This window comes from Poecilia reticulata, chromosome 4 (genome assembly GCF_904066995.2).
Source record: "Poecilia reticulata chromosome 4, P_reticulata-male-v2, whole genome shotgun sequence".
NCBI classification, from domain to species: Eukaryota; Metazoa; Chordata; class Actinopteri; order Cyprinodontiformes; family Poeciliidae; genus Poecilia; species Poecilia reticulata.
Window position 1 is genome coordinate 13,970,478 of NC_088833.1, and position 121,896 is coordinate 14,092,373.

Below are 121,896 nucleotides of genomic sequence, written 5' to 3' on the forward strand. Positions count from 1 at the left end.
ATGAGGTTGAGGGCAGGACAGTTAGAGGAAAACTGAACAAGTGTGGCTGAAAATTTCCAAAGGGAAAATGTCTGCCTTCAAAGATAAACACAAGACATTTTTAAAGATCTGCTACACATGTAAAAACTTAAAAGGAGAACCATCGTGTGGACAGAAAGCAAGTTGTAAATACCGTAAAATAAATATTACAACAGAAGACACATAAGGCGTTGAAAGAATAACAGTGAAAAATGTTTAGAAACTAGGAAATTGAGAATCACTGAACAACAATTTATCCTGGAATAAAATTGAAGGCCCCAAGTCTCAACAACACCAGCTAAACTGTACATACATTATGACAGTGGCCTAAAGCACAGCAGTAAACAACAAAATCTGCTGAATAAACATAACCCGCACAAAATTATTTGCTAGTGTTTCTAATTCTGAAACTGCTGATTTGATCTGCTCTTACCTTAGTCTGACCTAGAAAACATCTCTGTGTGCAGATGTGGTTTGCTCACATTTAAATGGGTGATTATGTATTTAATGTAAACATATTAAATGGCCAGTAGCAGATTACTGGGAATTCTCCAAGACCAGAGCTGTTTACATTGTGCAGTCTGCTGAAAAATAGAAGTAATAGAACAGTTCTGCAAACTTGGGGAATCCTACCTACCCACAAACCACTCTGACGTATAGTGATGTTTTTAATGCAGCAGACATCCTTCATTATGGAGCAGTCTTAGCCAAAGGTATGGCCATGACCGAAAAACGATTACGCTATTGTGCTGTCGCCTGACTCTGTGGTTACATCAGCAGATAAACTATCAGTGACAAACATGGTTTCCAGACCAATCGCTCAAAGCCAAGAGATAACAGATTGTGTAGATATAAAGACAAGACAGGAAGACAAATTAGTCAGTGAGTTGGATTATTAAAACATTAACTAAGAAGACAATTGATTTAAAGCTTCACTGGGAATGAGAATAAAACTAACGTAATACAAAATGCCTATTTTCATTTTAACAAATGATTACAATAGGAGAGTATTTTGTAATTTCCACATAAAGCAAACCTTCATTTGAACTTGCACCAGTCACTCAATTTGACAGCAACTATGTGTAAAGTGTCAATTTAATGTGGAAGTTGAAGAAATGAAATTGTTAAAAAAAATGTAGATGTTGAATTTCATTGGATTCATTTAAAAGGAAATGTGAGACAACTCAGACGTTGTAGATATTATTTATGATGCAGAATTTTTCTGCATCTACTGTTCTCTTTTCTCAGTTAAATAAATTGAAAGCAAGAGCGGAATATTTGTAGGAACAAAAACCTCTTTTCTGTCATAAAAAAAAAGTCCCATGTGTTTTGCCTTGTCTGTTTTGTCAGCAGCATGTAAGGATATAGTTTCATTTTTCATCATTAACGTCTTCACTTGTCTATTTTATCAGCTTAAATTTGATGACAGTATTATTTTCCAAATATGAGCAGTTTCTTTAACCCGTTCTAGAAGCTGTCTGTGCAGCTCTAAACGTTTAAAATAGCTTTGACATAGACAGACCATAAAGACATTTGAATATTCACAAAATACTAAGCTAAAGTATAACTGTGTATGAAGTACTAGAATTTGTAGAATGCAGAATAAAGTAAAGTGGCAATATGTTGTGTTGACTTGTTATACAATCTTAAAAGTTGATGATCATTTCTGTCATGATTCTGACCAGGCGCGGAGCTATGGGGGGCTTGGCCCGGGCCCGGATGGGTGCCCATGGGGGCCCGGGTCTGGAGGTGCCAGGGAGGGAGGAATGGTTTCAAATCGCTTTAATGTCTGATTATAGACGGAGAAAGTGCGCCCTCGCCTGTTCAGAAAGGTGTATGTAATGTTAAAGTTACTGTCCCTCAATGGAATATATAGTAGTCAGTCCCAGTGACTGTTTTACTCACGGTTTAGCCAATGTGCTTCCTGGGTAAAAATTAAACGACAAACGCGACCCAAACCGCACGCCCCTCCCTGCTCAAAAGTTTCCAGCAGCGCAGGTGATACACGTGAGGAGCCCGGTCATTGGCCCCGCCCCCCTGGCCAGATGCTGACTTGTTCCGCTAGTGATTCTGACATTTTCTGATACAGCAGCTCCAAATGATAATAACATGAGTTGGTTAAGATAATTTAATTTTATTGAATTATCCTTTAAAATAAAATGAATTTGGGAAAGTTCCTTTGCCCAGCTGAGCTAACACCATCTTTTCAACACATGGGAGTCCAGACTGGAACATCATTAGGTGCAATCCAGAATTAGCTGTTCAAACAGCTTCTGTCATCAATAACCATCTTGTCAAGTCAGCAAATTACATTGAGAGCATTCATTATATTATCACTACATCAGCAAAGGTCCTATACAGGATGTGTGAGAATCATACATCTGAAGGAGACAGAAATGACATATTTCCACTCAGCAGAGGCTGAAGAGCTGGCAGTGCGGCGTCTCACAAATGTTCATTTTGTATCTATATATAAAAAGGATCTGCTGTCATCCATGCTTCAAGTCTTCAGTAATAATAGCTTCCAAAAACTGTCACCACACAGAACAAGCTGTCCTATGGGATGAAAACACATGACTTTAAAAAAAACAGAAGCATTCTCAAAGAAACCTATATTGTATTGATTAAATCTGACAGAGTGCTTACATTCATGAAAACATCTTCTGCATAGTTGTCCGTGTCTGCGTCCCACAAACACCTGGCAGACATCCTGAAAAAACAAAATGTGTCAGGAATGTACATTCAAAGCTGCAGTAGGTAACTTTTATGTTTTTACATAATTATTAAAACTGTCATTCTGTCCTGACAGTATAATATGAGACAGATGATCTGTGAAAAGCTTGAGCTCCTTGTTACAAATTCTGACGAGATGCTAAAGTAAGATGCTAACTGACACTTAAAGATTTCCCTTCCCTTCTTATGGACCGTTTGCTTACAAAGATACCCTGGAACCTTTACATGACAGCCGCAACATTTCATCAGTTTAATTGAGATCTTTTGTAAAAGGTATCATTGAGAAGTGGAAGAAAAGTGATTTGTGATTTGAAACCTTTTTAAACAAATAACATTCTGAAATGTGTAGGTCAAAGCATTTTATTTTGCAGGGAACCTTCCTCCACATATTCAGTCTGTCACCTACATGACTAATACCGAACTGTGAATTGGACTTTCTGATTACTTTCTTTTAAAATATATTTCTTCTTGTCTCCCTGTCACAGATTTGTGAAGTCCACAACTATTAGTTCTCCTGTTCACAGATTCTTCAGCCTGAGCTGTGGATCTCTGCTGCTCTTCCTGCATTAATGATCTTCTTGCCTGGCAAGCACATTAGATGATTAGCCATGCATTTGTTGGCTTGTCAAATCTTGGGATATTTTTCAGGTGCTTCTTTGCATAAAAAAAGAGAAAATCACATAACCATTTTTTTGTCACCTCAGAGTTATGTGATGTGTACGTAAATCGATTAGATTCCCTACTTGTAATATGATAAAAAGTGAAAAACCACCCAGAGAAAGGAGCGGAAATAATATGACAAGCATTTTTTAACATTTTCCTGGATCACAATTAATTTAAAAATACAATTAGAATATATTTTAATTTGAAAACTTTTCAGTGGTATTACAGTGTTTGTGTCATTTTGGTGGCACCAAGTTTAAGTTAAATGCTTAAAATCAGAAAAATGTGCAGAATGAGAAAATGTTTGACAATCTGTCAGATACTGCTTAGCTAGTGGTCTGTTTTCTTTTGCTCCGGTTAAAGAGTCTATGCTAGATATATATATTCTATCATTTTCTTCCATTAGTGCTCTTTCTAGAAGGCAAGTGATGGTCTCCCCATCACTTTGCTATATAAGGCAATATTTTCAATGGTGACAAATATTGTGCATGTATTTCTGAAAATAATTTCCTCTTAAATGAAGCGGCAAAGATATAGAAAAGATACAATAAATGTCTTTTACCACAAACTTTAACCATTCTCGCTCCATTGCTCTGTTATGATAGAGTCAAAGTTGATGACAGGCACAGTAACACATTGTTTGTTTAGCGTTGTGCTTTATTCCATTCCTTCCTAATGTTTTCCTTTTAAGAATTAAGGGCTTTTAAATTTGACTGCATGGTTTTTAACAAACAACTCAGTCTGTTTTTGTTTGAGTAATGGATATAACTTACTTAACTCCTTGACCTCGTTGTTCTCCAATGAGCACCTGCACAACAATCTTGTATCTGTCAAATTCTGCAGCTGTGCACAAAACAAAACAAGGTTTATTTTAGTGGTTTACAAAGTACAAGCATTTAAATTAAAGTATGTCAGAGCTTGTATACATTTATAAGATGCATAAACACAATATTACAATGTTAAATGATTATTTTTCTTTTTCATGATAGATGTTTTGCTGCTGATGTGAGTTCTAGGCTACAAAAAATAAGCTAGTATATTCATACTGATTAAATTTTTCTGCATCTACTGTTCTCTTCTCTCAGTTAAATAAATTGAAAGCATGAGCAGAATATTTGGTTTACATTTTATTTTGCTTGTCGTGTGTTGACACTGCGGAAATGTCACATGTTGCTGAAGTTCAAAAAAGTTTAAGAAAATATCAACTCATGTTGTGGTTTGAGTGATATGACAAACACTACTGATTAGGAAATCGGTCTGAACATTGCATTTTTCACAGTGTGCACAGGGTAAAGCCCAAAGGAGGATAATGCAGAACTAACTCTTCACTTTGTCCTTTATGCTCTCGGCCAGTGAACAGGTCAGCTCTGCAACAGTCTCTGGATCGTACTGCACGTCAGAAAGACGCTCCCTCACAATATCACGGATGTATCCCTTTACCACAGCTGGTTTAAACCTAAAAATTTAACAATTCATAGAAACACAAGAAAATAAACTTTAATCTCAGCAGAGATCAAAAAAGAGCATGTATTTTCACGTATAGAGAATCTATTGGCCCCAAGTAACATTAACAGAATATTATTGTGTATATTGAGTTTGACAAGATTGTGAATTCATCAACTTAGTGGAACTCTCATTCATGGTACACAGTGAACACTAAACTATTTTTCATACACAGAACTAATTGCAAGCAAAAACAAAAAGCTTCTCAAATGTTTTCAGATCAAAAGGTAGCTAGCAGTATTGATTTTAAACTTTCTTCAAAGTGACCCAATTGTTTAACTATTACTTATGCTCTGATAAACTGCTTGTTTAAGAGTGTGTAATCAATTTAGTCAAATAACTGTATATATATATTCCAGTACAGATACACATACAGAGGAAAAGAATGAAACTAAATGCAGCTTTATTTATTTACGAAAATGTTAGCACTATCTCTTTACCGTAGGTAATTTGCGACGCAATAAGTGTTATCTTAAATTAGCACAACAAGGTAAGCTTTGTACAACAATGGTTTTCAATGGTTCGAATTCGAAAAGCTGTCGTTAGCCAAAATCTCGCTAGCAATGCTTGATATTTCAAAAAGAAGAAAAAAAAACATGAAACTACTTCAGCAAACTCACTTCAGCCGATGGTTAGGTCGGATGTGGTATGTGTCTGACTCTTCCACCATGTTTGACTGAGAACTGGAGTCACAGATATAAAAAAAAAACAAGTCAATTTGTTCACACGCTAACTTACAGGATTGTATCCGTTGCTATAGTGATAATTGACGCCCATTTCCGGTTTCAAAATAAGAGCACGTACTAGCATCATAGAAAAAGCAAATGAAAAGAAAATACAGCTGGCAGGCTTTAGGATGCTTTTTTATTGAATCCGTACTCAAATTTTTGGCCTCGGCTTTTGTATGGGATCAGTAAACACTACTCCGGTTTTGGTTAAAATCGCATAACTGTAAATAAAAAAGCATCAGTTGTTACTTTCAAAAGTAATGATGCTCTTTTATTTATTTATTTATTTACCTTTTTAACTTTACAAACACATACTTTTACTCCTCTTTTGAGGTTGTATAAGATATGCCAACACAAAGTAGCACGACTGTGAATTGGAAGTTAAAGGTTACAAGGTTTTCCAAAACATTCAGAAATAAAAATCTGGAGAGTGCGGCATGCTTATTCATTCAACCTGAGTGAAATTTTTAAACACTTTTTTCTGAAATTACAGCTGTGAGTATTTTGTGGTATGTATGTTTCCAGAGATATGTTAGAATTCTAATACATGTAGTTATCACTTTTACCAGCAGGTGGAAGTGTTTCAGTTTTATCACCTTTCAGTTTCGTTTCTGCATCTACATTTCATAAATGTTCTTACTCTGAATGAATAAAAACTGAAACTTAACGCAGTGTTTGCCTACTTTTAAGTTTCGTTTTCCTAAGTGCCGCAGCCCACCCTCTGGGCAGTAATGAGTCACATTCACAAGCTGTCAGCTGTGCAGATCAGCTGTTCCAGCTCTGACTTTTCTTCAACCAACATCTACTTTTAAAAGATAAAGATGGAACAACAGGAATGGATCCGCATCTTTCAGACTGAAATTGACACACTTAACCGAAAAGAACACACTTGGCATTTGGAGTTTGATGAAAGTATTGATCCTAATAATCCAAACATGGGCTGGAAGACGTACTTCAGGAAAACAAGTGCAAGGTCAGAACTGAACTGTTGATTCATTTCTTCTGTTAAATTTTGTATTTCCAAAAATGTGTAGTATGTATCTATCTAAGTGTTCATACATTACATGCATGTTGAAAGTATTTTGCACTAGATCCATACTCGAGTGCTTAGACAATTCTTACCTCATTTTTGTATGATGAGTAACTGTCTTTAGAAAGTAAAACATCTTATTGGTTAGCATAGGTAATTTACTCTGCTATAAAATCTCACTGTCTAAAAATCATTCTAGCATTTTCACTGAACTTGTCAGTCCAGTGAAATCAGATAGTGGTTACTGAGGAAGATAAAAATAGTTACTGTAAAAAAAAACACAATCACATGCCTTGTAACAGCACAGCAACTGTAAAAAGTGACAGAGCTTTCTGTTTTCGAAATCAGAACAAATGGTTCTGTTAGTTTTATAGATAGATAGATAGATAGATAGATAGATAGATAGATAGATAGATAGATAGATAGATAGATAGATAGATAGATAGATAGATAGATAGATAGATAGATAGATAGATAGATAGATAGATAGATAGATAGATAGATAGATAGATAGATAGATAGATAGATAGATAGATAGATAGATAGATGAACAGCATGCATGCTCATCTGGCTCCAGAAGTATAGATTTCTTATTGAAATCTTTTTTCTTCTTAAAGATTCAGCTGTAACTCATGCAGGAGAAGTTGGCCTTCAAACCGGGTCATGGTGGTTTTCCACATGCGCCTCATGAATGGGCAGGGCACCGTCAAGGTGAGGCCTTTGCGCCAAAACTGCAAGAAATGTCCCAATGCACAGATGGTGAAACCAAGCGTGGAGTCCGACAACATTCAAGTCCTGCTGGAGAACCTGATGGTGAAAATAAGAATTAAGTGCTACCAAGAAGATCTTGGAGAACAGAACAAGATGCATAGAAGCCTTGATGTGAAGAGTCCCCATGAGCCTAATCATTGTGAGGGATGCAAGCTGGGGATTTGTACAAAACAATGACCTAAACACATTCTCTCTCTCTCTCTCTCTCTCTCTCTCTCTCTCTCTCTCTCTCTCTCTCTCTCTCTCTCTCTCTCTCTCTCTCTCTCTCTCTCTCTCTCTCTCTCTCTCTCTCTCTCTCTCTGTCTCTCCTCTCTCTCAGTTTTAAATTGAAAGTGTCTGTTTTAGCATTGATTTAAAAACAAATTCATATGAAATGTCTTTCTTAATATATTAATATATTTAAATATTACTATATATAACATATTAAAACATTTTGTGTAAAGGCATGTGTCAGTGACTTGTCACTGTGGTAAACTGAAGAATAAATAAGCACAGACATAAGAATAAAAAATTTTGCCAAGATGAACATTAAAACTGATTTTTAAACATTTGATTTCTATATATTGCTGTAAAAAACTTTACAATTTCAGAAAATATGTAATGCATTGTGTACACAAATAGGTACATTTTTCTGGATTACTGTAAAGTGACGAAACATGAAAATAAAAAGACGTTGATTTCAAAAATGAAATGGTCACTTTTACTTTTGTCAACAAAATGTGCTCAGGATTTTAGGTAATTATTAGCTTTTACTGCAGGCCCCTTGTTATCTTACTTAACAAGGGGCCTGCAGTTGTGTATTTACATATACATTGTGTATATGTAAATACACAATTTACATATGTAAATTATCCAGATTGTGCAGGAGGAGAAGATGCTTTACCTTAAGTGCATTTCCATATGTAAATTGTGTGTTTAAGAAAAAAATATATTTTACCCTTTTTTTAAAAAAATACATAAACATTTTAAAAGAAAGCTTTTTGAGGCAAAGCTATCAGGGCCCCAAATACTGTTAGAAGATGTATTATCTGTTGGCATTAGAAGATCTATTGTTCTTTCCAGCCTCACCTGCATTATGCAATCTCTGCATCATGCACCGCAGGTGGAGGCCATCAGCATCGGACCACGCCTCATCGTAACCACTCTGCGCCTTCTCCACCCTCGTTCTCACGGCTCCACCAGGCGTCCGCCCGCCACTAGTTTATGGTCCCGGGGGAAAGACATCTCTAATCCTCATCCTAAACATCCTAAACCTAAACTTTTAAAGCTCATCTTAAAACCCATCTATTTTACTTGGCTTTTAACTCCAGCAGGATCTAGTATTAAATTGTATGTTTGTTTGTTTTTAAACTGTTGGAGTTTTTTTTTTTTTGTTTGTTTTTTTTAAATTTATTTTAATATTGTTATGCTGTGTTTTAATGTACAGCACTTTGTATCCGCTGTGGTTGTTTTAAAGTGCTTTATAAATAAAGTTGGATTGGATTGGAAACTAAACTCCCTATCCATGTTTATCGCAATTTGCAGTGCTTACATGCGGTGCCTGTCCATAAGATTCTTCAGTTGTCTTTTTGTCTTTGTGAGTTTCTTCAGTTTAAATTAATAAACACTAAGTTTTTATTCCTGCACAAGTCCTCAAAGAAAGTATTGTCATGAGAATTAATTCAAAAAGGACATTTCAGTGATTACAGTCTCCTACACATGGATAATCCAGTCAACCCAGCAAGACCCTCACCTAATTTGTTTGTTAAATCTATTGGTCTGTAATTATTTCATCTATTGGTCTGTAATTATTTCATGCTTTTATGGTGGCACCTGAAATAAAGGAAGTAGAGCCATCTCATTTAGTACCTTGTAAATGCAAAATATTTTTGCAGAATTTACTTTTATCTGATTCACCTCATGCTGAGCTGAAATGTTTCAGTTTGCATTCACATTTATTTTCATATGTGTTGATACTGGCCATTAGAATTTGAAGCAAAAATAAGAAATTGAGTCTACTTGTTTTCCGGTGGTATAGACATTAATAGTGCCAAAGCAGCATCTTCTTCTTTTTTCACATAGTTTGCAAGTTGCAATTGTAAACCTGAGGTATCTTGATACCTCTTGCTATTTTAGCTTGTTTTTCTCTGCAATATCTCTTTGTTGAAGCTTTTTGCATTAGAAAAACTGATATATCAGAAAAAAAGTGCATTAGACAACGGCTGACGAATTGGAAAAATATTGGTCTTTCAAGTTGACGGTCCTCAGAAAACTGAACAGCAGCTGCAAGCTTTGCCTCTTTGCTTTTACATCCCATCACTTGAGATCTCGTAACCCACAGAGGTTCTGACCCTTACAATGGAAAGCACCACTTTAAGGCATCATATTTAGAATATTTATTCCATCCAACCATCCATTTTCTTACACCCTTGTCCCTCAGTGAGGTCAGGAGGGGTGCTGGTGCCTTTCTCCAGCTAGCGTACCGGGCGAGAAACACAAAGACACACAGGACAAACAACCATGCACACACACATTCACACCTAGGGACAATTTGGAGAGGCCAATTAACCTGACAGTCATGGTTTTGGACTATGGGAGGAAACCGGAGTACCCGGAGAAAACCCATGCATGCACAGGGAGAACATGCAAACTCCATGCAGAAAGACCGGGAATTGAACCCAGAACCTTCCTGCTGCAAGGCAACAGCTCTACCAACTGTGCCACTGTGCAGCCCTGGAATATTTATTAAAGAACAAAATTAATCAATCACATCTAAGTATGGATAGATGATTAACATGTGACATGATATGCAAGATGTTTGTTAAGTTAATGAAATGGTGCAGAAAGGTTGCATGTTTGGCCAGAAACCAGACACTTGGCACATTCTGTCTGCTGTTTATTTGCCTATAACCAGCAGCGCTGGTGTCTGACAGCGCTGTGGTCAGTCTTAATGTCATGCGAGTTGAAAACCAAGGGGCATCATGCTAACTGTGGTTTTTGTTTGCGTCGTATGAAAAAACTTTGAGGAAATGAGCTGCTCGTCCTTGAGTTTGATCTCTCCAACATTATTTGTATAGATGACCATCCCCTACCCTGGTTTTACATGAAGTTTCAATTTGTTTTCCTATTCCAAGATAGGGAAGAGGAGAAGAAGCTTCATTCTCCTGACAGCTTCTAAAATTCAACTTTTGCTCTCAGCGTCATGGCGTCAAAGGAAACTGCACTTAAGGTAAAGTATCTTCTCCTCCTGCACAATCTGGATATCACAATCTGTCAGAAAATAACTTTAACATTGATTTACTCTCAGATAGTAAATATTAATCAATGAATCAAATTTTATTTGTATAGCACCTTTCAGCAATGAGGCATTACAAAGTGCTTTAAATCATAAAAACACAAAATTACAAAGTCATAGAACACATAGTGAACAACATTACATTTTGGACATCAGATTAGTGATTGATGTTTCATGATTAGGTTTCAATAGCAACTAACAGCTGAGTTCCTAGATATAAAGGAACTCAGTTTTTTGTAATTTTCTGGAAGGTTGTTTCAGGTTTGTGGTGCATAGAAGCTGAATGCTGCTTCAAATCTCTATTCAATTCTTGTCTCTTTCTTTAGTGGGTTTTCCCATCAGCCACTCTGGTTTTTCTCGTTCTTATTATGCCAGGTGAGTCTTTTAATGACAAGTGTCAAAGTTTGTTTTTCTTTTGTTTTTGTGAAAGCAGTTTAGTATCTGAGACAATCCAAAATTAGTAGTGGCAATTTCAGATGTATTCACATTTTGGAAAATTGAAGATATGCATGTTTGAATGTTCTGTTTTTGTACAGTTGTAATGACTACAACACAGATGTGGCCTCACTTGCCTATGAATTGTCCTCATCAGCTTTGTGCAGCTCATTTAAGGTTAACTGCTCCAAACCAGACCAACCGAGCCTGCTGGCTGCACTGAGCCCTGTCTTTGACCTGAGGGCTATCCGGCCCGTAATGAACCAAACCACACACACAACCATCACCATGTACTTCACTCTTTACGGGATATTAGGAGTGGTATGTTCAGTGTCACATTATTATTACAGATTATTTCTAATATAAAATATAAAGGATTCATTTTACTTTAAAAAAAATGTCAGGCTGAAAGTTAAAACCAAAGTAATTTTATAATGATTGCATCATGAAATATGACATATGTACTCATCAATGTATAGTTTAGTTTTAGTGTGGTTTCATTTTGGTGTCTATTTTCAAAGATGCACAATAAGAAAAAGTCCTATTTCAACAATTTAATGTTTTGTCTTTCAGGATGAAAAGTCCCAGGTCCTCATCACCTACCTCTGGATGCACTTTGTAAGCAGAACAATATCAAAATCATAACCAACCAGCTTGATTTTTATAGTAGTAGATTTAATTTCTTTACTCATTTTATTTGTGTCAGAGATTGCTTGAGCCACTCTGCGTACTGCCATCATCACTCTTTTCTTCTTGCAGTGGTGGACGAATGAGTTTATCAGGTGGGACTCAGTTCAGTGTGGCATGAGCAACATTTCAGTTCCCAAAGAGAAGATCTGGCTTCCAGATATTGTCATCAATGAGTTGTGAGTTGAGTCTTAATAAGCCATACACTTGTAAGACACCTCTTTGAAAATGTGATGATTTTCTGAATTTATTTGTATGACTGCATGTGTTTACTCACTCTGTACTATTGGGAAAACGCAATAATATACTGAACTATTTATCTTTTTAATGAAATAGCTCTTTTGAGCAATATTTACACACAAAAAAGCTTAAATCAGTCAGAATTATTGCTTTTTATAAAGATTATAATTATAATTTATATTTGTATGCTTTGCTCTTTTAGCATGGAGGAAAACAAAGCACCGTCTGTTCCATACATATACCTGTTCAGCGATGGGAGGGTACACAACGCTCTTCCACTCAGAGTTGTGAGCTCCTGTAATCTCGACATCTATGCCTTTCCTTTCGACATACAGAACTGCTCCCTAACTTTCAACTCCTACATCTACTATTGTGAGTCACTGCAACAAACTGTTGCATCTTCTATAAAAAATAAAATGGTACATACATTTTTTTTTATTGTGATGCAGTTTTTGTCATTTACAAAATTTCAAAGTGTTTCATGATGGACGTTAGCAATAAGTTCACAACAGGCTGTCACTGCACAGACAACCAACAATTATAGACCACCAAAATTAGCATAATTATGAAGTGGCATGAAAGGTTTTTATTTAACTAGCTAATAAAAATCTGAAAATTATTTTTCTTTAATTACACTACCAACAAAAAAGTCAAACGGGAACATAATATTTTACTTCTGGTGTCTATTCCTTTGATTTTATAATATTAGAAGCGAAAAAGTTACATTTTAGCAGTTGTTAAAGATTTTCATTCCTTCAGCTCTGATGTCTCAAAGACCAGATTGTCATGTTGGATTTAAGTTTCATGACCCACATGCAAGTTCTCACAAGACCGGAGAGCACTGTTCAGTGAAAAGGTTTTTTTATTTTGTAGATTGTTCGTTCAGATTATGTTCCACAGGATAGTAGGGGGTTCTGTTGGAGAGGTTAGTAGGGACCGGAGTCGAGGGATCTTGACGGGTTTGACTTATCGGGCTTACTGTCTTTCGAGTGGTCGTTGCTTGGAGGGGAGGGCTAGGATCCAGGAGATGTTTGGTCTTGGCAGGAGGGATCTTAATGTCCAGGCGCGGTTCTCGGCTTGTTCCTGACAGCTCGCCGTTTCCTGAAAGCAGACACAAAATTACTAGAGTCCTCTCAAAAACATCCAAAGTATGGCTTCAGGGTTGACTCTGACCAACAATTGGGACCAGCGAGCGATGAGTGACTGTTCCTCCGCTTCTTAAAGATCTGCCAGTCAATCATCTGGAATCGGCTGCCGGTGCGTCAGCCTGTCAGAGATCCTCTATAGAAAAGACCACTCACACTGACCCGAATCCTAACACAGATAGATGCCTGATTTGTAAAGGGAAACCTCTCCATATTATCTGACCTGAGCAACGATAGCAAAAGCTCTTCCACCTTTAGATTTATGTGCTGCCCTGACAGCAGGAGTTGAAACATATGAATGCTAAAGTTCAGCTAAGCGATCAGAGTGAGCCAAGTTGTTAGGAGACAAACAAATTATGAAGTCTTAAATTTAACCATAAAATAAAAGGAAAGCCAATGAAGTGATGCTGGAACTGCACTGCAGGGGAGCAACAGGATCTTGCTCCTCTGTTAAAAACTGGATGGGAGCATTTTGAGCCAGCTGGAAGCAAATAAGTGAGAGTATTTTTCTCATCTGGCCTGGGAATGCCTGGGGAAGTCTGGGCCTCCCTGCTGGGGCTGCTTCACCCACAACCTGACCCTGGATAAGCAGAAGATGGATGGAAGGATTAATCTTTGCTAGACTCCTCCACTTTTTAAAGAAGCCACACTTCACTGTCATAAAATGGTAAAGGATCCAAGTAAAGTGAAGGGGTAAACAGGTGAACGACAATAGTCTACTTAAAAAATAAGACAAACCAAAAACTTTCAAAAAGTAAATAAGAAGGATGACTCCAAAATAATACAGCACAAGGGAAACAGGCATGTGGTATGAAAGATAATAACGGGGATCTGCGCAAGAGCTGTGTGAGTGGGAGATTATGCAGGAGAGTTGATTGCTGAACCAGCAGCACATTGATTAGAAATTGTGTGCAACTGTAAGGAAAGGCAAGTAACTGTAACATTTTAAATACACAGACATATTCCAGAGTCCACACAGTATTGTGACAGTCACACCTGAAGTCAGTTGGGTGTTTCATGTGTCTCAAGTCACCTATTTGCTGTGTGACGTATGAATAAATACAGCTTTGAGGGCCATAGATGTTGGACAATTGTTATATCCATCATCTAAATAAATTAAGAGATTGAAGTAAATGCAAGTTTGTCAAGGTTGTCATGTGTCAAGAAGAAAATTATTGTTGAAAGAAAGTCATGAGAAGTCATCTTTGGAGCAATGTATAAAACACAGAAGTCTGTGGAAGAAAGTTCACTGGCCAGATAAATTTGCCACCACATTCGTCAGAATTGTGTTCATACAAAAATCTTCAAAGTATATTTTCACTTCAGAAAAACGCACTACAGTATTCACTGTTGATCTGTCAAATAAACTCCCATGCGGTTACACAGAACTTTGTGATTGTGATAACAAATTGAATCAAAATTTCCTCTAGTAATTATTTCCAATAATAATGTGCTTTTCCATTCTGTCCAAATCGTTTCATATTGTTTAAATGATATTGCTTCTTTTTGTGGGTTTTCACTTATCTCGGTTGTTTGTGTTGTTTGTTCCCAGCGATTGAGCTTAACATTATTCTTGGACGAGACGCAGAATTAATGACCTCATTCTCTAAGGACGTGATGACCACCATGGGTGAATGGGCACTGGTGGACATCACTGCACAGAAAATAGAGAAAAATGACAAGCTGGGTCTATACCCAGACATGCTTACATTTTATGTAAGTTTTTAGCATGTTTAAAAAAAAAAAGAACTGTTAATTGTATTTAAATCTTCAAGTTGTGCAAAAGTATCCACTCTGGTTGAATCCTGATTATGATCTCTCCTCAGATCCGAGTGCGGCGCCGCTCCATCATGTACGTAGTGACCCTGCTGCTGCCCAGCTGCTTCCTCATTACGTTGGACCTCTTCAGCTTCCTGCTGCCTCCTGAGAGCACAGACAGGTCTTCTTTCAAGATGACCATCATCTTCGGCTACACGGTGTTCCTGCTCATCATGAACGACCTGCTGCCCATCACCGGAAACACCATACCTCTGATAAGTGAGTCGGAGTTCAGATAATTACTGCACAGTGCATTGGAGATGTCCTCTAGAGTCCTTGAACTTTTATATGCATCTCTATTTCAACAAATCAAATGTAATTTAAATAACTTTATCTATTTAAGCACAAGTAAAACAAGTATGTTCAGGAAATTCTGGTTAAATTACTTTTGATTCAGCCATATTGAATCAGGAAAAGTTATAAAATTTACAGGATATTTTCAACACTCTTTCTGTTACATATAAAGAGGTCCTGTTATAAATCTTAGCTAAAATGTTGACATCACAGTTTTCTTTTTCTAGATGTGTTCTTCTCTCTTTGCCTGGTCCTGATGGTGGCCAGTCTGCTGGAGACCATCTTCATCACCAACATATTGATCAACTCATCTGACTTCTCTCCCGTCCCTCGATGGATTCAGATTCTTGTTCTGAACTTCCTTGGCTGCCTCGTTTGCATGCCGAGAAGGAGAGAGAAACCAAAGGGTTCAGGTACAGAAGCTGCAGTGGCTGAGGCAAGGCAACGCCATTTTTACGCAGGATAATCCGAACTACCAAGTTGAGCAACAAAATACATGAAAAACACATCACATAAAAGCAAAAACCAGAAGACACAAAAGAAAGAAACATTGACATGGACATAAACAAAAAAACACAAAGACCATTCAGAAATAATGAATCAGTTTTTGGCCTTTATGGATATACTGCAGTAGGTTTAAACAGCCAACAGCTTCTAGAGTATAAAAAATAAATGTTGCCTCCTCTGGTTTAGAGACACAAAGTCAAGATGTTTCTGGTGACCTGAGGGGTCACAACATGGTTCACACCTGACCAGCAACTGTGAGTTTGATTTAGGTCCAAAACCTTTTAGTGCTTTACAGACGATCAACAAGATTTAAGCTCTATCCTTGGACAAACAGAGAAGCAGTGCAATGATCTAAAGCTGGTGTGATGATCTATTTTTCTATATAGTGTTAGTCAAAATTCTGCCAGCTGTTTTTTAGATGCACCTACGTTTAGCCCAATGAAATCTATTTAGAGCTAGACTTTAACTTTGTATTTTCAGGGCCAGATCTATTCTAGTTAGTGACTTAAAAGAGGATAACCTTTGTTCTAGTACATTAAATATAAATAAGAAGGAAAATAAATTAATCAAATGAAGAAAATAATCTTGACTAATTTCATGAAGTTCAGTCTCGTTGCTTCTTACACACAGATCCAGGAACAACAAACAGATTTGATGTAAATCCTCTTGAAACGGGAGGATCAGCTGAGGAAGACGAGGCTCTGACGGAGCTGAAGAGCCTGAGCCGCGTCCTGCAGGCCATCCGCTGTGAGGTGGAGCAGCAGCAGGAAGGGCAGCAGAGCTCTGAGGAATGGAACCAGGTGGGTTTCATCATTGACCGCCTGCTGTTTGGCCTCTACATCGTCTTCATATCAGTGAGCTTCATCACCATCATCATCCTCTGGGTTATCTCCTGCAGTCAGTAGAATAATGCATGTTAGAAGGACCTACTATTACTCAGAAGGTTTTTGCATAATTTTGTCCAGAATGTTGTAAATTTTGGGGAGAATTTTAAACATTGAGATATTTTAGCAATGATGTGATGCAATATATTAAAAAGCTACTCAACTGTTTTGATTAAATAATGTACTATTGTAATAATTGATTTATCGGATCAATATTTTGCTTAATATATTAAATCACCACCTTTAAATGCTATTTAATGCTATTCCTTCATAGAATACATTACATAGAAAGATTGAAAATTATTTGTATTGATATTGATTTTGAATCATGTTTATGTTTCTCTGTTGTTTTATACTACCTGTTTTACATTATGATATGTTTGCCATAGGTGAAGATGACTATTTGCAGTGTAATTTGAAACCAAGATAAATATGATGTGATATGATATGATATGATATGATATGATATGATATGATATGATATGATATGATATGATATGATATGATATGATATGATATGATATGATATGATAAATTCCTGAATACTTTGAATTTATCATATCATAAATTCTGGATTTATGTTACTGAATGTTGACTGCTTAAAGGCGTAAAGTTTAATGAGAACCTGGACATTTTAACCTTGTTGTTCATATATATTGTTTACAATGTATTCATTAGGAATGGAGAAAATCTTTAATGTGAAGTTAAATGTCTAAAACTGATCACACCAGCTTTTGACCCTGAAAACGATTTTTTTTTTTTTTCCTTCAGAATTATGTACTTCTGTTTTTTAGTTCTCTCACTAGAATAAAGTATATTGATGGTGCAACATTATGGAAGATGAACACTAAGACGCGGCAGTGATCTCCAGCTGTTTGAGATATAGACAGTGTTTTTGTTTGTTTGTGTCTGGGAGAAAAGTCAGATCCAAAATACTTTCAATTAAATTTATTTCTGACAAACACAAGAGCGGTATGAGTGGGGTTGAACTAATCTGAAAGTTGACACAAAGTAATCACCTATTGATGAAATATTTTGTCTACTTTGACCTTTTTGGTTTAGACCTCCATGTTTAAAGTGAGACAGTTTTGAAAATATCATTTGAAACTGATTTTTGCATTTACTCAGGTTATGTTTGTCTGATATTGTAAGCTGTTAGCTATTATTTCTTACAAAAGTAATGCATTTGAGCTGCTTTATTGGTTGCAAGTTTTGAGAAAAAAGAGAAAACGCCCGTTCCTCGCATGGTGTTCACCCTGTATTTTCCTATAACCATGAGGTGTGACTGTGACAGCGATGTGGTCGGTCACCACAGTCGCACACTGAGGTGCAACCCGTCTGCCGTGGTTTGTGTTTGTTTCATCTGAAACCAGCTACAAAGAGAGCAGCAACCCTGTTTTGTGTTTTGCTCTCCCACATTATTTGCAGGGGGACGTGTCCTCAACACACTCAAGTCATAGTCATGTTGTGTATTTATGAGCAATCAGAGCCTAAATGTAGCAAGGTGAGTTGCAAAAATACTTCACCGTTCAATAATACTTGATCAGGTTTCAAATTGAGGTTTTAAGTCAATATTTTTTTCTCTTAGGCCTGAAAATATTTAACTGAAAACTGCTAAAAGTGAACTTTTTCACTTCCAATATTATGAAATCCAAGGAATATGCACCAAAGGTAAAGTATCAGCTACCACTAAACAATTTACATGTCAGATATAGTCTGTTTTGTAACAAATCTGTTCATAACTCTTAAAAGCTACTTATTTACCATCAAATAACTCAACAAAAATCGATTGCTCAGTGGATTTTTATTTTATTTTAGTGGCTTCTTCCATCAGCCACTGTGGCAATTCTCATCATCATTCTGCCAGGTGAGCTTTTTATTAACACTATGATTGTTTGTAAAGTTAAGTGACACATAGCAAAATGGAAGTGCAGGTAATAATTGAACTCTATGCTTTCCCATTAAGTTGCATAAAATATTGCACACATTTAACATGGATTAAAACATTTAACATTAATCCTATGAAATTGGGAAGTGCTTATAAGAAGTCTCAGTATTATGTGAAAACCCTGCTCGTCAGCTTTCTGCGGCGCCATTGAGGTGAACTGCTCCCAGCCGGACCAGCCCAGCCTCCTGGCGGCTCTGTCTCCTGCCTTCGACCTGAGCGCCATACGACCCGTCGAGAACCAGCTGACCTACACCAACATCAGCGTGTCCTTCACTCTCTATGGGATATTAGGAGTGGTATGTTGAACTTCAAGCCATTTACAAATAAAATAGGATTTCTTTGATAAAAGAAAGAGTGCACAGTTTAGTTTTTAAATGTTGTCTTTATACTCCAGGATGAAAAGTCCCAACTCCTCATCACTTACATTTGGACCTACTATGTAAGCTGTGAAAACATTCTTTACCATTTCTGTGTTAGTTTTGTTGCTGTTTCTCATTTTTATTCGACTGATTACTTTCTATGCATGAAGTCTGAAAACTAACTGAGATTTTTGTGTTTCAGTGGTGGAAGAATGAGTTCATCAGTTGGGATCCAGTCCAGTGCGGCACCAACAACATTTCTCTTCCCAAGGAAAAGTTTTGGCTGCCAGATATTGTAATCAATGAGTTGTGAGTTGTCAGCAATCAGCACTATACATTTTAAACTATAATGTTACAAAAGATTTATTGACAAAAAGATACATTTTTGACCTTTAAACCACACGTGTTCAAGCTGAACTTTTGATTAGTTTAAATGTCCTTTTAATTTTTCTCAACTACAACATTGACATCATATCTCTGTACATTTTTATTTTCTTCTGACAGTATTTTCAACCAAATAAGTTAAGACACTTTTCAATATGTATTTTCTTAAACTTGTCATGTTCTGATTTTTGCTCTGTCAGCATGGAGGAGAACAAAGCACCATCAGTCCCATATCTTTACCTGTATAGTGATGGTAAAATTAAGGATACGTTTCCTGTCAGAGTTGTGAGCTCCTGCAACCTGAATATCTACACTTTCCCCTTCGACATACAGAACTGCTCCCTGACTTTCAACTCCTATGTGTATTATGGTGAGTCTCTCCTTTTAAGTCGTATTTACTTTTGAGTCTCAAGTATATTTAGCTCAGATAAAATCATTGATCTATCTGGAAGTTCAGTTGCAACACAATCATTCACAAAAAGGTTTAAAATCGAAAAATATATTTTAAAAAGGCGGCACTGAAACTCCAATACCACACAATAGACCGACACCAGCTGCTGGAGCTGAGTGAAGCAGAGAGAGTCTCATGAATGAAGCACAGAGTACGATCCCCACTGTGAGCATCAGAGAAACCAACAAGCTAAAATACAATGCAGACACAACGGTCCTTGAGATGCTTGGTAATAACAGCAGTAATTGCAACCTGAAGAGGTCACTTCACTACTGTAAGGAAGTAAGGCAGATAAAAACAAATACATGCCACACTTTCACAGTTCTAAGCATTGCAAAAAAAAAAATCAATGTTTAAGGATTGGAAAAGTGAAAGGTTTGAATGTAAATTCTTAAAGGGGGGAGCGTCATGTATTTTTCAGGCACATGGCTCCTTTTTATAGCGCCAGCAAGTAAACTGTATTACCTATAGTTATTTTCAAAAAGCATAACTTAAAAGATATTTGGCTTCACAATTTGATGTGTTGAAATTGACCTTTGTCTCTTAAAGCAGATTCTTTTCTTTCCAACACTACGCCTTCAGCAAGCCTTCACAACAATGTTCATCCATTATGCCGTTCACAACCGTTCTCTGCAGCGTTGCACTGAGAAGTAGTCCCTTTGATGAGCTTAGCAGATGAGCAGTTCCACCAGGAGTTTGCCAATTGATAATCTTGTCTCCAGCAATTTTTATATGCTTTATACTGAAACAAATTTTTGACATAAATATATTTAATCTGTGCAAGAGATCACCATAGTGGGGTTGTTCTTAAACCTATTGTTTTTCCTTTTCTGTCTCCAGCTCTAGAGATCAGAGTTTTCCTCGGGCGAGACGCGAAAACAATCACAAAGCTCTCGAAGAATGCGATGACCACCATGGGTGAATGGGAGCTGGTGGACATCACCGCAAAGAAACTAGTGAATGATGATGAGTCGGGTCTTTATACAGACATGCTTGCATTTTATGTAAGTTGATGCAAAAAGGTGCAAAGTATCACATTTAATGACAATCATCCAAATCTAAATCTTTAAGTTATGCAAAATCCTGAGCATTTTTTCTGTCCAGATCCGAGTGCGGCGCCGTGCCACCATGTACGTGGTGAATCTGCTGCTGCCCAGCTGCTTCCTCATCAGTTTGGACCTCTTCAGCTTCCTGCTGCCTCCTGAGAGCACAGACAGGTCCTCCTTCAAGATGACCCTCATCCTGGGCTACACCGTCTTCCTGCTCATCATGAACGACCTGCTGCCAATCACCGGAAACACCATACCTCTGATAAGTCAGTTGGAGCTTCAGGGAACATTGATAGTTGTGGTTGCTGACTGTAGGATTTTATTTTTTTACTTTTATTGGAAAGGTTTATCTTTATTCTTACATCAACATGTTGTTCCTTTTTGTTATTAAGTTAACTTCTAATCTAATGCCACCCTTTAATTCTGACACTTCAAACTTTCCTTTCCTGCATCCTCTGCTCTCTTTCCAACAGATGTCTTCTTCTCTCTCTGCCTGGCTCTGATGGTGGCCAGTCTGCTGGAGACCATCCTTGTCACCAACCTGCTGAGCAACTCGCCTGACTTCTCTCCCGTCCCTCGATGGATTCGGATTCTCGTTCTGAATTTTCTCGGCTGTCTCGTTTGCATGCCGAGAAAAACTGAGAAGCCAAAAAATTCTGGTATGCAGTTAACATTAAATAATAAAAATCAAATGAGAAATGAAATAAATGCAATCAGTAATTGGTAAGTGTCATCTCTGTTTCCTGAAAATAGAAAAGAGGAAGATGTCGGTGGTTGCAAAAATGAAATCCGATGAAGGTCCTCCAGTAACAGGAGGATCAGCTGAGGAAGACGAGGCTCTGACGGAGCTGAAGAGCCTGAGCCGCGTCCTGCAGGCCATCCGCTGTGAGGTGGAGCAGCAGCAGGAAGGGCAGCAGAGCTCTGAGGAATGGAACCAGGTGGGTTTCATCATTGACCGCCTGCTGTTTGGCCTCTACATCGTCTTCATATCAGTCAGCTTCATCACCATCATTATTGTCTGGATTAACTCATACAACCAGTAGACCGCTGCATGTTGGATCTGCATTTATTCAGAAAGTGCTTGCAGAATTTTGTAATTTCTTTTAAAACAACCTTGATTTATTTTAGCAACAATGTTTATGCTATGTATATGTATGCAATTGTTTAGAAATGACAGTTCATATTAGTTCGTTGGGCTTTAACTGCATTTATGTAACTCTGTTCTTACAATTTAGTTTTTTTTCAAATTAAACACATTATATAAGTTTTATGTGTTTAAAATAAAAAAAAATGTTCATGTTTAAATGGAGGAAAAGTTTTCCTCAAAAATAAAAAATACCGTACTTGAAAAGTGTCCAAAATCTGTTTATTTTATTGTATTCCCACTGTCTACTATGTATAGAGATGTTTTATTCAAAATTAAACATCTAAGTAAAAAATCCTGTTAATTGTTGTTAAGTGTTGACAAATAATTAATAAATATCCCATCAAGTAAATAAATGTCCTAATAAAACCAAATAAAGTTGAAGAAAAGTGATCTGTTCTGGAAAGCTTCTTTTGTCAATCAAATTCTATTTATTTATTTGTTTGTTTATCATAATGGTGTTATATTTTATAAAGATACTTGATACGACAATCGTGGGAAAAATGAAGCTTCTCTGCCTGATCCCTGTGGTTCTTCTAACACAAGCTTGATTGGCAGCGCTAAGACCCGCCTCTGGCTCAGTTTGAATATTTCTGACCGAGTGATGTAATTATGCAGATTGCAGTTGGACTACAGGGAGGAGGCAGAGGAGCTTGATTTTTTATTTATTTATTTATTTTCAGATTATATCTGCCTCATGCTATACATATTACTGAATGACTATTAATGCATATTTTCTACTTGTTGGTGCTGCAATATTCCAGGTTGACAAACATCTAATGGGCTCAACGTGGGAAATATTTGTTCAGTTTCTCTTGATTGAAGCGTCACTTTTAAACTGAGGATCTTAGTGCACTTTTACACACCTAGTTGTATAGATTTATAAAATAAAACCGGTGAATTTTTGGTCAGCAAGTGCTTTCAGTGGAACAAATAAATCCTCAAATATTGTGCATAGAGATGGGAATATTTAGCTTCTGATCATAAAACTTCCAAAGAGGCTTAATGACAGGAGAAACAGCCTCACCATCTTTATGTTTCTTTTTAAAATACATCTTAGAAGAACTTCTAATAATAACAGTTTATTTTATCAATTTTGCCAATACTTCTCCTTCCTCCTGAAAAACAATTCCATGTTGAACAGGAATTTGATAAATGATTATTTCAAACAAATATCTTGTGTAACATGTAAAAAAGCTTTGGTGAGAAACCAGACAACATCTGCTTCTCGTCTGGACTGCACCGTTTATTTGCCTACAGCCATCAGGTGTGACAGTGACAGCGCCGCGGTCAGTCTTCACCACATGTGAGTCGCACAGCGAGGTTCACCGTGTCAACTGTGGTTTGTGTTTGTTTCATGTGGAACCACCTGCAAAGAAAGCAGCTGCCCTGCTCCGTGTTTCAGCTTTCCCACGTTATTTGCAGGAGGATTTATCACACCTGGTGTTGTGTATATCTGAGCAGTCAGACGCTGAATCTAGTTCGTTAAGCATTAGAGAGCCACGAGGAAGTATACCGTAGCAGATTTTTTGTTTTTAAACTGAGGTTCAAAGATTTCTATTTTACTTAGAAATAAAGGACCAAAGAAGCAAAATTAAAACTTATTCACCCTCAATGTTATGGCATTAAAGAAAACAACGCCAAAGGTAAAGCATGAACTCTATCAGCATTTGAACCCAGACACTTTATTTTTCTTATTAGAAATAGTAGAAGGACTGATATTTACTGCAAATGCATTTTTAAATAGCCTGTTAAAAAATATTCAAACCTTCCTCAATAATAAGTAGATTTTTTAACTGTCATTAAAACAGTCAGACCTTTCTCTGTTAAGCAGCATTTTGAATTTTTCTTCAGACTTTCAATCTGTGATGTTGAGCTTCAAGTCTGCAAATTTCAACTCCAGACTCTGCACCACCTCAAAATCAATTCACAACCAAAACGTTCCTCAATTTGCTTTAGATTTTCTTCTGCCGGGCTAATGAATTGCAACGTCACACAATTTAACAAAAATCTAGAGATGAACTGACTTTTTATTTTATTTTCAGCTGCTTCTTCCATCCACAATGAACACTGTGGTAATTCTCCTCCTCCTTCTGCCAGGTGAACGTTTAAAAATAGTTAATGAAAAGTCATTATTAAATATTATTAGTAGATTGTTTGCACAGTTCAAAGGTTTAAGCCTCATTGTTGCTAATAAACTCTGCTCGTCAGCTTTCTGCGACGCCATTGAGGTGAACTGCTCCCAGCCGGACCAGCCCAGCCTCCTGGCGGCTCTGTCTCCTGCCTTCGACCTGAACGCCATACGACCCGTCGAGAACCAGCTGACCTACACCAACATCAGCGTCTACTTCACTCTCTACGGGATATTAGGAGTGGTATGTTGAACTTCAAGCCATTTACAAATAAAGTATGATTTCTTTGATAAAATAAAGAGTGTACCGTTTAAATGTTTATTAAATGTCAATTTTGTTAAGATTAGAGCTGAGTGTCACATTCGTATTCCAGGATGAAAAGTCCCAACTCCTCATCACTTACATTTGGCTGAACTATGTAAGCTGTGAAAACATTTGTTGCCGTTTCTCATTTTTATTCGACTGATTACTTTCTATGCATACAGTTTAAAAGCTAACTCAGATTTTTGTGTTTCAGTGGTGGAAGAACGAGTACATCAGTTGGGATGCAGTCCAGTGTGGCACCGACAAGATTTCTCTTCCCAAGGAAAAGTTTTGGCTTCCGGATATTGTAATCAATGAATTGTGAGTTCAGTTTCAGCACTTTAAATTTTGAACAATAATGTTGCAAAATAGGTTTGTTAAAGGCACAGGGTGACGAAAAGATACTTTTTTTGCAATTTAGTGTATTTTGCGCAACTTTAAAGGCTTTGAATTCAATATGTATTTTCCTAAACGTGTCATGTTCTGATTTTTGCTCTGTCAGCATGGAGGAGAACAAAGCACCATCAGTCCCATATCTTTACCTGTTTAATGATGGTAAAATTAAGGATGCGTTTCCTGTCAGAGTTGTGAGCTCCTGCAACCTGAATATCTACACTTTCCCCTTCGACATACAGAACTGCTCCCTGACTTTCAACTCCTACATCTACTACGGTGAGTCTCTCTCTTCAAGACTTTCTTTAAGTTGAAGGTGAAACTCATAAAAGGTTTTAATGTATCTCGCTGGGATCACCTGTTGTGCTGTAATCAGGATGTAAACTATAATCAGAACCTTCAAAGGGCAAAACATTTTTATGTCAAACTGTGTCCAGGCTGCTGGCTGATGACAGTCTCTAGTCATTTAGTCCAATTGAGATGCTGAGGCATAATTACTACTATTTTATGTAAGAAATCAACTTGTTCAAAAAGTTGTGTTAAAGGCAAGAACACAAGTTTCAATTCATAACTCAGTGAATCGTGAGTCTCTAGAGGGAAATTGGTATTATATTTAATGCATCTATTGACTTTTAATAACATATTTATACTTGCCTGTGACCTACCAAAGTCAATGACTGGGCGATAATTCGAAACAAAAATGATATATATTAAATATCTTTAGTCAAAATTGTCGGCCCTCATACTTAGTCCCAAAAGCTTGGGTAAAACTTTTTGAAGTATGTTTTTCAATCTTGTATCTAATCAGTAAATGGGACAATGAAGTTTTTAACAGAACCTACACCTTGTACAGTACAACGTTCCTCTTACAATGCACTACTACATGGTACAAAGGACATTGGAAGCAGGATTTTTACAAACGCATGTCAAAGTTGCATGGGAGCTTAACATAATTGTCTAACTGTTGTTTTCCGTTTCAGATATCCGTCAAGGAAATGTGTTGTGAACTCTTCCCTTCACCATGAATTGTTTTTCTTGTTAAATCTGAGATTATTCAGCAATTGTCTGTAGTATAAATGTGTACATCTATTGAGCTCACCCATCTTTTCTGCATTAACATTAAATAGTACATTGTGAAGGACATAACTCAAAGTGATCATTTGTCAAAACAGTCCATGTGACAGTTACGTATCTCATTTCAAAACTAATAGAAAGGTTTTGACTGGTTTTGCTAGTCTCTGGAAACACCAAATTATTTTTTTTAAATGTTGCATAATTTTTGTAGGTTTTCCATAACTGAAAAATGATTAGATGTGGATAATAACTGTAGAGGAAGAAATTCTGTTAATATCAGGGAAATCAATGTTTGGCTTCTTTTTTCCTGTTATTCTTAAATATTTTTGACCTATGAAATCGATGACCATGTGTTAGCAGGGTGGAGCTTTTATTAAACGTAATGTGCGTCCTTTTTGTTCTCCAGCGACTGAGATCAGAGTTTTTCTCGACCGTGAAGCAGATATGATCACAGAGTTCTCCAAAGAGGTGATGACCACCAGGGGTGAATGGGAGCTGATGGACATCACCGCAAAGAAACTAGTGAATGATGATGAGTCGGGTCTATATGTAGACATGCTTGCATTTTATGTAAGTCGATAGTATGTTTTCAAATGATTATATATCGTCGAATTATATATCATAGTAAGCGGCCTTCCGGTTTTAATCCTGTTCTCTGTCCAGATCCGAGTGCGGCGCCGTGCCACCATGTACGTGGTGAATCTGCTGCTGCCCAGCTGCTTCCTCATCACAGTGGACCTCTTCAGCTTCCTGCTGCCTCCTGAGAGCACAGACAGGTCCTCCTTCAAGATGACCCTCATCCTGGGCTACACCGTCTTCCTGCTCATCATGAACGACCTGCTGCCAGTCACTGGAAACACCATACCTCTGATAAGTCAGTCGGAGCTTCAGGGAACATTGATAGTTGTGCACATCTGGTCGTTAAAGTGCTAAGACAATCTATCTTTTCGATAATGATTCTAATAAACCAAAACTGTTCAAACTTTCCTTTCCTGCATCCTCTGCTCTCTTCCCAACAGATGTCTTCTTCTCTCTCTGCCTGGCTCTGATGGTGGCCAGTCTGCTGGAGACCATCCTCGTCACCAACCTGCTGAGCAACTCGCCTGACTTCTCTCCCGTCCCTCGATGGATTCGGATTCTCGTTCTGAATTTTCTCGGCTGTCTCGTTTGCATGCCGAGAAAAACGGAAAAGCCAAAAAATTCTGGTATGCAGTTAACATTAAATAATAAAAATCAAATGAGAAATGAAATAAATGCAATCAGTAATTGGTAAGTGTCATCTCTGTTTCCTGAAAATAGAAAAGAGGAAGATGTCGGTGGTTGCAAAAATGAAATCCGATGAAGGTCCTCCAGTAACAGGAGGATCAGCTGAGGAAGACGAGGCTCTGACGGAGCTGAAGAGCCTGAGCCGCGTCCTGCAGGCCATCCGCTGTGAGGTGGAGCAGCAGCAGGAAGGGCAGCAGAGCTCTGAGGAATGGAACCAGGTGGGTTTCATCATTGACCGCCTGCTGTTTGGCCTCTACATCGTCTTCATATCAGTCAGCTTCATCACCATCATTATTGTCTGGATTAACTCATACAACCAGTAGACCGCTGCATGTTGGAGACCTGCATTTATTCAGAAAGTGCTTGCAGAATTTTTACCACAATATTGTAATTCTTTTAGAGAATTTTAAACTGTGAATTATTTTAGCAAGAATGTTAGTGCCATATACTTAAAAAAAACTGCAACTGTTTAGAAAGATAATGTACTCACTGATTTATGGGGCTTTAAAATCTCTATTTTATTTATCACTTATTTAATATTCATTATAGATGATTACAACGCAACGTCTCATGTAACATTGTGGAATTTTAAATGGAGGAAAGGTTTTCTGCAAAATAAAATTTACTTGAAAAATGTCTAACAGCCTTTCATTGAATTTTCTTTCCAATACTTTGTTTTATTTACAACTCCATTATTTTAACTTGCAGAGGTTTTTAGTGTGAAATATATAGAAGTCAAAGTTTCACCAAACACATTTAGTGACGTTGAATGAGACACTGCAGCTGCATTTTAAGGCTATAGGTTTCTCCAAAGAAAAATAAAGCCCAATTTCAACTCTGTCAGAGTTTAAGTAAGCTTAAATGTGAGTGTGAAAAATTATTTTGCTTCTAAATCTGGGTTTCAGTAATCATGTGATCAATGGAAATTACATTGTTCAATTATGTTAAAATTGAACATAATGTTGAAAATAATCCCAGTCCCACCAAATCTGATAATTTTGTGTTTTACATTTTTAGCCTCCAGGTTTTAAATGGCTTTGAATTAAAAGCTCATCCAGATCAAATATTATTTTTTTTGTTTTCCTGACGTTACGTTGGGTTAAAACTCCTAAAAAAAAAAACTGTGTAATTGAAAGGTTTTTCAAAACAAAGCGCAAATAATTTTCCACTGAAAAATAAATGCTTTTTTTTTTTTTTTTGCTTTTTACTTTTTATAAATAAGGCCTTTGAATCCCATGCACAAATCTAACAGGACAGCCCTCACCACTTACACATCACTCAGTCTAACAACTACTGCTGACCCAGTGTTAATGTTTTTAGAGCTGCCCGCTGAAAGTCAAGCCTTCTAAGCAACTATTCATCCTCATCTCTCTGCTGACTCTGGGTAAGTACAGGACTTATTTCTTTTGACCTAGTTGAGTTTATGCTCTCGCAGTTCTGTTTATAAATAGGGAAACTACACTTTGAGTAAAAAATCAGCTCTATCAGGATATAATAAAACTAACCATCTTTTCACCAGGTTATGAATTATTTCAACCATGAACATCCAAAAACATATTCTACACTGTATGTTAAAATAGAAGTAAAAACATAAATACTGTGTGGAAAAAAACTAAGCACATCTCATAATGCAATGGCTTGTAGAATTGTTTATTACTTTAAAAATGAAGATCAATCTCTAGTGTCATTTCAGATGAGTTTGTGGCCCCCTGATACAGCATTATGCCTGTATGACCCACATAGAACTGGTTCTTTTACATGTTAATATATTAACTCGGATAAGGAGAGCTAGATTTTACTCCAGTCGCTTGTTTAAAAAAAAGCCTCTAGAGGAGTCTGAAAAGTCTCTAAATATTGGGACAAAGTCATTAAGTTGGCAACAGATCTTCTCTCATCCCGACTACGTCCCTGCTCATTCCCACACTTGATCACTGCTGATGTTTTTCCATCGTTTTACACATTCGTATGACCCAGACAAGCGAACCGCTGAACTTCTGCTCTTGTAAAAGAGGTCACACTAATTATTGCTCAACTAGTGAAATGATTTACTCAAAAACTCCTGACTTACCTTCTTATTTTGTATTTAAACACCAAGGATGTATTTAGCTTTCTACTCAAATTTGTATTTTTGGCTTCATCTTTGTTTTATAAACAATCACAGTCGGGAATGTGTACATCTAGGGTGACTGTAAAAGCTCTATTACGCCCTGAAACTCTTCATAAAACTCACACAAAAATCCAGACAGGAAATAGCTTCCCTATTGAAGAAGATGTGTGTTACTGACCCATTAAAATATTAGATTTTCTTTTTCGTCGTTTGCAGCCCCGTTCAACTGCGCCGTTCTGAACTGCTCCCAGCCGACTCCAGCTTCACTGCTGAGCTCCCTAAAGCCAGTGTTTGACCTGAACGCCATTCGACCTGTAATAAATATGTCGGTCCCAACCCAAGTTAAGATTTCCTTCACTCTCTTCGGCATTTTGGGAGTGGTAAGAACAACTTTTTCTATTTTGTCACCCTTACAAGATTTAAGATGTTTCTTAAAAGTACAGAAAGTAACTTTTTTTTTTACATATTTGTGTATGTATGGTTGTTTCTGACTGAGCGGTGTATTTTTGCAGTCAGCAATAGGACCGCAGAGAGGAGGCATCAGAGCTTATTTACCTGTCTTGTGTTGTAACGTCTAAACATACAGTTAGTTTTAACAAATATGTAAAAAAAAAAAAAAAAAAAAAAAAACAAAAAGATTTTGTAAAAGTTACCAACTGCTGCTTTAAAAAAATTATATGAAAAGTTTACTTTTCTTTTCAGGATGAGAAGTCCCAGGTACTGACAACTTTCATTTGGGAAACCTTAGTAAGTGTTTTTGTTAAAATCACTTTCATAAGTAATCTGTCAGTGATTCTAACTTACGATATTTAGAGAGCCAAACCTTTTGATCACACAATCTATCAACGTAAAGTACAAAGCTTTGTTGGTGCTGAGGTAAATTCTGGTAGTTACATTTAAAACGTAATTATGTGTACAGCAATGGAAAAACGAATTTACCATTTGGGACCAAGAGAAATGTGGTGTTGAATGGATTGCAGTTGCACGAGACCGGCTCTGGGTGCCAGATATCGTCATCAACGAGTTGTAAGTTTTTCTTTGGATGTAGATGAATAACTTGGGGCATAAAGAGCTCAAGGTGACACAGGTGATTACCTTAAGTTACCTTACATTATATATATATATATATATATATATATATATATATATATATATATATATTACACTTCACTATTATTACCTACCTTGTGTGTCTTTGTTGCATACATTTTGTCGTTTTGATGTAAGAACAATGTAAAAGGCATGAATGTTTTCAAAAGCCCTCGTCATTATTGCCTCAGGAAACATCAGGCTGCTGACATTTTCCATTCTAATTGGAGTATTCTTGTTAGTCATTGAAATTCAACCAGGTGGAAATAAGATATGTGCTGTATTTAATATCTGTGTCTGATTTTCTGCAGCATGGAGAAGAACTTGGCACCAAGCGTCCCGTACACCTACCTGCATTCCAGTGGTCTCGTTTATGATAGCTTGCCTGTCAGAGTCGTGAGCTCCTGCAGTCTCAACATCTACCTGTTTCCATTTGATATTCAAAAATGCACTTTCACTTTCAATTCCTACATACACCTCAGTAAGTACAAACTATGTTGACTATAAAGATGGGTGGGTTTCATTATCATTATTATTTAAAGGGATTAGGTGCATCTAAGCTAACGTAAAAATATATATATATATATTGAAAGGGTTAATAGAGGAACGTAGTTGTGATGGCTTCCTGAAAGAGGAGTGTTGGAAAGAGCAGACGTTTTTAAAGAGACAGAGGCCCAATTTCAAGGCTTTAAATTATGAAGTCATGTTTGATATATTACAGTATTTTTATAATAACTGAAGGTGACAGTTATTTGATTGTGTTATAAAATGGTACATATTTGCCAAGGAAATACATAATACCTTCCCTTTAGAAAATACTCTCCATTTGCTGAGCATCTTGATCTGGTCCAACATTCATTTTATTGTCCTTACAGGTGATGCTATACAACTTGAACTTGATGGCACAGACCAGGGCATATTTCAGGCATCGATAAACGAAATGGCAACGATGGGTGAATGGCAGCTAGTTGGAATGAAATCAGAGAAGGTGGCAGTACCAATCTTAGAGGGGTCCACTTATGATGAGCTTCGCTTCTTTGTAAGAAACTGATGCAGTTATGTCATGTTTGATGTTAACTAATTATAAACTAAGTGGGAAACATCAGTACATTCACAGAAAACACAAATTCTTGACCAAGTGAATTAGTTTAATCCATCAATAAAAAAGAGATGCTAAAAAAATACAATTTTGCATTTGCATTCAAATTGCATTTACAGTATTAATTAAAATTAATGCTGTAAACATATATATTTACAGTATTTAAATACGCAAAAAAAATGTACACAAAATTTTTTTCCATGCACAATGTCTGCATAAATTCTGTGTGGAAATTGACACAAAATCAACAGATCCCCGTATTTTTTTAACACCAATGCATAATTATGCGTTTTTTGCCAATTTTTTTTTAAATGTTCAAAAATATTGGGTTTAACTCCCATCAGCAGGTGGAAGTCTTTCATTCTTCTCCTCCACTGCTGCCTCAGCCTTACTTGAGGTCAAATTATAGTCCGCGATTGATATAACAACAAAAAGTCACATTCAGCGTCCCACATAAGCCACATAAGCAAAAGTCCTTGCAAATATTTCTAAAGTAGCACCACAAAACTAATGATTTTGAATGCGGAAAATCACAAAAATAATTGCAAAATCCTGGAGGAACTGATTAGATTAAAAATGTTACTTTTCACCACAAAGTCATTTCCACTGTTTTACTGATTATGATTTTTTTGTGCTCTTTCTATTGACATTAAAGTTTTGCATCTGTCTGGGATTTACTGTCTACTTGCATGCATTGTTCTGCTGCAGGTCTCTGTTCGGCGCCAGTCTACCATGTATGTGGTGAACCTCCTGATCCCCAGCTGTTTCCTCATCACTGTAGATCTCTTCAGCTTCATCCTGCCCATCCAGAGCATTGACCGGTCCTTGTTCAAGATGACCCTCGTCCTGGGCTACACCGTCTTCCTGCTTAGCACCAACGACCTGCTCCCTAACACTGGAAACACCATCCCTCTCATCAGTCAGTTCTCAGAAGCTCTGCTGACTTATTTTTCTGCATGTGAAGAATGTATCTGGTCGTTAATGCAAAGTTAAGGCAATATGATAAACACATATATTGCAGGGGTTAAAGTGTTGAAAGTTTAGGCTGCAGATATTTCAGAACATAAAATGAAACCCGAGATATCTCTCTTAAAATCCACAGAAACAGAAAAATCATGCATAGATTGAGAAAAACATCTTCTTGTAAAATGGGAATGCTTTCATGACCCAAGCACAGTTAACAAATCTGTATTTGCACAACTGGACGAACACCATTTTTAGAACAATGTCAGTCTGGTCGTTTTGCTGGGCATAAAATGCTTCTGTAGCTTTTTGCAGAGCAACACTTGGAAGCATGTGTGCAAAAAAAAACTCCAAATTTTCTTATCTACGTAATTATCACAAATATAACATGTCAGCCTTTTACGTGAGTGAGGTGATTGGCTTCAAGGTTCAATGTCTTATTTTAAAGCAAAATCTGTTAAATAAATTAGATTTGTGTAAATCCAATTTTTTTTTTGGCTGTTGTAAAAACTTTACAATCCTAAAACTGATGACCATCACCCATTCAGGAAGACATCCTCCCTTTACTAGATAACACTCCTGCATTGTCATTTTCATCACTACATGCTCCAGTGCATATAGCTTGATAACCAGCAAAGCCAATTCCAAAAAAATCTTCTATGAGCATCACAACTTTGCCATGTAAATCATGCATGCTACAACTTTAAATAATTGGTTTATCAAGACAATTATAAACCATGCAGATGGTCTCTCTACACTAATGTAGGTTCAATCACTTCTGCATGCTGAATGCTTGAAGTGGCTCCAGCTGACACCAGCCCAACTTAATGTCAGATTATTTCAGCTAATATTTTCATTAAATTTGAGGCACAGATAGAGCATGAAATACATCAAAATAAAGACTAGCTAGCGTACTCATGAGCTTTATAAGCCTTTGTAACATACATTGTCAAAACAGAGTGAGATCAGCTTAATAAATAGTTACATAATATAAGCACAAGGCACCATTTCCAGTTTTACTTTTTATGCAAAATGATGGAATCAAAATAAAGTGCAAGTATCTATTAATAGACAAAGCTAAAGTCAGAATGTATATCTCAAAAAATTACATTTTTGTTTTTCCTGTAAAACAACTACAAAGTGTTAGAGCTTTTTCTGGTCACTGTTCCAGATGTGTTCCTGTCTCTCTGTCTGACTATGATGGTCACCAGTCTGATGGAGACCATCTTCATCACCAATCTTCTGCGGGGCTCGGCTCACTACACTGCACCTCCTCGTTGGATGAAGGCGTTTGTTCTTCGCTTCTTGGGTCGACTTGTGGGGCTTCCACCAAAGCCTGAGCCCCAAGAAGACCTGGTGTTTAAGAATCCTGATACACAAGGTCGGCCACAGACCCAAAATAAGGTTTTAATCTCCAACATGATCCATTTTGCTCATTTTGAATTGATAATGATAATTTGCTTTCTCTGGGGCAGAAATGGCACACGTCCCCACAGAGTCCAAAGAGAATGAAACGACAGAGAGAAAGGCGACGCTAAAGGAGGCCGAGACCCTCCAGGTTCTGAAGAACCTGAGCAGGGATCTCCAGGCCATCCACCGCCACGTTGTCCAGCAGCTGAAGGGAAGTCTCAGCTCAGAGGACTGGATCCAGATCGGCCTCGTCATCGACCGCTTGCTGTTCATCTTTTACATCTTCTTCATGTCAGTCAGCTTCGTTTCCATCATCATTATCTGGGTTGCCTCATATTACGCTGCATAACTTCCAGTTTGTTTTACTGCAGTTCTATTTAGAATTTAATGTGTTCTATTAAATCACAGATGCTATTTACTTTAGAATATAATTAGTTCAAGTTAAAATCAAATCAATCGTTGACTTTCATGACCCAGCTGCCATCTTCTGTTTCTAGCTACTTCAAACATATGAATATCCTTGTTATCAAATATTTTTCTTATGATATATTTTCATGGCATGCTCTATCGCTGCATCAGATTAGATTGTGTGAAACTGAATTGAATTATATACATTAAAAAACATTAAATTCAAGTTGTAGTTTACTTATCACTTTTAGATTATAACGTTACCTGAACATTTGTTGATCCTCTTGAACGTAACCATAAAGGATGGTATGTAAGTAATCAAATTGTAAAGTTAGGCCACCATTGTTTCCGTTTTTGCCTTCTGTGGCTAATTACTCTCACTGTGGTTTTTCTGGAGTCCCAAAGTTTTAGAAATGACTTTGTAACACTTTCCAGACTAATAGACCTCAATCTCTTTCTTTCTCATATGTTTCTAAATTTATTTGGCTCTCAGCATGATGTCTAGCTTTTTGGTGTACTTCACTTTTTCTCCCAGCTCCTGTTTAAGTGATATCTTGATTGAGAACAGGTGTGGCAGTAATCAGGTCTAGAGACGTTGAACTCAGGTGTGATAAACCAGAGTTATGATTTAACAAGGGGAAACATTTTTTCACAAAGAGCCATGAGGGTTTGGGTCGTTTACCCCTATTAATAAACTGCATTTTGTTTTTATTTGAGGGAACCTACATCCTTGAGACCTAATTAAAATGTATATATTTGCTGACAATGACAACAGTCGGTGTTGTCAAAGAAATTGTGAGTAATTAGTTTTTTAAGCCAACTATAAATCCCAGATGAGTCCATAATTAATCAATGCAGAACTGGAACAGGATGTGATTCCCTGCAGGTGGAGGTGCTGAAAAATAAAATGGATGAATGCTCATTGTAGGTGTGAAATAACAACTTATTTCTGCCCTTATTCTGTTTTTGGTCCATAATGGATTGGTTTTTTTTTGTGGTTTTTTTTTCTGGTTATTGTTATTATTATTAATATGTACTCCTAAAGAATTAAATGCATTAAAACTCTCTGTCAATGTCTGTATTCAGTATAAAATCAACTTTTTGACATGATTAATAATAAAAAAAAAGTGTCGCCTGAAAATGCAAGCACAGATTATGTGTATAATGCGTAAAATAACAAACTATAAGAAATTTTAGATCCAACTATTTTTTATGAAACTTATAAATGAATTTTAGGTGAGTAGCTTGGTGTAGCTTTGATTAAGTATTTTGCTGGTAGATATGGTTAGATTGCGCTTTAGTCTCACAGGATTTCCTTTCCACGGCGATGTTCCTGTAAGTAACAAAAACAGGAGTCTCAGTGTGTGTGTGCTCAGTACTAGCAGGAGTTTTTCAGTGCATGTTGTTGAACCCGTGTTTGCAGCATGATTCTGTTTCAGCAGAGGCTCAGCTTCTTTTCAGGGTGGCTCTTACTGGCAGGTAATTAAAATCTCTTTTACTCCTTTTTATGTTGTTTGTCACAAATTATCTGTCTCCTATTAAATTGATCTTAAAACATCTCATGGTGTTTGAGTTTAATCTTTTCTGTATTGTTGGTTCAATAAATGGGCTCAAATTTCAAATCAGGACATTTTCTGATGATTCATAAAACGTCAATGCTATTAAAATAAACGTATGTGAATTTCCACTTAGGTAATAATATTGATCAACCTCCGTATTTTAGTTTTAAGTTGAATGGTGTGTGTTTGCAGGTTGATTGTTTTTCTATAATTTAGCCTTGATTTACTGCTTTTCATTCTTACTCTAAAAATAGAACGCAAAGTTTTTACAAGACCACAGACAGGTTATCGACAGTTTTATCTATTTTTGCACAGCTGCAACATGCCATGGTAAACTGGTGTGTAAAGAAGGCCAAAGTGGTCCGACTCAAGATTCCATGCAGGCCGTGTTTGACATGCAGCCCTTCAGGCCAGCTGTAAATCTCAGTAACCCCACCATCGCCCACATCTCCTTCACCCTGTACGCCGTCCTCGGAGTGGTGAGTAAATGCATGTAAACTGAGAGGAAATTAACCAATAATCTAATAGGATTTACCACAATCATTCATTGTTATTTTCTGCTTTTCAGAACGAAAAAGCTCAGTTACTCACTACATTTCTGTGGCTCAGACTGGTGGGTTTCATAGATGCACAGATAATTCATTTTACACTGATTAAGAAGTTCACTGACATGTATTTCTGTTTGCTGGCTGCAGTTCTGGCACAACGAGTATTTGGTTTGGGAACCTGAGAAGTGTGACGGTGTCGCCAGGATTTCTCTCCCTGTGAAAGAGCTGTGGTCTCCAGACATCATCGTTTATGAGTTGTAAGTTACCTGTTTTGTTATTTTTTTCTTGATTTATTTTTCAGCATGCATGGACCTTCAACATTCATTTAGATAGTAACTGAATGTCATGACGTTTGCTGTTTCAGTGCATCTTTAACTTTGAGTGTTTCACATATTTGATAGTGCAGCTTCTACTTAAGCAGCAGGTACGTTAGAGCAGTTATGCAAGTTCACAGATAAAGTAAGACTCAACTCACGTGGGTACATAAAATATATAAGGATCTGCATTATGGTGATATGAAATATTTTCTCAGAAGAAAACAAGCTGGTTGGGCGTGTCTATAAAAAAAACATGCTGCCTTTAATGTGTGTCAGTTGATAAGGAGTCATGCTGCATACGTTTTGCTGATGACTGTATTTGTGTGTATCGTTTGATAATGTTAGTGTTGCTGGAACTGCAGTATGGGTCCCTGCCCCCTCTTTCTTTCAGCCTGTTTGTATGGCAACAGCTTACAACAGATGTCTCATCAATGTTCTGCAGAAACAGGTCCAGGTCGTATCAGGTTACATAGAATTCAATTAGGTCCAAATTCAGTTCAGATCATTTTAATTCAGGTGATCCTTTGGCTGCATTCAGATCCTATTTCATTTAATGAGATCAAATAATTTACTTTTAATCAACTTCAGTATATTCAAAGTTAGTTGGTAAAAAAAAAAAGATGTCTATCCTTGGACCAATCACTCATCATGAAAAAGAAAGTGGTGACAGTGGAGATTAAAGAGCCAACTTCAACAGCAGAAACCAGCCTCATCTGTCACCACGAACTGGGGCAGAAGATTTAATACTCAGCATCAATCAAACATGGATTTTACTTTCTTATTAATGAAATTCTATCCTAACAATTTAGTTTCCCACAGAAAAGAATAGAAAATGACTTTTGCTCTAACATTGTTTTAAGGAGCGTGTCACCTGGGATTCGTTTTCTTTGTGGTGTCTACAAAAGAAGCAGATGTTGACATGCATGCAGGGCAACTCCCTTGTTTGCTTCCCGACATTGAATTTTGCATTTCAAAATATGGTGGATCTATTCTTGCTACTGTTACTTGAGAAAATCTGTATTTAAAAAAGCCCAAGAAAACATCAATTTGTGGTCAATCAGAAGTGAAGCAGAGTGATAAGGGAGTGCAGACAAGTATGGAGAAAAGGGAATTACACCTGTGGCTTGATGTTAGAGCTGCAAACAGGCCTGAGACTAATTAAAACCATGGAGTTGAACTCTAATGGTTAAAAAAAAAATTATGAAACTAGAATTTACTTGGCAAGACTACATGTCCTGCTTGGGTTGGGAATGCCTGGGGAACCCCCAGAATAAGCTGGAGGAAGTCCCTGAGGAGTGGGATGTCTGGGGTTCCCTCCTGGATCTGCTGCATAGATGAAACTCTGAATGTTTCTCCTAAAACACAGTAGAAACATATTGAATGTTTGCACCTCTCATCTTGTGCTTTATAATAAGGAGGTGTGCAAACTCTGGAGCATCAAAGCAGTTCATCAGAAAAAGACCCAGATCATACAAATAAATAAAAAACACAGGCATGCATACAAGGGCCACGCAGTAAACAGATGTTGTGTTTTCTGTGAAAATACATCTCCTAATCTGCTTCATTGTCCCCTGCCGTTTCCTCCTCCACTGCCTTCCAAGTGTGGATGATGATGTTTCCCAGGCGTGTCCTTACGTCTACGTGAACCACACAGGACGCATTCGCTGGGACAGGATGCTGCGGCTTGTCTCAGCCTGCAACCTGGAGATCTTCAGCTTTCCTTTTGATGTGCAGAACTGCACATTCACGTTTGGCTCCTACATGCATACAAGTAGGAAAGCTTTCTTGGTTTTTAACAACAACAAAACAAATCACAACAGGGAGCCAGTATCAACATTCTTGTTGTTGCTGCACTTTCTCACACTGCCTGGTAATTCTTGTTCTCAGTACGTGACGTGAGAGTCAGTCCAGCTCTGACTTTTAGCGAGATGTCAGAAAACTCAAAGCAATACCTGGAAGCCAGTGGAGAGTGGGAGCTGGTGGACATACTGGGCGAGACGTCCATCCTGAAGTTTGGGATCGACGAGTGGGACATCATCACCTTTTGGGTTTGAGAAATAATATTTTACTGATTTCACAAGATTTAAATGTAGAAATGCTGTTGCTAGGGAACTGTAGTTTGTTGTCTGCAAGATTGGATTGAAAGTAAGTGACTTAGAAAATCTGGCATGTTGACAGTATGCTAGTGAAAATTGTTGCCCAAGAGCAGAATTACTTATAATTTTTGCTCCTTGAGAGAACCAGTTCAATATCCAGCAATAGATTATCTTTTTAAAATAGTCAAGTCATTTGTGCTTCCGTACAATCAAAATGGCGGTAGAGTATCCTGGTGTAGGAAATGTGACGTCACAGCTAAAAGGTCATGAACTTCCTTTAGAATTCAGCAGAAATCAAAACCAATGTGCATAAATCAAAATTAGCAGACTTACAGCTGACAGTTTTCTTTTGTCCTTTAGGTGGTCATAAGGCGGCGCCCGGTGCTCTACGTGGTCAACCTGCTGATCCCGAGCTCCTTCCTCATGCTCATTGACATTCTGTCCTTCTACCTGCCCCCCCACAGTGTGGACCGGGCCTCCTTCAAAATGACCCTGATCCTGGGTTACACCGTTTTCCTGCTCATAATGAACGACCTGCTGCCCAGCACAGCTAATGGAACGCCCCTCATAGGTCAGAGATTGTGTTAAGGGCGTACTGTTATGAAATAAGGTCTGTGTTGGTTAAAAAGAGTTTGCTACCAAACTGAAATAAGATTTTGTATCATAGTTGAAGTTGCAGAATGTAACTTTCATTAAAAAAATGCTGTTATATATTTGTCAAATTTGACAATATGAGAGTAGAATATAAGACAGATAAGTTGTGAAAAAGTTGAGGTCCTCTGCTTTCTCCCAGAACCTGCAGAAATACACTGCTCAGTCAGAATTGACCAATCAGAGCCAGGAGGAGGGTTTTAGCGCTGTTAATCACTCCTGTGTTCACCCTTTTGCTCTTTGCTTTTTGAAAAGGCCATATTTTTACATGCTGCAGCTTTGACGCGTTACGTGTTCATCTTCATCAGGTATCTATTTCTCTGTGTGCCTGGCTCTCATGGTCATCAGTCTCCTGGAGACAGTCATCATCACCAACGTCCTCCATCACAGCTCCATGAAGTACCAGGAGGTTCCAAACTGGGTTAGAGTCGTCGTCTTCAAATATATCGCAACCATGATCTGCTACCGGTGGCCCGAAGGCGTCTCTCCCATTCTTAAAACACGGGAAGATAAACCTGAGAGTTCAAACGGCAGCGAAGGCGCGTGGGTCATCCAGCCAGTCAGCCAAGCAGCCGACAGGCACCGAACCTACAGTGAAGGTAAGCAGGGAATTAGAATGTACATCTGATTTTTTTATTTTTTTTTTTACCTGTAATTAAATCATTATATTTTTCAGACATAAATTAAAACTGAATTGGAAATATCAGGAAATGTACATTTTTATTTAGTAAGAAGGGTGTCCCAATCTTCTTACAATTTTAATGTGCAAAACTGTAGATTTTGAGGGTAAAAATAACACTACTCTGGATTCCGTCTCCTCTGTTGTAGACACAGTTTCTCTGCCCGAGCTGCAGCTGATCTGTCAGTACCTGAAGGACCTCCGCGCACATCTTCTGTCGGTGCAGAAGGAGAGCAAGCTGCTGGACCAGTGGTGTCACGTAGGATACGTACTCGACTTCCTGCTCTTCCGCATCTACCTGCTTCTGATCAGCTGCTACGCCATGGTCATTATCACCATGTGGTGCATCTGGATCAGTCAGACCTAACTGGACACGGGTCAAATGTGTCAAATAATCACAACCTGACGTAAGATGTATTTGTGCAGATTATTTGTTACAAATGCACCCAGACTTGCATTTTAAGATACTCTGGTTTCCTGAGATGGTGGTAGAGTTTGTGTTTGTTGTTGAATCTGTATGTATCTTGTGTTTTAAAGTTGTAATATGTCTAGCAGCTATAAAAAAAATAGACACTTTGATTAACAGAAAATTGTGATTGAAGTCAATTTCACATTTGTTGTAAAGTTTATTTCGTCAGAAAGTTCTTGTCCACCTGTTAAATTTTTTTTTTTCTATTTACTCTCATGCATCATCCATATTTTAGCAAACACATTTATATGTATGTCAGCATGCCATGTAGAGATATGGCACAGATAAATGATATTGCTTATTTATCAATTTTTGCTGTTAATCAACATCATTTAAATAAAATATGACAATAATATAAAATGAAAAGTCGGAGCTTCAATTATGTTGTTTTTTTTTGTATGTGTGCACTATAATTTTTACCTGATTGATTGCATAGTTGTATATTTATTATTGCCTCTTGTTATTGTTTTTTTTTAAATTGTCCATTATTTTTAATGGAAGAAGTTTGCAGTTTGAATTAGTTTGTTGTTGGTTCATATCAGGGAGGGGATCCAGAAAGGATTTAAGAACCAGTTGTAAATCCAAACACTATTTTTATGCAAATACAGCCATAAGAGCTCTTATTACGACTACCAAGGCAGTAAAGGCCTTGAGTCATGCACCTGTGTCCCAAATTGAAAAGTCAATATTAGCTGCTGGAGGAGGTAATAGTTACGGATGAAATCATATGACCAAAGCAGAGACATCTCCGGTCGATGAGCCAGTCTACTGAACATAATCTAAGGAACCTGGTGTGAAAATTATGGAGATTTCAAATATCAAACCTTTTGCACTAATCCTCATCTTTTTCACTCTGTTTGATGGTAAGACAATTTTTTGATGTGTGCATTTTGTCTTGTTTTTATATTTCTACATTAAAAGTCTTGTCTCAATAGGTACATGCAAATAACATAGGAAGTATAATTTTATTTTATCTGCTATAAAGTCTGTTTTAATTTTCTGTCTCTTTTCCAAAGGTTGTGTAGCAGCTTTAAACTGCACCAGTCCGTCTCCCGAGTCCTTGTTTAAGGAGCTTGACAACCAGTTATTCCGTCAGAACCTCATCCGTCCTGTCGCAAGCTTCTCAGAGCCGCTCAACATAACAGTCAGCATCACTGTGGTTGGGATTTTAGGAGTGGTGAGTCTAAACTATTTATTCATCAAAAATGAATTTTTGCCAACAATGCAAACGGGCCAGCACGTGGTAAGAGTGGATGGTTAATTACGTCAAGTTGCTCACTTATATGGTGATGTAGAGAAAAAGATCAACTTCCTTTAAGAGAGAAAATCGGGCTGTACCTGCATGGGGTTCCGAAAAGACAGAGCAGACCCACACAAGAACCACAGGCCTAGAAGTAACTTATGTTCTTTAAGATACTTATTTATCTATGTATATGTATTTTTGAGTGTGTGGTTAAATTTGCTTTCTGTATGTATTCAAAAGTACTGAACAGTGGTCAGTGGTCGCAATCATCTTGCAGTAATTTAAAAAATATTGTTTAATTTCTAGGATGAAAAAACCCAAACGCTGACAACTTTCTTATGGCAAGGTCTGGTAAGAGAATAATGAACTACTTGATGCAATGCTCAAGATAACAAAGATCATTTCTGTAGAATGTCGACATTTTCTCTCTATAAATATGTTTTTTGTTAAATTTACGATGTGAAATTTGATCTGTTTTTCAATTGTAATGATAATGAACTTATTTTTAATGTGGTTATCTGCTGAGCAGGGGCTTTGTTTGTAATTACATAGGAGTGGAAAGTAGCAGGACTCAGCTGGGATGAGCAGGAATGTGGAACTAAAAGAGTCTCTGTACTTCGGGAGAAGCTTTGGGTTCCAGATGTTCACATCTCAGAGTTGTAGGTCTAATCTATTTTCATTCTTTGGTGGAGTTTCTATTAGAGATGTTATTCTACAGTACCTTAGTATTATTAGGGAAGTTATAATCAAAATGTTTTAGTACAGCAGGGAACAAAACTGAGTTTATATTGTCTTGCTTTTCTCTTCTTTTTTTTCCAGTATGGATGAGAACAAATCTCCTCAAACTCCCTACGTTTACTTAAACAACACCGGTCATGTTTATGATGATAAACCCATTAGAGTGGTCAGCTCCTGCAAGCTGGAAATCTACAACTTTCCCTTTGATATCCAATCTTGCTCGCTGACGTTTGGGTCATATTTACACGTTGGTGAGACAACCATACAACATTTCCATTGCAAAAGAATAATAGCTGAACTGTGCAGTGCTTCCTTGTCATATTTATATCTTAAAACAAGTCTACAAAATATTATACATTTACATTGTAAGTGTACAGTAGCAAAGTGTTTCACTTTCAATGGTTATTGACTGACTGCTGAGCTCTCAAAATGAATGTTTGTCAAGCTTCGGAAATACGGATGCTTCCTGGCATGACAGGAGAAGAGATTCTGAGCGAGTCCAAAGGTGTGCTGGAGACGAACGGAGAGTGGGAACTCTCTGACATAAAAGTGGTTCCATCCGACCTGGAGCTAGATGTAGGAAGCTACTCTGTGGTAAAGTTTAAGGTGGGCTTGGTTTTTACTATTATACTCTTTTCTGTAAAAAAAAAAGAAAATGCATGCATATCAGAACTGCAGTTACAGTAGTTTCAGAATCAGCATCCACCTCCCCGTAGCAAGAAACATTTATCTAAAACAGGGACAAATGTATTACTAAAACAGATTCTGCTTTAATTTTAGCTTTCTATGGAAATGATTTTTCTTTGAGGAAAGAAATTGACAGACTCAGAATTACAGCAAAGCAAAATCTAAAATTGTCTAGCATAAGATATCATTATGCACATTATGTGATGGCCTGGTACAGTATAGTATATTACAGTAAAGTTTAGCATAGCTTAACACAGCATAGTTTAGCATATTACGGCGTAGTGTGGCATAGCATACAGTGGAATACATAGAATAGAGCAGTGTTGAATACTGTAATACATTAGTAGAGTAGGGCATAGTATAATTTAATATATTATAACACAGTGTGGCATAGTTTAGCATGGAATAGCACAGCATAGCATAGTATAGTAAAGTGCAGTATAGTGCAGTACTGCATAGCATTGTGTGGTGCAGTGTGGTCAATATATAATACAGCATAGTGAATAAAGTTTAGTCAAATGCAACAGTGTGGTAAAGTACAGAGCCGTATGAAATAGATGAGCACAGTATATATAGTACAGTGTTTTGCATCCTGTGTATCATCTGCAGCTGATCCTGCGCCGCAGACCAACCATTTATGTGGTGAACCTGCTGGTCCCCAGTTGCTTTCTCGTCACTGTGGATCTCATCAGCTTCCTGCTGCCTCCTCAGAGCGTGGACAGGTCCTCGTTCAAGATGACCCTCATCCTCGGCTACACCGTCTTCCTGCTCATCATGAACGACTTGCTGCCGGTCACAGGAGACAGGACGCCCCTGATCAGTAAGAGACACCTCAGATTTGGTACATCTTCAGTTTTGCATACAGTGCAGCTAAATTGTTACTCTAAAAGGCGCGTCAGTTACAGCTGAAAATACATTCAATGATATTTGACAGAAATAGAGACTGAAGTATATTCAAAATCTATACAACAATATAAGAAAACTCCAGTGAGGAAAAAGTACTAAAGAGGTGCGATTAACAACCACAAACAGAGGCACAAAACAGCACGTCTTCAATCAATAGCATGTGATTGTTTCTTTAACCAGATAAAATTTCTCCTTGAGTCTAAATGTTCAGTCTGTGTTGGCTCGGCCTCACACTTCATCCATATTTCTACTAAACAGCAACCTCTTCAGCACCAATGTTAGCACAGGCGTCGTGTTTATTGACTTATTGGCTACCAGATCTTATGAGGAAGTTCTGATCGAAACAGAAATGAGTCAGTGACTCCGCTCAACTCGGTCTATGCTCTCTGTGTGTGACAGACACGCCTCTAAAATCAAGTCAACCTGCTCTCTGTGAGGAGATGAGCAGCAGGTTTATCTGGTTGTTATCTAAACTTTGTTTCCTGATCAGGTTTCTCACTCACAAATAAACACAAACACACAGAAACAAGTGTGATGTATCCTCCAGCGAAATATATTTAACTAACAATCTCTTCATTGAGGATAAATAAAGTCTGACTCGATAACTTGCGTCAGTCTTAATTGCTTTGATGTTTCCTGCAGACGTGTTCTTCTCCATCAGCCTGGCTCTGATGGTGGCCAGCCTCCTGGAGACGGTCTTCATCACCAACATCCAGTTCAGCTCCAGCCAGTACAGTGCCGTGCCTCGCTGGCTGAGCGTACTGGTGCTGCGTTATCTCGCCGTTGTTGTTTGTATGTCTCCAAAGAAGAGCAACAGAGTTACCGTCTGCCTCAACCCGTCTTACAAAGGTAAAGCACCTTGTGAAATAAGAAACACAGCAGACGCCATATTGGTTGGCTAAGGGAAGTTTAGGATTGGAAAAAATTCTAAGTAGTAGATGAAATGCAAGCTACATATCTGCAACAAAGATCATTTCAAGTTTAAAATATATTTATTTTCCCTTTATTAACTTTTGTGCACACAAAAATATCTCCATGCTGTATGTAAAATGCTTGGCAAAGGCTACAGAAAAGAAAAAGGACAAAGACCCTCTGTATAAAAATGAAACAATTATTTTGAAATGAACCACCAGATAAAGTTTCAACACTTTTGCTGATGTTGCACTTTTGCAACGCCAGCAAAAGTGCTGGTGTTGCATAAAAAGAGCAACACTGGTCCTTTTTATGTCTCAGATGTGTTTAGATGTTTTCAGTACAGAAAGCGAACTAAAAAAAAGTGCAACCAAAAGCTACCTTCTTTCACCACAATAAATATTACAGAAATCAAAAATGAATTTAGAAAGGCTTTAAACCAAACAATGCACACATAAAAGGAAAAACAGAATCACAAGACAAGAATCACATGAATCATTTCCAGAAAAGTGTTGTTAAAAATAAACTTTTCTTTGCTTGTACATAAATTTTACGGCCAGACTTAAAAATGGGCGTTCCGTTTTCAGTTGCATGTATCAAAAATGGTTTAAAACCCATCAAAAATCCTCGTTTCCTCAGATTCAACAGCAAACACAAACTCCATCACCATCTCAGGAAACCAGAGCATCTTAAAGGAACCACATCCAGTGAAGAAGGCCTCCACCCCTCCTGCTCCTCCCCTGGAGCCGGCTCTGGAGGAGCTGAAGAAGCTGACCAGAGACCTCACAGCCATCCGTCTCCAGGTGGACAAACACTTCCACGGGTCCAAAACCGCAGAAGAATGGCAAATGATTGGGATAGTAATCGACCGTCTGCTGTTCTGCTTGTACGTAGTCTTCATTATTGCAAGCTTCATCACCATTATGGGTATCTGGATCTGGAATAATACATATGCAAATCAGAGCTAACATTACAGAGCTGCTCCAACATGCTGCCACAGTGTCGATCCAGTTTATGTTATGTACATTAACAAAAAACCAAAACACAGAGAAGCACTCTGGAGTCGTCTGGTTCCATTCTGAAGGACAGGAGACATCTAGTGACCACCCTCTGATATCTAACCTTTACCTAGCTTGTTTTATGGTTATAAACGTGCTATAAAAACCTGTAACATGGGCACATTTTGTAAAATTCAGATGACTTCCGTCAACACACAAGAGACTGCTTAAATGTAAAACTGGATTTAAAAAATGGCCATGTTATGTTTGAATTAGGAGTTTGTAAAAATGTATGTTAAAACGTATAAATTAATTTGATTCCACAATGTTTGTAATCAATAAAAGTATATTTCAAAGTCCCACTGCCACCACTAGATGGCACCACTGTGAAAATGTGCTGATAATTGTTAATCATGACAAATAAAATGTAAAGGACGACTCTCCATCACACTGATAAAGCAGCTCTGGGGTAAAAATGGATCTAAAAAAACAGGCATGTTGCCATGGAGAGCTGGGAAGTCATAAGAGTAAAATTCCAGTCAATTTTAATGCTTTCTGAAGTACTTCAGTCAGAAAAAGCTGAGCAGTCTGACATATTAAAAGTTAATAACCACTTTAAACTGAAAAGTCTCTTTAGTAAAAAAGAAGAAAAATCAAGTGCATAAACAACGAATGGATCCATTGTGAAGAGATTAGCTGTTAGTAATGAGACTTATTAGAGGTACAAATTATCCAGTTAAGACTATTTTTGCTGATCTTATTTATGACAAGTAGAACCATTTATTAGCTATTTGAAACCTCGAGAATAAATATAACATACATTTCTGCTCATTTATACTGGTCCACAAATGAAAAATATGAAAATCTAATCGTTAACATAAGTGCAAAACACTTTTCTAAAAAGTCTAAAATACAATTTTTCACCTAATCTCATTTCTTTAGACAACACATGGAGTTACCTGGAAAAAATAAAATAAAAAAATGTCACATAACCCCCAAACATGAACGGGACGATCATTTTAAACCTCACAGAAAGCCAATTTGCTAAACTTGAGTTTAACCTAAGAAAGTGATGAATTAAGTTATTACAACATTAGATCAAAACCGCTTCAGGCATCATTAGAGTCAGTAACATTTCAAGCTCAAAGTTCACGTTCTTAAAACAAACATTAGCAAAATGACATCCAAACTCCACCAGAACACACCGGATCAGTGCAAAGAACCAAACACGCAGTTATCTCAAAAGCTGCAACAATAGAAATCAGCAAGGGCAGCAGGTAAATATGCACACGCATTCAAAGTCCACTTTAGTTACCACACACACACGCACCCCAAGCAGCAGGACGACTGATCATTTCCAGTTTTACCGATAACGTTTGCAACAATGACTCCCGTTCCTGCAAATTCAGCTTTGCTGAGACACTCCACCATCGTTTCCGTTACATGCTCATTGGTCACAAAAGGTCGGCATAAAACACAAAACATAAGGCTCAAAACATAGAAAAGCACATTGTAAATATTTTCTTAATATTCAAAATAAAACAAAACTGCACCTGAAAAGTCCATTTAAACAATTATTACTCGTCAAATCTTAAAAGTTATGCATTTTTAAACTTCCAGTGTTATTCTCACAAATAAATGAATCCTACCATGTTAGGCGTCAACGAAACAAAATGTCAAACTAATAAAATAAGCATTTTACCAGTATGTGTAAAGAGGGACAAGCCGCGGGCTAAATTAAATACTCTTATTTTGTTGACAGATTGGTTACATTTCACAACACACAAGTGCTGAAAGTTAAAGATGGTCTTTGGCTCGTGTTGCAGATAAAACTGCAAAATTATTAGCATCAAGTGACTGTGCAAGGCCGCAGGTTTGATCTCTCATACAGAGCTGGTCTATTTGTACAGGAATGATTCAGCACTGTTGAGGAAAGCTGGTAAGGAGGAGAAGAGTTACATAAATATAATAAACTTAAAAATAATTTTCAATCAAAACAATTCAACAGATTTTTTTGAGGCGTAAAGGCTGAATTGTTAGCTTGTTAGGTTTAAGAAATTAAATCTTCAATGTGTCAATTTTAAAAGAATGCCTTATTAGTTGTTTTTGCCCACGTTGTGGAGAAAATTCAGCTAAATTTGCATAATAATCGATATACTTTTCAAGCATTAATAAAAATAAAGTGCATATCTTGAAGGGGCTTGTAGAAAACATTCATCTCAAAACTCCACTTCCATACGTGGTCAAAAAAAAAAAAAAAAAAGAAGCTTTCTCTGGTGATCTGAGAGGAATGAGCTGGAGACGGGGAGAAGGTCAGAGGCTACAATCATCGTCGATTTGTCCTCCAATTCTTCTTCTTTCCTGAGGTCATCGTGTTGCCGGCACCAAGTCTCCCCCTCCTTCGTCCTCTTGCTCCTCCATGTTTCTGCGTGCCATCCTCTCCCGGCGCTCAGCCAGCCTCCTACACCGGGGGCAGTCTTTACTCGTCCTGAAGCAGCTCTGATGGTAACAGGCGTGGCACTCTGAAAGGGGAGGAGGAACACAGGAACATTAGCACGCAAAAAGACAACTACACGTCGGACTGCGTGCAAAAGCCAGTCGCAAACAGGCTCAACCAGTTTGCGCGCCGTCAGATAAGTTGCACAAGAAAAAAAAAGTAGCCAATCAGAAGCAGAGCTGAGGGAGGACGGGCGTATAAAAAGCACGGAGGTGAAAGTCAGCGAGGCAGATGGGAGGAAGCAGTTCGTGCCCTCAGAGTCTCAACATTAAACCTGCACAGACTCGTCCTGATGCTCATTAGCAGTGAAACCAGTTTCAACCTGTGCAGCACTTCATTTCATTTGCCCTCGTACGAAATAATGTGGAAAAACATCATGTCTAAGAAGATGGATTCATGAGATGAAACTCAAGGTGAATTTAAAAACACGTTTATTTCAAGTTGAAGTGAAGATAAAAATAAATAAATAAAAAGCCACAACTGTACAAGGCATAAATAATCTCTTCAACATCACAGATGAATTCTGACAGCAAACCAAAAACTAGCGGATAAAGAAAATCAAATAGAGAACAACGCAAGTGATCAAACTAAAATCCTCCACTTGCTCAGGCAGAAAAACATGAGGAGAAACCAACTCTGACAGGCGTCCATTTTGAAATTCAGAACCAAAAGGAGTTTAAAACTGTAAACACGATAGAGGGGACGCACACCTTCTGTGACGTCATTTAGCAGCATTATTTTTCTAATGAAGGCAGCCATTCAAAGCTAAACAGAACAAAATATGACAGCTATTCCTTCTGGAACCAGAAGGGATAGCTTGAGTTTAACCTAGAGGTACAAATTATCCAGTTAAGACCATTTTTGCTGATCTAATTGCAAATCGGATGTCCACCACCATCTGGCAAAATATCTACCCACCACCAGCTGTGCAACCAGAAGAGCCAAAACCAACACCAGCCCAGTAACACCAGGAACGCAAAACAGTAAATGAAGAAAAGTTAAAAAGATTCCCACACCACAAGAAGATCATAAGGGTGCGAAACGGCAGTGAGAGATGTCTAAAATGGTTGAGAAAATTTCCAAAAGACCATGATGCTGAAGCTACAGCTCCACTCACTGTCCCACAACACACCAAATTACAGCTTTATACACCGTTAGAGTGGGTTTAATAAATGACAATTCATTAAAAAGTTGCTAATAAAGAGGTTAGGGATGTTCAAATTCAATCAGTTATTGACTGTCAGTCAATTTAATAAATCTAATCCAAAAATGGTAAAAAGTACATATTAAGTGGGTCTAAACATGAGGAAATTATAGGGATTTTGTTGAAAATTAAGCACCGTCACGTCTATAAAGACAGGACAGAAACTCCTGATACAATCCCATACTGCGTAGTGCATGTGAATTGGGATCAAGGGTGTGCAATTAACAGAGCTAAACTGTTTCAACCATGAAGGCACATTAAGAATCCACTGATCATTTGTTGAAAAACAAAATCTTTGATCCATTGGTTTCAAGCAGCTAGCATGCCGATGCGAGTGAAACATGATATGTGCAGACAGCACACTGTAGCACAGGATTAAATAATGCTGTTGTTAGTCATATGGTGTGATATGACGGTCACAACTGCATCACTTCTGTAACAGTGGCACACATGTGCACAGATGCAGTCCTAGCCTGTTTGGTGCCCTGGGCGAACCACCCAGGAGATCTTGTTGTTGTTTCTATTATGATATCCTGCCACCGATATGACGATCTACCCACAGGTCTAGTCTACATAGAGTTAATTTCCATATCAAAACAGAGAGCAAATATGATGGCTGTTAGTGAAGCATGAGTTAACTGGCTCAAGCTTAACAGCTTAACAGCTTGAGCCAGTTAGTTATTACAGTAACACTGTAATAGTGTGGCATTTACTGCAATGTAATGCTGCCGAGTCATAACACACGTGGAATTGGTTGTAAGAAAACAGCAAACTGGTACTCTGTTTTGGCTTTATCGACTCAGATTCACATTTTTTTTAAAAAAAGAAAAATCTCAATCAGGACATCTCTAGTTTTAAACCCATTTTCTAAAAAATAAACATACAGCAGGACATGGCTTTGAACTGAACAGTTTTTGCTCTATCTAGAAAACAGTCATAATCTCAAGTCTCTAAATTGACCATTAAAAAAAAACCCAGTAAAACAAGAGAGAAAATGTAGAAAAAGTGCAAAATGTGTAATAAATGGAAAAGAATCTTGGATATAAATATAACAAGTCTTAAAACTGTTTTGCATACGGCTCGTACTTTTACCTAGCAGTTATAACAAAATAGTGCTCTCTAATTTCAAGAAACAGGCTTTATTAAACTTTCCAGATAAATAAATCTTCCTCAGCATCTACTCTTGACCTCCAACTCCTCCATCTCCATCCTCAGTCTCTCTGTTCTCCTCTGTCGACGCTCCATCCTCCCCTCCGCTCACCCTGCCTTTAGTTAATCTCCTGGCTTTGCGGGTTTTTTTATTTCTCCATTTCGTCTCGGCTGCATCTGCTGTACCCTCTCGCTCTTCCTTCACCACCTCCGCATTCACTACCACGTCACTTTCGCCGCTCTCTCCTTCCTTCTCCTCCTTGCTTTCGTTTTTTGAAAAAACATTTGCTAGCTTATGTAGTTTCAGTAGTTTGAAGACGGAAATTTTTTCAGTTTTTACTGAATCTGTGTCTTTCTGAGCTTTCTCTTCCTCCTCTGTTCTTACCAGTGATCTTTTTATACACTTTTCATTTCCTTCTTCCTCTTTCGATTCCATTTCTTGTTCATTGTCATTTCTTTTCGAGAAACTCTTTACTCGATTACCCCTGCGCCCTTTCCCCTCCTGTCCTGCTTCATCCAAACTCTCAAGGCTGCTGCACTTTTCACTATCACTTCTGTCTTGCTTTAATCTCTTTATTCGTAGAGGCTTCAACAAACTCACTTTTTCTCTTCTTGCAAGTTCATCTTCACTTCCCTTGCTCTCAAGCTCTTCCTTCCTCTCCTTTTCAGCTATCCCTATCTTCTCCTGTTGCTTCTCACTTTCTACAATCCAGGGAACTGAGTTAACCGTCTTCCCAGCACTAAAATGCCGAAGCGTTCCCTCTCTCGCGGATGTATCCCTGGACTCCTCCTTCCGTTCGTTTCCTCCATCCTGCTGCTCTCTGCTGTTCACCTCCTGATCTACCCCCAGCTCCTCTCCGCCCTCCCCTTCTTTCCTGTCTCTGGAAAGCGCTCTCGCCAGTCTACGAGGGGTCGGGATCTTCCAGTCTCTCCAGTTTAGTTGAAAGGGAATGCGGGAGGACTGGGGTCTTGAGGGCTCACCTTCGCAGCGCTGGCACTTGCCGAGCTGGAAAGGGAAGATGATGTCTTTGTCGTTGTTGCAGAACTCGCAGACAAAGCCCTTCGCCTGACACAACTGAGGGAGAGAGAAAGCAAAAAAATGATTAAAAACTACTGGGACAATGTGAAGTAAGGCTGAAGCGATTAATCGGGTTAAACGTGACGAATCGATTATTGAAGTGATCGTCAACTAATTTAGTAATCGAATAATTGTTAACCTGAAATATGCAGGCTCACAAGAAGCACATTATGCTAAAAGAAAACACTCAGAGCGGTAATTAAACTGAAACTGTACAAAAAAATAAACATTTTGCATTCAAGAATAAAAAAAAAACTACTTCTGTAAACATGTTCAACCCAGAACTATTAAGAGTAGCATAGTTTTAGCTTCACCTGATATAAATTCTGTAAAAAAAAAAAATCTAATTATTAATCAGTTAATTCAAATATTCAACCCTACACTGTATTAAGGCAAGCAGAAAGAGCTGAACTTTTAAGACACATCGTTTCTCTACAAATGAGACACTCAAGCAATGCTGTGTTGTTGCATTTTTATTCCCCCCGTTTGAAAGACAGAAATGAAAAAATAAAATTCCTCCTTTAAAGTATTTATGGTAACATTTTATTTGAAGGGATGTGCATGAGAAAAATGCCAACTTTGCATGATTTTGTAAATAATGACAATTTAATGCAAAGTTGGCATTTTTAATGGACTTTCAATGCAACATTAAGAGCAACTTTGCATTAAAAGTGTCATTATTTACCGAATGACATTTCACGATAACAGTCAAACATTGATAAAGACTTCTTTATGTTCATGACAGGTGTTAGGTCATGTTTATGACTGTGTCATGTCAGTCTTATGCACACCCCTTCAAATAAAGTGTTGCCGTATTTATTATACTGTCAAAAAGGCTTAAGTGTTTAATTGGAAAAAATCTGCAGAATGTGCCAGTTTATATATTTTTATCCAGTTAATCATCAGAATAATTAATAACTATAATAACAAATAATTGCAGCACTAATATGAAGTCAACCAGTTGTCATAGCAGCCGTCTTACCACGCAACCAGCCACATGCATGGTGCCAAGCTTAAGCAGCTCTTTCAACCGAGGAGCCAGTTCTCCGTTGCGAACAGCAGTGAGATCGTTGAGCGAGAAGAGGTGAAGGTCCTCGGTCAGGTGACCCGGCACGCTGTCAAACTGGTCAAGAACCCTGAAAGGAAGACGCACAAGCAAACGGGTGATGTTCTCCAGTCCAGGAGCTTTTTCCATCCCAAACAGGCTTTGGTTAATGCGAACAGAGAGGCTTACCCTCTGGCAAAGCGACAAGTCTTGAAGAGATTTTTCATGTGAAAAAGTTGCACTCTTAAAACCTGAAGAAAAAAAAAAAAAAAAAAGTTACTCAAGTATTCAATATGAAAAAATACAACATAAATAGAATTGGAGTTTTAAAGAGCTTTTGGTCTAGAGCACTGCTGAAATCCAACCCTTTTCCATTCAGCAATTGCTACAAGCTCATGTTATCCACAACACTCTTCAGTATGGATGCTATTACTGAAGGAGGAATACTCAAATTTAGCCATTTCCACCATCACAAATGTGAAAACAGCTAAAACTGAAGTCAGAGGAAGCAGAAAAGTTATAAGAAGCCATTTCATTTTAAAATGCTAATTTCTCACAGAGACACATTGACTGCTCCTTATAAAAAAGGGGTGAGACTTCAGAAAATAATAAATGATCTTGGCAGGACCAAAATAGAGTAAGAAAAAAAAAAAGCAGCAAAAACTTTGAAACATGTCCAAAAAGCCTCAAACGACTCATTTAAAAAGAAACTTCAGTAAAGTCTGGCCCCTTGGAGTCTAAACATCATCATGCTTTCCTTCAATCGGTTTATCTCTCAAACAAAACCCTGAAAGAGTGAAGTGATCTAGTCAGCTGATGATGAGCTTTTACTTTTAACTAAATGTGAACAATGAAGTCTAAATCCAAATTTTAATAAAAATATATAGAAACAGCTACAAAAACAGATTTTAAACACTTACATTTTATCAGTTTATTTAATAAGTTTTGGGCTTTTCATTTTATTTTGGGGTCATTTCTTTTTAATTATTAGGCATAAACGTCAGTGCTGACAAGTATAGGTTGCCTCACTGCAGAATAAATTTACTTGAAGGTAAAAACACCATAATGTAAACCTCAGATATCGCTGGTGGTTTAAAATAAATATTCTTTAGGAAGAATCCGTTTTCTACTAAGCTGTGTGAAAAACATTAAAATCCTGTTTCTGGCCATTTCTTTCCTCACCCTGCAGCTCTGTAATGCTGTGTGCCACTGAAGCAGCATTAAGAGACTTTTTTTTTAGCATCATTTTAAGAGCAGCTGATAAATGCTGAATGTCTCTATTCATCCCAACTCATTACTCAAAATGCAGCAGGTCACAAGTTTGTCATTTCACTCTTTGCGGACTTGATATTCTTCCCTCTGGGATGTTTGTGAGGATAAGAAATGTCTCCTTTAGCCGAATGCAACCCGTGAGTCTTCGTAAACATCAGCATGGAAAATGTTACCGCCTCTGAACTCACCCTGACAGACTCCAGAGACTTGATCTTCTTGTACAAGCCGTTGTTGATGTCACTCGGGTTGAACAGAGGGTCTCCTGAAATCTTGCTCAACAGGTCCCGGGCGAAGTTGCTGACGTAGTACTTGCTGAAGTCCCACTTCCTGAGAACTCGGCCGGGAACAATCGCCTGGGCGTTCTCGTGGCAGCACTGGCAGAAGTAGCGGCCGAGGTATTCGCAGTATCGCAGACGCTTGATGTAGTCTGAGGCGAGGGCAGCCAGCAGAAACAACAGGGAGAGAAGACGTGGTCAAACAAAAATAAAAATAAAAAAATCTAATTGCCACTTTTTATATAAATTTGACCAATTAAGACAAAAAAATGTAGGAGATTTTCAGTCTGATTGGCTCAAACAGGTGACAAACTGACAACTGTAACTTTAATGCAAAAAAAAAAAAAAGTATTTTTAATAACAGAGAGAACTTAACATAATTGAGATGATGAATGAAGCTATTAAAAGCAAACCATTTTTCAAAGAAATTAAGAAAAAAATAAAAACATAGAAATAGACTATAAATGAAGTGTCAGTCAGTCTATTAAGCATTAATGTGTCTTAATGTGTTGGAAATGTCAAAAAGGTAAAACCCAATTTAAAACCATCTAGCACTTTGTTTCCTGTTGTGCATTAGTATTACTGTAACTGCAGGTCATACCTGGGTCAATTTTGGTGCCGCATCCAGCACAGCGGTAGTTCTGCTTGGCAACAATGATCTTCCTCCTGAAATGAAACGAAAGACCAAACAATTTGGCTATTTAGGTTGCAGTGGTCTTATGCAAACTCACATCTACAATCAATTTTTAAGTAATTTTTAGAAATATCTTTAAATGTGAAGACAAAGAAGATGGGTTTACCTTATGGCATTACTAAAAATATTTGCTTGTTAGGTCCTTGACTTTATCGAGTGTTGAAGTTTAAATTTCAATTATTTTAAATAAATCCCCAGTGTTTGTTACAGTCTTATTTGGCAGGTAGCTCTGATAAAAATGAAGCCCCACATGTTGCAACAAAGTCAATAAATTTTATGAAAAGCTTTTCAGTAAATGACGGTTAAAACAACTGATTTAAAAAGGCAGCAAAGTGAGGGAGAACTTATGTTTACGGACTTTGGTGCAGGATGGATGTTGAAGATGATTTGCGGTCTCGGCGGCGCCCACTCGAGGTTGCCTCGAACTCGAATCCTCAACTTGTAGATATCTGCGTGCTCTCCGTCATCAGGAGAGATGGGCAGAGAGTCGGGAATAGGCAGCAGCTGGTAGGAGACGAGAGGAAAGCTTAGATACGCTCCACTGCTTTCCAGATCATGTTTGCAAAACACAAAACCTTTAACTATTGTCCGAGGGACCATCGTGTTTTAGTTCAGATTAAAATGAGGCGTTGCACCTTCTGTGGAGCATCGTGCTCTGGGACCAGCCAGTCGAGCTCTGAAGCTGCAGGAAGCTGCATGCCCTCGAACTGCCTTAGCAAACCCATCGCCACCGACTCAGCCGAGTTAGACTGGAGGAAGGAGGGAGAGCTAAAGAAAAACAAACAATAGGAACAACATGTAAATACCTCTTAAAAGAGCCACACCTGGTCTCTGCTAATCAACAGAAGCGCAACAAAACCCCCCAGTCTGGTTAACGGTGCAGAAAAGATGCAAATTTATATAAAATGGAAGTTCCTGAAAAATGTCTCTGGAGGATAAATGAGGGGTTTTCTCTGGTTTTATTGTACCAGTTTACTTTTTCTGAGAGATTTAAACTTGCGAAATACAAAAACATTGCAGAGAATAAAAATGATAAGATCAAATAGTACCAGAATTCAAAAGATAAAACCAAAGAGACTTTGTTAATAATGCACAAAACTGCAGCTTACATGGATTCAGAGCTCAGGAAGGACCTGCCACTGGAGCTTACGCTGCGCTTTATGTCTGCATCTAAAGACACAGCGAGAACAGAGCGGTTTAATCAGAGGACATCACAGGTTTACAAGTTTTAACCTGCAAAACAAAGTATTCTCACTTTTTTTGCACCACTGGTAGAGATTAGTTAAAAGCAGTAAAATAAATTAATCTTGGATTACAGTACAATACGAAACTTTTTACTAACTTTGATCCTGCCACAACCAGAGAAGCGCCCAACAAATGAATGAATCTGAAGCATTTTGGTACTTTAAAATCAAATTTAAAGCTGACCAGAGTGTTGAGAAACTTTTAAATCAGTAAAAATTGTGACTTATTGTTTCCCTGGGGGAATAAATATAAAGTGAAATAGAATTAGAATTCATTATTCAGTGGGCAAAACAGCAAAACAAAATTTTAATAGCAACTCTAAAAATGCAGGTCAAACAGATAAATAGTTATCCAATCTTCAAAATGGGAAAGATAAATGAACATCTCTTTCAAGTAGCAAATGGTGTTTAAAGGCTAAATAAAGAGCTCGGTTTATTTTGCCACCATTCACAGCAAAGAATATCAAATAAGAGTCTTTGAAATTTTATTTTACACTAGTACAGATCTCTACCAGAGGTGCTACTCATTGTGAAGGGTGTTGTACCATAAAATATTCAAAGTATCTCAGGGATTTAAAGACTTCAATGCTACAAATAGAAGGAAAATAATTCTATAGCAAGTTAAAAAGAAAAACTGGAAGAAGTTTCTCATTAGCTTTGTTTCCCCATCAGGAAGTTAGAAGAGAGAATTAACTACAGGAAGAGTACAAAAAGCCATTAGACAGTTAAACTGAAGCATTTTAACATTTAAACTTTACAAAATGAGGAATCTACTGAAGAAGAAAAAAACATTTAGTTGATTATTAAATTAAAGCAGGAGCATGCAGCAGAAGCTTGACAGATTCTTCTACATCACCAAAGAAAGGAAATAAGTAGAACAGGTTTGGCAGAGCAGGAGAACGCCTATAGGGGATTTTTCCTCATATCAGTTTCTCTTCATCACAGGATTAACATTTCGGCTTGTCACATAGCACAGATTACACTCGGAGCCTTTCACACGTCCAATAGACGTTCTCAGCAGAAAGAGCCGGTAATCAAGTCAATAAAAAGGCTTTTTAGCTCTGCAGAGGAAAACATCTGCATAATTAGAGTAACATTTTGATTTGGATGAGTTAGCGTGAGACGATGGCTCTGTCTGCGCTGATTATTCAGGCAAGTTGGTGATTGAAATTTGACACAATTTTAGTCTGTCGCAAAAAGAGGAGTGAGGTGCAATCATAGCAGAAAAATTAAGAGACTTTTTGTTGAGGAATCTACCATCAAGGTGAGGGATTCTTTAAGTTACATGAAGCAGAAAATAACTGCAGGTTATTATTATTATTAGAATTATAAAAAATTAAATAAATAAAAATCAGGAAACACTTAATATGTTGCTTCCTATTTTAGATACTGAATCCCAGTACCTACAAGCCACAGTGTTTACTTTTATTAAAAAAAAATTTAAAAAAATAACAAAATGTGCAGGAAATGTACAAGAGGATTAGAAATACTCACTACCATAAAACATAAAATAATGAAGTGGATGGATTATGATAATGGAAGAAGCTGCAGTTACAGCATGATGCCACTAGTTTCACTCATCTCCTCCTTTAAAGCCGACAGATACAGGCACACAGGTCTCCTGCGCCACCAAAGCCTTGAATCAGCAGAGTAACAAGCACACAGGTCAACTCGGGTGAGGAGGCAGCTGGCTCGTCTCCAAACAAGACAGAGTAACACAGAAACTAATCTCACTATTAACGGCTACTTCTATAGAAAAAAAACCCCCAAACAAATCACTCAATTATGATGTTGGTCTGAACACTGCAGATGTTCAAATATGTCTATTTATTACGAAATTATAACTCACAATTTTGAGCCCAATGACCAGGCGTTTTACTTCCAGTAATCATTCTTTTAGAATAAACAAGACAAGGCCTTTGTAAATTGAATTAAAAGAAAAGGCATATTTATTTTTCTGTACTTTTCCTAGAACCTTCTAATTGTTGTGCACAACGACAAACTATATCCCAAGTCCAGCAGAAAAGAAATGCCATCACATTATAATATCCTAATAAAAACGTGCTTTAAGACAAATTTATAGTAACTCTCAAAATAACTCATACCACTTAAACTTTTTCACTTTTTCTCATGCATTTAATAAAAAATGAAACCTGGTGCAGTTGAAGAAAAATGATACTTTTTTTTTTTTTTTAAACATAAATCTGAAGGAAGTGGTGTGGAAAAAAACTTAAAGAAGGTTCTCTGGTCAGGATTGTAATCTTGCACTGCAGAGCACCCTGAACACGATTCCCAAAACAAAGATGGTGGTGGCAGCTCACGCTTTGGGGGACGCTTTTCAAAGCAGGAACAGTGAAGCTGACCTGAACTGACAGCGTGATAGATGAGGCCATGCAACAAGAAAATGTCTGAGACTCAGCAAAAGACTCACTACTGGAGTAAAGCTTCAGCTTCAAAGTCGAACAACTAGCCTAAAGGTAAGAGTTACACTGTAATGGCACATGCCAAAGCGTAATCATCAAATTATGAATCTGTGGAAAGACTTGAAAGCAGGTCTGCACAAGTTTCATTCAAATCTGAAATTAGACGCGCAAACCTATTAAAGACAAGCTGAGGTTGTTGTACAAACTATCTTACACCGGTTGGCTTAAGCCATTTATGTTTGTTGTAATCAATCCCTCACATTACAGTATATCGTCCTTAAGTTTACATTCTTTTAATCTTTGCGTTCAACTACATTTCTCAATGTTCTGTCACTTTGCTGCTGTTACACATGAATTTCTCCACTGTGGGACAATAAAAGTAATTTCTATTCTATTCTATTGACTCCAAGTCACTAAATAAAATTTGTCACGCTTCCCAGGTTTTTTTTTTAACAAAAACTACACCACTTCCATTTCAGTTCACAATTATGGTCGATCGCCTGTTGCATAAAATTTCAAGTACTTTCTAAGTACATATAAATTTGTGGTTGGAACATGTCAAGCGGTATGAATACTTTTCAAAGTCATTATAAATTACAGATTCTTCATAAAGTCCAGTGAAGCTTGAAGCTGGTATTTTTTTTTCCCCCAGTTTGGATCAGAGCCACCCGCTTCCTCTCTGTATAGAGCCGTACGGAGCTGCGTCGGCCGCGAGTCAGCCAGCAGATACCTGAGAAGAGGGAGGCGAGTGATAAGGAGAGGCCGCTCTGAGACACCGCCAGCAGGGACTGGCCCTCACAGCCATCTGAGAGACAGAAACTAACATTCAGCACTGTCACTGCCCACAGGAGCACACCCACTCAGACATTTCAACACTGGACACAGAGGTGTGTTAGTGTTCCAGCCAAACACAGTCTGCACTCAGAAGGGAGCTGTGAACGTCAAAGGTTAATAAATCAACAGTACTGAAAAATGTAATGAAACGCACTTGGGTTTAATGAGCACGCATCCAAGAGAATCATTAATTATCAACATAATCCATGTTTAGACGTAGATGTTCTGTTAATCATCTCAGGTTTTCAGATGACGGGAGATTTTATGAAGCTTTTACAGCCGGAGCTCCCATATGAGCCCCTAATGGGCTCATCACGTGTCGCCAGTAGGACTATTTTACATCCACAGTCAGCAGACTGGCCGCTGTACTCTGACCTGCAGGTTATAGGAGATGATATAAGCTGATTGGTGAGCAGCCAATGATGTTATGAGATGATGATTCGTGAAGAAAATGGAGGGGGGGGGGGGGGGGGAATCAATTTACAAAATAGTTTTGGGAAGGATATAAATTAAAGAAAATATTTTCTGTTTGGATTAAAGTAATAAATTTGGATCTTTGAAAGCAGCTAGAAGTGAAGTCGATCCCCTGCATTATTTAATTACACCTCACTATATTGATGAAACTGATCAACTTTTTCTTTTGTAGAAAATAAAACATCAATTAAATTTGTAACTTTTTTCCATTCTTATCCCTCGTTCCCTCTCTGTACCTTGCAGTTCACACTCCTCCACCTCCTCGGCCGAGCCGGAGTCGGACAGGCCCTGGTAGGAGTCCTGAGAGCTCCTCCTGGAGCCTCCGCTGTCAGTGGAGTGGAAATCTGAGCACAAGGAAATAGTTTCAACAAGTTATGCAAAAAAATATCACAAATGTGACTTTTTTCTGAGCATGTGCGGAACCCGTTACTGGTAAAAAGATTGTTAGGTTTTCTCTCATGTTTTGTCCCACATCACATCAGCAACTAAAAGAGGTAAAGAAAGTTTAAGCCCCCCTTACCAACAAGTTATTTACAGAATTTAGGTTTCATGTAAAATACTAATTAGTTGAATATTTTGAGAGAGAGCTGGGTGTTGAGTTGTAACTTGGCGTACGGTGCTGGGAGGTTGTGCAGGGCGGCAGACGGCTGCGGCGGATCTGCTGCCTCCGCAGACGGATTTTTTGTTTGAGCTGCTGAATCTCGGAGTCGCTGTCTCCCTCCTCCTCGCCGTTCTCCTCCTGGCGCAGCATGTTGTACTTCATCAGCTCAATGGCGGCGATGAGGGACTCCGAGATGCTGAAATGAGCATTTTCCTGCAAAGCATGGATATTACCCAACATGTTGCTATCTCCCAAATTTAAACTCTTCAAGTTCCTTTGTCATCCTGTTAAACCGTGACCCGACGTGAATCAGGACTCTACCTTTTCTAGGTCAGCACAGCTGCCAAAGTCCTGCTCTGACAGGTAGCTGATGAGGCTCTGTCCCTTCGATGGCTTCCTGAACATCCCATCTGGCACACTGCTGTACTGGGGCCCATCTGATGTCAACACAGTACACACAACTTTAAGTCAATACGCAAAACACACAAACAAGGGAAAACAAATTATGTTTGATTAAGCTTCATCTTATTATATCTATGAATTTGCTCAAAGCCATTTATAAACATGTTTTTTTTGTCTGCAGAATAAAAGGGATGACTTTTCCAAAACTTTTCACTAAGATTTTGCTTCCGAGTTAAATTAAAATGATTTATTTTAAGATTTTTTCCAAAACCTGTCAAAAGGTTTGTTTGTTTTTATCAACAATAAACATGTTGGAGTAATATAATGGGCAATATTTAGGTCATTCAAGCAGCAGAAGCTCAAAATAAACATTTATTTTGAATTTATGGAAGTAAAAACTTGCATCAGCAAATCATTTTATAGTCACATAAACAATAAATGTTTATGTGACTATAAACATGTTTTGTCGGCTTAAATAAAAAAAGAAATTGAAATATTTTCCTTCCAAGAAAGATTTCCTGAAATTTTCCTTTTACGGTTTATTGTATCCCTGCAATGCAAACTTGGAGCTCTTGATCTAAACTAAAAAAACAATTCAGCTTAAAAAAAAAAAAACAAGTACTTAGTCATACCAGATATATTAATTATCGGGTATGTGTTTAATTATGTATTTTGTAGTAAAATAAAAACAAACTTCTGCTTCTTTCAAAAACAACAAAATACCACTGAAACCTGAACGTGAAGAAAAGGCGAATCTTTTCTAACAGGATATGAGACTCACAGGATTCCATGTAAAGAGAACTGGGGGTGCTGGCATCGCTGCGCTGAGGAGAGAAGGGACTGTAGTCTTTCATGCTGGAGTTGTCGCTTGCTGATTCTGAACAACAAAAACAAACAAGTTTTTACAAACTATAAATATACCTTATTCACTGCATTCTACAGGCTGCATTCTACAGCCTTAATGGAAACGTGTATGAAAAAGTGATGGAAGACAATGAAATGCTTAACTTCTTTTTGATATTTGTTTACATAAATCATGGATATTACCTGCATGGAGGAACAAGTAAAATAATTTAAAATAAGTATTGAACATCAATTTTCCTGAATAAATACATTTCTAGTCTTTCCATTGGCATGATATGCACATCACATGTCTGTAATAAAGCAGCTGGTTCCTAAAAACATCATAGTGTGGGGCGCCCTTGAAAAAAGGACAGTTAGTCCTTTTTTGATAATGAGTGTGTGTTTCCAGGATAGATGGGAATCCCAAGCACACGGTCAAGGAAGCTCTTAATAGACGGAACAAGTCCATAATCTATCTTGACTCCAACTCAAAATCTATGGAAAAAACTAGAGACAGGCTGTGTGGGAGAACGGGCCAGAATCACTCCTCAGCAAAGCATGTGACTCAGTTTCCCCACAGAGGCCTGGAAGTTGTTTTTAACCAAGCAAGTTTTGTTTCACTACATATTTACCAGAAGTCTGTGTGTTATTCCACCCACGACTTAATGTGGGGATGAATTTGCTGGCTGATGCCAACATCTGGTGGAAATTTCCAGCCACTGACCCCATTAGAAATATCTAAACTGAGAAAAATTTGTTCAATACTTGCTTTAACTGTAGTAGATACTATTAAACTTGGACTATGGAGTAAAGTGTTTTAAACTAAATACAATTTTGGACTTAATCATAAAAACTGCTGAATTCTTGATTGTAAAAGTTCTTTGCCTCACCTTGTTGAACATAAAAAAAGTCACATTAAAAATGTCATAGTCCTGCAATATTTTCAGTGAAATGATAGGACAGGAAACAGAAACCAAATATGTGCATGAACAAAAGAAAAGTCACAAAGGAGGTAACCATTTGTTTCATGAATTTGAAACAATTTATCAAAATGGAAAAAAAATGTTATAAAATGGAGCTCCTGAGGAACCAATCGCGAGCTGAGCACAAGACTGGAAATGAGAAGGGTAAAATTTATAAACATGCAGTAAAAAGAAAAGTAAGGGAGGGTGAAATGGGGTCAAATGATGGGAGTACAGGTAAACTGCACCGCCAACCTGCTACTGGATCCTCTATTATTATGGTGATTTTTCTGTGGCCCCCTCCTTCGCATGTGAGTGAAAAGAGAGTAGAGAGATAAAGGAGAAAGACAGTTTAACTGGAGCTGAAAGGGAAAACAAATCTGAGCAAAACAGAGGAAGTTGGGTCAACTTTAAAGCGCTCTCTGGCAGGAAGTTACAAAGGCAGGGTTCCTACATATTTTACATGTTATATGGACAAACAGAAAGACAGACCAGCACAGCAAAGGAATGGATGGAGAGCAATATGGATAGACAGATAGATGGATATAAAATTATTTAGGGAGTAAAGTCTGAATATCAAAATATTTTTCCAAACATTTTCATCCAAATCTGAAAAACACTCCCATCGAATTCCAGACTTTCCCAGATTGTGTAGGAACCCTCTGATAATGAATCCGCTTCGTTTTTACTGCTAAATAACTAGCCCAGTAAAACAGCTCGACTTTACATGTCATCATTAAAATCATTTCATTATTTAATATATTTGAGCATTTAGTTGTCTAGCACATTCAGTCCCCGTCACTCACCATTCCTGAGTTTTTGACTGATACCCGTGTCCGAAAACGAGCGGGTGTGTGCTTTGGCCCCCCTGCTGAGGCCCCTCTGGCCCTCTGAGAAAGACGAGCGCCTCGGAGGGGTGGAGGTCTGGGAACTCTGCTGTGTGCAGGGTTCCTTAGTCTGGTCCTGCTCGCTGCTGTGGATGGAGCTTCGGGAATCGCGGCGACTGCGTTGCCCCAGGTTACCGATAGCCAGATACTCCGGCCCGTCGTCGGAGTCGCCATCGCAGGAGTCCCCGGCCTCGGGCTGAACGGAGGAGGATGGGGACTCCGACAGGGAGATATGAGGGACGGAAATTGATCCAGGAGATGGCGTCACACCTTGTTCACCATCCCCCGGCCTGGACACGACCACCCAGGGAGTTTCCGCGCTGCTGGCTGGAGAGGTAGTGTCTGCATCACAGCATCAACAAAAATATTACCACAGAAAATTGCAGAGAAACAGAAAAACATGTTTACTTTGGTTTATTATATTGCGCAAAAAGGTGAACTCTGCTACGGTTGTTACTGATGCCAAATTTCAGGCAGAGGAAGCACAGCTGTGCAACAGCACATGAAAAGAAAAAGGAGTGAAGAAAATTACATTAAAATAAGAAATAAACGTATTAAGTACTGAATAATAAAAAAAATGTTAAAGTTAAAATAAGAAAACTAAATACGATACCAAACTGAATGTAAACTTTGACTTTTATGGGCAAGTTGCAGTGAATCTCTTGAGTCCCAATTTAAACAGGACAATAAACTACATTAGATTTTGCACAGCTCAGGTTTTTAGGCAACTTGTTCCAGTGTTGAGCTGCCTCACCTCATCTAGCTCCATAGCTGTAGGACACCGATGATATGAGCGCTCTACACGGTTCACGCCTGACAATCAACTCCAAAACGTAAGTAGGTCTGAGAAAATTCACTGCCTAAAATCTCTCATTTCGCAAACAGTAAGACTTCACTTCCCTGGTGTTGGCTGGGATTCTGGCTGCAGCATTTGTACTAGCAGCATCTGCATTTCTAAAATTTGGACTATTCAAAATTTTTCGAAAGCTCTAGCTTTTCGATCTTTATGTATAAAAGAGACCTAACCTGATAGTAACTTGGAGTATGAAAAAGAAAAAAGTCATTTCCTGCTAGAGAAAACATCGAAATAGTTTCTGTAATGAGGTGGCTGCGTCTCAAATACTGATCTCATCCGCAAACAAGCCTTCTGAATGTTTAGTTCAGTCAGTAAATTCACAAACTGCTGTGAATTCACAGCAACATAGCCAATATGTTTACAAACATTTGCTGAAAATCTGGGTGAAAAGACGACCATCTACCAATAGTCTAGCTAGCATAACATCATTGACGATTCAAAAAAAGTGACATTAGAGAAGGAGAAATAAGGATGGATCAATAACCTTTGTTCTTTTGTCAATCATTGGGAAAGATAATGAACTCACCCTGCAGAAACCAGCAATAGATTTTTCACCTATTTAATATTTATCCTAACAACTACAAAGAAAAAACATAAATGAAAAGGACAACCTGCTAATAAATCCTTTTAGCACATCTTGAAAACATGACGTAGATATATTCAGACACATAGAACCTACACTTGGTATTGATGCTTTCTTCACTTGTGTTGTTGCCTTTAGGGGATCTAGCAGCTGTAGTGTTTGCTGGCCTGTAATTGGCTGCGACCGCTTCTCGCAGAGAGCAGTTTGAGGTGGTTAGTCTGCGGTTCAGAGAGTCTCCTCCAGGAGCCGTGTCGGCGTTCCTCCAGGTCCCCAGGGCCCCTGGCAGCACACACAGGCTCTGGCTCTTCAGCAGACTCAGGCACGGAGAGCCTTTCAGCGGGGAAAGCTGGAGGAAAGAAATTACTTGAGGTGATTCCTTTTTATACTCCTTACAACTTGCACTCAACCATACTTGACTAATGGATGATGGTGAACTAATTTCACCATCCAAACAGAGGCAGTTTGAAGCACACGTGAAAGCTTGAGTAACCCACCCCAACCGTGTCTACTTGGGCCAGCAGTTTGGGATTATTCTGCTCCACAGCCTCCAGACACTGAAACATGGCCGTCACATGAGGCTCGCTCAGCAGGAAGGCGTCGTCTGAAGGGCACGGACACGAGGAAGAAACAAAACAAAAAAAACAAAAAAAAGAAAAAACATGTAAACAGGAACCACTGGAGAACACAGAAGGAGTAAACAGTGTTTGATTTTCACTCCCAACCAGTGCACTCACCGTTGTAATATTTCCGTGTGTTTCCCAGATGCCTCAGCAGAGGTTTGAGCTGAGCTGACAGCTTATGAACCTGCAAGCTGTGCAGCAACCAGTGCTCGGCCTTGTGGCTCTCACCGGCTCTGTGCACCCCGCCGCTCAGAACCGGCTCCAGGTGACTGAACTGAAAAATGAAAACAAAAAATATATATATTTATATCCAAAGCAAACATGTTATTTGTTATTTGGAAGCACTACAAAACAGCACTTAACCTGAACTAACAAGAACAGAAAGCAAGAGATCACATGACTGTTATGTCACAGTTAAGCCCTGCTGATCAGCAACAGCAGCAAAAAATTAGGATAATTACATTTCAGCTACTAATAGTCCATCTGTTGCTCAAAAATCCCACAAAAACAAAGAGCTGTGGGGATTCATTTCATTCTTCACATGACATAACAATAAAATACGCCTACCAAGTTACATAAGAAGATTTAGGATGCCTGACATTTTTTATGATTAATGATTTTTGCCCCTCCAAATGCACTTTTTTTTTCTAAAGCGGATTTTCATCCTTTTTCTTACGCAAATTAATTCACACTAGAGAACACATTGGCATGAATTCAATTTGTTATCCTTTTAATCCTTAGTAAACTAGATGCTATAGTAGCCCACATCTATTTGATGAATCCCTACGCATCCTATATTATGAAAGAAATCATTGTTTTCCTATCTTAAATTACCAAATGAGGAGGTATATCATCGCAGCAAACAGTCCTAATTTGCAGTAAAGATATGTTCAAAATCTAGAACTACTTTGATGTTTAAATAAACATAGAAAAATTAAATTATCCTTGTAGCTTAACTTTCTCAAGACACTTCCAAACTCGCCAAGCAAGAAACTGACACAAAGTTTCTAGGTCTAGTAATGTGCACATTAAAAATGCAGAACTGAAAGAAATCACCCTCTCTTTTTCAAAGTTTACATTTACAGTAAATTTCCCCAAAGATTTTAATCTGATGCCAAGATTCCACTTTTGCTCCCCTCTCTGAGAAGCCCATACCTGTTCAACGTGCATGGCGAGGTGGGGGCTGATGTAGCGAACACACCAAACAAAAGGCCAGTAATCTCGCTGCTTGTAGTACATCTGCAACGGTAAACCAGTTTTTAAAACATTAAGAAATATCAGTTTTTATAAATAACAAAACGCAGTTATAAAGAACAGCATTGCAATAAAGTGTGGGATGTTGCCTGATAACAATAATGCTGGTTGAGTCCAAGGTAAAATGATCAATATCACTTTATTATTATTATTATTATTATTATTATTGCCTCCTTTAAACCATAGTAAGGTTCACAAAATGGCTTAAAAAAAAAAAAAAAACTTTTCTACATTATGTTTTCAATCACTTGTCAACGTAATAACGTTTCAGTTGGCTAGCCAAGTTGATGATTAGGGTCAAAGTTGATCAAAAGCTGCAACTTGGGCTCAAGTGTGAGAACGCCCACCGATGAAAGATGAAGTTCATCTTCAAGAAAAAGAAAACTGAAACAAAGCTTCATCCCCCGACCTGCTCGTTCTTCAGTCTGTGACCGAGGATGTTGTTCATGTCCTTGTGCAGCCTCTGCAGGCCGCCGTACCGCGACCAGACGTTGGGGTTGTTGGTGGACACGAGGCCCTCCACCGTGGTCTTCAGGCTGGACAGCAGCTTCCATTGCTCCCTCCTGGAAGCACAAAAGGGAACCGGGATGAAGAAAGAAAGAAAAAAAAAAAGACGCAGGGTGAGGAGGTTAAGGAAGGAAGTAAAGAAGTGCTGGTGACAGCAATGTGGTTCAACAGATCAAAACACATTCCATGAAAAAAAAGGATGTCTCAGCAACTTAATGAAAGTTACAGTCCAGTGAATAGCTGTCCTGTCCAACTCAATGCTTCACAGAGAAAATGTTATATCTATAACCATTTCTACCTACAACATAAGAGATCTAGGAATTTATATCTCATTTCACACTAGCCTTGATTATAGATAAACTTCAACATTGTTGATTTGACTTTCTAAATGACATTATTGTATCATTCATATTGAAATCCCTGTTGCTCCATCAGAATGAGATCCTACATACATTACAGCTCATAGTCATGCTGGTTTTAATCCAGTACTTTCCTTTTACCCTCTAAAGATACGTAGCTGCAAGAGGAGAACAAATCTGTAGAGGGTATCTGGAGGGGACAGTCTGTTATGATAACTTTGTGCTTTTGTTAGGTAATGAAAAAGTCAAAGATATGTCACACAATGTACATCTAAAATAGACTGAAAGATGATAAATGTAGACACATTCTATCAGACTAGAACTGATAACTCTGATAGAGCAGAGGGTCACATTTATGAGAACAAATCTTGTCTGTGTGAAATGTGGTCAGCCACTAATCAAATCACATCATGTAACTGGCTTAAGGTTAGATAAAACTCCTCACATACTGCAGAGCCAGCTGAAGTTAGACAGCTACAGAGGACAGAGTGTGTCTAAAGGCTTGTACAGGAGCAGAGAAATCTGTTTTTTTTTTTTTTTTGTTTGTTTGTTTTTTGCTGGAGGTGGAAAGAAGAGGAACAAAAACTAAGGAAAAAAAAATCACTCCTGGAAAGTCCTCCTGCAGCAGTAAATGAAAGTCACAATAAAAAATAAAAAAAATAACCCAGATTATGTGTCAAGAACAAGCTTTAGGAACTCCCAAACCATTCTGCAAATCTGCAGAAATACTCAGATGATTCTGCAGTAATCAGGTGTTTCAGAGATGGACGAGAAGTTCAGTACAGAGAGCAGGCGGATCAGTTTGTGTCATGGAAACAATCATCTTATCTTGAATTTCAACAAAATAGAGGAGAAGACTGTACATTTCAGAAGAAATAGGGTCAGGTCAAACACCATTTCTAACATGGGAGAATAAATGGAGATGGTGGGGAAGTAAAAATACCTGGGGGTTCAACTGGAGAACAGTGTGAACACAACAGTGCAGCAACTTACAAGAAAAGACAGAGCAGACTGTACTTTTTAAAGAAGTTTAGGTCCTTCAGTGCTTCCAGTAGGCTGCTGCAGCTCTACATGTCTGTTGTGAAGAGTAAAATCTCTTCTGCCATCATATGTTGGGGCAGCAACATCCAAACCAGAGACTTAAAAAGGCTCAACAACCTGATAATGAAAGATGGTTCTGTTCTGGGGATGACTGTCAAACCCTACAACAGAGTCTTCAATCAGAGGTTTCTTTAGATTTGCTGTAATACAGACAGCTACAGAAGTTCCTTCCTGCCTAAAGCCATTTACAACAACTCTTTAAAGAAAATTGTACAAGTTAAAATATTTAATTTGCTTCTGGAGTTAAAAAAGTATTTTTTAATTGAACTGAGCTATGTTCTTGCAGCTCTGGGAGAGAACAAATGTCACTGCTCTTGTGTAGGTTATAAATACCTCAAGTGTTAACCTCCTGTGTTAAAAATCCAACTCAAAGAGGCGGTTGACATTTTCAATAGTTTACAACGGATTGTGTATAAAAGGGCACATGTAGAAATTTGTCAAACATTGATGGAGATTTTACAGTTAAAACATCTTCTAATATGTGAACGGACAGAGAAAACCCAAATTGCTTAAGAATACAACTTAATTGTTTTATTGTTGTTGTTTTTTATATTACCATTCACTAGAATCATATAACTTTGAAAAAAAAGTGAATAGTAACATAACTGTCCGAATTCGTATGTCTAAATGCAACAATAGCACGGAGAACCTGCAAAACCTTATTTAACAGTTAGCATTAGCTGCTAGCACAACTTGACCGGGATTAGCCTTTCTCTATGAGCGCTTAGTTAATAATTTGCAATAATAAAGCTAATGGATAACTGGAAGTCATTTCAAATAGATAACGTAACGTAACAAAACTGTCAAAGTAATCAGTGTCTGATAACAGCTTCACTTTTAATGACTGGATACAAATGTCCACTAAGCCTTAGCATCACAGCTAAAACTCACGCTAAAGGCGCTTCTGTAATAAAAACAAAACATTTCTTGCCACCTTTATCTAAACAGTCAACAAAAAAGAATGTCGATGCGTGTTTTAGTTGTGTTGTGCTGTGCTGTGCTGTGCTGTTAATCTGGCGAAACAAAAACGCAAACCCAACCCCCGGCTATCCGGAGGTAAAGCGCCCAGCCCAAGCTGTCACTTGCCTGCGCTCCTCCGCCTCTCCCTCCGCCGTAACCTCCATCATGTCATTCAGGCGGAGCCGGCTGCCCACCAAAGCTGCCAGTTTCCCGCTAACTCCTGTGATATTATGCTCAAAAAAGTTTCAACGCTACTGGAAAGGTTGCTGGAGGGAGTCACCTAAACTCCGAGTCTCCCGCCGCCATGTCTGTGGTGCCGAGCCAACAACCAAAAACAAAACAGGCCGCATTTCAGCTCTCATCGGCGGATGCTGCATCAGCGAGTGGGCGGTGCAAACGGCCGCCGCCCTGCCTACTTTTGCACTGAAGAAGCAAAACTTGTAAAATTAGATAGTGGCGGTTTTGTTTCGTCTAGTCTTTTTGGGTGGATGTAAATCAATATCTTTCAATTGATTTCAGTAAGTTTTCAGTTTATCCATTCAGAGGATTTAAGCAATCAGTTACCGGTTAACTTTCTAGACCTTTCTATGCGACTTCCAAACGAACCTTTAGCAGATACTGCCCCCTGGTGTTTGAAAATAGCAACGTCATTAGTCCATCAAAATAACACTTATGACGGGATATAACCTAGAAATTAGCATGTAATTTATGCTTCTTACAAAACTATTTAATTTATCATGATTGAAAAAGATTACTTAAAGAAAACTCCATGATGCAACACAGCTGTTTTGTGCTATTTATGAATTTTGTTTTACTTTGTCTTTTGAATGTCAAATTGTGAAAACGAAAAATGTTGCAACGTTTCTTTACACTAGATCCATCAAGTGAACTCATAGATTTATTTTTTCTGAGAACATAGAAAAGTCGGTATGTTTCCTTTTTGTTTGTTTGTTGGTTGGTTTGTTTGATTTTTAATTCACCTCAGAAAGGTTGCTACTATATTACGTCCACGTGAAGGCGCCATTGTGCTGAACAGAACCAAACTGTTTGGCTTAAGAAAAAACGTATTTCTATCGTTAGATGGCAGTGGTGTGTCAGAACCAAACGGTTTATATTTATTATACCGCTACAATAAAAAGAAGACACCATTCTCTTTGGTTTTTAGGTCATTGACACATATTAAAAATCACCTGTTCTTTACCAAGCCTAACCTCAAAAACCACACAACAGGCTCCCCGTTCTCATTATTTTTAACTAAATCAAAATAGAAAAGTTGTGTGTGGACAAACAAGACAGCCCTGTTGCTCCTATAGGATCTGAAGGGAAAGTTCAATTAAAATACTGAAAGCAGTTTTCAGCTCTGAAGCACACAGGTGTGTTAGCACAATGTCAAAAGCAAAAAAAGATCAGCAATGACCTTACAGTACATCTTGTGATAAGAATAAAATGGAGCAATTGCACAACTGCGGAGTAGGTAGTGATGAGTTCTGTGAGAAGACCGTGACCAAAGTTTGAACTAAAACCAGGTCATGAAAGCAGTTAAGCTATATTGTAAGGAAGAGCTGCCCTAAAATCCTCCATAACAAAGAGGTAAAGAATAACAGAGATTTATAACTTCCCATCATTTCCATGATAAGCTATTGGATCATATGTTGCTTTTCTGTTGTTTTTTTTCTAGTAAATAATTGCAGAACGTGCTTTTACACACTTGAGGTCAGAATTAATATAAGAAGATAAAGAATAAGGACACAGTTGAAAGAGAGGATGTAATTTCTTTTACAGGATGTTTATTAGGCGAGACTGCATATGACCGAATGAGTGTCTGTGCTTGCATAAAACACACATGAACTCATGTATTTATGACACAGAACAATGTCAGCAGCACAAATGACGAATTCCTGGATTGACTAAGCCTTCCATTGTCTTCTACGACATCACATGAAACCAGAGACTCCTTACTGCTTTACAATCACTCTTTGCAATCTCTCAGGAACTGTGTTCAAATTATGTAACAAAACGTTTTTTTTCTGGGCTGAAAACTAATGCCATAAATCTTTTATATATTTTGCTCCAGATCAATTGATATTACACAAAAGACAGATTTGTATTGTCTGCCAGCGGTGTTTAATGTGTCACATATGAAAAATGAGCTTCAGGAGCCAGAACATGTCGAGACAAAGACAGAATAAAGCTGTAGGGCAGCGAAACATTCATTCATTCATGGTATTAAATATACTGAAGCACTTTGCTCATGGTGACGTTAAAAAAACACCCTCCCCTAACCTTGCGCAACGCTAATGGGGCTTAAGTGACTCATAACTGTGAAGTGCCGCAGCATGAACACACTTGATCTGTGGAAAGTATGTGAAAAGGAAGGCCTGCCACTTAATAGTTTATGACAGAGTGCTGTTCAGAGCCCGATAACGCTGCTCTTGGAGTTTGCTCTTTCACAGTTGGGATTGTGGCGGAAGGTTGACACAACCGGGTCTTCGTAACCCCAAATGAGGCAAAGCATGCTGTTTAATCAAGTTACAGAACGGCTCCGTTCTCAGTGCATTGTGCAGTTCAGTTCTCCTTCTTCCCGTTGCTCCAAGCAGAATGCTGCCTCAGGACTTGACGGCGAACAAGTGCTTGTTTGAAGTGGAGCTCTGGATTTCACTTTTATGCCAAGATGGGATCTGTGATTTAGGAGTGTGTCAGAAAAACCGAACTGGATTTAATTCAATTAAATGTCATCTGCAGAATAAAATGTTCTGGTTTCCTGAGGCTCTCTTGTTATGTAACAAAAACTGAATTAATCAGTCAAACCCAGACAATGTGAACAAAGGAAAGGACTCAGTGAAAATAAAAGCCTACTGGATGATTCCAAAGCAAAATAGCAATAAACTCAATAAAATAAGCAAAACATCATCCATAGAATCTAGAAGGCCATCCATAGGTCAGTAGAAACACCGGCGCAAAAAATAGCCTTGAGGCTCATTCCTCCTTTGATTGGATCTAAATGCAAGATGATCAGATTAAATGTAACTTTGTAAAAGAGAGAGAGGGGGAAATTGGATTCACATGACATGGCAGCACCTGTAAACACAGGAGCCTGGATTCCAGGGAAGCTGATCTTCTCAATATTCAAGAGCAAATAGATTTATGATCGTGCATCTCAATGCTTCAGACAAACAAATTCTGCTCTAAATTTACAGGTATGGTTGACATTCAGGGTGGACTTTTAAGTCATTTTTATTGTATAGTTTCATATTTTTACCTAATATTTCAGGATATTGCCACTTCTGCACTGCCTGCAACTAAAATTAAGCAATATATATTTTAATGAAAGTCAATTTTTGTTCGTGTGGCACATTTTCAGCAACAAGGCAATTCAAAGTGCTTTATATGAATAGTGGGAAAATAAAATAACACACCAGCAAAAAGAATTATTACATTGTAGTGGTAATGTAAAAGGAAATGAGGACAGGATGAAAAAACAAACTACACTTTATGATGTTCCGGTTGCAACTGTACACAAAGGGCTTTTAGCATCGATTTAAAGGAACTCAGATTTTTAAGCAGTTTTGTAGTTTTCTGTACGTTTGTTCAAGATTAATGGAGCATAAAAACTGAATGCTGCTTCTTCATGTTTGGTTCTGGTTCTGGGGATGAAAAGTAGATTAGAACCAGAAGACCTGAGTGATCTGGAAGGTTGATACAACAACAGATTTTTTTATCTATTTTGGTGCTAAGCCGTTCAGTGATTTATAAACTAAAATAAGTATTTTAATATCTGTTTTCTGAGCTCCAGGGATCCATTGTAAGGACTTTAGAACTGGATTATAAGGAACTGTACATTCTTTTAAAAACTTATTGTTTTGGGAAAATGTTCTCACCCTCCTGACAGTAATGACAGTTTTTGCTCATAACAGAAAACTGCGTAATAAGTGCTAGGGGTGAATGACTAACGTCATCTTTAGTGTTGGAGCTGCTTGCACCCAAACATAAACATGCAGATAATTAGATGCAGAATATTCTGAACTATCATGCTCTTATGTCTGACTGTATACAGGTGGACATATTTCTATTCAAAGCCAAGTTGCAAAAACCAAACAGCATCATAGGATGATTATAATTATTAATAGGATAATTCAAAATTATCCTATAAAATATCTTTTACAGTTTTTGTGCCTTGCATAAGTATTTTTACAGTTCAAATTTGAAAGGGAGGTGCATTTTTAATTGAAATTAGATCTGGACTTTGACTGGAACATTCTGACACATGAATATGACTCGATCTGAACCAGTCCGTTCTAGCTCTGGGTGGATGTGTAGACTTCTTGTGCAACCTCTTTATTGCAGTATTGTCCCGCATGCATCTTATCAATCAACTATGGCCAGCTTTTCTCTCCCTGTTGATAAAAAAAAAAACCTACAGCCTGGTGCTGCCACCACCACGTTAACTTTACTCCACATACAGGCATACAAGAAACAGGTTTAATTTTAGTTACAGTTCATTTGATTTAATTTTAGTTTGCTTGCTGCAAATTGCAAACAGAAGTTCATGTGAACAGATTTTGCGGCGCACGACGAGTAGTTAACAGATTCCCTCACCTGAGCTGTGGATCTCTGCAGCTCTTCTAATGTTACCAGAACCCACCAGGCTGCTTCTCTGATTAATGGCCTCGTTGCCGAGTCTGTCAGTTTAAGTGGTCAGACATGTGTTAGTGTGTTTATGTAGGTTTGTAGCATATTGTTTCCACTCTGAAATGATGGATTGATCAGCGCTCTGCGAAATGTTCAAAGCTTGGGTTGTTGCTTTCTTAGATAACCCTGATTTTAATCTCTCACCCTGTGCATCTATGACCAGTCTGTTGTGTTCATTGGTATTCATTTTGCTATTTGTTCCCTAATGTTCTCCACCAAAACTGTGGACTGTAGGCAACTGATTTCGCCAGGATATCAGAGAAAAGAAAATACTTTAATATAAATGCTTATAGCTGTAAACATTGCTGCCACCTTACCACGTCTCTCTTGAAATATTGATTGTAGACTTCAGAAGCTTTATCAGGTTAATTGTTTAACCAAGCTTTATTATTTTTATACTTATCCACTTTTGAGATTGTTATTTGTAAAATGTTGAAACTCATTAATCATTGTCTGTGATAGTTACTCACTATGTCTCGATCTAACACATAAAGTCCTAATAAAATATGTTAAAGCCAGGTGTTAACATTAGCCAGCATTCATTAAAACAGAGAAAATGAGAAATCTGATTTGTGTTTACACTCTGATTCATGTGCGAGTCGACACGTAGCTGACAAGTGGCTGAGGATGGTGTCATCTAGGTTTTAACACGTACCTCTGCATGCTCTGATGTCATCTTCCTTCTCCCTCTGTAACAACAGGAGGGAAAAAAAACTAAAGAATATCGCTCATCTCTAAGGAAAACAGGTAACTACTTCCTTCAGGGCTAAACAAGTAAGTTCCTCCTAACCAACAATCGGATCAGATTCCCAGGAACATTATCAGAATTCAGCTATGAGGAATTTAGAGGAGGCTTCACCTCCTCTGTGGGTATAATTATTTTTAATGTTCAGTAGGGATCATAAAAAATATATTCTCAGTTCTATTTATTGTTGCGACAAGACTGTTATGTAATTTTTGGGAGTTTATGATTACAGTTTTAGAGTTAGGACATAACACCTACATGACACAAGCTCAAAACAAAACAAACAACAAAAAAAAAATAAAAAATAAAAAAAAAATATATATATATATATATATATATATATATATATATAATACTGCTCAAAAAAATAAAGGGAACACTTAAACAACACAATATAACTCCAAGTAAATCAAACTTCTGTGAAATCAAACCGTCCACTTAGGAAGCAACACTGATTGACCCGACGAGGGTCCCCGTTGTCAATCAGTGTTGCTTCCTAAGTGGACAGTTTGATTTCACAGAAGTTTGATTTACTTGGAGTTATATTGTATTGTTTAAGTGTTCCATTTATTTTTTTTGAGCAGTATATATATATATATATATATATATATATATATATATATATAGATAGATGACAAATCCCTGGGCAATGACTGCTCTGAAAATAGAAGGAAGCAGGTATGCGACAGCAGCAGGTGAGAAAAAGTCCCGGCTAACAGGAAGCTACTGTAGAAACAGTCTGGGAGAAGAAGGCCTTGAATAGCTGGAGATGAAGAGACACAAAACCTGAAAAGGAAACACTGCAGCTAATGTTTAGTCTAGAGTAAGATTCGGTTCTAGAAAAAGATCTCTGTATTTTTATGTTTTAGGGGTCTTTCCATCTTGTTTTTTATATCTTGTTGCTCTCTATTGCAATTTTATATTCAGTGTTTTAGTCAACAGCAGTCACTTGTAAAGAGCTTTATAAGTAAAATTGAACTTTTATCCAATTTGAATGTATTAAACTTTTCATAAAAGGTAGAAAATGTCTGCACCGCCTAAATCCAGAACTAAAACCTGTTACACAAGAGAGCAGATTAAAGCTGAAGGGTCCTCCTGCTAATTCTTTATAGGAAATCCGGAATTTGTAAGCCTGCTTTCTGGGTGCAAAGTGCTAAATAGTGAAAATGTGAAACTAATGGGGAATCCTGATCAAATCCTGATCAAGATTCTTCACAATAAAACATCTAGCTAAGGGGATGAAATCCAGAAAAACTACAGAAAAAAAAGAACCTCTTGGTGTTTCTAAATAAGTGTTTATGTCACAGACCAATAAAACATAACTTTATCTGCAGGGTTTGTCATGTTTATGTTTGCACATCCCACTGTTTACAGTCAGGGCACGTCTGACGTCAAAGATCAATACTGGAGAGAAACTCCAGTATGTTAAAACTGAAGCCTTAATAAATACACCGACAGCACAATGTGGTAAAACAAGTCATTTATTTCTGAATGAAAACTAAAATTTTCTTTAACAGCACATTACAAGGGCATTTGTTTTGATATTTTCTCCAAGGCTCAGTGATCACTTTCATACAGTACATCTAGCATGTACACGGCGTCTCCTTCAAATGAACAAAAAAATAAGAGGGGGGGCAGAGGGGAAAGAAAGACATATAAAAAAAGATGTCTGATTGTACATTTAAAAGCAGCTTGGTTTGGTTCTAAGCCACAGAAATGGACCAAGCGGCCCGCCGACTGAAGGCATCGGCACCAGAGGCACAGAGACGTGAAACAGACAGGACATCCCATAATAAGCCCAGCGGCTTTAAAGTGTGAAATGTTTTAAGTTTCCACGAATATTGCTCTCTGGTCTTTGTATGCAAAGTGCTGCACTTTGCAGATGAAATTGTGCCAACAGCTTTCCTCCGAACATCGGATTCAACATGAGAACAAAGATGACTCCTTACATCTTACGCACAAGGTTTCCTCCCTTCATCGCTGAACAAAAACACATCTCCAGCCTTTGTTTATTTTGCCGCCACAAACCTTTTGCGTCAAACATTTTACTTACTTACTCCACCCCTTCTGCTCACAGTTCCCATTCTCGTTCACAAATTGTCTAACAATCATTCACAGACTTGACAGAAAATAAGATTGCTGGATCTAAAAAAAAAAAAAATAAAATAAAAAAAACATGAGGTAAAAAGGTGGTCTGGTTACAGATCATGCAGAACATCCAAACCCACAAAATAATTTTTTTAAATTTTTTTTTAAAACCATAAAGGAGTTAGAAAAAAACATGTGCATTTAATAAAAATGAAAATGACTTAACACAGTTTGAGTCTTTGGTTATAAAGTAGGTTGAACAATTTTCACAGCTTTTCATCTCTTCCCCCCCCAAAAAAAAATAAACCCCAAAATTTGTTTTTGTCAACAGAAAAAAAAGCCAAAAAGTAAATTAATTTCTTTACTGAAACATCCCATCACATATGCTATATCATAACAGGTATTGTCCTGTACAAACCCTCCATGTTTTTAATACTTTACAAAATATACATTCAACCTGGATTTCACCTCATAAGATCTAACCTGTAGTGTTACCAGTTCTTGAGAACAATTTCAACCAAGGAACTTATTGCCTACTTATTTACGTTGGAAAACCAGAAGCTGTTATATCCGACAGATGTTAAAATACCCAAAAAAAACTAAAGTCATTTTGAATTTGTAACTTCATGACATTGTTCATTTTACATTATGAAAATAGCAGCCCTGAAATAAATAAATGAATTGCTAAAACTCAACAACTAATGAGTATTTATTACGATTCATGTCAAAGTACAGAGGCTTTGAGAAAACAAGCATTCGATGCAGCATACATGTATTTTTAAAAAGCAGAGGTTCTCGTCTCGCTCTGATGGAGTAGAGACGGCCGATCTCGTCCTCCTCCACTCAACGAGGACGTATTCTTTTTTTTTTGCTCATTCCGACCAGCGCCACGTCTGGCCTTCTCCTCTTCCAGCCCTGGAGTGTTGTGGGGAAGTGGACACTTGGAGGACAGTTTCAGTTTCATTTTACATATTCTTTGCAGGACTGCTGTTGCAACACCGTCTTCCAGCACTGTTTGTCCCAACAGTTTAAACTCACCAAGCTCGTGAACCCCCCCTCCCATCCCTCGTCTCCTGCTCAAGGACAACATTCAGTTTTACGGCTCACGTGCCGCCAAACACAGGACACAATAAGACTAAGTGTTGGTAAATGTCTTAATGTGAGGGCCCTGCAATGGCAGCAATGCATGCAAATGCACCGAGCAGAGCCGAGCCTTTTGCTTAAGGGCTGAGAGGACAGTTTGTTGATGTCTTTCCCCAACGAGGACATTCTGCTCCTGTCTGTGGGAGGCGTGTCTTTAAACACGGGTTAAAAAGGGGGAAAAAAGGGAGGGTAAGGGGGTTCACGCCGAGGTGATGTTTGGCTGATAGGAGACGCCCTGGCTTCCCTCATGGTGAACCAGGGAATGGGTGCTGTTTTTGATGAACGGGGGCTGGTGCAGCTGCAGCTGCAGCGGCGGCGAAAGGCAACTGAGCTGGTTGGACAGCTGGCTGAGCTGCTGCGTGTTAGCCAGCGACTTCAGCACGGCATTCTCACGCTCCAGCACAGAGTTTCTCTCGTACAGCTCCTTGATCTGCTCCTTCAGCACCTCCACCTCCTCACGGACAGCATACATCAGGTGGCTTTTCACCAAGTCCTGAGAAGAAAAAAAAAAAAAAGACATTAGCATACAGCAAATACAAACAAAACACATTCCTGATATCTGAGTCAAAGCAGTGATCTCTGATCCATTTTTAGAAACAAGTTTACTGCTCAGGCACCTTCTACGTGTGATTACTTATCGTTTCTAATCAATGCCGACTGATAAAACAGTTCAAACTGCAGCCCAAAAGTCAGTTTTATGATCCAACTTAACAGCGGAAAAGCTTTAATGGAAAATGTAATTATTGTTGAGCCACAACAGGAAACCTGTGCAGCCTGACCTTGTTAGTTTGTGTGTTGAAATGCAGAAATAAAGAAAAATTACCATGGCCTGCTCAATCTTGTTATCGATGGCGACCACGTTGGCACCAGATGCACTGTGGAGAGAAAGATGGAGAGATAAGACGACTATTCAGCATTTGTCATGCGCTTCAGATTCCTATCAAATATTTCATATTCACTAATAACATTAAGACATGTCATAACCACTTCCTGGAGCAAAAGTCATAAATCTGGAGGCCAATACAGGTAAGCAGTAAAAGCAACATCATGTGAACAATAAGACTGTCACAGTTCAGGTTTCAGAGCACTTAATATTTGTAGTGACAATACAGTGAGTTTTAACAATACTTTGAAATATTTCAGTGCCACTGGAGAATTTAGTAAAAAGAAAAACAGATTGAGGCTAGAGGTGAAGAGTTCACCATCTAAAATTTGCTCAGTCCAGACATCCTTGATTAAAATAAAATCTCCCAAATGGATGATGAACCTTTGAACTCTGACAAAAGCGAGTCTAAAGGATGTTTTTTTTATTACTATTATTTATGGGGATGGAGGAAATGAAAACAGTAAATTTACAGGCAACAAAAGAATATTAAAAACAAGTATTTTTTTGCAGCAGTAAGCACTTCTAGATAAAGTAGATACCCAAAAGCTATGTGTCTGGAGACAAGCCTCAATCCATAATGAAGCATATCTTATGCATGTGAGGGGGGTGGGGAGGACGAGGGAAAAAAAATCTGTTAAATCTATAATTTTCCGTTCCCTGTAAACAGGCATTACAGTATTAGCAGGAAGTCTTCAGGTCATTTTATTGAAGCGCAATACCTCTATTGAGCCTTAAATACTTCCCCTGTATAAACACCACATCATGACCTCGCGAAACCTCAAAAACAACAGCCTCATAAAAACAACAGGCCACATTTCGACTTTTCCCCTCAATCACAATAGCAACGTAAGGGACCCGTTGGTCGTGGAGGCAGATATTTTTGTGGTTGCACAATCCTGTAGCTTGAAAGCAAGGACAAGAGTTGCTTTTAAAAAAGGTGTAAATAGAGAGCCAATGGAAAATAAGGAAAAAAATCTGAAGAGTACGATGAGAGAAAATACAATGTAACGCTACTGAAATGTAATATAAACAACTAAATACAGGCACGTGCGAAGGCAAACTTCTCAAATGCAATGCAGCAGCTACAACCTTGATCACTTTCATTATGAAAAACGTTTAAATTCATGTGTATCAGTATCGCTTAAAGGGGACGAAGGGGTCACATGGTCATCTATAGAATCCATTATCTATTTACGTCCCGCGTGCAGGAGGGCACGTACAGCTCCGCGTGGAGCCCCCAGACCGCAAATGAAAACCACGCAAAGTGATGCCATAATTTGAAGCGAAAATTGGGAGTACGTGTCCCAAACCAGACACAAACCAGGCTGCTGTTCAAACACACAAAGCACATGGCTTAAACGGAGAGCAACAGGAGCCGACTGAGAGCGAGAGATGCGTAACAGGAGTTTAAAAGTAATTGTAAAAAAGTTTACCACATGGAGGTAAAAGCGGGATTATTTACCTGACACATCTGGCTCTGTAAGGTCTCAGCCTGCCTGAATGCGTTGAAGTCGTTACCGGCGAGCAGGGAAGACTGTAGCTCATCATGCAGCGCATGTTTCTGCTTCTTCAGATAGTGGTTTATTAAAAGGTTTACAACCGAGCGAGGTTCAAAACACGAACGAGTGTGGTTTGAACACGAAGTGAGAGTTTCTTAAAACCCCGCTGGATCACATGGCGAGAGCGAAGGGAGGCGGAGTCCAGCCAGGCGCTCCTCCTTCCCTGCTCGCTTCAGCAGTTGAACGAATACATCCACTGCCACCGTGTGCCAAAAAGCCTCCAGAGGTACAGCACGACTCATTCAAAAGGCTCGGTGATAATTTAACAAGAAAAAAAAAAAAAGACGAGGCAATGCTTTGCATGTAGAGGCAGCGCTAGTCAAGCTGAGCCTGTTTGTGTAACAGACATGTTGATACTGTTTTAGTAACTAAAGTATCCATTTTCCCCTACAACCTGGAGGCTTTTTCTGCTTCCTGCATGGCATTACTCAAGTTTCTAGGTCATCTTCTTCCTAGGTCTTCTTTCCTTTTTCACCATTTTTGAAATTATACAAATAAAAGCTAATGGAAAATGTTTCAACCAGGTCAATTGATTTAAAGCTACCCATCCATTGTCTCTACACCAGTGGTGTCAAGTGCCAGCATCCAACAACTTTCAGACGTGTCCCTTGTCCTTCTACACGCTTGGATTAAATGATTGAACTGCCTCACTAGCATGCAGTCAAGCCCTGCTAATGAGCTAACATTGGAGCCAGGTGTGCTAAAGCAGAAAAAAACGCATAAAAGTTGCAGGACACCGGTTCTTGAGGACTGGAGTTTAGACAACTGGTATACACCCAGTTGTCCATGTAGGGTTGGAAGAGTTGGACTGGTGCTTATCTCAAATGGGTCAGAGGCGAGGTACACCCTGGACAGATCACCACAGAAACACACTGGACAAACAGTGCACACACCTAAGGGCAATATAACTGGGAGAACATGCAAACTCCAGTCATGAAAACCCCAGGCAGGGATTCAAACCCAGGACCTTCATGCTGTTAGGCAACAGCGTCACAGTACAGCCGATTTAAATCTAGAACCTGCAACGTCAGAATATGCATAGAATTTTTCACCTTGTGATAGAAGAGATTGTCTAGAAATACAAACATTTTCCACACTCTATTTTTCATACCTATACAACATATTTTATAGACAAAGAATGTGGTGTTGCTCTATGTCCACTGTCTCATTATGACCATCTTTGCTTCCCCTTGACTTTCCTTTCTGCAAGTGAAAAATCTCTCTCTAGAGAAGGCTCAACTTCACTTAAAACACACAATGAGGTAAAAGAGCTGAATTTCACAAGTGTCTCGATCAAGATTTGTGGTGAACACACAAAGCAGAAGACATTCCTCCCTTTGAAGAAGACACATACACATCTGGGACAAGCAACGAGAGGGAATGTCCACAAGCTCTTGCTGGAATGTGTTTTCATCAATAACAAAACACAAAAGGTATGCAGGTTGAATCAGATTAACAAGTTAAGCAACTTAGAGATGTGTCCAGAAGGAGTTACAGAAAATGTTAGAAGGAAAGAAAAGAACGCTCCTCTTTGGTGTCCAAGAAAAACAGTAAATTGTACATTTAATTCAATGAGGAAGACATGTGGTGGTTTATATAAGAACCACTTGCTGAGTTACCCTCCTCGTCGACATCTCCTGCAGGCCATTTGCACGGGTCCTCTCTTCACAGGAAAGTCACCAGCTCAGGACACGAACATCTGCAGCTGAGCAGCCCTCACGCTGGGACAACACACAGCTAGCTAACTATATACCCAAAGTCTGATTTAATCATCCTTTATCTTTATGTGCTGCCACACTTCATGATACACATGCAAAGTATCTCCTAACCCTCTCAATGATTGCATTACCTTACATGATTGGCTTGTAGTTTCAGAAACACAATGTGTTTTTCATTAAAACCAGACGAACCAGCACACGTCCCCGATCCCTAAAGCCCACAAACAGGCACTGTGGGGGAGGCAGCTGAGTAAATCAAGGCTTGGGGCTTACTTCTCCCCCCTCTCTTTGTATTTCAAAACAATAACTGGAGGATGGGGGCTGACGACTCACTATTGTTCTCTTACAGATGCAAACAGCTCTATTTTCGCTCAAATTGATTAAAGGCACACAGTTCAGCAGTTCCACCAGATGGGGGCAGTAGAGGTCCCAATCAGCAGGAACATAAAAAGTGAAAAGCAGTTATGACTTCTCTGAAGTTCCCATTTAATGAAAATTCTCTATAAAATATAATTCAAGCCAATTTATCCATAACATTTTTATAGAAACATTTAATATCTTAGTACCCTCTATTCACCGTTTGCTTCTTTTTCCCCCCCAAAAAAAACATGAATCAAAGAGAACAGGCTGATATTATTGCGTGGTAGTTGCCAGGGTAAACCGAAAACTACCCGCTAGTAGGATTTTATTAGGAGCTACAGAGAACCTCTCTGTTTTAAGTAGCAGAAAAAGTAAACAAGAGCGTGACCCCAGCACTCCACCGAGACGACCCCTGAACACTCTGTTCAACTAATGATCATCCCATCTGAAAACAATGGAGCAGTAGTTTAGAAGCCTGGAAATCCTTCACATGTTCACATCTATCCACATCAATTACATCAAGTCAACAGAAGACCAACTGCTCAAGTTTAGAAACTTATTTCTGAAAGGTTGAAGCTTTATGGCAGTAGATAAACTTAATTTATGAAATATTCAATTAAGTTATATTTTTAATATATCAAGTACGTTCCCGTTTATTTTTCAAGCTCTTCAAATGGAAAATGTTGAAATGTAACCAATCAATACTGTAATAAATCAATAGAAATGGTCAAAAAGCTGTGGTCAAGAGACATTTCACTTTGTAACCTTTCCATAACCCTACAGAAAGTGCAATTGTAAAATGTTTACTATTATCTTGCATGTATTATGCACAATGACGAGTTAATTGGGGATAGGACTTAAGCAGCAGCTTTTTCCTACTCCTTTTAAAACAAAAAATTCAAGATTGATATTTATCTAGAAATAAAAACAGGAACTTGTTAGAAATAAAAATGTTTCATTTTGATGTAAAATTGAATGTTTTTTTTTTTTTTACATTTTGATCTCCACCACTGAGTTAAAATTCACAGAAAACACAAAAGACTTCATGCCTGCTGCAGCAACATGGATGCTGAAAGTTTGTTGCTCTCCTTCAACAGGCCATCTTTTCAATATTCAGTGTCCTCCACATAATGACTAATCCAGAAACAGCAAATACTGAACAAACTAGGACATGCAGCTGTAAAATGTGATTTTTCCTACAGCTAAATCACAGTCCTGGTTAGTAGGTGTGTCTGCTGTCACCAAGCTTCCTCAGAAAAAGGCCTCAGGCGTCTGGAACTGAATCACTAAACTGACATGCAACCGTGTCCCGACACTGGAAGCAGACCAGCATGTGTATAAGACTCCGGTAAGCGCAGAACCGGATGAGGAGAATATGCAGGGTTTCATTCCGGCAAGGATAAGACTTTACCCATTCCTGTTCATTTAATCCGTTTATGGAAGCCCCAGTTATTTCAGCCTGATTAGGGGCTAAAATAATGACCAGCAAGGAAGTTTTATGATGGCTTCTGAGCAAACTCCGTTGCTCCTGGAGCAACCCTAAAGGAGCTACAGAGTAACATGATCATCGAACTCCTACAGAACAGTGGGGGGTCTCCAGCTTGAAATAGCAGTTCTTGAGGTGTTAGCTTAAATATTGAAAAGTGAAAGAGTATTTTCCCCTTTAGTCTTCTTATTTTGTCCTTTTCAATGTTTCAGGTCAAACATGTTTTAACACCACGCAAAGACAACCTGAATAAAAGGTAATAAAGGTAATAAAAGGCCTCCTAAACCTAAGAACTGGTTGTGCCACCCTTGGGGGAAATAACTGGTATCAAGTGCGATGACATGCAATTAGTCTCCAACAACACTGTGGAAGAATTTTGGTCAACTCTGTCCACTCCTCTTTGCCAAATTATTTCAATTCAGGGTTCTCAAGCAAAACCAGCCTGTTTAATAACCATTTAAGTCCACACTTTGACTAGGCCACTCCAAAACATTCTTTCAGAGGTGGAATTACTGATTTACTTTGAATTTTGCCTCCTAAGCCAAACAAACTGATCACAAACTGATTGTTGGACATTTTCCTTCAGTATTTTCTGATAAGAAAACACTATTTTTTTCAGCAATTACATGCAGGTCCTCCATGTCCTGAAAAAGCAAAGTAGCCCTAGACCAGGGGTCCCCAAACTTTTTCCTGTGAGGGCCACATAACTCTTCCCTTCTCTGGTGGGGGCCAGAGTCAGTTTGTAACAGAAAAAGTGTTACACGTTTATCACCTGCGCTGCTGAAAATTGTTGACGGGGGGCAGAGGGGGACGTATATACTGACTAGTATATATATATTCCATTGAGGAAAAGTAACTTTAACATATGAATTCCTCATATGTTAACATAAAGGCTCATTTTGAAGTATAAGCTGCTACTTACAGGCATTGCTTCGAAGAACTCGACCTGGAATGCGGCGTTCATAACAGACACGTGTTCATCTGCTCTACCGCTACCAAACAACCGTACTGATTAAATAACATAAAAGTCAAGCAGTTCCCTAAAAGTCCAACAAATGGCAGCAATGTGCCATGCAAAACAAAACACCCACAGTCTACAGGACACACTTCCTGCTCAAGAGCCCCCTGGTGGTTGAAGAAAAATCCACATATAAACCGAAAAATACAATATATGAAAAAAAATCTGCTGTCTGGTATTGTTCAGGGGGCCGGACCAAATGTGGAGGCGGGCCGGATCCGGCCCGCGGGCCGTAGTTTGGGGACCACTGCCCTAGACCATCACACTGCCACCACCATGTATGCCCATAGGTATGATTACCGCTTTCTGAAAGGTTGGATAAAGTAATGGCAAGTATGCCCTCTAAAAATTTCTGTTTTGGTCTGGTCAGTCAGCAAAATCTATATAATAATATTCAACAAGATAGACAGTGCATTGTAACCTAACCTAATGAGGTCAACTTTGGTTTTTTTCTCTATATTTTTTTACATCATGGAGAAGAGCTGGGAAACAGTTGCGTTAACATTATTTTGTTTCGATGTTTTGCACTCTTAAGTAGTATTAAAAATGGGTGAAAGTGTCATTAATAATCAAAGCCTTGCAGCAAAAAAGACAGAAATCTTCAAGTGCACAGTACAGTAAGTGCCTCTGTATCCAATTCCACCACTTTTTTTAAGCCATAGTGATTTGGGTCAACTTTTTGACTCCTTCTGGATTAAAAGCCCACTGGAATGTGTTAACTGTAATAGAGTTACACTTGAGGCTTTAATAGGAAAGTCCTGGCAGCTCGCTGCAAACAAGCCTCTGTATTCAGTGAAGCATTTATCACAAGATCAAGGGTTTATCCTCTCTCTCTCTCTCTACGGTTTGGGTCACAGTACCATCTCTGGGAGCTTTTGCTGGAAAAACAATGCTGCAGATCGCACCTGTTTATCCACTGTGGCCTACATTTGATTATCTGTAAATAAGCATTAGTTTTACTATGTTTTGGACATTAGATCATGAAGATGGTAGATCACAAAGACTCGCAAATGAAACTTCAGCAGAGAGTTCAAACTGCAACAGTTAGGCAAATATCCAATTCATTTACTAAAAACAACAAAAAAAGAGATTGCAAGATATTTTTAAGAACAATTCAGTGTCGGCCTATTTTGTGCATACCAATTATTCCCAACTGTAATAAAAACTGCAACGATAGTCATTTTTATAAATATTATTTGCACTGGGCACCTATTCTGTCAAACTGATCCTGGCAAAGTCAAAGAAATATGGTAACAGTTAAAACACAACAAATGTATAGAATTTTGTTCAAAGTTTTGCGTTAAATTACTTTTTTTTTTCCAGAGGAAAAAAGTTTCTTTGTTGTGTGTTTACAATATTAATTAAACTTAAGGTTTAGTGCTTAATTTTCAACCTTCATTAGCTAATGTTGAAATGAGAATAAACCAAATCTCAAGCTGTGTTTTAACAGTGGACAGGAAACGCGTCTGATATCTTTATGAAAATGCTTTGTGTTTTTTTACATGGTTGTGTTGGAAAGAGGAGAATCACCGCTGGGCAGAAATTTCCTAGAGCAATGCAGGTCAAAAGTCACTTCAATTTCCAGAGTTGAAGCAGACGAAGTAAAAACTCCACACAGTACTATCATTTAGACATATTGTGTGTTGAGCAAGTGGAACTATCGTTGACGCTTAAAATCGCCATCCATCAAATCCCGTCTGCACAGAAAAAGCTTGTTAAAGCTGAGACGAGACCCCTGCTCCATGTCAAGTTGGGCCATATGCATCAAAGCTCTGCAGTCAGAGATTTCGCTGGAGGGGGTCTTCTACACAACCGCCGAGTAATCCGTTCAAAACTGGGCTCTTATTGAACAGAGAGATCCCGAAAGTAAAAATGGGTTAGGTCCTCTGAGAATATGTCTCAGGGCCTGTTAGCAATTACAGTGTTCCTGACTGCGGGCATGCTTTCCATTTGTGTGCAGCGAGAGCAACTTCAACTGACAATGTTTAAACAAATGCAGAAGAAACTATGAAATAAACGCTTCGTAAAATACACACAGACTAAAAAGTGGAGTTTTAAAAAGCTGCAGATTAGCTCATAAAGGAGCCAACTACCAGAGTTCTGGCTTGTCAGCATAAAAAATGTGAAACTTCAGCTTTTTGTCCACCAACTTTGCTCCTCGACCCACAGGTAAATGTTTCTGTGTCGTAAATAGCAGCCACATTCGTGGTCTGCATCAAATAAGCCTTCAGGACTCGGGTGACAGCTACTGATTAAGCTCACTCAGAGAAAATATAAATCTGCCTTATCTCCACAGTCATAAAGTTGATGATTGTAGAAAGAAGGCAGTAAAAAGGTTTCTGCTGCTGAATATTGGGACAATTCACCCACTTTACAATAAATCCATTCAGCAGGCTAATGCTTTCCTGGAGTGTTTTCTAATGCAGACTACAACTTAGAAAATGAAATCATTCTTTGCAGTCAAAATTTGATCCGTTACCAGAGATACAAGTCCTACTGTGTAGGATCAAATAACCATTTAGCATGCATCCAATCACGTATCCCAGGCACTTTTATGGAAAATCTGAGTAATCTGACTATTTCTATTGTCTATTTTACTGAGCCAGTTTGCTAGAGTGAGTTGGGTAGCAATGGGTAGCAATTATTATTATTATTATAATTATTATTATTAGCAATTGGGTAGCAATTATCACATTATCACATTATTTATTGTTAAATGGAGCAAAAACCGTGATAAAAGCTCTTCGTTCTTTTGGTGCACATCTATTCGCAGTTTGATATTTTGAGATTTTTCTGTTCAAAGCTAAATTTGGCTTGTCTCACATTTTTCCGTACAGCATATCTAAAATATTTGACAGAAAGCAGCTTGGGGAGCTGAAATATCTTGGCACAATGCTGACTGACATGCTATTGGATGCCGTTTGCATAGCAACAATCCATGAGCAGCATTCATTTACTTTGGCACTGATTGGCTCAAGAGTGGAGAAAAGAAAAAAATGTGGATGTTAGCTTCTGTGGTGGAGCAAAGTTGATTTAAATAAAGTTTTGAATGATACTTTTATAATTATTGGAAAGATGGTCACAAAGCATCAGAATAATATTTTAAGAAATTGTCAATCCCTAATTTGAAGTTTCTACATTTGTCTTGTCCGATTCCATTCGATGGCTTTCTTGTAAGTCTGCAGGCTGGGTAAAAAGCTTAGTGTTGTGTAGTGCTGGATACAAATGCAGGCCAAAACTTTACACTTTTATTCATCATAAACGGTGACATTTATGTATCCTTTTACTGCGGTGCTACAATTATGCACAACAGTGCGTCAGTCTATTACATAAATACCCAATAAAAAACATTGTACTTTGTGGTTCTAACCCTCCAAAACGTTCTGCAAGGCACCGCACCTCGCTGCTTCAAAACTATGTCTCTACGACTATTTGGCATGCAGTCTTGCTGTCGCACTTTTTCAGACAACTTAGGTCACTTTAATTACCATTCTTTAAAACAGCTCAGCTACTTCACACGAGTACAGCTGTAGCAAGTGAATCTGTAAAAACAAAGACATGCACATGTTGATCCCCGCACTGTTGGAGAAACGTGAACTAATTATATTTGATGAGAAAGCCCACAACCGAATTCAAGTTTTACATTTTTCACAAATCAGTCACTATGAAGAATGCCCTCAGTCCGTTTGTGAGCAATGCCCCATTCACTCACAACAAGTCCAACCTTGCAGGAGAGCTGGCCCAGGACAAAGGAAGTTGGAATGAGGCGTCTCCCTCAGGTTTACCTGCGATTAGTTGAAAAGTTTTGAATAAAGCTGCTTTGTTATAGAGCCTGAAGGCAAACAAGAGCTGGAAGAGGAACAAACGGTCTTTCCAGCTGAGGAGAGACGAACACACGCTTGCTCAACTGCTACTGTTTCTCCTACATAAACATCAATGAATTGTTGCCACGGATAAGGCTCCTATATAATCACAGCAAAAATAAAGACCAAGACCTTGTGGAATATCTTGACTTTTAAATTAAGACTGTAAATAAAAGTGTCCTGTGTCAGAATAAATTGGATTGGAACACTGAAGCAAAACTTATACTGTGAACAATTTTACAGAAGCAAAAATAACTTGGAGACTTGAAATTGATTTAAATCAGTACAGGACTTCTTTTAATCAAAAAACTTTTCACTAGTCCTGTTTGGTCAATAATGAGTCTGAATCAAAAGCACAAAAATGTTGATATTAGTGTTTAAAGAAGCAAGCTAGCCACAAATATTTGCATATTCAAGAATTTAAAGTCAAGAAAAAAAATTTACATTTTCCAAAGTATTTTTCTTGCAAGCCAATTTGGCATGAGAGGTGCTTAATGGAACCAAATTGTGACCAGTCAAAAGTCCACTTCCAAGTAATAACCAACAAGCGTTCCTTTGCCGATTAAACTGATATAATTTAACAGGAATCTTCATGCTTTTGACTTGCTACTGTTCACGCTGAATAACAAACTGGAAGTGAGTAATCAACAGATGTGGGTGAGGTAGCCAAACGTACACAACTTCAATATATTTTTCCTCAAGTACAAGTAAAATACCATTTGGCCTTTTTTGTAACCAAAATACATTTAGTAAAAAAGCCCACTCGAGCACTGAGTCTTTGGGTATTATGGCTTAATCAAAACATCTGGTTGAATTAGTGAAAAAGACAATCATACAAGCCAAAACTAATTTGTTCGTTTTTCTTGGGAAGCAGAGCGTTCACAAGTCCAGTGTGCAAACCACCAGCTTTGTCGTCGGAGCATAAAAATGACTCCAGATACTATTGCTCTTCTTTCTTTGTAAATGTAATTTGCTTTTTCAGAGCTCCTAAACTTAAACCACAAACTCTGAGAGGAGCAACAGAAACTTAAGCTCAACATTTGCGGAACCAAGCATAGTTGAACAAGATGTACAATTAGGAGTGATACAATTGGGAATCTGGATTTTTCAAACATCAAGTTGCTAATATGTATGCATGTTGGCTTGACAGCACTTAAAGTATGTTCTAAATATAGTGAAAAAATGTGTTTCCCAGATTATTTTTAACATGTTTTCAGAAACTCCGCCTTTTAAGATCTAACATTTATAACATATTTGCTAGTTTAAACTCAGTGACATCTAATTTCAAAGAATGTAAATTATCCTTAAAAACCAAATTAATATTTTTGAACGTTCAAATAGTTATCCTGTTTGTTTTGTTTTATTTTAATTAAGATGTCAAAGAGAAAAGTCCAGGCTAGTTGGACTGAAAAAAGATATTAATCTCCTCAAATGAAGAAACAATGACTTCCCCATCAACTGAGATACTCTTTAGGATGGAAATTTTATTGCAAAGGGGTGAAAACAGTGCAGGGTCTGGTTTAGCCAGCCAGTTCAGGCCACACACGTGTGTGTAAATACACCCGAGCTCATACCCATCGTTGATGGGCTTTGACCCCCGTAATCTGCTAAAACGGAAAGCCTGATAGAAAGCAGTGGACGGGTTCCTGCATTTATGACGAACAGCGAAGACAAAAAGCAGGAGAAACATGGGAGGAAAGAGAAACGCATGTAGACTGCGACGGCTTAAGACATACAGGAATTTGAGTGAGATGTATGAGAACTGAAAAAAAGGTCAGAGAAGAGACGGACACCGGGTTTTTAAGATTTTTTTTTATCAGTATTTACATGCAACAATAACATGCATTTCTGAAAGCGTGAACAGACAAATCTTGAAATGTTGTGAGCAGGACCCGTTTTCCTGTGTGAAGTCTGACAAATATGGTCCAAAATTTCAAGTGTACAGAAATGTGATGCTGCAATGGGAGAGATCTATGATGACTCTTCTGCAGTTTTGAGTTCTTGTGAAATGGGAAGTGTCCAGATAGAACTATGTTCTTGTCATCTAATGTATCTGTTCTTGCAGCATAAATACAGGCCTCAACTCTAAAAAAAAAATGGAAAAAAAGGTGCATTCCGTTTCATGATCCCTTTGTGAATGACATTTTTAATTCATAAGAAAATTTAAAAAAATTAAATGCATGTTATATATGTTATAATACCCATCATAGAAATATTTAATTGAAGTAGTTTTATAAAAAAGCTCATCATAGCGTAAGAATCTCAAGCAGCCCAAAGGAATCAGATCGAATTAAATAGTCCAGTGAGCTAAATTACACAGGAACAAAGTTATAATTAAAGATTTCTTTCAAGCATCACTAGCATTAATGGAGGACAGCAAATAATATGTCTCTGTTGGATACTAGTCTCCAAGCAAAGGGTTTTAATCAAGTGTTGCCACAGTACATTATTATTATACGATCTTTTAATTTATGGTTGGGCATGAACTGTCTTTTTTTACCCAACACAAAATGGGAAAGAATATTAGTTCTCCTCACTGGTGTCCAGACTTACCTAATAGGGCGACACTGAAAAATGACACAGCTGAACACACATCGTGTTTGACGACCTCGACTTGTTTGTCATGATGCAACGTTTACTCCTGGACTGGATTTTTAGAAAGTTTACACAGAACACTATGTTCAACGTCAGACGCTGTTGAACAAATATTTCCACATCACCTTTCAAGTGTGACTACATACTTTTTTGAAGATGAAATCTTTGAAGACGAAATCTTTTAGTGATCGTTACATTTTACAGTCGTCGTGAAGCGATGATTTGATTTCTTGTATTTTATTGTTCCAAAATAAAAACTCAGACAAGAGAAATTAGCTGTTATAATTCCTATATTAGCTGCTACACATTACATACATTACATTTTTTCTGTTTATTTTTTGTTTTCAAACAGTTAATTTGCTTACTATTTTTAACATACTTCAAGTATTGAAACCAATTCTGCCCAAAAACAGTTACAAAGTCGCAAGATGTAAACTACCCATAAAAAAAAGCCAGGAATGGTGAAACTGACGTAATTTAAGAGAGTCCATGTTGGGTGTTAGGTTTAAAATCCTGTCAGGCATTCTGCTGGATGTAGACGTCTCATCATGCATGAAGGAGTAGGGGTGGTCTACAAAATTGTGAAGTTACAAATGTACACAATGCCCGAAGGCCGATGAAGAAAACGCAAAAGCCGGCAGGGTTAAAACGACTAACATGGGGTTAACCATCCACTACTGTGACTGTCGGGCCTGATTTATGGCCAAGTCTTCATATCTGAGCCTTTGACAGATTTATCTCTGCCACACCTCACGCACAGCAGCTCAGGACCTTCGAGTTTCCTGGTTCTCTGCTGAGCTATTTAGACAATGCAAGTTTAAAGACCTCACAAACGGCATGGTTCAAGAAAGCAGCTGTGGCCTGAGCTCCTTGAGCAAACCAAACTACAGGGTTTGACAAGAGATGTGTACCAACTATTTATGTGGCAGGACAAGAATGACACACACAGAGAGAAAAGCAATCATTTAAAAGTCAAGGCAGGAGAGTTTGGGAAAATTGGGACATTTATCCTAAAGCCAACTCTGCAGCCATAATACAAGAAGCAAAGTCAATGTTCTGCAGCACACAGCTCTGTAAAGTTTACCTTGAACTTTTTTTTTACAAGCAGGAAAACCAGCTGAATGTTTAAAACCAATTTTAAAGAATTGCAGCTTTGATCATTACCAGTTTTATGAAAGTAAATGTACTAATCACTGCTTTGTTTTACTGAGTTGTTGTAAATGTTATAATTAGCTTGTTCCACACTGACTAGAAATGTAAAAACACATTTTATTTCAACAAGACCAGAGGTACTCTTTTATCAAAGTGACACTTCCTGCAATGGTTGACTAATAAATGATATAAACCCAACCTTGAGATTTATTTCAACATTATCATGAAAATCTCATAATCACTCTCTATAGCAGTAGTCCCCAAACTACGGCCTGCGGGCCTCCACATTTGGTCCAGCCTCCTGAACAATACCAGAGAGCATTTAGATTTGTTTTTTCATATACCGTATTTTGCGGACAATAAGCCGCTACTTTTTTCCTAAGTTTTGAACCATGCGGCTTATTGCCTGGTGCGGTTTATATGTGGATTTTTCTTCAACCACCAGGGAGCTCTTTAGCAGGAAGTGAATCATTGGAAGTCAAAATTGGAAATAAAAGAAGAAAACGGAATTAGGTTTTAATAGGGAATTGAAATTTGAGAATGTTGTTGATCAGTTAAATAGCATTAAGGGGAAAAAGAAGATTTTTCGTTTTTTAAAATAATACTGGGATCATTATGAGAATTTGAGGTATAGATATTAGCATCCAGTAGATGGCAGTAGTACAACAATAATGGATGCAAGCTGCCATTGAAATCTAAAGAAGAAGAAAGCGCCCATTTTCATTTAGCACATGCTAGTAGCAGACAGTAAGGAGATTTTTCTCTTCAAACTCATACGCCCTCATAATCAGTTCAGTTAAATCTAAACTTGGCAACTTTCTTTTTCAACCATAATAAATGTGATATTCAATTGACCTGTTCTGACTCAAATTTTGGGTGTCGCCCCCCCTCTGCTGCTGCTGCATCGTTGTGGAAAATCTAGAGCGGCAGAGACATCTGTGGCTTATAGTCCAGTGCGGTTTATATGTCTATGTTTACTGGTTAAAAAAAAAAACGTTGGGGTTGCGCCTTATAGTCTGCTGAAGTTTATAGTCTGGAAAATACGGTGTTATTTCCTGGATTTTTTCTGTGAAGAACCCAGAGAGGGTCATATGATTGTGCTTTCTGGATAACAAAAATTGTTTACAATTAGGCACTCCTTCAATCATCACACTTTTTCTGTTACAAACTGACTCCGGCCCCCCACCAGAGAAGGGAAAAGTCATGTGGCCCTCACAGGAAAAAGTTTGGGGACCCCTGCTCTATAGCATCTGAAGAAAACTCTACAAAGGAATGTAAATGCAGTTTTACTAAGATTACCACTCCTACTGATCCACATGTTTTCATATGGATTGAGAAGTTTTAAAAGGAACCTCCAAAAACAAATGCATTAATCCTTAAAAAAAAAAAACAATAAGCATCAGTATTAATTTACAACCATAGGTTTAAAGTCTGCTTTTCTAATTGAAGCCCAATGCAGCAAAAGCTATTTTGATTAGCATAAAACATCTCCCTTCCTGACCTAAATAAATGGGTGATTAACAGGCTTCTATAGCACTTGATTGCATCCAGGAGCTAATGCTATTACTTGAGTGATAGCATACTTCAATCTCAAATGACATTGTTCTTTCAACAAAGATTAGATACTGAAAGGTCATACACTTGAGATGCAACATCATTATTTTTGAGCAATTTTGACTCAAACCCACAAGACAGTGATATTAAAACCACAAAGGCTGAATACAAGTATGCTGTTCTGCCCTTCAAACATCCAAAGAGTCTTAAGACCAGGCAGAGTGACACAAAGGACCAAACCCAATGAAAACACAGAGTTCAGAAATACAGGCTGTTCCTCCGGACTTGTTTTTCCAGCAACCACCTCTTTGATGTCGATCTCCACGCATGTAAAAACACGTGTGGAGATCTTGCTCTGAAAACTCTCCCCTATTTTTGATCGCAGAAGTTACATTTGTTGAGTGTTTTTGGCTGAGAAGCGATCCGGGCCTGAGCGTCGACTAAAATAGACTTTGGGAAGAGATGTGACCCAGGAAAGTGCTTGATTCTCATAACGGGGCGATTAGGAGAGGCTGTGGGAGTGGGGAGGGGGGGGGGAAAGCTCAGTGGCAAACATGGACTTGACTCTCTGCATGGGGCAAAGCCTGCAGTCATAACCAACTCAGGCAAGGCCCCAGCTGTGCAGCTAACCAACGCTGACAGCACACACCCCACCCACTCTCATATCGAAGGCCTCAGTATTCAGGAAATAAAGAGCAGCTTGTTGGAGCAATCTGTGACTAAACTTACAAACCCTGAGTAAATAAGAGCACGACTCAGGCTTCAGCTGTGGCAGGCCGCGACGTCTCTGCAGAGGCTGACAACAACCATGTAAAGTCAGAAAAAGATAAGTGAAAATATGTCACACCGATACGAGCATTCTCGGAAGCAGAGGTTGTTAATTTCTGCTCGACTTACACATAATTGTTACAATGAGCACAGATGAGTCAGGATATTCCTTTTCAGGGGAGGCTCAGTCAGCTGTGGGGCCAAACATTCATGCTAAGCTACAGAGGAACACCAACTACCTGCTTCATTTCATTTCACAAGGCTCAATCTCGTTTACTTCCCCGCTTAAATAAGGTGTAGAATTGGCTCCTGAGGCATGCCAGCGACCTAGTGAACTTTGCCACACAGACGGGCAGCTCTGTTGTTGTCAGAGCTCGTCAGCTGCTCTCCAACAACACTGGCTTGTCACATGCCAGCGCCTCTGCCTGGGGTTAAGTGGGCAGGCCGGGAAGCTAATGAGTACATACAGTAACAGCCAAGAACTACACAACACATAAGCTGAAAACCAAAGGGAATCAGTTACACTTTACACTCTGAGGAAATGTTCAGATCATTGACTTAATCAGACTTCAGCAGGGCACCGTTTAAAATGATTAAACTATTAAAATGTATTCTGAAGCCATTCTTAAATCCAAAATCAAAACTAAAGTTAACCAAACACATGTCCATAAGGAATGTGACCAGCTGATACAAATGTTTATCTCAAGACATTGATCAAAGGTCTCTAAACTAAGACTTAACAGCTGCTGTGTAGATGAGATGACTTTGCATATCATATCTAGCAGATTCCTGTGACAAATCACAGTTAACTCCTCTTACATACCAAACACATGCTGCACACTGGGTGTATCGTGAGGGCATTGCATTTACTGCCCCATGGTGAACTTTCCATGCTCAGTCTTTATCAGCCACATGGAGGCATAGTTAAAGTTCCTTATAGACGTTTATGGTTAAAAAAAAAAAATCAAAACAACAATGAGATAGCAATTCGCAATGTGGAAATAGATTATTATATACATTACATTATTATAACTGTAAAACTATTTTTTTTTATAAATGACCATACTGTTTTAGTAAAAACAATAATTAGAATTGTGATGATAATAGTGACACTCAGTCCCAATGCTAGCAATTTGGGTGCCTAAGCACAAGTGCTTTGAGAAATTTGCAATAATTCTGAATTTGTGTGCATTTTCCTTAGTAGTGGAAAATTAAGACTCACAAAGAAAACACATTAAAATGAGGAAAAATTAAATAAATTAAATGTAACAAGAAATGTGATACAGAATTAGGATTCTTTAAGTCAAATCAAGCTAATTGCAGGGTCTGTATTTAATCGCATTTTAAATAAAACAAAATATATAGACAAAATGAGCAACATTTTCAATTCAAAAACCTTTTTTTCTGCTAAATAGCTGAATAAGGAATTTAGCAGAAAACATCTATGTCAACATGTTGTTGACATGAGCTCAACAAGAATAATTATTGTTTTTAATCTATTATGTAGGCTATTCAACCTGCAGATTGGTGCAAAGTGATATTATACCCATTCAGGATCCAAGTATTTCAGGAACCCCTGATGATTCACGAAAAGAAAAAAAAAATACTTTAGAAACGTGAACTGTGGATGCTGACATTAGCATTGGCAATGACTTGTTGCTGCAACATGTGATCCATTGAGATGCTATTTTCAGATTGAATAGTTTTGGTGATATGCCAGCCCCTTTAGCACAACTTGCACACAATAGTCTTTTCCAGTGTTTCTTCAGATCGGTTTTGAAGCAAAAATTAACCCTACGAGAAGCACCTTTGTCGTCCATTGCTGATGTCTTCAGTTGCCGCTTATGTATCAGATTTACGGGCCTACCAGAAACACATTTTGTATGTAAAAAATTAAATTGCAATTAATTGCCCAAGACATTTAAATGCATCAAAAATCTGTGTAATTGCTTAATTAAAATTAGCACAATAAAGTTCACAGCTCTAGTTACAGACATCAATGTTCAACTGGTTGTCAAAATCTGTCTTTTTATTTTTTTTGCATTTCTTTATCATTTCCTGAAAACGTCTCCCTGTCTGAACAATTTCTCAGAGATAAAAATCGACTTTCACCGTTACTGTTGAAATAAACATTTTCAAGATTCTGATTTTGGATGACAATTTCATTTCCATTTGCTTTTGAGGAATGAGCTATCCATTCTTAGAGACTCACTTTTGCAGCTAAACTAGATTTTGCAGTGGGTGGTGTTTTAAGGAATGCACAAGCTGTTGTGAGAAATGCAGCAAAGCAACTGAGAAAAACTGTAAAGTCAAAAATCCTCATTGTCTGCAGAACCTTTTCAAATTCAGTTGCAAATTATTTTAGATTAACAGACTAACGCTACTCAAAGTAAATCACTTTTGAAGTAGGACAAATGTAAAAAGCTGAACATGGGATCATTTCTCATGTCTTTGCTGCTTGTGTATCGTTTCTCATTTGCTCAAGGCACTGCATCTTCTCCCTATAAATGGTAAAATAATTCCAAGGCTTCTTCCTGTTTTTTTTTAACTCTCTATGATGTTATTTGTCCAACCAAATGGACTGACCAATCTAAACACTTTGAGACTGATGTGAGCGCATGCATCTATGTGAATGAACAATAATTTGTGACGTACGCGTTTACATAACACACACTTGTTATAGTATTTTGGCATGAACGCAATTCTGGCAGCTCTCACTCCGTCAGAAACTCGTCAAGCCTGTGAGCAAACATGGTAATTTGATTCCAATGAAGTGACTTATTTAGATTTTTAAGAAAAATGTTAGGTTTTTTATATAAAAAAAGAAACTGACCGTTTTGGTAGATCCTCATCTTTCTGCTATTTTGATCACTTCAGCTGATGGAATAATACAACAACATTCCTAACAAGTTAAAACACAGGATGAAAAATGAAGAGGTGGAAAAGTGTGAATCAGCAGCATAAACCAGTGATCCCACTTCTCTCAAGTAATGAGTAGAAAGTCAGTTTATATAGTGTTGATCAACTCTTGAAACACTGAAAAGCTACAGAAATCCAGCACCTTTGGGGATTTTAATAATATGAAAAAGTCACAACTTTCGACATAATGGCTTAAGTTGGACATTTTACCTTAAAGCAACCAAAATGGACCCACTGTTTTACAAAGACAGACAACAATGATGATGATGATTAAGACCTGATTAAGTAAAAACAAAAAAATATGATTGTGCCATCTGTTTGACACCGCTGTTTTAGTGTAGACACTGCTGTCAGTCTACACGCCACAGTGACTCACGTCCGCTTCCTTTCAGAAACCTGCTTGCTGTAAAACACGGGAGGATGTTCAAGGACCCGCTGTGGTTCAACGCTGACAAGAGGAGACACTTCAGGCAAACTTGACTCGGCAAACAAAAGCGGAAGACGACGACAGGGGAAGTGATTGACAGAATACAAAAGCGGACATCAAAGCCAAGAAGGAAACTGAGGTTCTTACAAAACTGGCAGTTTTCAACTGACTACAAGGGGGGGAAATCTGATTTGCTTGCATGGATGTTAGATTCTCTTCAAAGAACAAAACCTAGGAGGGTTAAACTGTCTTCACTTCAATTACAATTCTGTTAACCTTTTTATTGTAAGCCTTATTTATCCATAGCAAATAGTAAAATATAACCTAACATAATAAATTATAGTTTTATAATCAAATACTTTCGATTTCAGTAAAGCTGTAAAATATAGTAGCTGACATAAGTCCCAGCTCACTCCTTATTTTTGTCTCCTGTGAGGTAGATTTTCTTCAGATCCTATAACATGGTTAACTGAGGAAATCTAAAGGTTTTACAAAGTTTTCCTTTTGGTTTAGGAACTGGAGGAAGTTGGACATGTGTCCGTGTTTGCGCAATAAGTTCTCGTCAGATTAACAGCATTCAAAAGTGCTATAATGCAAAAACAAATCAAAAAGCAGAGCATAACAGTCCCAGAAATATATATCTATTGACGCCATGACATGTTTGAGAATTCATTGTTAAAATACTATACAGTGAGAGAAAAAAATGCATTTTTGTAATAAGTTTATTAATGGTTAGTGGTTAAAAAGAAAAATAAGTGAATAAATAGCATGTTTATTTTAAATATGCCGCAAGCTTAAGGTTAGAATAGATTTTGTATGAGCATTGTTGATTTATAGCCATTTAGTTAAATATTTCTAATTCTAAAGGGTCAGCTTTTAAAAGTAGGTTAATGAATTTTCAAGTAATCATAATTAAAAACCAAACTTTAAAACAAGTATGTGTTGCCTTCCTGTGTGCAAACAGACAGTGACTTAATGGTCGGCTGTCTATGTTTGGTCTGTTTACACGATCAGAGTGCAGAGAGCAGCGACTTAACAAGAACATCTTTTTGCACCAGTACAGGACGCCTGCTGAGTGAAAAAAGGCTTCTGAGAAAAAGCTGTACATAAGCAGCTCTTGAAATCAACTTTTCTACTCCATTGTAGCAGTTTGATACTACAGCACACACAGAGAGCCAGAAAGCATACAAGGAGTCAGAACCGCCAGAGAACCAGATTGGACGATGGGCTTCATTGAAAACTCAGAGAAAGGATGCATGACTCAAGTGCAGCTGCCTGCCATGCTTTCCACACATCCTCATTACTCACAATGCAGACATGCAGAAGTTTGGGAGGGCCTGAAGCTCTGAAACCTCGTTGTTCAGCCCCATTTGAGCCAAACTTAACACAAAGCTTCGCATTTTGAAACAGCATCTGCTCGACATTTTTAGATTTAAAGACATTTACGGTATATGCCACAGACTTCCAGTCGACACCATTTCATTCCTAAGGGCAAAACTCCAATATGTGGTCGGCCTTTAAAATCTTCTTCCGCTCAAAACGGCTGAATCATCTCAGTACTACAACAAAGAACATCTAAAATGCCTTTCACAGATCTCTGCTGCTGTTTCGCAGAAAATGGCAACAAAGAAAGTGACACGTGGTCTACATGTAAAATTTGCTTGAACTCTGGCATTCAACTCTTGCAAAGAAGCAGTCTATTAACAGACATAAAATAGCCTTTTTCTTTTTCACTTCCTTAATCCTGTATCAGAATATCTGCTTTACGGTAAAGCAATGAGTAGGGCAGATGACCAAGAAAGTGAAGACAGATTTCTGAGGAAGTGGCCTTTGACGGACCTTCGTTGACAAAAAAAAAACAACTTATTTTAGACACAGACATCGCTCTTTATCCACGTAAGCCTGTCTGAATTTTGCTCAAGCCACCTAAAGAAAGTAAGTTTTCTTCTGCTTTTCAGAGTTGAGCAAGCTGACAATGATCTGCACATAAAGAAGCAAATCGACTTGAGATCTTCAGACACCTAAGCCTCCCAGATATCCATGATGTTAGGCAAAACCATATGCAGCATGTTTCACATGTTGGGGCAGAGCATAACACTTCAGAATATTAAATTGTTGAGTTTTTTGAAAACCATATTGAAGAGTCATCAGATTGAGCTTCAGTGATTGAATGTAAATATATGAAAAACTAATTCAGTTTGAATATTAGCACTCACTCAGGTGCCTGAGATAACTTTTTATTTCCTCACATAAAAAATGTGTGAATATGCATTTCCGAGTCCTTTGGATCCAGAGAAAAAACACCTCTGACGCCGCTACTCTGCTTCAGTTAACCATCCAAGAATCCTGAGCTGTATCAATGTCACTGTAATATGACCAAACAAAATGCCACATGACCCTCCACCCAAAAACAAACACACAAATGAAACCAAAAGGAAAATAAACACTAGTTATTAATACTGGCCCATTTCTACTATTGAAACCAAAAAATTACCAACATTGACAGACACCAATGTTAATGTCGATGTATTGTATGTAATGTAGCGTAATTTAGGCTAGAATTTGACTATATTCAGAAAACTTTTATGTGCATATTAATAAGCAGTATTTGAATCCAGATTAAATATAATAACCAACTGAATATTGTACCTAAGCTGTCATTTATGGTGCAACACTCAGTTGATCTACACCCAGGATAGGTCAACCTTGTTCTCATAACATGCTGCCTACTGATTCAAAAAAAAAAAAAAAACTAAAAAAAAAGAAAAACTAAATAACCTACTGTAAAAAAAAAAACAAAGATTTGTCATTTTAAGTGTTTTGATGTGGAAAAAATTCTGTTATTTTGAGCTATTTTTGAGCCTTCCTTATCTCATTTATTTTTAAGACATCAAAGCCACAGAATTTAAGTATCTTTGGAAAAAAAAAAAAGTATCTACTGAACACCTGATAGTTCAGTAGACTCGGTTTGATTGGGAATCAAAATTACAACATATGCTACAGTTTCAGCTGGTTCAATTTACTTTCACACTGCACCGACAACGAACCAAAACCTTTGAGGAATCCCCCTCGCTTGTGGTGGCGTTGCACTATGAACTACTGAAGGAAACGACACACAAAAAAATAAAATAAATAAATAAATAAATCGCTGATGAAGACAGTGATTTTCTTCTACACAAGATGTAAAGAAAAATGGAGTGGTGTCAGATCTTAGTGGTTGTAGGATTTCCCTCCCACTAGTACTAGACTTCAGCATTTGTTTCGGTTGTATTTACCCATAAATCAATGTTGTGTAGTCTGCCTCCAACTTTTTGAGTGGTCTCTGGTCCACTTGCAATTATGCATTTGAACTGCACCACACTTCACTTCAACCAAACAGAGACATTGGTTTCTAGGCGAAACAGAGGTGGCAGTTTTTGGTCGGCATCAAAGTTTGATTTTACATTCACATGTCCCCAAACAAAGTGGAGTCTAAAGGCACTACTACAGTTTGATTAAACAGAGTGAAAGCAACCTTAATTGATGATCAATGATTCTTGTATACAAATACTCCTGATTAGACAAGTTCAAATTGATTGGACTAATTGAATGGCTATATCTGATTCAATGAAATATAGCTATAATGAAAAGAAAAAGTTTCCATTAATTTGGACATAGCATAATGCTTCCGCTCAGTACACTTCTCTACTCCTTGCAACAAACAGAGTCTGATAATAAGAAGATGCCAAGATGTTGTTCTGGTTGCAGAACATCTTTGCGCATACTTGTGCTGTATCCACTCGTAATGAGAGGTCTAACCTGTTCTACACTGACAGCACTTTGGAACAAGAACAAAGACCAACATGTTGCACGAATTTAATTACCGCTTTATTGCATTAACAAACATAGCCTTAATGGGCAGAAAGAATCACAGTTGTTTATTTGCCAAAACAGAGTCACTCTGAATGGAAGTAATACCATGACATCATCTGGATGGGTGTACAGCTACTTATTCAAACTGTTTTCCTTTAACTTCTGGACTTTTTGGATTAAAAAAAAAAAAAAAAGAAGAAGAAGGAAAGACTTTGTAACGAATGGACAAGACATTTGGGGGAAACCATCAAAAAAAGGAAAGTCCTGCCCTCTGCCTTTAGAGAGATCACGGTTGTCATAGCAGGCATGAAAAACAAAGTTGAAAACCAGAAATGAGCAATAGTAGAGCAGCTCCAGGAGACATAATTATCAGCAGCCAAAGCTGGTGAACTTATAAAGCTGCTGATTGCTCAATGCCTAAACCCCAACCACAATTTTAAAGCCAAGTCCAAGTGCCAAGTCCAAGTACAAACTAAATCTTCTAATGAAAAGCGGCTTTGTTATTCACAAAAAAAAGGAAAGACAACGATGTGAATGGAAAACTGACTACAACATCAGGAGCGTAGAGAGTGAGGGGAAGAGTGCGTTAACAGCTTTAAGGGACATAAGAGGGCGGCAGAAGGAGGGCAGACCCCACGGTTCAGGGCCAATAAACAGAAGCATCTGCTCAGGTTCTCCTCTGAATCATCATTCAGTTACAGCCATTAAGCGCTCCAGGAACATGTCCCCAAAAAGTAAATAAATGTACAAAGACACCCGCTGCCTTGAGCGCACGTGTAGCAGAACCAAATCATAATCAACCAAACGAGTAAAAGATACAAGGTCGGGACCAGCATGAGATTCTGACAGTATGATGACTAAAGTAAATATTCAATTTACTTTATAACAGAATCATACTGCTTCACAAGTAGTCTACTATACTCATTTTCTCTATGCCACTTAGTTTTTTTTTGCACAGGCTTAAAATAATACAATGCAATCTGCTGGGTTTCCTTAGAATGATTTTTTTAAACAATTTGAATATTTAACTGGACTTAACTGCATTGTTGAAGGATAGGATCAATTGGAATGTATGTATAATTGGACTGAATTAGCATTATATAAATCATGAACTGCGTTGTATAGGAATGATGAGAGGAGCTCCTTTAGTATTACATGCTAAGGAACCTGTACACACCAATATTAGTGTGTATTTTTCACACTAATATTTCCAAACAGCCAAATTTGTCTCTCTTTTACACAAGGAGAAGGTGTATAAATCATCTTTCAGTCAGGTGAGGCTAAGTGCACAGAAACATGTTCATATTTAGACAACAAGAGAAAGACGGGCTCCCATTTTGTGAGAGAAAAATAATGGAATAAATAATTTTCTTCTAATAAGAAAGTCATTTAATGTTTCACAGTCCCACAATAATAACTTAATACTCCCATTAGGGTGTATTAATTGAAAACAGGGCATATATATCTGCCACCAACATGAGCAAACAACCAAATGAGGGACCCGCAGTCGCTAAACAACAATTTATCACCTTCAAGTGAAGTTAACTTCTGCATTACTTTTGAAAGTAAATACAAATCAAATAAATTGCCAGTTAAGTCTATTAAGATCAGCTATGTTATGGGGACTGTTCTGGAACCTCTAGAGATGATGGTGCAAAGAAGGATTCGTCAAAAAATGAACGACAATATGGATAACCATTAGTATCCTCTTCATCAGACTGCTACACAACAATAGTGTGTTTGGTCAGAGGCTATTAGAGCCGCTGTAATAAAGACGGCTACAGGTGCTCCTTCTTGCCCACAGTCACCACCATCTACAACAACTGGGAAGAAACTTGAATAAATTGAGTTACAACAATATTTAATTTAATTTTGAGTTGATCACATTCTCTGAAGCAAAAAAATCTTTGCAGCTACTTTGGAAATAAATCACTGAAAGTTGAATTTGCACTACTATCACGCTTCAATTTACATTTAAAAAAAGATTTGATTTTAAATACCCTATTTAACAAAAACTAAAATATGCTACTAAATTTTAAAAAAAACGTAGCAATTATAAAAACATATTGGTATATGTAGAATATTATATTCCAACCACAACCTGATACTCAAGGTTGTAAATCCTTGCTTGACAGTACAGCATAAGGTGTCCTCTCAAACAAATCTCCATTTGCTTTAAATGTAGGGCGGAACACTGACAAAAACAAATCACACAATGTCAGAAATTTTAAACTAAAGCCCTAGGGAACAACATCAAAGTCATGTCAATCCGACTCCGAACTGTACTTCCCACAGGGTTGGCAGATATTGCGAAAAACGTGCTACTAGTAGGCCAAAATGTACCAAAATGTTCTTTCACAGAGATTAGAACAAATTATACTTGCCGGACTGACAGGTTAAATAATACCTGTGATACAGAGCGTAGTGATCTAGGAATCATTAAAGGTTTACAATAAAGACAGCTGCCAAACTCCAACTAATCCTCAAATCAATCAAGTTCTTGTTCTTTTTCTTTTTTCTTTATTTTTTGACAGTTGCATAAAAAGATTCGTGTCAGAGTTAAAACCACTTTTTTTTGTGAATTAAATTAAGTGTCCATCGTTTTAAGAACTGGTCCAGAGGTGGTTATTAACAAGAACAAACCCGATAAATCATGTTCACTTAACTGTTTGTGTGACATTTAAGCGTGTGAGAAGACCATCATTTTATTTTCTCTGCAACAAAGTTTTCCCATTTTGGCGGTGACATCACATGCAGGCAATCTGATAAATCTCAGGAGGTTTGGCCTGGTTAATATTGTTGACCTAAGTTAACCGACTCATTGGTGATAAGAGATGTAATATTTCTATCTACAAGCTTCTGACTGTACAGCTGTTGGTTCCAACAGCCTTATCAAGCTGATATGCCTTTTTTTCCCTGGATCACTTATGGAAAGTTCAGTAACCCTGTATTGCTGCATAGATAAAACTCTTTTAATGTTACTCTGGCTCATCTTTGCTCATTCATACAGTTCAAATAAAGGCAGAGTCCATTCATTTCTGCCTACACACACAGAAAATGCTTCTTTTTAATATTTTCCACTCTAAAGATGCTTTCCTGGAACCTCATTGCGCTATATTTTTAAATTCTACCACATTCAGCCAAAACCTCATTGTTCAGATTTTAGTGCATGCTAAACCCCATTTGTGAGGGTTTTCACAAATGGAAAATTCATTGCATTCTTGAAGCACTCAAGTAGATTTCACCAAGCATCTGCAAAAACTACTTGTGAAGGGGCCACATGGATAACAGACAACATGCGATTGCATCACAAACAGGAATCACAAAGAAAACAGAAAGTCCATCAGCATATCTCAATGCATCACAAACCACAAAGAGTTGTTCGCTACCAACTTCATGTGGTTAGTATTAGGCTTGAGAACAATTTGGTTACATTTATTGATGATTCATGAAAATTACAGTAAGATTTACCCATACTACGCACAAGTGTGGTTACTGATATCAAGGTAAATGAAGGTTTCAAAAAGCTCCAGTTCCAAAAGAGCAAATATTTTCCATCACATTGTTCCTATGCCTCAAAGTCCTTCTAACCGAGATCCCAGAGAAAGGCACAGAGGGAACAGAGATTTTACCCGCCAACATGGAGGCTTGAGTAACACAACCATTCCCCTCCCCAACCTGTTGCTTTGCACTGCCAGCGACTTGGCTAAATAAAAGAACAGAATCCTTTTCCTTACATACAAGGTCAACTTCAGCTCACAATGGATCTTTTTATTTCTTTGCTTCAGTAAACCATATTGCAAAACTCTACGTTAGCCCATGGCAAGTCTAGGAAAGTTTTTGCATACAAACTTTACATTAAGCAAATGTTTTTTTTTCTTAATTATGCCCCCAGAGTATTCAGTACAAATGAGCATCAGCACATGGACCATGTGTACACGTGAGGCGCAGTAACTTGAAAGATGACTTAGCCTACAGGTGTGCGCAATTATACGGGCGAGTTACCTGACAATCACAACAGCATAATATTCACGTGCTACTAAAGCTCCAAATATGTCACGCTTAAGCTCACGGTAATTATTTTTTCCATCATTGTCGCTGGGGACTCTTAGAAGTTCAATCAAAGAAAAAAGTCAGAGGATACAAAATTAGTCAAAGTGCTTCATGAAAAATTGCAGTGAAGAGGTTTTTTTTTTTTAAGATGCTCTGTGGTGAACGGTGCAGCAATCCAGGTATGAAAAGATTAATATATGTACAGTAAAAACTATTCATACTTCAAACAATTGGTACAAGCCAGGCCAAGCCGTGTATTGAACATAAGCGATTTGACTGACAGCTAACTGCAGACATTGATTAGCCCGTGATTTACGTCACAGCATGAGCAAAGGCCAAACCTTGAAAACTCCTAACAACAACATGTCAACCACTGAAAAATCGGCACGCAATAAAGAAGCGAGAAACAGTTAAGCTCTTGTCAAGTTCTGTCGCAGATAGTTACAGTTTTGCGCCGACCAAAACTATAACAGTTTGGTGTGATGTGCATTTTATTCTTTGGATAGGTTGTTTTTGTTTTTTTCAATAGAGCTTGTGTGGATATTGCTTAATATCTTATGACTGCATTATCCAAATCCACAGGGTTGCATGTTTTAAAAAATATGAAGTGCCACAATATAGATAGATGAGTTCTTATAGAAAACTAATCGGATCATTTAAATTTTGCTCATTATGTTTGGGTAATCAATTTCTATAAGACAAAATCAAATATATGGGTTTATCAGAGACATCTATGAAGACATCCAGATGGGAGGATCAAATTCAATATAATGTTAAGCTATATTGTTAACTACTTAACACTTTTGGTATTTTGTTTTTAGGGGGGAAAAAATTAAATTTCTGCGTTTAATCGAGTCCATAAAAACCACAAACTTGAGATTCTTCATTGGGCTGCAAATGACATCATTGGAGCTTCAACCACAGCCTCTCTGGGCTCACGGCCTGCTTATGCTCCCACTTTCCTGCCCTTACTCACACCCACAATAGTGAGGAACAGACTGACAATAGAGACACACCTAACTTGGCTAGAACCCAGTCAGACATTAACATGCTAGAGTGAGATCTGACCATGAAGAAGGCGCTTAAACAAGGCAACAAGCAGTTATGTTTAGGATGCAAGTTGGGTTTATAGATTCATTTTCTCCCTAAATAAGTCATAATTAGTCTACAATTGACAGTGACACTCATATGAAAACATACAAAGTAAGTTGTTCGGTGAAGTGTGCTCCCCTCTTCGCTATGGAGGACCAAAACCGACATAATAAGAAAAGAATAAATATATAAATAAAGGAATAAATAAAAGAATAAATATATGTTTTGATAAGAAATAAAAGCATAAATATATATTTAGTTTTTCCTTTTCCTTACACATGAGTTTCCATCAAGTAATATATATATTTTCTTTTTCATTTCCCCTAAATATGCACTTTTGTCAAGAAAAATAGATATTTTGCTTCGTCTTTTTTTGCTTCTCCCTTTTTTGCTCGCTGTATTTCTGTTTGGTCTTTTTCCATTTGCCGCATTTCTGCTGCATCAATATGTTAATGAGGAGAGCTGTCCAGCTCCTCTACTATTGGCCAATACAGCTTTGGAACCAACGTCACTGCGTGAGACGCTGTTGGGCGTTCAGCTCGCTCGGTGCCATCTTTACAGGCCACAGACTAAAACAAACTTTATCTCAGTGGTTTTAGTGTGCTACCAACTGCAGTGACGTTAGTTTTGAGTTGGATATAAAATATACTACGACAAAAGTGTAGTATACACTTTTGTCGTAGTGTATACTATATATATATATATATATATATATATATATATATATATACACGTATCGACCTCTGGGCAGCGTTCAGTTTGTCACTTACTGCCGAGATCGACTCAAAACCTACCACGATCCACCGGTCGATCGCGATTGGTTACACACTGATTTCTAGTCAATGTGGCACACAATATGGAAGCTATTGAAGAAAACATTAATTATTTAACATTAAAATTATTTAAAATATTGAATATGACTTTACATTTTAAAAGAGGGTAGTCTTTTTTTATGTAAAAGCATGAATTACCACTTTTTTGTATCAGTTGGTCATAAGGCAAGGCATTTATTAACATTTGTTTGACAGGAGTGTTCAGTTCGGAAATTTGTTGACAGCCCTAAGTGAACCTCCGAGCACTGAGGAGGGAGCTAGAGAACGGCTGGCCGAATTTAGCGTTCATAAATCGGATCAACCTAAAGCTAAACGCTGCTTTCTCGGTGGGCATTGGAATATCCAACTAACACTAACGTCAATGGAGTTGGTAGCACATTAAAACCACTGAGATAAAGTTTGTTTTAGTCTGTGGCCTGTAAAGAATGCACCGAGCGAGCTGAAAGCCCAACAACGTCTCACGCATGGTAGAGGAGCTGGACAGCTCTCCTCATTAACATATTGATGCAGCAGAAATACAGCAAGTGGAAAAAAACCAAGCAGAAATACATTGAGCGGAAATACAGCAAGCAGAAATGCAGCGAGCAGAAAAGGGAAAAGCAAAAAAAGATAAAGCAAAATATCTATTTTTCTTGACAAAAACGCATGTTCAGGGGAAATGAAAAAGAGAATACATTACTTGACGGAAACTCATGTGTAAGGAAAATGAAAAACTAAATATATATTTATGCTTTTATTTCTTATCAAAATATATATTTGTGTTTTTATTTATTTCTTTATTCTTTTATTTAGATATGTATTCTTTTATTTCTTATAATGTCAGTGTTGGTCCTCCAAAAATATATTTATGCTTTTATTTCTTATCAAAATATATATTTATTCTTTTATTTATACATTTTTTTTACTTATTCTTTTATTTATATATTTATTATTTTATTTCTTATTATGTCAGTGGTGGACCTCTCTACTTCACAAACAAATGAAAACCAATCAATCAAGAAAAAGTTGCTTCCACATAACATTTACTCTGTTGTGTAACTAAGCCACCACTGTTGATTCACTTGAGTAAATGTAATGAGCTATGAAGTAATCACTACCAATCCACGCTCAGACAGTAAAGTGAGGGGTGGTCTACCCAGGGAAAAGGAATTGCAGTGAAGGCCGAGTGCTACGATTAATGGGAACCAATTTGTCCCTGGGGGAGCTTCATCACTCCACTTGGCAAAGATGAGGGGCACCGAGCCCAAACCCAAACCATTTCAAGCTGAAGGGAAATCATTGTTATCTCACAGCTCCACCCCCACAGAGCCTTGTTCCACTTTGTGATGAACTCTAATTCAAAACAGAACAATGAAGCTCGGAGCAGATTCCTCAGGGAGACCGAGTTTGTACATAGAACAATGGTCCCGCTGCCAAGAGGAGAAAATTTTTAAAATCCCTGTCAAGTCATGTATGGGTGTGTTGTTTGAAATATGTTTGGTCGTCAAAAACATTTACAGGAAAGTTATGCGTGAACAAGGCGTTTTAATTACAGCTGAAAACAGTTAAAATTGTGGTTCTGGCTGCCAACTTGCCTTTGGGTCCACAAACCTCCCGGGAAGTTTTGTGGCTTAAGATATGAAAGCATCTGGATTTCTTCATAAGGAGCTAAAACAACCCTTTCTGCAACAGAGTGAGTAAAAGATAAGACATATTAAGGTAGATAATTAAATATTTTCATATGTCTGGGTTTAGACAAGATTATTAAAAAAGAGCTCCTCCTCATTTTTCTTTTTACAGTTGCACATATAAGTGGTGATAAATGCTTATAAAAGTTTCATCTATTCCAGGTAGGAAGGAGTTGTGAGAATGGAGAACAATGGACACCAAAACAAAAATATCTTCATGAAAAAGGGTTTACATTCCATCAGTTATTTAAGTGAATAAATGTTTCTGAGATTTAGAACAGCCAAAAGTTTCATGATGGACATTAAAGTTCATGCCTAAAAGAAACAGAAGAAATCCCCCTAATTTGTAGCAGAAACAAATGCCCGTCTACTGAACCTGGTCCATGCCAGAACCAAGATTCAGAATAGTTCAATCTATTCTTTGGTTTTAGCTTTACAATAAGCCCACATAATTATTGAAACACTGCTTTAAAGGGAAGTGTCAAGACTTCTTGAATGAGGGTCTCATAAAAGCTTTAAGCCGTGAAGATGTTACATACAGTACTTCAATTTGCACCTTTCTGAAGTTTTAGCCAGACCTGTGGCAAACTAGCAGCTAATCCAAGTAGAGTTTAGAGCTAAATGGACTGCTGTTCAATAGGTTTTTTTTTTCTAAAACTCCCCTCTCCAAAAACACCAAAGCAGTTAAAGTAAAAGTCATTTTTGAACCACATCAACCAGAACTTGATTTATTTTATTTAGGAGGCATCAATGAGCTTCTTGTGTTAAATCTGTACTTTGAACATAACATGTGAAGCATTTTCAGGCAGAATACCCATCAAATGGAAAAGAACAGTGTCACTTAAACCTCTGTCATATGTTTGATTCTTATACTTCTGTATTAGCCAGTTACTCTGACCTTTATACCCCATTATTAGGTTGTCAAGAACAGGAAGACCATGGTGGTGTCCAGCCTCCCACCATCTCTTGTGCAAGTAGTCATGGGTTTATGTTCAAAATAAAATGACATTTATTATTTATTCTTTTGAAAGTTTGAGTTGCTTTAAGATGACAGAAATGTGACCCCTCTGTAACTAGCTATTAGCTTCAGCCTCTGGATCAAATTATTCTGGATTTATACTAAATGAAGATGCCAACAAAGTTCTCTTTTGTAGATTAGATATTATCTGCTTATAAGCTTTTAAAAAGACAATTGGTTCAAAAACCTCGATAAACAATTTAACCCGTAATCAATCAACGTACCCCAGGGTTTCATGTTGCTGCGATCTGAAGGATGCACCAGATCAGATCAGTTGAATAGAGGCTGCTATGTTTTGCTAGCTTGGCCTGGGCAAGTTGTACAGCTTGGTCTGGACGTTTTAAGGCCAAGATAAACCCTTAAGTGCATAGTTTTAAGTAAAGCCAATTTACAATCTCATATAAAAACAGGGAATTCGCAGGAAAGAAGCAAAACTCCTCAAAGGTGGAGCGCGAGTCAACACTACATTAAGCTTATGTTTCAAAGCTGACAGCTCTTACTGGGCTCTGAATCAGAGAGCCGGAGCAGAAGGCAGTCAGCATCCTGCTGGTTCAGTCTGGCCATGTCACTGCTGCTACGGAGCGGATTACATGCCAGCTATTGTTGCAGCAGGTGTGTGTTGGAGAGATGTCCATGCTGTCCTTCTCTCCAACATGCCCCGTCCTGCCAGGATCTCCCCAGCTCCCACATACACCCACTGATATCTCTGCCTTTCATGCATTAAAATAGATGAATGACAACTAAATTGATAACAGCTGTTGCCGTTTAAATTAAACTCAGCGATGTTTTCCACATAATCAAGATAAAGCCAAACTGATGCTGCTTGGACGAAGACCTTTGTAAATAATAATTAACTTGGTGTTCTAAAGACCATAAAAATAACAACTCGGCATCCGTAAACACAAATTAAATCCCACACACTGACTGGATCATTCATAACAAGTCCAGAACAAAGCGCACAGATAAACACCGAGGCCTCCACAAGACAGACCGTGCACGTGTGTGGACGCCAGCCCTCATTTTAGGTTATTCTTGGCTCAAGCATCACCTCGGCAGCAACACAGCTCGCAGCCAGAGTGTTGCAACATCTCAGCTCGAGCTCCAAACAGTCCTAAATAGAGTGTGTACATTACAGGAGTCCTATAGGAGAGTCTGTATTTATAGGGTTTAAAGTTAGGAGTTTGGGAAAGGTGCCCAGAGCAAACACACAGGCTGTCTTTCCCCAAACAGAGCAGAGAATAGAAGTCAACCTCTTTATGATTGGCACTTACTTCAATCCCAGTAGCAAAGCACAGCTTGTCTTGTAGCATATACAGGGGCTTTTTAATACCCAGAGGCCCCAAACACACTGGTAGAGCAGCATAAAGAGAGAAATTAACATTCAGTTCAGGCATACAAGCTGCTGAAATCTACTGTCACACCCTTTTTACGGTTTACATTCATCTCTATGAGATTTCTGAGAAAGTATTCGGTTTTCTCTGGCTGGATGTAGCAGAAAGTAAATCTGCTCTACCCCTCCCCCACTTGTTGCTTCACACTGCTAGTTAGCTGGCTGAAAGAAGGCAGATTTCATTTACAGACAAGAGTTTGGAAAGAAATATTACAGGTCACAACAGACGCATATTTAAGGCCTGGAAACAAAATCATTTTATGTAACTAAATCACTGAGCTAACGTTTCTTTTTCTTTTTTTACAGCAATATGAGCTGCAAGTCTGACAATCAGCCAATAGCTGAGTAGGTGGACTAAATAAGACCTGCAATAACTCTGAGAACAGCCAAACAGCAAAAGGTATAACATTCATAACATTCTGCAAAAACCTCAAATAAATTTAGTACAGTCATATTTAATTTTTTTACTTATGTCAATGTCTCAAAACAATAATATAGATAGCATTTTTATTACTGTAATCGTGTGAGGCTGTTTAAGCAGCAGAAGTAAAAATTGTTACTCTAGTAGTGTTAAATAAACTACTAAAATAGTGTTACACATTTTGCTTTAAAATTTTTATTTTTATTCAAGGTACCGAGTTACCGAGTTATGCCTACCTAGTGTTTAAATTCCCCATTATTGGCAAAATATAGTAGTACTAAAACGCCTAATGTAAACTAAGTTCAAGTAAGAGGCATTTTCCACAGTATTCAGTGTTATAGAGTAAAATTGAGACCTTTAGTATAAGGGAAAACTTCCATTCATTTAATACTTTATTCTATAAATAATAAGTTCAAGTGGTATAATTTTCCCCTGACATGGAAATAAAGGCGTACTGTATTACTGATTGCCCACAGGGAAAAACACAGATTACTGACATGGAAAATAAACCATCAACTGGATTTATAACGTCTTACCCGTCTCCATCCTCATTCATTGTAATCTGGATGCCGAAAAAGCTGTTGACACCCGGACTGGTCAAGCTGAGGCCCTCGCCAATAGGAGACTGCACATGGTCTTTCACTGCCCCCACACCAACGCTCTGCTGAGGTAGGGCTTCGGTCATCTTCCAACCGTCCTCCGCCGGGTTAACAACTCCGTACGCTCCCTGCAGCTGGATGAGTCCTGCTATACCAGGCGCCTGACTGGACACACCTGGAGGTACGCTGGTCGTACTTGGCACTGTGGCAGGCACGTTCTGGCCACCGCTGTGGATAGAGACGGCGGTCGCGGAGGGTGCAGGGGTGCTGCCCGCACCTCCTGAAGGCTGCTGTTGTATGCTTCCTGAAATTACAGGGGCCACGACTGATGCATTGGCCGCCTGATGCATGAAACTCACATCTCCACTGGGCCCTTGTGCTCCTGGACCAGCAAGGGTGAACTGAGGTGATGATACCTGACTGGTGGAGCCTACGGAGGAGGACGTAATAGGAAGATTCTGGGTGCTTGACCCAAAGTGTTGCTGGCTGGGAAGGGGAGAATAGACAAACTGCTGGGGAAGAGAAGCAGGAGGTATGATGGCACCATGGTGCACACCATTGAGGCTGTCAGGTATGAAAGTCTGGGGGGTAACGGGTGACATGGTTACCTGAGCCTGTTTGGATTGCTGTGATGCTGCTGCTGCATACCCCGTGGGCTGGAAGGCACTTGCTCCACTCCCAATCTGAGGGGACAAACTGTAGCCCTGCTGCAAGGACTCTGGGGCCTGAGAGTGGGTGTGGTGTCCAGTGGAGACAGAGTAGCCACTATCTATGGAGTTCTCCAGAGCCTGTGCGGGAAAAGCACTGCTACCGACAATAGAATTACAAATAGCTCCTATCCCACTGTCTCTGTCCACACTGTGATCGATGGATGGAGAGGACTTCAGGCTGTCCACAGTCCGATGAACTCCTGAATCCGATTCTTTCACATAAAACTCAGTACAAGTCCACCTGCCCCGTCTGAAGGGCTCTCCATTACTATGGTCGAGTTTAATGACTCTAAATCGAGAACTACAACTGTTGCTAGGCGCTGTGTGGCTCATGCTGGTAATAACAGCTGTAGCACTGGTTACTATGTGGGAGCTGGGGACAAAAGGCACACTCCCCCCTACATTATGTGGGGTGTTACGACCACTGGATGTAGATTTCATAGAGATCCCCCCGCTAAAAGGGTTTATAAAAGGCAGCTGGCCCTCCTGATTCTCCCCAACGTTGTTCAAAGTGTCGTCTGGTGAGATCCGGTCACACCCCCCCGGCGACCTGGGATCAGTCCTGGGTTCCTGCGGATCGTCCAGCCGCTCGCTGCCGTCCCCAACAACGATCCCGCCCGCCTCCGGTTCACTTTTCTGAGCCGGAGTTACACTCGTAATCTCGAAGCAACTTTTCTTCTTTCCTGTTATTTTCGACATCGTTAGCGATTTGGGTTGCCCAGAGGAAACGGAGTGCTGCACTAACGTGTTGCGAAGCAGTTCACAGCTGAAGCATGGGATAAAGGCACGTACCGTCACAGCACATTTCCTCAGAGTTCATCTTCAAACTGCTGTCCAGAAAAAGTGTACAAACCCCCAAGGCCGGACCTCGAAGAGAAGGCTCGGGGTGTGTGGTCCCAGTGTATGTCGGCCTTCCTTGTATCCGGGCAGCGGAGTAGTAAACAGGCCCTTGTCAAACTTCTGTCTGAGCAGCAACCACCGGCACTCTAGTCTGAGGCGGGCCCAGCCTCTCAGCGGTTCAAGTATTTCTCACCACTTAGCCAAGATAGCTGCTGTTGGCTAGTTTCCCCTGCCTCTGTTGGAGCATATGCGCCATCGTGATGTAAACAAACTCAGTCGCAGTTTCAAAAATTAGTACACAATTCCAGCAGCAGACAAAAGGGAGCGTTTCTCAAAGTTTCTCCGGAAAGTCTGCCTCTCTTCGTATGAACAGCTCTTCTCTGGCAGGTAGCTGACAGAAACAGCTTCTTCCCCCCGCAGCGGCACCGAGCTAACGGGCAGCTAACTGCTCCTGACTGCCGCTCAACCGCTCCGCAACATGCCAAGCACCGAGAGCATCACGTGGTGGGAGGTCAAGCGCATCCTCTGTTACCTCCAGCAACTTCATTCAGTCAGAAACTCCAACTGTAGACGCCCTCCATGGAGTTGGGGCTCCAAGAAATTGCGAAATTAATTTTAAATGGCTAAAAAGTTAAACATTCAGTGTCGTCACTTCCGGTAAGCGTCACACCCGGTAGTCGGAAAGGAGCTGTTGGTACAAAAAACTCTGATACTAATTGAACTTTTTTATTATTTTCAAATAAAATATTTATTAGTGAAAGAGGAAATTATACATTTATTGATAATATTTTTTCAGATAAAATTCCAAATAACAGCATTGCTTCTGTTAATTTCTTTTCATCAAAGCTTCTGCTTTTGCAACTCTTCTCTATTTACACAGTAAAAGCGTTTCTTCCCTGTTGTGATCATGTTAGAAAAAAAAAAGTTAACTAGAAAGCACATGATAAACTCAAAATGTCTGCCATCATATAACTGAGTTACTTTCCTCATACATTTCCATTTCCTTGAGCTTGATCTCGTTAATTTCCATCCATCCAATGGAGAGAAGGGACTGGGGGGTGGAATCAGACGTATTTAATAATTTAAATATTACTGAAAAGCCCAATTATTTTTAGGAACTTATCACAAAGTGAAACATATTACACAGATTAATTACACATAGATTTCAGCCTTTATTTCTGTTAATTATGAGGATTTTTTTTACTTACAGCTAATGAAAAAATACAATTTACAATTAAAACCTGACATGAGACCATTAAAAATATTTTAAATAGAAAAATTTGGGTTTAATGAAACTTCTACTTAATATGTCCTGATAGATTGTTTCTTTCAAATGGTACTTTTAGATTCATCTTAAAATTTATTCTATAAAAATTATCAAGTTTATTTGTATAGCACATATCAGAATAAAGAAAGTTCAGAGTGCTTTACATCATAAAAGCACACAAATAAAATCATGAAACACAATCAACAATTGAAGCATAACATTTTGTCTGGTGGCATTATTACTATAAGAATGTTTATTAATATGTTATTTGTTTTGTTTCAAAAGCTATTCTAAACAGGTGGATTTTGAGACTGGATTTAAGGGAAGTCAGTGGAATGTCATAATCATTCATTTAAATTAAAAAGAGAAAGTTTCTAATTATTCAATATATGTTAATATTGTGGATATCAGATGTGAAATAAATGCACTTTTTGCAAATTTACTAAATATGACTACACATTTGTTCCTTGTATTTTTAACAGCATGTTTTCTATATTTATCTACAAAGCTTTTTTTAACTAGCCTGTGTTGTACGTTTTTAACTGGGATAAAAGTGAGAAGCATTCACTCAACTGGACTCAGCTGAAGCATGTAGGTCAACGCTTCAGCTGAGTCCAGTTGAGTGAGTCATCAAGAGACTTATTATGATTAATCATATGAGTTTGAGAAATCAGGGAATATTGGCTGACATGGCAACTGGCGGATTCTACTTGGTTGTAGTCACCAAGTTAAAACAAACATCCTAATAAAGTTGATAACATATGCATCCAGTCATTCCCTGGAAACAAAGAAACTTTATGTTTGTGGCTTATGCTTTTGGTTAAAGGTGTGTCACAAAACCAAACCCATGAAGAAGTTTCAAACTAGTTTTTTTTTTGCAACTTGCAACTCTTGGAAATGATTTGTCACGATAGCTGTAAATGATTTATGTTCCTGAGAAGTAAATGTATGTGTTCATTTTCCTGCTCATTTCAGCCAGTTTGATTACTTTAAAGGTTAAATGTGTAATTACTGCAATTTCCTCTGGCTGCATTGGAAGGATACAATATAACTTGTAATTTCATTGCAGTTATTCTTTCCAATGGCAGGGCACACCCATTTTAAGCACATGGTTTGAGTCGATGAAGTCGAAGAGTTTAAGAGATTACCACTCTAAAGACAGAAACAACTGATGTTTTGATAGAAACAAGGAAGAGGGTGGAGCGGGTTGTGACACATTTTATATCTGGATCTTTTGTTGCCAACATCACATATCTGCCGTCATAGGATTTCAACACCTCATATTAACACAATGACTCATCTTCCATGTGACTATCTGTTCAACCAGTGACTGATAACTCTTCACAAGCCCGTTTGAATGAATCTGAAAATTTATCATGCTTCTATCTGTTTTTTTACCTGATTTTTCCCATACTCCGTTAACTACATTATTCTCTGCAGTGACTCCTTTGCTGTCACCTGATGACGAGAGGTTAATTCATCTGCAGAGGCAATCACTCCATATTACATTCAGCTGCTGAACAGCTTGTCACAAGATAAGTGCATGATACAAACACAGAAAAAAGGCCCATAAAGATGACCTCTTTTGACTGACTCAATGATACATTTAAAATTTTGCATGTATTTCATTTTGACCATGTCATGTTGCATCAGTGTCTTAAAAAGTTTTTATAAAGGAGCCAAAGGTTGGAAAATATTGTCTTCAACTGGAAGTTCAGGAATTATCATGTCATGTACTTCAGTAAAATGGAGTTTTAAATTTTGACAGTATATATATATATTGTATTTTCCGCACTATAAGGCACACTGGATTATAAGGCGCACCTTCAATGAATGGCCTATTTTAAAACTTTTTTCATATATAAGGCGCACCGCATCATAAGGTGCATAGAATAGATGCTACAGTAGAGGCTGGAGGTACGTTATGCATCCACTTGATGGAGCTGCACTCAAGGGAATGTCAACAAAACAGTCCAACTTCGGTCGGCGAGGAAAGCCTTCCGCGACTGGGCCGGGGCGTGGCCGGACGATGGTCACCCTTCTCCGTTCGCGTACAGCATGTTCGTGGAGAATGTGGTGTTAAATGACCTGCAGACGACCTGAGGTAGATAGGTCAATCAAACTTTGTTAATAGATTAAAAACCAGCGTTCTGACAACTATCCCAGCATGCACCGCACGCTTCTTCTTCTACGGACGAAAATGAAGTCGGCGGCTGCTTACGGTAGTTGTTAGACCTGTTGTGGCTCAATATTGGTCCATATATAAGGCGGACCGGATTATAAGGCGCACTGTCGGCTTTTGAGGAAATTTAAGGTTTTTAGGTGCGCCTTATAGTGCAGAAAATACGGTATATTAAAAAAATCTGAAGCACATCAAATTATCCAGTAGTTTTAATTTAAAGAAAGGTTGCAACATTTCTTACTGCTGTTAAAATTATATCAAAAATGTTTTCATATAGTTATCATATGTCGAGCTTAATATCTTTTTGTTACGATTTCAGTACAGGGACTAAAGCAAAAGTGTTGAATAAATAACTTCTAAATTTACTTGCAATTGTGAAGCGCTTATTGCACAGAATAGTATCCCTTTTTGCAAAAGCTGATTTTAGCTGGTTAAAATGTCAGCCTAAGTTTATAGCTTCCCTTCTGTGGTTTTCAAACAATTGCCTTATAAGAGTGGCAAGTGGTAAATATGGGCATTATAACGGCCCATATTTTTGTGATCATGTATATTTTCAGACTTCCTTGTCCTGAATGAGAGAGTCTTATCTCAGCCAGATGACAGATAGCATGCAGCAACAGGTAGGGAGAGGGAGCGGCAATGCCCTACTATATCCTCCATACTCACTGGCATCTTATTACAGGGCTTTCAGCCTGAGGGACAGCTTTAAATCTGTTGCTTGTATATACTTGGACGCTGGAAACTGACCGATGCCTGGTCCTGAAAGATACGTTTTAAATTCTGCATTTACTTCTTTACTGTTTTCACAGAGGGTCTTCAAATGGTGCATTTGTCTATTAAATGTTTTGATATAGCAAAGGACTTATAAAATGTATTAAAAAAGTCTAATCTTACAAGTATTTTTATTACTTTGTGAGTAAAAATGTTTTGTTTTCTCATATTGTGACTGATTTCATTGTAAAGCACCTTTCAGGGTTCTGTAAAGCATTTTATGAGTCTGAGGTCATTTCATTTTATTTCATAAGTCAAAAAACCCTTTACTTTTAAAAGACCAGTAAAATGAAATGATCAAATTATTCCCCTGTCTTTTTGAGTTTTATTTCTGCAAGTTCATTTCTGGATTTCAGTTTTTTACAGCCTGACCTAAACACTTTATAGGTTAGTTTTATTTATTGCACATGCTGTTTAAAGTGTTTTCGAAGTCTTGTGGGTAAGAACACTGTCTTTGGGTCCTTTGCGAACACCATAAAACCATTAGAGAAATCATTATGAAGCATGCACACATACCAAACACTCATTATAGTTATGTTTTTTATTATATTGAACAAAGGTTTGTAGTCCAAAGCTCTCAGCTTTTCCAGGGTGTAAACTCAACACAAGAGCCATATACACTGTTGGCTAAAACGTTTAGATACACATGAACAAGTTTGTAACTTCGGACTAGTTATGCATTTATCAGTTGTTGTTTTTTTTGGGTGGGGGAGGGAGGGTGAGAGGGCAGTGGAGGAAATCTTCAACAAAAAATAGTTTCAATTATTGTTTTTATCATAAGGGGATACGCATGTTTGAATTCAATTAAAATTTCACATATGGTAAATATAGTAAATGTCGTACAGGCTCAAATGTATACACACACTCCAACTTCTATTTTCTTAAAGAGGGGTATTATGCATTTTCCAGGCACATAGCCCCATTTTATTCTGCAATCAAGTAACTATGTTACCTTGAGTTGAAAATGCTAAATATATCACAAACAGATTAAAAGAAATTTCACTTTGTGTCATATCCACCTGTGACACTTTGAAATTGACCTCTGTCTCTTTAAGAAGCTCCTACATTTTCTGACAATCCTCCTTGAGAACATTGTCATTGATGGCATTTACAACTGTTCTTAGGAGCTCAGTAGACTCACACTTCCACCAGATGTTTGCTAATTGCTTCTGCCGCTAGTCTGGTGGAACTGTGTGTGAGATGCATTGGACCTTAATATAACTTTTACTGCTAGTTTTTACAAGTTTCTAGCATAAATATGGATGGATATTTGATCACTTGTTTTAGCAGAATTTGTTTATTTCATTTAAACTGATTGGTTTTCTGGTATTGATCCTTAGGTCAATGCCAAATTGTGAACACAATTAAAGTTGTGGGTTTGATGAGGCCATTTCAGAAACTCAGTGTTAGGTAGATTTATCCTAACCCAGATTTTGCTTATGTTTTGGACTATTTTCCAGTTGAAACATCTGACTGTGTCCAAGTTTCAACCATCACCACAACTGCCGCCATCCGTAGGGAAGCAAATTCAACCTCAACAAGAAAAGGTGTGTGCCAAGAAAAAATTGGCTGCACCAAAACTGACATTGTCCATTAAAATGCACAAAGGCTAGAGGAATGTTTGAAGAAGTCAAAGTGAGGCTTTCAATCAAATCTAAGAACACTGTTCCAAATGTCCAGCATGGTGGTGGTAACATTATGCTAAGGGACAGTTCAGTTACACTGGCACTGGTGCACTGCTCAAACCTGGATTCAGTGTTTTCAACAAAACAACCAAAGAACATGTCTATTTTTTTCTTTTTGGAATTTGCAAAAGAGCATTTATCCAGAAAGAAAAAAAAAACAGAGAAAAATAACAGTAAATTCAAAGTTATGCAAAGGTTTCTAACAACCTCACATCACATTTTCCTTGGTTTTATTTTTGTGGGTGCTTTATTCCCAGCCACTGCGTCATTTCATAGGATCAGGCAGCATGCCCGACTCCATTCCTTCAAA

General features: G+C 38.2%; 6 protein-coding genes and 3 pseudogenes across 10 annotated transcripts; 6 read left to right on the plus strand and 3 right to left on the minus strand.

The window, feature by feature from the left end:
- Positions 1-2,132: 2,132 nt before the first annotated feature.
- dynlt2b (dynein light chain Tctex-type 2B) lies at positions 2,133-5,694 on the minus strand. Its single transcript, XM_008406827.3, has 5 exons — positions 5,538-5,694; positions 4,737-4,870; positions 4,188-4,257; positions 2,665-2,728; positions 2,133-2,574 (listed from the first exon to the last, which is right to left on the minus strand). The coding sequence occupies exons 1-5, from the start codon at positions 5,585-5,587 to the stop codon at positions 2,527-2,529; spliced, it is 366 nt and encodes a 121-aa protein (XP_008405049.1). The 5' UTR covers positions 5,588-5,694; the 3' UTR covers positions 2,133-2,526.
- A 671-nt stretch (positions 5,695-6,365) lies between these two features.
- On the plus strand, positions 6,366-7,717 carry LOC145551434 (receptor-transporting protein 3-like). Its single transcript, XM_081606278.1, has 2 exons — positions 6,366-6,618; positions 7,293-7,717. The coding sequence occupies exons 1-2, from the start codon at positions 6,467-6,469 to the stop codon at positions 7,621-7,623; spliced, it is 483 nt and encodes a 160-aa protein (XP_081462404.1). The 5' UTR covers positions 6,366-6,466; the 3' UTR covers positions 7,624-7,717.
- Positions 7,718-8,521: 804 nt separating this feature from the next.
- Positions 8,522-16,760, plus strand: LOC103463513 (5-hydroxytryptamine receptor 3C-like; annotated as a pseudogene).
- A 1,244-nt stretch (positions 16,761-18,004) lies between these two features.
- On the plus strand, positions 18,005-22,040 carry LOC103463514 (5-hydroxytryptamine receptor 3C-like; annotated as a pseudogene).
- A 2,088-nt stretch (positions 22,041-24,128) lies between these two features.
- On the plus strand, positions 24,129-27,643 carry LOC103463515 (5-hydroxytryptamine receptor 3C-like). The gene is made up of 8 exons (XM_081605833.1): positions 24,129-24,165; positions 24,277-24,440; positions 24,715-24,821; positions 25,003-25,172; positions 26,374-26,537; positions 26,631-26,841; positions 26,987-27,172; positions 27,267-27,643. The coding sequence occupies exons 1-8, from the start codon at positions 24,129-24,131 to the stop codon at positions 27,554-27,556; spliced, it is 1,329 nt and encodes a 442-aa protein (XP_081461959.1). The 3' UTR covers positions 27,557-27,643.
- Positions 27,644-30,640: 2,997 nt separating this feature from the next.
- LOC103463516 (5-hydroxytryptamine receptor 3A-like) lies at positions 30,641-34,566 on the plus strand (annotated as a pseudogene). Its single transcript, XR_014087144.1, has 4 exons — positions 30,641-30,910; positions 31,305-31,468; positions 32,159-32,447; positions 33,663-34,566. The product of XR_014087144.1 is annotated as a 5-hydroxytryptamine receptor 3A-like (transcript).
- Positions 34,567-34,573: 7 nt separating this feature from the next.
- On the plus strand, positions 34,574-46,720 carry LOC103463517 (uncharacterized). Its single transcript, XM_081605835.1, has 18 exons — positions 34,574-35,788; positions 36,184-36,347; positions 36,437-36,481; positions 36,564-36,673; positions 38,335-38,504; positions 38,621-38,781; positions 39,190-39,400; positions 39,789-40,079; positions 40,309-40,515; positions 41,408-41,491; positions 41,645-41,805; positions 42,178-42,222; positions 42,424-42,530; positions 42,691-42,860; positions 43,055-43,215; positions 43,906-44,116; positions 44,845-45,051; positions 45,754-46,720. Exons 1-18 carry the CDS (start codon positions 35,734-35,736, stop codon positions 46,080-46,082), a joined length of 2,889 nt encoding a protein of 962 aa, XP_081461961.1. The 5' UTR covers positions 34,574-35,733; the 3' UTR covers positions 46,083-46,720.
- Positions 46,721-47,845: 1,125 nt separating this feature from the next.
- Positions 47,846-70,854, minus strand: rubcn (rubicon autophagy regulator). 4 transcript variants are annotated; one of them, XM_008406828.3, is made up of 22 exons: positions 70,363-70,854; positions 67,719-67,872; positions 67,211-67,294; positions 66,170-66,329; positions 65,930-66,036; positions 65,532-65,781; positions 63,916-64,338; positions 63,365-63,412; positions 62,086-62,181; positions 61,224-61,339; positions 60,917-61,115; positions 60,538-60,645; positions 59,724-59,798; positions 56,436-56,496; positions 55,962-56,094; positions 55,685-55,830; positions 55,234-55,298; positions 54,546-54,784; positions 53,275-53,336; positions 53,023-53,176; positions 51,944-52,037; positions 47,846-48,634 (listed from the first exon to the last, which is right to left on the minus strand). In XM_008406828.3, exons 1-22 carry the CDS (start codon positions 70,401-70,403, stop codon positions 48,480-48,482), a joined length of 2,970 nt encoding a protein of 989 aa, XP_008405050.2. In that variant the 5' UTR covers positions 70,404-70,854; the 3' UTR covers positions 47,846-48,479. The 4 variants fall into 4 exon arrangements, with proteins under 4 accessions (XP_008405050.2, XP_017159994.2, XP_017159995.2 ...); XM_017304505.2 differs by lacking the exon at positions 63,365-63,412 and having other exon boundaries at positions 70,363-70,853; XM_017304506.2 differs by lacking the exon at positions 59,724-59,798 and having other exon boundaries at positions 70,363-70,853.
- Positions 70,855-77,133: 6,279 nt separating this feature from the next.
- On the minus strand, positions 77,134-116,338 carry tsc22d2 (TSC22 domain family 2). Its single transcript, XM_008406829.3, has 3 exons — positions 114,069-116,338; positions 79,725-79,776; positions 77,134-79,394 (listed from the first exon to the last, which is right to left on the minus strand). Exons 1-3 carry the CDS (start codon positions 115,538-115,540, stop codon positions 79,101-79,103), a joined length of 1,818 nt encoding a protein of 605 aa, XP_008405051.1. The 5' UTR covers positions 115,541-116,338; the 3' UTR covers positions 77,134-79,100.
- Positions 116,339-121,896: the final 5,558 nt, after the last annotated feature.

Excerpts from the sequence above, each read along its gene's own strand:
- LOC145551434 (XM_081606278.1), top strand. The coding sequence starts at position 6,467 with ATGGAACAACAGGAATGGATCCGCATCTTTCAGACTGAAATTGACACA. Across the intron at positions 6,619-7,292 it reads TTCAGGAAAACAAGTGCAAG|ATTCAGCTGTAACTCATGCA; the intron begins GTCAGAACTGAA and ends TTCTTCTTAAAG.
- tsc22d2 (XM_008406829.3), bottom strand. The coding sequence starts at position 115,540 with ATGTCGAAAATAACAGGAAAGAAGAAAAGTTGCTTCGAGATTACGAGT. Across the intron at positions 79,777-114,068 it reads ATGAATGAGGATGGAGACGG|TGCATCTGGTGCCAACGTGG; the intron begins GTAAGACGTTAT and ends TTCTCTCCACAG. Across the intron at positions 79,395-79,724 it reads ACAAGATTGAGCAGGCCATG|GACTTGGTGAAAAGCCACCT; the intron begins GTAATTTTTCTT and ends TTTTCTTCTCAG.
- LOC103463517 (XM_081605835.1), top strand. The coding sequence starts at position 35,734 with ATGATTCTGTTTCAGCAGAGGCTCAGCTTCTTTTCAGGGTGGCTCTTA. Across the intron at positions 40,080-40,308 it reads GCACCGAACCTACAGTGAAG|ACACAGTTTCTCTGCCCGAG; the intron begins GTAAGCAGGGAA and ends CCTCTGTTGTAG. Across the intron at positions 41,806-42,177 it reads TGGTTGGGATTTTAGGAGTG|GATGAAAAAACCCAAACGCT; the intron begins GTGAGTCTAAAC and ends TTTAATTTCTAG.
- rubcn (XM_008406828.3), bottom strand. The coding sequence starts at position 70,403 with ATGATGGAGGTTACGGCGGAGGGAGAGGCGGAGGAGCGCAG. Across the intron at positions 61,340-62,085 it reads TTCTCTTTACATGGAATCCT|ATGGGCCCCAGTACAGCAGT; the intron begins GTGAGTCTCATA and ends TGTTGACATCAG. Across the intron at positions 48,635-51,943 it reads CAAGTGCCAGCGCTGCGAAG|AGTGCCACGCCTGTTACCAT; the intron begins GTGAGCCCTCAA and ends CTCCCCTTTCAG.
- LOC103463515 (XM_081605833.1), top strand. The coding sequence starts at position 24,129 with ATGAACACTGTGGTAATTCTCCTCCTCCTTCTGCCAG. Across the intron at positions 24,166-24,276 it reads TCTCCTCCTCCTTCTGCCAG|CTTTCTGCGACGCCATTGAG; the intron begins GTGAACGTTTAA and ends TCTGCTCGTCAG. Across the intron at positions 26,842-26,986 it reads AAACACCATACCTCTGATAA|ATGTCTTCTTCTCTCTCTGC; the intron begins GTCAGTCGGAGC and ends TCTTCCCAACAG.
- dynlt2b (XM_008406827.3), bottom strand. The coding sequence starts at position 5,587 with ATGGTGGAAGAGTCAGACACATACCACATCCGACCTAACCATCGGCTG. Across the intron at positions 4,871-5,537 it reads CGACCTAACCATCGGCTGAA|GTTTAAACCAGCTGTGGTAA; the intron begins GTGAGTTTGCTG and ends TTAAATTTTTAG. Across the intron at positions 4,258-4,736 it reads CATAAAGGACAAAGTGAAGA|CTGCAGAATTTGACAGATAC; the intron begins GTTAGTTCTGCA and ends TTTTGTGCACAG.